General features: G+C 42.2%; 4 protein-coding genes across 14 annotated transcripts; 1 reads left to right on the top strand and 3 right to left on the bottom strand.

Moving 5' to 3' along the window:
• Positions 1-9,740: 9,740 nt before the first annotated feature.
• NRGN (neurogranin) lies at positions 9,741-15,765 on the top strand. Its single transcript, XM_081281582.1, has 2 exons — positions 9,741-10,045; positions 15,539-15,765. The coding sequence occupies exons 1-2, from the start codon at positions 10,031-10,033 to the stop codon at positions 15,758-15,760; spliced, it is 237 nt and encodes a 78-aa protein (XP_081137708.1). The 5' UTR covers positions 9,741-10,030; the 3' UTR covers positions 15,761-15,765.
• VSIG2 (V-set and immunoglobulin domain containing 2) lies at positions 15,652-22,903 on the bottom strand. The gene is made up of 8 exons (XM_081281581.1): positions 21,901-22,903; positions 21,291-21,454; positions 20,681-20,888; positions 19,712-19,870; positions 18,691-18,810; positions 18,431-18,575; positions 16,440-17,699; positions 15,652-15,771 (listed from the first exon to the last, which is right to left on the bottom strand). Exons 1-7 carry the CDS (start codon positions 21,986-21,988, stop codon positions 17,567-17,569), a joined length of 1,017 nt encoding a protein of 338 aa, XP_081137707.1. The 5' UTR covers positions 21,989-22,903; the 3' UTR covers positions 15,652-15,771; positions 16,440-17,566.
• A 170-nt stretch (positions 22,904-23,073) lies between these two features.
• On the bottom strand, positions 23,074-32,421 carry ESAM (endothelial cell adhesion molecule). Of its 2 annotated transcripts, none has more exons than XM_081281579.1 (7): positions 32,192-32,421; positions 28,523-28,710; positions 27,113-27,314; positions 26,775-26,930; positions 24,463-24,585; positions 24,090-24,216; positions 23,074-23,861 (listed from the first exon to the last, which is right to left on the bottom strand). In XM_081281579.1, the coding sequence occupies exons 1-7, from the start codon at positions 32,259-32,261 to the stop codon at positions 23,546-23,548; spliced, it is 1,182 nt and encodes a 393-aa protein (XP_081137705.1). In that variant the 5' UTR covers positions 32,262-32,421; the 3' UTR covers positions 23,074-23,545. The 2 variants fall into 2 exon arrangements, with proteins under 2 accessions (XP_081137705.1, XP_081137706.1); XM_081281580.1 differs by lacking the exon at positions 32,192-32,421 and adding an exon at positions 29,571-29,848.
• A 3,396-nt stretch (positions 32,422-35,817) lies between these two features.
• Positions 35,818-71,659, bottom strand: MSANTD2 (Myb/SANT DNA binding domain containing 2). 10 transcript variants are annotated; one of them, XM_081267390.1, is made up of 5 exons: positions 51,882-53,635; positions 47,941-48,030; positions 44,016-44,115; positions 42,010-42,070; positions 35,818-37,983 (listed from the first exon to the last, which is right to left on the bottom strand). In XM_081267390.1, exons 3-5 carry the CDS (start codon positions 44,089-44,091, stop codon positions 37,131-37,133), a joined length of 990 nt encoding a protein of 329 aa, XP_081123516.1. In that variant the 5' UTR covers positions 44,092-44,115; positions 47,941-48,030; positions 51,882-53,635; the 3' UTR covers positions 35,818-37,130. The 10 variants fall into 10 exon arrangements, 9 of the variants coding, with proteins under 9 accessions (XP_081123516.1, XP_081123515.1, XP_081123513.1 ...); XM_081267389.1 differs by lacking the exon at positions 51,882-53,635 and adding an exon at positions 70,186-70,221 and having other exon boundaries at positions 35,819-37,983; XM_081267387.1 differs by having other exon boundaries at positions 35,819-37,983; positions 44,016-48,030; positions 51,882-51,961; positions 52,053-53,633.
• Between the last annotated feature and the right edge of the window lie 57,792 nt (positions 71,660-129,451).

The raw sequence follows: 129,451 nt of genomic DNA, 5'->3' as shown, positions 1-129,451 counted from the left end.
CTGATGTGAGGCTGCCACCACCACCCATCTCACTTCGCTTTCTTCCCCCTCCCCAGGTATTCTCCCTGGGCTGCCAATCCCACTCCAAAGTCACTTTATACCTGCAAGGAAATTAGCATTTATGTTGGGACAGAAAGTGACACTGCTCAGTTCTCACTGTCATTCTGCTCTTAATTAATATTTAACCTCAGAGAGATTGTGTAGCAGACGGAAGTGGCTGATGGGAGAACAAAGCCTGGCTGGCTCTCCTTTTCAACACTGCCTCCCCCACTTCCAGCTCTTTTCCCTGCACACCAGGGCCCTGAAGGACCCAAAGGCCCTGGGGGTGAAAGGGGAATGGGGAGGAGAGGCACGGGGTGCCCCTGACGACCCTTGACTGTACTTTATGGATTTGCTCCCTTCAACCTCTTGTCAAAAGAACCCTTCTGCCACAAAAAGAGACCAGCTGGGGCCTGGAACCTGATTCTGAGTGCCCAGAGCTAGACCCAGGCCTGGTGTGCCAGGAAGGACGAAGAGACAGGCAAGGGGGGAAGACAAGCAATGCAAATGTGCCCCTCAACAGATTATATTTAATACACTATTTTTAGTTGCCTTCAATCCCTCGGGGCTGTCAGGGCGGTTGCAGCCCCACTCCCCCGGGAAAGGAAATGACAGGCATTATTACCCAGCCCAGGAACACTGGTGCAGTGCGTGGTGGGTGGGGGAGGTGCTGCCTTGCCAGCTCCAAAATTTGGGAACTTAACTTCCAACGGGAAATCGAGGACACGGAGAGAGATGCAGCTGCAGGACCTCCTCCTCAGTTCGCAGCCAGCCAGCCAGATCAACCCCACGTTCGTGTCCACTGAGCCCAGACCAGGAGTGTGGGAGTCTCCTCAGTCCCCAAGTTGTCTCGAAAAGTAGGTTATACAACATCCTTCACTGCCAAGTTCTTCCTGCTCTCTAATCTTAGCCCTGCCTCCGGTCTAAGCCCGTTTCCCCTTGCTCTGCATGCAGAGGCAAAGGAGGACAGCTGGCCATCATCCCTGGGCGACGGCCCTTCTTTGTCTTGAAGAAAATGATTCAGTTTCCTCTCAGCCCTCTCCTCTCTCTCCTGAGTCATCCCAGTGCCTTTAACCTTTCCACACACATCATGTTTTTTTAGCTCCTCTCCTTGTCACTTTCCTAACCCAGCTCTGAATATAACCCCCAAGTTCCTCCAGGGAACCCTGAAAGGACGCCAGATTCTTCTCCAGGGAGCACCTGAGCATCAGTTTGAAGGAAGGAACTTATTACCCACCATCATCTTAGAAAGGTTTGCCGATTTTCTTGGCTAACTCCCCTCTCCACAAGAAGTAGCTCCTTACTGGCTGCATTCTGTCCCCCCACCCCTGTGATGACCTCCCTCATCCTCCTGTGTACCCATCAAAGTATGAGGTTTGTAAGATGTGGCACTTAACTTTTCATGGTCAAAGTGAGGTGCATACAGAAAATTTTTTTGGCAAAGTACTTACAATTTACCTTCTAAATTATGCAATGGCATTCAAGTTAGAATTCCTTATTATTGCAGTACATACCAGACCTTTGGAGAATGCTTTGTAAACCATATAAAATATAGCAATATATTACATTCATTCCTTCAATAAATATTTATCAAGCTGCTACCATATGTTAGGCACTATGCTAGATGCTGGGATGTCAAAATGAAAGGCAAAATCCTGGTTCTGTAACATTAACAGCCTGCTGAGGAAAATAAGATGTAACAATGACTAGGCAATGTAATAACTGCTAATAATGTCCACACCAGATACCAGGGGACACAGGAAAGGACAAAACAGGGCACAGCTCTATGCTTTAATGATTCCACCTTGTTAGGAGTTAACATGTAACTTTTTTTTTATATATACCAGGGATTGAACTCAGGCACACTCACCCACTGAGCCACATCCCCAGCCCTATTTTTTAATTTTTATTTAGAGACAGGGTCTCACTGAGTTGCTTAGTGCCTTACCCGTTGTTGAGGCTGGCTTTGAACTTGCGATCCTCCTGCCTCAACTTCCCAAGCTGCTGGGATTGATTACAGGTGTGTGCCACCACACCCAGAGACATGGAATGTTTTTGACTGCCAGCATACCTTCCTAGGGTTGGCCCACCCCCTCCCAGAGTCTCTATGGTCCTGGCGTGTTTGTCAGTAATACAAGTGCTATTGTTTGGATCTTTCATGCCTTCCAAAGGCCCCAATGTTAAAGGCTTGGTCCACAGCCTATGGTGCTCCTGGGAAATGGTGGAATCTTTAAGAGAAGAGGCCTAGTGGGAGGGAGTTAGGTCACTGAGGCTGTGTTCTTGAAGGGGATTTTAGAGTCCTGACTCCTTCCTGTCTCTCTGCTACCTGGTCACCACAGGTGGAAAGGCTTGCTCTGCCACATTCCTGCCATAATGTATTGTGCAGGTCCAAAGCAAGACGGTCAAGCAAGCATGAACTGCAACCTCTGAAACTAAACCAAAATGAATCTTTTCTCCTCATAAATTGATTATTTCAGGTATTTTGTCATAGTGATGGAAAACTGATTAACACAAAGGCAAATGCTTAGAGCCCTTTTACAACATTTATATATGGATGCATAGAGAAGAAGATGGTCTTTTTTTCTTTTGAGGGTTTGGGCTGTCAGGCATGTTTTTTCCCATACCATGCAGAAGACCTATCTGAAGGTATATCTAGCACAGAGAGCCTTGCTGAAAGATGGGGAGGAAAGAAACCACATTATTCTAAGCACCACGTCCAGGCACACCGGCCCAGTTAAGTGGCCTAATAAATCCCCATTTTTGTTTAAGCAAATTACCCAAGAAGGAAGCAGGATCCTCAAAGAGTCCTCAGTGCCAAGATGATCTTTCCTAGAGGACAGAGGGACTGAAGGTGTTGTCTCATGTGCAAACTTGGAACATTCTGTCTTAATGGCTTTATGACAGTAAGATACACAGACTGAGAAGAAATTCATCAAGACAGAAATAGCTGTATAGTGGAGCAGCTTTAGAGTTAGGTAGACTTGAGTGGAATCCCAGTTTTGCTGTCTACCAGTTGTGTGCCCTTGTTCAAGTACTTAACCTTTCTGTTTCCCCACAAAATCCTTATCTATAAATACTATTTGCTCCATTGGATTATTGTGAACAAGACTTGATGCGATATACTAAGATGGACATAACATTCATTCATTAGTAAGCCCCGTTCACAATGTCCCCTTCTTTTGTGGACCTGTTCTTCCCCCATTCAAACCAAATGGTTTCTGGAGGCCCCTGCCAGCCATTGAATCAAATTGGCCATGTGGTTGTGCCACATGTTGGGTCAATTATAATACTTCATCCCCCTCTCCCCAAGGATTGGTACAGGGATAGGCAAGAGGCCCAAGTCAGGTTTATCAGAAAACTATCCTGAGAATGCTTAAATTATTGTTAATGAAGTTGGGGTTGAAGATTATATTTTCTATTTGGTACAAAAACTATAATGGTTTAAATTCAGAGTTTCCTGTAGCCAAAGTCCCAACATTACAGAGATGGCGGCATTGCACAGAATGAAGCAGAGATAAAAATAAGAGATTCTATAGACTTTGCATTCCTGGACCTGGTTGTTCCTGGAGCTCCACCTCTGCCCTCTCAGTGAATCAAAGCTTATGCTAATGTGAGTTGGGCTTCTATTCCTTCCAACCAAAAGAGTCTTGATGAATGCAGCATGGGATCCACTTAGTATAAAACAGATGGCACATAATAAATGCTCATAATAAATATTTGGCACAGGAAGTACTCCCAGGAAAATGGTTTGAGACCTTCCAGACTTATAGAATCTTTACTTTAATTAAAGATAAATACAGGGGCTGAAGTTGTGGCTGATTGATAGAGCACTGTCTTTCACGTGTGAGGCCCTGGGTTTGATTCTCAGCACCACATAAAAATAAATAGATAAAATAAAGGTATTGTGTCCAATTACAACCAAAAAATAATAAAAAATGATAAATACATAAGCCTGTGAGTGTGTGTGTGTGTGTGTGCACTGACTTACAATAAAAATAAAAGGAAGAAGTGCCCTCCCATTGCTCCAGAGATTTCTTTTTATTGGTATAAGCAAATTCCATCTAATAGTGAAAAGTAATACCTATTTAAAAGTAGATAACAAAGGAATGGGTAGAGTCTTTGTCCTAATGGTACCTACTTAATTCTTCAGAATATCAGAATAGCTAGATTGATGAGTGCATATGGACAACCAAGTACTGTCTGGTGGAGGGCAGGAGTTACCCCCTAAGGTGCTCCAAAAGTTGTACAAACAAGGGATTCTGAATGAACATCCATCAAACTCCTTCCATTGCTAAGTTTGGATGGCTTTATTTTGATATCAAGAGAGTTTCTTCATTGGGTGATCTGGCATGGCAAGGTTGATGCCACCTCACTTGAATAGGTAAACCTAATGTCTTCTGCCTACCAGGCCAAATCAGTGGCCTAGCTGGGTACTCCTTGATTCCTCATGACATATTCATTCATTTTCCCTCCTCATTCAATAATTCAAAAAAATTGTTTTTTCAATGATTCAAACAGAATTTATCCACTATGCCCAAGGGTGCTAAAACTATAGTGCTAAAAAAAAAAAAAAAAAAAAAAAAAAAAAAAAAAAAAAAAAAAAAAAAAAAACTCAATTCTTTCCTACCTAGCACTATTATGGTACGATTTTAAAAAATTATGTATACACAAGTTATACAATGTGGTGATTTGATAAATGTATACATTATGAAATAATTACCATAATGAAATTAATTAACACATTCATCACCACACATAGTTATCTTTTTTTGGTGTCTATGCAATAAGAGTATTTAAGATCTACTCTCTTAGCAAAAGTCACCATGCTGTACACTGTATCACCAGAATCTCCTCTTAACCAACAGAACTTACAGTTTAATAATCATATACTTGAAAAGAAGTATTAAGCAGTTCTTATAGCTCAGAGATAGATAATAAATGATAATCATAAAATCATAAGAAATATAGACTAAATACATTGAGCGATGGTTTGAGAATTGTTGATGAATGATGGGCACAATGGAGTTAATTATATAGTACTTTACTTACTTTTGCATATGTTTAAATTTTTCTAAAATTAAAAAATTAGAAGTATTAATATAAGACAATAAATGGTAGACATCAAGTGAATGGTATAGCCATGGATCACTCCAAGCTTCAAGTATCAGCACAAAGAAGGATGGGGCTGGGATACTAATTACATACACACATTCCAAGAGATGACCATTCTGGATGATTTCAAGATGTCTCCACCTTCTGGATAAGAATTTTTCCCCTCTACCCTGAGGTAGACAACAATAGGGGAAAAAGAGCTGAGAGTATAGCTCAGTGGTAGAGCACTTTTCTAGCATGTGAGAAGCTCTTGGTTCCATTCCCAGCTTTGAAAACACACACACACACACACACACACACACACACACACACACACCTGTACTTTTTTTCATCAGACTATAAGAACTAAGAGAGTAGAGATTTTGTCTGATTTGTTGACCATGTGGCTGGCTCATTACACTGAGTACAAATATTAGAGGTATTTTAGAAGGAAAAGAGAATTCTAAGTTAGAACTTCAATGTTTCAGTCCTCCTTCTGCACTACATTAGAAGTCTAACACCACTCAAGTAACAGGTCACTTAACCTCTTTCAGCCTCAGTTTTGTCTTCAGAAAGAGAGGGTTACATCCCCACATAGTCCTTAAGACTACCACCTTAAATAACACATGTGAAAGCACTTTGGAAAGCATTAATGTAATGTATTATAATGTAACCTAGTAGCTGGGGATGTAGCTTAGTGGTAGAACATTTGTCTAGTGTGCACAATATCCCCGGGTTCAATCCCCAACACTGGGGGAAAAAAATTCCCAAATGTAATTAGTACTCACTCAACTCTGTTGGTTCTTTCCTCAATCTTACCAAGAACCGTCATCCCTCTGTATTCCTGGGGGACTCGTTCCAGGACCTCCACAGTTACAAAATCTGCAGATGCTCAAGTCCCTCATATAAAATGGCATGATATTTGCATATAACCTACGCACATCCTCCTGTATATTTTAAATCCTCTCTATCTTACTTTTAATATTTAATTCAATGTAAATTTCATGTAAATAGCTGTTATACTATAATATAACTTGTGGAATAATGACAAGAACAAAGTCTATACCTGTTCAGTACAATTTTATTTTTTTCTCTGAATGTTTTTGACCTGCGGTTGGCTTAATCTACAAATGCAGAACCCAAACCCATGAATATGTAGAACCAATTGTCTATTATAGCAAGCCTTCTATATTATGCCCCTAGTAGCACTCTGCTCACAACAGAAGTTTAAAAAATATTTACTCTTTTTTCATAATGCTGCCAATATAGCAATGCTGATGATGACTGAAAACAACTACTGATGAAGATAAGGTGATGGTCGCCTAATATCCAGCAAACCCGATTTTTAAATTTGAATGCACCCTTTAAGCCATGTCCTTTCTCCCTCTTTTCTTTCTGACATATGGGGTGATGGTGCAAAGAGCCCTCCAGTCTAGCAGAGGCCCCTTTAAAAATGTACCCGGGCTCCTCCTCTGCCAACCAGGTTGCTAAAAATACTACTACAGCAAAAGCTGAAATATTTGCAGAGAAAACTGAATTTCCTGCTACCCCCACTCCCTCTACTAAATGGGTAAAATCCTGACCTAAGAAGCCCCCAGTCAGCTCCACCAAAGGCACAAGCCTCCTACTTTCCCACCCCCTTCTTATTATGGAGTCCCTCTGTGGGCTTGAGCTGGGATGTTATGTTCAGAAAGTGCCCACTCCAAAGAAAGGAAGCCATGAGTAAGTATTGGCAAATAGATTGTCACGTGCCTTGGCTTTTCTGTCTGCTTACTAGGACAAGCCCTCTCCAAATCCCCCTCCATCTGTCCCAAGGATCTGTATTGGACCACAGAAGCTTTGCAGTAATCATATTTTATTCTTTCTTTTGTCTCCATCTCCTCTTCTGCCTGCCTTGGCTTCTATTCTTTACCTTCTACCTCCACGCTCCTACTGGTTCCAACCCACGGCACTTACATGACCCAGCTCCCTTCCTAACCCGACCCTTCTGGAGCTTATCTCCTTTTCAGGCCTGCAACCCTTTTTCTTCAGTGGTTGTGGGGGCTGGCAAATATAGAGAAGAGTTCTCAAAACTGAAAGTGTCAAGAAGGACTACAGGATCCAAGTCCAGCTGGCTAATAGGTAACACTCCAAAAGTTGGCCTGTGACACTCAGGATACAGGTCAGGCAAGCTACCCCAGAGAATGTTACCTGGATCACCATGCCAAAGACAATAACTGTGGGGAGCCAGGCTCAGGTATCCCATACTACACCTGTTCCTCTTCCTAGCTCATCTAATTTAGAATCACAGCCTCTGAGTCCCACCAGCTCACCTTGCTGACAAAGTCCTTCCACCTAGTCCAAGAGAAGGACTTCTCACTGAGTTTGGTGTTCACTCCGAGGCCATCAGTGGTCCAATCTGAGATGTCATTGTGTGACATCCTGCTCAGGGTGTGCGTCTCTGTGGATGTGCCTTTGACTCTAAGTATCTGTCATTTGCCTCTAGGTGTTTGAATTTTTTGAGTATCTGTCTTCTTGTTCTGGTCTCTGCCTTCCTCTGTCTGTCTTCTCACCTCAGAGCCTGCCCATCTCCCAGGGCAAACACTGTGGCCAGTTCTGCGTAGGCGCCTCAAGTGAGCTGTTGATGAAATGGTTGTTTTGAGGATGGAGCTGATAGTTGCTGTATCTGTTCTCCCATGGGTCCGCCAGTATTTAGACATTCTCGCCCCACACCAAGGTGTCTTTCAGAAAGAGGGAAGGGCTATGCTGCCTGTGTGGGAGTTTAGGGGGAGGGGAGTGTTGTAAAGATACCCCCCTTTCAGCTCTGACCAGCAGGAAGAAGGGCCCAGAGGCAGCAAAGCCTGCAGAGGGATGTTGCCTAGCAACTTGGGAGACTTTACTGCAAACTCACCAAATACTGAATTCCTTGGCTCTAATTTGGGAAGGAAAAGCAGAGTCCAGGCCTCACATCCTCTCTCTTCCTCAATTTCCTCTTTCCCTCTTTTCTCTGGATTTTGGAACTGAAGTACAAGGGGAATTGGCATAACTTAAAGCTCCAGATGTGCCTATCATTTAGGCAAAGGCCTGAGTTCCCAGGACATCCTGCCATTTGGTGGAGGTGGGGGATGAAGGATGTGCCAGAGACAGATTGGGGAACAGATTTTCAGTTACAGGGGTGGGTGGGTCCCAACATGCTGGGAGAGACACCCCTACACCCCAAGCCCTGGAATCCCAGCCAGCCTCCAGCTCAGCTTAGAGCCCCAAGCTGGTTAATCCTATCTCCATCCTGAGTGGACACTCATTTCCCCTCCCACTCATTTTCCCTTTGGTAAAGAAAACATCCAGCCCAAACATTTGGGTGGGAAGGAAGCATGTAACAGCCATGCTGTGGGTGGCCAATGACTGTAGATTTATTAGAACACTGTTCCAGGGTCTCCTGTCCCAACAGAGCCACAGTGCATTTCCCCCTCCTCTACTCTGAGCAGTAGTTCATCATTTTCTCCTTCCTCCCTTTGGGATCTTAGCTGAGAAAGACTTTCTAGTTTTCTCAGAGATGGTCCATCCTACCCACACAACATGTCACAATGGCAGCTCTGGTACCCTGACAAGCTGGGAAAGGTGGGTTACCACATAAGTAGCAAACCGTCCCTGGAGATGTGCTTCCACATCTCCCCTTCCCAGCCTTGTTGAATACCATAGCCTTTCTCATCATGGACCAAAAGGGCCAATAATTTTTGACAATTCTGTATACTACTGGGTTTGCGGTATTTTTCTTCTTCCTAGGACCAAGGATGAGGGTAGTTAAATTTTGTCTTCTTTTGACGCTATGGATTAAAAGGGAGAGTCTGGTATGAGGAGTGGAAAGGGGGTAAAAGGTGTTTCTTCAAAGTTTGTACCAATATACAAATACATACAAAACTGGTGTTGTATGTAGATGATTTTGTTTGATGCACAGTTGATAGATAACAGATGGTGAATGGATATACAGATAATACATACTGTAATCTAGACATCTTGAGTAGGGTGATTGTTATGTGTGTGTATACACAGTGCCCTCACCCAAAACATAGGATGTCTGTATATACTTTACATCTGCACAGCTGTGTGTACAAGGCTTGTGTAGTTGTTTTTGCAGGTTATTTTGTAGTGTCTGTCTGTTGGAAGAAAGGCATATCTTAGTGAGCCTGGGGGAGTATCATATTTGTACCGGTGGGGCTTGTAAACTTTTGTGTTGATGTGTGTTCATCACCAAGTTGCTCACCAACAACTTCACTGCATAGCAGGCTAGCAGGCGTGGTGATGGGACTTTTTTTTTCCACACGTCTCTGGAGCTTTTCTTTGCGGACTGAGGGGGAGGGAAGTTAGAAGAGCCATATTTGGGGCTCTAGCTAAGTTGTGGAAGTGGAGGGTGGTGGGTAGGGGGTTTGTGGTTTTCTATCTATGGCCAGGAAGGCGTGATGTGCCCAGATGTGGGTCTGTGCTAGGAATGTCGGAGGCCTCCTTCTGCCTACTCCGGCAAACATCTGCCTGGCAGTCCAAGGTTTAGCAAGCAAGGGTATTGAATTTGGGAGGGTGGGGTGTGTAGGTGGAATGGATGGAAGTGAGTAGGCGGAGGGGTAAGGGAAGGAGCGGGAGCAAGGCGGGGAGAACCGAGAGAGCGGAGAGAGGGAGTGGTCCTCCTTCCAGTTCTCCCCGCCCACCCTGCTGAAGGCGTCTCCTGATTGGCTTCACGACAGCAGGGCTCAGGTTACATTCGCGAGCGGAGCTGAGCGCGGGAGACCGGACCTGAGAGGAGAGCCGCTGGTTCTGCGCCGGTCCGCCGGCCTCGGACAGCCCAAGAGCTGCCACCCAACATCACACAGACCCCCCAACCCCCGCCCTGCGCCAGGCTCCACCCCAGCCAAGGACCCCCAACACTAGCATGGACTGCTGCACGGTAAGTCAGAGGGCCTGGGGAACTGGCACTCAGCTTGGTCTGGGGCAAGGAGAGCTCGAGAACCACCTGCAGGGTGAGTGAAGGATGGAAGTGGGTGCGGAAGACCTAGGAGGACGCCTGCTGAGACGTGGGTGATGGGTGATGGAAGGCGCTCGCCTCACTCGAAAGCCCTAGGAAAAAATGCTCCCCAACTAGCGGGGGCGTCTGAGCGCCCATCCGCCAAGCAGTCTAGGTTGGACTTCCAGCTGGGCAGGGCTTTGCAGCAGAGAAACTGCAGGTTAGACGACAGGAGGAACTTCCTCCTGTGAGAAGCTGAAAATCGTCACCTAGCGAAGCTGCGGCGAATTCTCTCCTCTGGCATTTGTTCCCTATACCATATAATAGCCCACTGGCACTGTTGTCGGTGGGTGGACATACTGATCTTTCCGATCCTCGGAAGATCGCCTAAGTCCCTGCACAATGTAGATGGAGGTAATCGGTCCATACTGGTCTTAGTAGTGAGGATGGGCAGCAAAAAGCCTAGTCAGTGTGGTTCTGGAGAGGAGTTGGCCCGGCCCCCAAAGCCTTCTCACTCTGAGGGGGCTGGGTGAAGTGACCGCGAGAGAGCCCTGCTGGCTAGGAAAGGAAGCGTCTGCAATTTGTCAGCGCCCACACGGAGACCAGGATGTAGCAAGTGCCTAATGCAAAAGTAGATTACTGTTAAGGTGACCCTGTATGCAAGCACCCGGCACAGGAACTGACTCCTGGTCACTAGAGGAGTACAGTGATCATGCGCATAGAAATTTATTTTATCCCCTACATATAGAGAAATACTTGTCCTCGTATTCTATTAATTGATTTGTCCTCTCCACACCCCATAGTGTACAAAAAGGTGAGGGGAATGAGCTTGGGAATTAAAGAATACCCCAGTTCTGTAAGAGGTGAGACTTTGAGATGTCTGGATATCAAGAGGCTGAAAAAACTTAGAAGCAAGTCGTAGTTGTGATTTTAACTCTTATTAGTATCCATAATAACTGCCAGTTTGTGATTACTCACCATAACCTTACATTTTATATTTAATCATCACAACTCTGTGAGGTAGGTATTATTTCACAGATGTGCATATTGAGGCTTCAAGAAATTATTTTCCCAAGGAGGCAGCGCTCCTGGATATGGAGACGGGATTCAAGCAGAGCCTTGTTTCATTCAAATAGCTATACGTTGACCTCTTCTCCAACTATATTGTCTTTTCCTCATTATAAAAGCAACATGCACATAATAGTAAATATAAAGAACAGAGAAAGTATAAAAAGAAACATGTCAATCACATACAGTCCTGCCCCCTGGAGAACACTGATAACATCGTTTTCCCTTTGCTTGTTATTCTTCAGGGACTTATTTATTTTTGTATTTACTGTGCTGGGGTTTGAACCTAGGGCCTCCTTCATGCTAAGTATGGCTTTCCCACTGAACTCCATCCCCAGATCAAGAAACAATTTTTATGGTTACGAAAGGAGAAATGGAGGTTTCTGGGATCCACTGAGGAAGAACCTCTCAACCCGCAATGTTTTATAAAGTAAAGTAAATAAATGAATCATGGATTCAGAGATCTGAGTGAGTGGGGGAAGGGTATTGCTGAGCACGAAGGAATAAGATGAGAAGATCCAAATGATAGGGAAAGGAAAGCAGGAGGCATGGTCAGTGGAAAGAACAAAGAATCCAAGAAGGCAGGGAAGGAATGTAGCCTGTCACCTCCTGTGTCTGCAGAAGTAATAAGGGAGGGGTGTGGAATCCACCTGAAGGCCCTGGTCAGCCCTGGGTGGTGCTTGTGAGTGCCCAGGAAGCCATTTGTGCAGGGCAAATAGCTAGCTAGGTAACAGATGACAGGTGTTGATAGATAACATCTAAAGGACTAGTAGACAGGGTTGCATTCAGTGTCTCCTAAAAAAAGGAAAGGACACCCACCCAAAAAATATGAAGGTGGCAGATACACTGATCCCAGTGACCCAGGCTCTGGGGCACCTCTTCCAGTGCACCCTGTACACAGGAACTTTCCTTTTTCATGTCTTAGGTTTTCAGGGCCAAAGGAACGAGCAAGAGCAGGCACCGTACTTGGACTGTGCAGGACAACAGGAAGAGGGAAAAGGGACGGACACTGAGGTGAAGGGTTAGAGAAGGATGGGGCTGGGGCCAGACATTTTCCTACCCAATTCTTTGGAGGTCTGGGCTCAATGCTAGGAGGGAGCTGTGATATGTACAGAAAACAGTCAGTGTGCCTCTTCATTTTTCATTCTGGAACTCCTTCATGACCACTTCACCTGGTCACCTGGTCTTCAGGAAGACCACTAGCTTTCCTCCTTCTTTCTTCTTGGTCACAAGGCTGATACACAAATGGCAGGGGGCGGGGGGGACAGGACAGATCTCCTTATTTTTTTAAAATCATTCATAAATATATATATGATTTTCCTGCATTCATTTACTATGAAAAAGCAGAGGAACATATTTTGGATCCTACTCCTTTCTTTTGCTTGGTCTAGTCAACCTGATCCAGCTGAATTCATAAAATGATTGCCTGCCTTGAATCAGATCATAACATTGTTTATCAACTGTGCAACCTCAGGGAACTTACAAAATATCCCTGAGACTCTTCCCAGACTTCCAAAATTGGGATTGAATAGGTAAAATGTGCAGTGTTGAGCACAGGGCCTGACACAAAATAAGCACCCAGCAGGAATAATTCTTATAGTTATTAGGATTTGGGAGCTCAAGGAGACTTTATTCATCTCAGCCAAGTTTTAGTTGTGGCTGAAAATAAAATAAGGTTCCTAGAGGGAAAATGATGTGCCCAGTGGGACTAGAAACCATGGCTCCACCTTCACATCTCCTGCTAAATGTTACCCAGTTCATACAGAGTTCTCCGGGATACACCATCAGTCTTGACTTTGGAAGGCACCCGCTTACTGTGACCAATGAGCCTTTTTCCCTATTCCTACTACTCTCCCTGAAGATCTGTGAACAGATCTGGAACAGGCCACCTCAAAGCTAGCTCTATCCTGAGAACTCAGCTTGAGGGAGAGGGAGCTGATTCTGGGGGTAGGTTTCCATTTTGGATCCAGCTGGGGTGGGTGGTGACAGCAGGTGGGGTCTTGGGAGACTGGAGAAAGATACCCTTGCTCCACTCAACTTCCCCACACCTCCATGACTGCCAAGGCCCAAGAGCCTAGTGGACTGGAATTTTTTTTAATAGTTGTTGCCCCCTTTTGAAAAGAAGTCTCACTGTTCCCGGAGAATATTCCAAGAAAGACTTGAACTCTGAGAATCAAAGAACCCAAAGGAGTTGTTTTAGATTTTATGTGAATAAAAAATAAAAGGTCAGGGAGAGATTGAGACTTAGGAAAGACAAAAAGAGGGCCCCTCTACACAATACCAGCCGCCTGGTAACTCCTTGAAATTGTATTTATATCCATGGATTGTGAACATCTCAGCACAAATTGAAGAACCATGAAAGCCCACGAAATGAGGACAGCCTGGGAAACCCTGGCAAGGGCATACAGAATTTAAACATGTACTCCTGGGTCAACCTGTCTGGGACAGTGATCATTGAAGCCTGACTTCTAAGACTAGATAACTGACCAGAAGGGGGCAGGAGTAGAACTGAGTTACCATTTTTATGTGAGACCTTGATCAGCTACTGTCTGAGCAATGCATGTCCTCAGACACATTCCTAGAAGCCATGGGGCCAAAACAAAGGAGAAATGGTCTTCTAACTTGCCAGTAATCATCAGCATCCCAGTCCACACTGATGCCATAAGTCATGTTAAGCCACAAAGGGGCTAAATACTGAGACTTTCTCTATTCCAGCCTAACCACTGAAATTCATTATACCAATTCCTTAATTCTTTCTTCTGTCAGCTAGGGCAGGCCATGAGAGAGACAGAAACCTACTTTGGGTATGGGATGGTCAGATTACAGTTACACATTCCATAATGATGGTAACAGGTTCTGAAAAATGTGTCATTGGAATTGTGCAAACAATATATAGTATAATTACCCCAATGAAGATAATTATGACAACATTAAATGATATAATCTTATAGTATCATCATTATATATGAGATCTGTCATTGACCAAAACATTATGTGGCTTGTATTTGTATATTAGAGTGAACTTTGTAAAATTGTTATTATATGACCACTTTGGGCATACAGAAGCAATTATTTTGCATCAATATAATATTATATAAAACAATCATAACATATAGCTACCACTTATTGAGCAACTAGTCTGTGCCAGAAACTTTATGCATATCATGCTATTTATTCTTCCCCACAACCCATAGAGGTGGATATTATTATCCTGGTTTTTCAGATGAAGGAACTAAGAAAAGATTAGATAACTTGCCCAAGACAACACAGTTACAGCATGTGGTAGAGCCTTGGTTTGCTTTCTGGGTTGCATCTGCTTATCCTAAGTGGGGGTTAAAAATGCACTCTAGACCCTGATATACAAAGGTTCGAATTTTTGGTCCATTGATAACTTTCTGTATGACACTAGATAGGTTTTTTCTTTGTTTGTTGCTTTTTTGTTTCACCAGATAGGTTTTTAAACTAATCGCCAGTTTTATCATAATAAACTGGGGTAATAATAAAAAGATACGTCATTGCTTTATTTTTGAAAGCTAAATAAAATAATGCTTGTAAAACACTGTATTATTCCACCTGGAACAACATACGTGCATAAATGGTAGCTATTGTCCTAATTACTTTCTTCCAATGAGCACACCAAGGAAAGGGCTTCTTGCTCCTGCTGATCTTTTCCTTGTTGGTTTGTTTGTTTGTTTAAGTGATAGATTTTGTCTGTCACTTATTCTGAGATTCCAGGTTGTGAGGTCAACCTGGGGAACAGTGGGAAAGTGAACAGTCCATGGGAAAACAGTCTCTTGGCCTCTAACCCATATGGGGGGGGGGGGTAGAGGGGAGGCAGATTCACTGAGCTTTGGCCCCATCCTCTCCCTAATTCCAGCTGAGCTCTGGTACCAGTCTACTCAGGAAAAGGCTGTCCTGGTGAATCTTATGTACCCAATCCCCAGAAAATCCTAGGATGGGAAGGGCCCCTTCTGAATTGGAGGCAGCCCTTAAAAGCAGGGGGATGGGTGGCCACATCCGGGAATGCCTGTTTACTTTGCTCCTCCAAACCCGCGGTCCACTCAATTCTGCAGCGCCCCTAAATTGGCCACTGGTAATGGGCCCTTGGCTCACTTGGGCTGTCTGGATTTCTTGTACCCCTTCCCACCATGTATTTCTTTCCTGAGGTGAGTGCATAACTGTGCCCACATCATAGCCCTGAACCTTCCTCTTTTCGTTGCCCAGGGAGAAACACACCAGTGTGGCTTTCCTCTCTTCCACATCTGCTACCCCAGTAGTCCTGCTCTCAATCTCCCGAGACTCTGGTCCTAACCTACCCTCTCTGGGTCTCCGACCTGACCCGCCAATAAGAACCCCTTCCCTCCCCAGGAGAGCGCCTGCTCCAAGCCGGACGACGACATTCTAGACATCCCACTGGACGATCCTGGTGCCAATGCAGCCGCTGCCAAAATCCAGGCGAGTTTCCGGGGCCATATGGCGCGGAAGAAGATAAAGAGCGGAGAGCACGGCCGGAAGGGCCCGGGTCCTGGGGGACCGGGCGGAGCTGGGGGCGCCCGGGGAGGCGCGGGCGGCGGCCCCAGCGGAGACTAAGCCAGGTGAGGCTGACTGGAGGGGCGCTGCGAGCTGGAGGCCCCTCTTTCCCAATGCTCCTAAGAAGGAGCAAGGGAAGACTAAGGGCGTGCTGAAGGTAGAGAAAGATGTGGAAGGAGCTGGGGGTGGGAAGTAGAAATCCGCCAGGTGAGGTGGGTTGGAGGAGGCTAAAGGTGCTGAGATTTCCGAGAACTCACCTGTTTCTCCCTCTCCACCCTGCCTTCTGCCCCGCCCTGGACTGAAGAAGAAATGAACATTTTAGAAGGTAATGAATACTACCCAAAGCGGAGAGGTTTTGGGGAATGCTAAGTGGGAGGAGAGGACCAATTTCCCAACCCTTCCCCTGTCCGCCTTCACTCACTCCCAACCAGGGAACGTGCACCCTGCACCCTCAGGTTTTCCGACACATTGACATGCCTGAGGCTGCGACAGGGTCACACCTGGATTAACGCAAACACGCAGTCACCCTCATTTGGCCGCACAAGCCCGGCCGAGGGCTATAAACACACCCGGTCTCACTCACGTATCTTTCTCGGGGCTCATTTCAGCTCATTGGCTCGGGGGGGGGGGGGGCGTCTGAGTGACTAGGGACCCCTGGCACTCCAGGCCCTGGTATCCTTGTTCAGAAAGGTAGAAGGGACGGGGAGAGTAAATTCCAGGAGAGGGCAGGTTCTCAGACCTTCTCTTTCCTCAGTTTCCAAGGAGAGATGGATGCCGTGTCCCCTTCGCAGTGACAAGACTTCCCTACCGTGTTTGTGATCCCCTCCTCCCCACCAGCCTGCCAGCTTCTGGAGCCCCCCTGCGTCCCAGAGACTCTTTCTTCCAGGCAGGCTTCCTCGCGGAGTCGCCAAGTCCGTGCCCTTTTAGTTAGCCCTCCAGTCTAGCGTGGTCCCTGTTCGCCCTTCCTCCCCCTCCGATCCCCAAACCCCACACTCCCAAATTTTCCTCCTTTTGCTTCTCGCCCACCTCTCCCAGCACCCAGCATGCAGCTCTGCCTCCGCAGCCTCTGTGCGCTTCCCTGCGCGCACTGCGGAGGGCGCCCTAAGCGTCGCCCAAGTACACTCAATTTAAAAAAATAATAACAGTCCTTTGGTTCTGTGCGCAGCGATAGGGGGCGCCCTGCGTCTCTGTGCGATTCCCGCCCCAGCCTAGCCTCAGAACTTTAAATCTGGGACATGAGGAAGGGAGAAAAGTGTTTACATGGTTTCGGATGCCCCTTACTCTGATCGGAAGGGAAGTCCCTATCCCGCACCTGCCTGTCATGTTCCCTTCCTTTTCCCCAGCGCACCCTGAGAGCCGCCTCTCCAGCTCTCCTGTTTACGCAAACGCCGAGCGCCTGGAGGCTCGGTAGGAGGAGTCTTCCGCGGCCCCGCCCCTGCCCCTTCCGGCTTCGGCCCCGCCGGGCTCCTGGGGTTGTGGCCGGAAGGTTTTTAATCTCGGTGTGTGCATGTGACCGTTCTGGGTTGGAATGTGAACAATAAAGAGGAATGTCCAAGTGTTCAGAGGGTGCCGGGAGGGGAGGGAGTTTGGGTGCACAAGGCCACCGGTTGGAGCCTGAACAAATCTCATTTGATCAAGCCAAAAAGCAGAGGGGAAGTGAGATGGAGAAACCCTTAGATTGAAATCTGCCCTTTGACGCAACCAAACTTCCTGCTTATAGCATCATCTCTGGGATTTAAAGCCCAATCCTTCCCTTACTAGTAATACTCTTTGGGCCGCCTAGAGAAATTCGCCAGAAAGAGACAATATGGTACCCAAAGGTTTTAATTATTGATCTTCCCCCTCACTGCCCTCAGGGATCAGAAGTCAGACAACCATAGGGAGCTTGGACTTCGTGGTCGTCACAGTACTGGTAGATGGGGACCTTTCAAGGAGCCCTTTGCTAGAATCCACCTTCATAGAAGATTGCTCAAAAATCCCAGGAGCCGTGGCATCCTCCCTGATGGATATAAGCAAATTTTTACTGAAGCTAGAAGCAACCTCCAGACAAATGCTGTCTTGTAACCCAGGAACTTTTACATTTTACTATGCCTGAGAATTGTTTGTGGAACTTTTGGTTAAAATGAAAATTCCAGGGCCTGTCTCCACCAACACACACACACACACACTCACCCAGAAATTTTACTGTAAGAGGGATAGAAAGTGACCTGAAATTGAATGTTTAATAAGTTCCTGGTGATACCTTTTTAGGTAACCTGAGGACCACATTTGAAGAAATTTTGCTCTGATTCCTATTCTGGTCCAGCTAAAGTGGAGGACAGAGGAAGCTTTGGGCTCTTTTCCTGATTGCCCCACACAGAACTAAACTCAGCTAAGTGATCAGGATAAATCCAATACATTTAAAATACACACACATACACACAAACACACACACGCCTTAAAAACAGAAGAGTAAACATTTTTAAATTTGAGAAGGGTTCAGGCTGTCCTGTAAACTGAGTCATCCATGTCCCAACTTGTAAACTAACTCCTTCACCCTGTACACATTGTTCACACACACACACTCATGCATAGGTTATATTGCATCTGCCACCACTAAATACCAGGAACGAGCAGTAATCCCTACCCCCTAACACTTCTAACAGTGTCAGAGTTTGAGGGCTAAAGGTTCCACCTTCAACCCAAACCCTTTTCTCCCTCTCTGCACCACCCTCTAGCCCTCCTGCTCACCGAAGTTCACTACCCCCATATGTCTCCTTGGGCTTCTTCTTCCTCTCTTTCTGGAATCTGATTAAACAGAATGCAGCAACTGACAGGAGCAACACACCCAGGAGCACCCCAATCAGAGTTCCAGCCACTCGACCTTTGGAGGAATCTAAGAAGACAGAAGGCCCTCAGAGCTTCAGAACTTCTTGACTCATCCTCAGACCACTTCATGCAGCCTCCCCAACCCAAGCCTTTCAGTCTGGCCTTTGCTGAGCATTCCCTACCGGTCACAGAGAGGGTCAGCTCACAGGATGAACTGCCCATCTGGTTGGTGGCCACACAGCGGTAGGTGCCCGAGGAGGTCAGGGAGAGATTGGTGAGAATGAGCTGGCCAGATACCTCATCTAGAGGGAAAAAAGGAAGTGTGTCACCTCAGTCAACTGGATGAGCACCTACTATGAGGAAAGCTCATTCATTTTATCCTTACAGCAGTCCTGCTAAAGAGGAACAACCTGATACCATTGGTGAGAAATCAGACTCAGAAAGTAAATAATTTCTAGAGAGTAATTCCAAAGCCACTTCAACTTATGGGCTCTTTCCACCTAACATAATTACCTTTTTAGGCTTAGGGAAACTACACAAACATGAAGGTGATGGAATTGAAGTTGGATTCTTATTGGCTAAGGTCAGGTTCCTGGTTGGGGGTAAAAAGGATTAATTGCTAAAAACTGTATCCTCTGGAGTGGCTCTAAACTGATCCAAGTGTTTTTCTAAACTCTTGCTTTAGAAAGCAGAACACACATCAAGAAGTGATGGGGGGGAAGGTCCTGGATTGATAAAGGTGTTTGCAGGAGCTGGGGCTATTAGGAGAGATCTGGCAACTAGAGGAAACTGAGAAGCTAAGGCTTTTAGCTATATGGCTCTTCCAAAGATACCAGCTAAAATGATTCAAGCCAGCCCATTCCACTCTGCTTCAGTTTCTTCTCTAGGAAGTTTGGAAGTGATTCATGACCCTTTAGAAAATCTCCCAAAAGTAGACAAGTAGGAATCATAAGAATGCCCCTTGCTCTCTACTCTCTTTCAGGATATCAGGAAAATATTTAATTTGAGAAATAACTCCCAGGAATGCAGCCACAGGCTGCAGAAGACAGACGGAAAGGGAATAATATAGGGAAGAGACAGGGAAAAGGTAGAGTGGTTTGTCTCATCCTCAATAGTCATAGAACTGGTAATGTGGGTATATGGGATTTAGAGACCACATTTGTGCAGGTGTGCAGTTCCCTCTTTGAGTCCCTGGGCCCTTACCTTGAACCATGCTACCAGGAGAAGGTGTAGGAGAAGATCCAAGGCGTACCCAGTTGTACACTGGCTTCGGAGCTCCCTCAGAAGAGTAGCATCTCAGTTCAGTAGAGCCCCCAACAAAGGTTGGCCCATTCTGAGTGCATAAGGGGTTACTGGGGGGTACTGCAAAAATCACAGAACTACTTCAGCAATCTTCTAATCTCACACCAACTAAGTGCTACATTTCCTGATTTAATACCCCTGCCAAATAATGGTCCATTTCTCTCCACACACCACTGCATCCCCAGGAAGTGATTTCTACTATTGGAAATTTTGAGTATTTTAAAGGTCTTCCTCATGTTGAGCCAAAGTCCAAGTTAATAATATCTACCCTTTGATTCCAGTTCCTTTGGGCCCACAGTGAGAAATTAAAATCTCTCCTCCACATGACAGTCCTTCAGATATTTGAATATAGCAGTCACACAACATCTCCTTGGTCTTATCTTTTCCATCTAAACATCTCTTGCCTCTAATAGTTTCTTTGATTGCTCATCTCTGACCAGGCTGTGATTTGGGGTGAGATGGAATTTCTGAACACAAAGTGGTGCACAGTGATAGGGGACTTCTTCCTTTCATGGCTACCCTCCTTCTCTGCCACTGACTATTGGGAGGGACAGAATTCAAATCTGAACTATCAGTGGGAGGTTCCTGGCTAATGGAGCTGGTAGGGGTATGACTCAGACCCCATATAAGGGAAGGGCTTTTTCTCTCAGACCCTTTGTTACTAGGGCCCTAAGGGAGGAGACATTGTGGAGGGCAGAATTAGAGTATGACTGACTATACAGATTAGAAGTCTTCAGAAGGGGGATTTTTTTTAAGGTCCCCAGTGCAGTTGTGTCCTTCAGCTGGAAAGCAGGATATGGGGAGAGTTAACAGGACCTATACACACTTTCAGAGTACACGGCTAACTGGTGGGTCCCCAGTTGGCCTTACCCAGCACAGTAAGGTTGATTAACCCCAACCCATTGGTGTAGAAATCTGGTGGATTGTTAACATGACAGAGATAGGTTCCAGTATCTGAGGGGCGGACATCAGTCAATCTCAGGGTGGCCACCCCTCTTGTGGGGGGGTTCTGAAGTAGACTGGCCCGTTCAGCCTTAGAACCAGTGGGATACAGATGGCCATTGGTGAAGTACAGGATCTGAGAAGAGGCAGAAGACATGCATATGTTCCCCTTTCTCTCTGGCACCCATTCCACAGTGCTTCCACATGGAAGTGGGAATAAGTCCACTCACTTGCACTAGTGGAGGAGGTTGATACTCTGTAGCCTGAACTATTAAGGGGCAACATCAATGTATCCTATCAATCAGCAACACTTCAGCCTCAATGGGTTCAGTAATTCCAACTGGGACTTCACTATCAAGGGGTTTTAATATAGCCATGGGAGAGGTAAGGATAATATAGGGTCACACAGACTGAGAAGATCTAGCAAGAGCCCACTTACCTTTTCATCCAAGCAATACTGATCCCCAAATGTACCCCCACCCCAAGCCCTCATTCTTCCTGGCCAACCCCACTGGGGTCACAGTGACTCTCAGCTCACGGGATGGGAGGCAGAGATGGGCTTTCCAGGCTGCACAAAGCTCCACTCCAGGGCGAAGTTGTCTCCCACTGATGTGCTGTAACTGCAGCTCAATTCAGCAGTCTTGCCCACAGGCGCGCTCAGGGGCTCAGTGGGTACCTTCACCTCCACAGCTATCCCTGGAACTGAGGATGGAGAGGGAGGCAGAACCACAATCCTGGTGATCTGGAAGGTCTGGCCTATATTTCAGCGTCTACATCAAGAGCTGGGGGCTCTCTCCCCACAGTGCACTCTTCTCAAGCCAATCCCTCCTTCCTTCTTGAAACCTGATGTTTCCGGGAGGGAGGTGCCCACAGCCCAGCCGGATTTTTGTGGGTAAAAGGGCCAAGACTGGGCCAGGTATGAGGATGTATTGGCGGAGAAAAGAAGACAATAGCCCTGCCGTGGTTAAGGAATGCCAGCCGGTGCGCCCCTCTCCTCTGCCCTGGTGGCCCTCAACCCCTGCCTGGATCAGCAGGCTCGGCCTTAGCCCCAGAAGCAGCCCTAGCCCACACCGCAGGGACTGGGCAGTCCTTAAAGAGCCCCGGAAGTCAGGACCCCACCCCCATCTCTCGCTGAGGCTTCTCCTCACCACTCAGGCACACAAAGCCCAGCAGAGCCCAGCAGAGGAAAGGCCCCGCAGGGAGCCCAGTCACGGCCACCTCCAGCTGTCCTGCCATGCGTTGGTCTGTCTCGGGTGTCGGGGTCTGGGGAAGGGAAGGTAGTACCCAGCGGGTAGCCTTGTCGTGCCTGGCAGGAGCGAAACTGACTATCTCAGAGCAAACAAGGGGAGAGGCTGGCACCTTCAGGTAAAGAAATGCTCCTCCCTCCTCCAGGCCAACTCTGAAATCACTGTAGCCCTCCTTCCTTTTCCTTCCTCTTCCCTCAGTTTCTGAAGCTGTCAGGCCCTGGTAAAAGAACCGGGCTTTGGGTGGGTACCCTGAGGGCCAGGGCTCAGAACTGGAGCTCTGCAGGAAAAGATTGTCTTTGGAGGAAGAGGAGGCAATCTAACACTGGGACTTGGCAAATACTTCACCAACATGGGCTCTTGAAGTGAGCATGTAATTCTGGGCTTAGACTCTTTCTGACCCCTTCAGAGATTCTTGTTCCTCCAAAAATTCTTCTGTTCACCACATGCTGGAGTAAGAGTCTCCATAAGTCACACCCACCTCCCCATTCCCAGAGCCCCTCCATTGTACAGAGAAACTGAGACCTAGAGGCTCTCACCATTGTTAGGAAAGAACATGGCAGAATTTTGACATGTATCTGCACCACATTCTACACTCAGCTCTCCCTCAGTAACAAGAGGGACTGCTACACCATAGGCAAGAGATGTGTTTGTAAGGATCCCATTGTGTGAGAGAAGGAAGCACAAAGGAGGTTCCCCTCCCCAGCCCCATTGAGGAAGAAGAGAGGAAACGCATGCATCCCCAAACCAGGACCGTCAGAACTCCAGCAGAAAGCGTACCCTTCGTTTTCATTCCCTTACTGCTCAGATTGGATTAAGGAATTGGGTGCTTTCTCTTTACATATGACAGCAAATGACCTTTCTAAACACTCTAGAAGAGATATCCCAAGCCAGTAAATTCAGGCTGTATGGAGAAGCTTCCTGCTTCCACAGCCTGGTTAGGTTCCACTTTGCATCCTCCTGAAGCTCAACTTCTGAGAATTCCCAATTGGAAAGGATATGTGATTCTTATTTCATATAAACACAGTGTATATTTATTGAAATTTGCAAAATAAAAACAAAAACACACATTTCAAGTTAGTTTTTAAAATGTCTTTCATATTCCCTGCCCCAACAAATCCAACCAAGACAGCACAACAGTTTGTATTAATGCAGGGAGCTGGAGTGGCAGCAAGGGATGTCAGTTAGATAGGGGTGGGTTACAAATCATCAGGCTGCTGCCTCTTTGACTGGCAGTCTCCTCCTCCAGGGCCCTTGGAGGGTAGCCAATCTCAGCAGCATTCAGCTTGCTTCATAGGAAGAAGTGGGGGAGGGGTGAAGTTTCCCCTCAATCCCATCCTAGGTTCACTTCCTCTTTTTTTTTTTTTTCCCCTTTGATCTTCTGGACATTTGGATCTTACTGAGACCCAGTTTTGCTATAGTAAAGAGGTAGGAGCAGAGGACTGGAGGTCTGGAGTGTGGCTACCTTCCCAAGACTCAGGCCTCTGTCAGTGCTAAGGGTAAACCTTATAGGAAATAGAGACACCAGATTGTTTACCCTTGAGTGCCATCACACCAGAGACCCAGCCTGATTCTGCACAGGCACTACTATGGGCACAGCACCCATATGATTCATGGTAGAGGAAGAAACCCCACCAGGGATAATGGATACTGGCTGAGGGTGGGCCCCATTTGTTCTGGGAAGTCTTGGTGAAGATAGGGCCTGGCTGGAGAGACTAGGTGTAGGGGTCATTGCACCAGGCCTGGGAGAGGCATGGGATGACCGGAGGGCTCGTGCTGAGGTAACAGACGAAAGAGTCCCATTCTTAGAGATTGTGTCTGAGCTCTTGGGCCAGGGCAGAGTCCGGGGAGCAGTGGCATCCTCCCTAGTCATCAAAGAAGTAAAAATACATCAGAAGCAGAAAGGAAAAGAAAAGAAAGTTTCTATATGTTTTGTTTTTTATCTCCACAAATGCAGACTTCGACCCTTTTCCTTCTCCCATAAAATCTGCCCCTAGGAAAGATGATCTGCCCACTCTTCTATACTATGAGACTCAAACTCTGTGAGGGAAGTTAGAAGAGCCTCCATCCCTGCAAAGATCAGGAACACTTACTTGATATCATTGGCCAGCTCCTCTGGGGCCTTGCCCCTGCGTTGGTACAAGAGGACCAGCCCAGCAAGCAGCATCAGTCCAACCAGGCTGCCCACAACTGCTCCAGCAACCACAGCAGCCCTGGGTCCTGGAAAAGCCTTGGTGTCAGAAAGGAACACTCATCTGTCCCCTACCCTTCAATTCTACTACCCCACTGCCACCAGATACATTCTTTTTTCCTGTTAAGAAGAGAAGGCACTGCACAAACATTTGTAGGAAACTTTGACTCCCTGTCCTGTTACAATGAAAGGCCTCAGCTAACAGGCTTTCTCCCACTTGCAAACCCACTCCCACCACTGACCACTCTTCTTAACCACACTTACCCCTCACTGACCTGTGCTCACTTCCAGAGTAACATTGCACGTGGCACTGCCCAAAAGATTGTGGGCTTTGCAGATATAGACTCCAGACATGGAAGTGGAAAGGTTGGTGAGGCTTAAAGACCCACGGATATCATCTGTAGATACAATTTTGCAATCAGTTCAGTGACTTTTTTTTTTCCCCATGTGAAAAAGAAACAAAAAGTCCTGCCCTTTCTCTAGTATGTCCTCTTTGACTCTCTGGGACTCTTATCTGTTCCCTGACGGAAGGGAAAAGTGTGACAGCTCCCAGTTACAGACCAGCTAGTTCAATATCCCTCTCCATTTCTGTTCCTCAGTACCCCCAACTGTTATCGGAAAGGAAGTGATATATAGAAAAACCCCAAACACCATTTTTACTTTTATTTCTGAAAAGCAATGTGATGACAGAAAAAGAAGGCTAGGAACTAGAATACCTAAGATCCAGAATAGGCTATGTGACCTTAAGCAAGTTACTTTAAATCCCCATGTCCCCATTTCTTCATCTGTAAAATTGGGGTATATGATCTAGCTGGTGATGTTGAAAGGATTACATGGACTAATTATTTTAATAATTAATATTTATTGACTATTTATTCTATACAAAAAAAAAACACTCTTAAGTTTTTTACAGGTACTAACTTACCAAAATTTCACAACAAATTTGTGAGGTAAGCACTATTTTAAGGTTTTTTTTTTTTTTTTTTTTTTTTTTTTTTTTTTTTTTTTTTTGGTTGTAGTTAGGCACAATACCTTTGTTTTAATTATTTATTTTTATGCGGTGCTGAGGATTGAACCAGTGCCTCACACTCTACAGTGGTAGAGCTAGGCAAGTGCTCTACCACTGAGCCACAACCATAGGTCCAAGGTAAGTATTACTTTAAAAAAGAAAAGGACCAAGTGCAGTGGCAAATGCCTGTAATCCTAGTGGCTCCAGGGGCTGAGGCAGGAGGACTGCAAGTTCAAAGCCAGCCTCAATAATTTAGTGAGGCCCTCAGCAATTTAGAAAGACCCTGTCTCTAAATAAAATATTGAAAAAGGGGCTGGGGTTGTGCCTTAGTGGTAGGGCGCTGGCCTTGCAGGTGTGTTTGATCCTCAGCACTACATAAAAATAAATAAATAAATGTGTCCATCTACAACTTAAAAAATATTTTTTAAAAATGGGGTGGTAGGCTGGGGATGTGGCTCTGGGTTCAATCTCTGGTACAAAAAAAAAAGTTTTTTACATGAAAATAGTCAAGTGAGACTGGAGCTATAGCTCTGTGATACAGTAAATAAATTGTGTCCATCTATATCTAAAATAATAATAATAATAATAATAAGAGCTGAGGACATAACTTAGTGGTAGAATGATCCTGGGTTTGATCCCTAGTCCAAAAAGAAAAGTGTGTGTGGGGGAAGGGTATGAAAATCTATATATCTGCCACCCAGATTTAACAGTTGCTAATATTTTACCATACTTATTTCATTTCTCTTTCTCTAAGAAATTTTAAATACTTAAGTATACACCTTCAAAAAAATAAGAACACTGTCCCACATAATCACAATACTATTGCAATTAATAATAATTTAAGCAATTAATAATAATTCTCTAAAACCATCTAATACTTCATATAAAAAAATGTTGCAATTGTTGGTAAAAGATTTTTTTACAGGGCTTGGGTTGTGGCTCAGTGGTAGAGTGCTCACCTAGCATGTGCGAGGCCCTGGGTTTGATCCTCAGCACCACATAAAAATAAACAAATAAAAGCCTAATGTTAAAAAAAAAAGATTTTTTTTTATAGTTGATGTGTTCAAATTAGGGCTACTAATATCCAGTTTTACAAGTAAAGGAATAGAGGCACAGAGTCACAAAGTTAGAAATCAGAGCTAGAACCTGAAGGCAGATAATTTACCTCTAGAGCTTCCTTAATAACAGTACATAGCACAAGAAAGCACTGGCATCTGGTAGAGGTTTTTTTTTTTTTTTTTTTTTTTGTACTGGGAATTGAAACTAGGGGCACTTAACCACTGACCCTTTTTGGTATTTTATTTAGAGACAGAGTCTCCTGACTTGCTTAGGGTTTTGCTAAATTGCTGAGGCTGCCTTTGAAATTTTGATCTTCCTGCTGGGATTATGGTGCACTACCTAGCCACTCCCCACCATCTGCAGCTGTCTTTCTCACCTCCTCTTCTCTTCTTCCCCCTCTCCTCTTCCCTCTGCCCAGTCCTATGCAGTATTGTCTCCCCTTTTTGCCCCAGTCCCCAGGGCACCTCTCATCTTTTCCCTTCCTCAGTCACAGTCTCCGTTGTTAAGAAATTCCCTCACCTAAAGCTGGTGCAAAGAAAATCTGAGGAGATGGGGGCAGCCGCTCCCACTGATATTCAGCTGCAGGCTTACTCCTTGGGGACTGGCAGCTCAGGGTCACGTTGTTCCCCACATGGGGCACACCCAGGAGGCGGCAGGATGGAGGAGCTGGAGGAACTGGGGAAGGAGACACAGGTTAAAGCCCACACCCAAGGGAGCCATGGATCCTCCCCACCCCCATACCCTTCTGTCACTCCATTGGCCCCACCCCCAAACCTTATACTCAGCCACTTGGGAGAAAGACCTCCTCACCTCCCTGTGGGTGGGGAGGGATCTAGAAGTGTGTGCTTCTCACTCACCTAGCACTTTGAGCTCTAAGGTTTTGCTGCTGTGGCCCCTGCTTTTGCCTTGGCTGTCTTGCACATTCACAGAACAGCGGTAGGAACCAGAGTCTTTCTCCTGGAGGCCCTCCAGCCGCAGGGACACATTCCGGGAGGGCATGGAGTAGACCAGGGATGCTCTAGGTTTGCTTGACAAGACCCCATTGATGTAGGCCAATACCTAGGGGCAGTTCACTTCCGGTTATTATTCCATGATGCATGTGCCCATGGGTCAGCCAGTCCCCCTCCCCCCAAACTGGCCTTCTTCACATGCTGCTCCCCCACACTCATCCTTCTGACCTGTACCAGCTCCTATCCACCATCTCCCCAGCCACCCTCTCACTGCACCAGGTTCTTTCGCCAGAACAGACCTTATTCCCCCTTGCATTGTGTCTTTATCTCCCATTTGGAGTGCTTTAGAAAGGTGGCTGAATGAGAGAAGGGAGTGGATAATGTAATAGGGAATTTGCAGAGTAGATCCAGGTTTTGTAGGGCCTGAAACTTACACAGTTGGAGGAAGGCATCTTTAAGAAAAAGATTTTGTTTGTTTGTTTTTTAGTGCCAAGGATTGAACTCAGAGGGGCTTAACCACTGAGCCACATCTCCAGCCATTTTAATTTTTTATTTTGAGACAGGATCTCACTAAGTTAATGAAGGCCTCGATAAATTGCTGAAGCTGATTTGGAACTTGCAGTCCTACTGCCTCATCCTCAAGAGCTGCTGGGATTACAAGCATGTGCCACAAACCCCAGGCTAAAATTATCTTTAGCAAAACAAAACAAAACAAGATCAAATGATTTCTTTAAACATATTTTTTCCAGGACTTTGAAAGCTCTCCCTGTAAGTAGGGGCCTTGAAAACTGTTTCATTAGCTTTTGGGTAAACCTGCCTCTGAGTGGAAGTCTTGCATTAAGAAGGAGGAAAAAAGGGAGAATGTGGGAGGAGACTGCCTTTTGCCTCTCCAGGTATAAAGGAGAGTGGGATAGATGGTAATTATTGGGGAAAAGAAGTGGCCTGTATTCCACAGTTTCCGAAATATACAGAATGGGAACACAGAAACATGGCCAACTTTTAAATGTTTGCTACTTCCCATAAGCTTTCCCCTTTTCTCAATCTCCACTCCCCTGCTCCACCACTACCATAACAAAGTAAAATGTCTCTGCTATTACAGTGTTCGGGTACCAGATTTCTAGGGGAAATTGAGGGAAATGGAAGTCTTTGGGGACATCTTTAAGATGGGGGAAAAAACACTGAAACTAAGGACACATGCTTTTCCCTAAAACTCTTTCCTCAGCTTTCATTCCCCTGCCACTTCTCCACCTCCCCAGATCTTCCCTACATCCACAGTTGGGTACAGCTTGCTACTAGCTGGGATGCCCTCCCCCTCACCTGGTTTAAATCCTTCCCGTCTTGTTCCAAGAACCACATCACAACTGGCACTTCCCATGGTTGGACGGCAAACGCCTCGCCTTGTATAGTGTACCAAGCTGGGAGCACCACTTCCGATCCCTCTGCCACCTGCAACTTGGTGAGGCCGGTGGGTACGTGTAGCTCCAGCTGGGCTCTGGAGAGGGACACTGGAGACAGAATGAGGAGGAGTGAGGGCTCTGGATTAGCTCCCTGCTCAGACCTTGGACTCCCGACCCCACACTGGCACTGCGGGTAGGGAGGCTATACGAATCTGAACAGACTTCACCATGCCTCAAGGGGAAGCCTTGAGGAGTACTCAGGGACTTGTAACCCAGTGTCCTGCGTCTCCTCATAGTCCATGGGTTTGTTGTAGGGATGGGAACATATTCCTATGTATTTATTAGTACCCAGAAGCACAGATTCTGAGCACCAAGAAGAAGGATCAAGAATATAGCAGGATTGAGGCAGGTCTATTTTTTATTTACACCCCACGTTGAACAGCTGCTCTCTAAATTTCCTTGGGCGAGAGATAGGGAAAGTGACGACGCTAGTCTGGAACACCAGGTCTCCTCACTCTTCAACCCGATGGGCAGAGGGATTTGGGAGGCCACCGGGTTACCATTCCTTCTGAACTTCGGGTGGCCTGAGAGGAGTTCAGCACCCACACCTGACCCAGTGACTACCCTGCTCCGGGGCCTCCAGCTCAATCCCAAGGAATCCTCCCTAAGAAAATAAGAGAACTGGGTCTTAGAAACCTGTCAAGTTCCCTTTGGGGATCCAGGTGCTCTGGGCAGGTTCTATTAGGTCTCTAGGAATTACAGGTAGGGGAAAGGACAGTATTTTGACAAGCACGGAGATTCCCCCACACGTGCACAGCGTTCAGGGGGTGGACTGGGTGTCTGTTTCACTTAGAGGGATGTGGCTTGCACCATGGCGCATAGGGACACTTGTTCTTTTGTCCTTCAGAGAGGCAATGAAATAGCCTAATGCTGAGTCCTTTCTGGGGTAAATAATTTTGGACTAGTACCTGGCTAAACCTGAGGACGCGGGTGGTTCCTGGTCCTAGGCTCTGCTCTTTCCCAGCCACAGCACTCTGCACCGGAGTAGGAGACGCCACCTCCGCGAGGTGAGCTGGCGGCCAATCCGCAGGCAGAGGCGGCAGACAGGCCTAGTTCTGCGCCCTTGTAGAGCTGGTCTGAAAGCCTCCAAGCGCCCGAGAGCGGATCCCGGCAGGATGCGCGCCACCCCCACAGCTTCCCTGCTGCAAGTCTTTACAGAACCCCCTTTCAATTCCTTGTCCTTCCTAGCACCCCCCTTCCCATTTCCTGGCAGGTCCCTGAAGGCTGGGCAGGAAACTTGTGCCCGGAGATAAGGCAGAAGACAATGAAGGGGGGAGGGTTGGACCGGAGGCTTTGCAGGAGAAAACAACCCTGGCCTCAAGGAGCTCGACGCCCCATGGGGACCTGGCCCGTAGGTGCCCACTCCTCCCGGGCCTTTCTGCAGCACACGTCGAGTGGCCAGAAATGGTTCCTGCCCGGAGACTTGTCTGGGTCTAGGAGGGGTGCAAAGTTCCTTCGCCCCAGGCGCTCCAGAGACCTACTCCCTGTCCGCATTTATAAGTGCATTTTGCAAAAGGTAGAGCGGTGGTTAAAATACACAACGGACACAGAAGGATCAAGACAAATGCTTCCTGTCCTACACCCTCGGTCAGAAACCAGGAGCAGGAGAGTGCCACTGGCTTCTCCTCCGTCCTCTGTCCTGCGTTTCTGCTGCCCTTTTGGTCCTGAGTACGGCTGAGGGGGAAGTGGGGAGTGATTGGGTCCGAGTGAAAGGCGTTGAAACAGCTCAAGAAAGGGACCTCTCTGGCCCACTGTGAGACCAGAGTGAGAAAGCAGGCAAACGCCTATAGAGAGTGAAATGGGCCGGCTCCCCAGGGCTACTATTTTTAGTCTCCTTCATTCTCTGAGAAATTCCCCCCATGGGCTTCTCACGCCCCAAGGGCAGCAACGCTGAGCCGAGGAGCCTGTGAAGCCAGAGGACCATGTTGAGTGGGGGCCCGAGGAGCAGAGTAGCGCCTGCCTCAAGCCCCATGGTTTAGAGCCCATTTAACCCTCAAGAGGACAGCAAGAGCTGGGCAACCCGCAGGGCAAAGGGTAGGAGTGTCAAAGCCTTCAGTATCACAAACTGAGGATCAAAACTAGGATAGATGAGCTGCAGGTGGTCGCCCAGCCAGTAAATATGAATTTTCCTCTCATGCTTGGAGACCTCCTTCCCAGTAGGAATGGGGTTAGGGAAATTGACATAGAATGCAGAAAGGAAAGAGGAACTCAAGTTGAAGTTGGGAGGGCAGAGCTGAGAAGCTGTGTCCATTGTGTATTTTAACCCCGGCTCTACCTTTTGCAAAATGCAATTATAAATGCAGGACGGGGAGTAGGTCTCTGGGGCACCAGGGGCGAAGGAAACTAGCACCTATCCTGGACCCAGACAAGTTTCAGGGCAGGAACTGTTTCTGGCCACTCTATATCAAGAGGGCAGAAAGCTTACCAGGCTTTACAGCTAGGGTGCTACTCTTAAGACCCATCTGTCTAGGGATCCTGATACTTTATGCCCCAATACCACTGGCTCACACAGCAGGCTAAAAGGGAAGCAGAGACAGAAAGGAGCTAAGAGGTCCCCATCATTGGGGTGCACTTTCACTCTACATCCTTTTAGGCCTTACTTGCCCTGGCATCCTCCTAAAATTAATTAAAGCTGATGTTAACATCCTTGTGATTCTTGGAGGGGGACAGCAAAAAATTCTGAGAAGCAGTAAAGTGAAACAACTTATGATGAGCTCAGTTCCTCCTGGGTCCTTTTCTCCAGGTGTAGCACTGAGCCACTTAGCTCTTGAAGCTATTGCTGCTGGAAGCTTTTAAATCTCAGCACTTTCTAAGAGGTTACCTTCCTCTCTGGGAAAACATAAGGGTGGTAGACCTGGAGGAGAGTCACAATTCTCCCAGCATTTGAACCCTTCCCCATTTCCTGTGTCCAAATGACCTCATGGACATGCCTTTGGGGCACCTCCCTTGATTTCCAGGGCAGGAAGCCAGAGGGGACAAGAGGGAGGAACTGGGCTGGAGAATTGATGTTAAGTACGTGTGTCAAGCCTGGGGGCCAGGGCATTCCCCTATCGATCTTTCCAGTCAGCTGGGTGTACATGGAGGGTGGGGATCAGAGGGGGGACGGGAGTTAAGTCCTTAAGCTCTTTAGTCAGTGTCTCATCTAGCGCCTCAGCTCATCCAGCTCTGCTGGAGTTAGAGAGGAAAGTGGAAGGGGGAATGGTTCCAATAACTCATCCCAGAGATATCCTGGTCTTGTCTGGAGATGCCCTTATCTGGAGATGCCCTTATCATGCCTGGAGATGCTGCCTCCACCCCCCAACACATACACCACACCCCAAACTGGGAGTTGTCCCTGCCTTATGGGGAGAAATCAGCACAAGCCAGTGATGCTCTAGCATGGGGGTGGGGGACAATGGAAGAAGGGCAAGAGTCTGAAGTTGGGAGTACTGTCAAATCCAGTTCCTCCTCAGTGCCCAAAGTCCTCCCACGGGTCGGATTCACCCTATATGACATCCCAACTCCCCTCTTGGTCCCGAGTTTAACTCACCGAGAGTACTTAGCCCTAGGAACAAAAATCGCAGCAAGGGCGTCGCAGGAGGGCCAGGTAGGAAAACCATGGCCCTCCCTGGCCTGGACCAAGTCAGGGGCGCCAGTTCCAGGATACACCGTCGGACAGGTGCCGAGCTGTGCGACAAGCCGACAAGCCGGAGCGTGCGCAGGAGATAGGCCACTGACACCAAAGGCAGTCAGCCCAAGTCTGCTAGTGAGCCGGTGGTGGGGTGGGGACCAACTGCGACAGGGGGCGGGGCATTTAAGAGGGCGGAGAGGTCTCGGTCGGGGCCCAATAGTAACCCACCGCAGGGGGGCGCTTCTAGTACTCAAGCCGCGGGATCACGGGCTCTACCCAGTCAAGCTTCAGGTTGGAATAGGGTTAAGCCATGGTACTCCGCCAGCCAGTCCTGGGAAGCAAGAAGGAAAGAGGAGAGTCCTGAACTATTATTTTGGGTCAAACTCATCTCCTTTGCCGTTGCAGGGTTGGAAGGGTGACTCTAAAGGGAGCTTGGGGGGACTCTCCGAAGTCCAGATGCCACCCACGCCCTGACAATGTAAAAGCCCTGGGGCTCCAGGTCGAATAACCCGTTTTGAGCTTGGGGGTATCTAATAAAGGACGGGCTTTCTGGAGGAGGAAGGGGGAAGCGCGTTTCCCGCAAAGCTCTGGGACTTAGTGTTTTAAGAGGCAGAAAGGTGTTAGCGCTCCGAACCCATACTGCTGCCGGATTCAAACGCTTTCCCAGAGTCAGGGGCAAGCACAGTCATCCCAGCAGGCAGGAAGGGTCAGTGTCACACCCACTTGGCACACTCCCAGTAGCCTGGGGCTGTGGGGGTGGAGGTCCTGGACCGCACCGCAACAAGCCAGCACTTGCGGCTCTACGCAGGCAGGACGGTCTTTGTGTGGACAGGGAGAGCGGCTCTGAGTTCTCATAGACCCCCTAAAACCCTCCAGCCTTGTGCCTTACACCCCGAGCAGAGAAGACTGGTGCAAGATATCACCAAGAGATGGGCAGGAAACTGAGGCAGCTATGAGTGTTATTCCCAGCTCTTCACTCCTAGAATAAACTGCTTATAGGTCTTAGGCTGACTGGGGGGGGAGCAGAGGGCGGCTGCAGGAAGGTAGGACAAAATTCTCCGTTTCTTTATCCCCCCTTGTCTCAGCTGCCTCCCAACCCTGCAATGAACGGCTCAGGCCTGCTTTGATCCTTTAATTCCCAGGACTAGATCTTGTTCATTGTGAATTTAATTTAACCGCCCCCACCCTACCCCCCACCATTCAGCCAAAAGGCATCCCTGCGCCCTCTGCTGGCCGCTTCTTCACATAAGTGTATGCACCTGTTTTTGTTTCTCTGCCCAACCGCCAAAAAAAAAAAAAGAGCTCAGTCATTGAGCAAAAGGGGTCACAGAGGACAGAAAGTAACCACGAATTTCTGGCACTGCCCCCTTTTATCTTTTATTCCCAGACAACTCTGGGACTAAAAGGCCTACTGAATTCTCTACTCCACACATTGAGTATAGTCTTGGTGCCCACACTGTGCAAGGTGTTTTTCTACACAATGCCCTATAGACCCTCTCTGGGGCTTCTTCCTTGTGTAACCTGCCTGGCTCCTCTTCAAATACCTGCTGTGCGGTGGCTTTGAGAAACGCCTATGCAAACACTAAACTACTCATGCCATCTCTGGAATCTAACAGTTGGCAGCTCAATGGCTGCAAAGGCAACAGAAATAGCTAACTGAGAGCTTCACAGGGACCTACAAACCGCAGGAACGGAAAAAAGATGGGGGAGGGGCCCTTGGTTTGGTTTTCCTATCCTATCACACTTAACAGATTTTTCTCAGCTTTAATATACACTGCAAAGCACCTTGTAATTTTTATTTATTTATTTATTTTTAGTTGTTGATGGACACAACACCTTTACTTTTATTTTTATGTGGTGCTGAGGATTGAACCCAGTGCCTCACATGTGTGAGGTAAGCACTCTACCACTGAGCCACAACTCCAGCCCACAAAGCACCTCTTGTAAACTCTCCTCCTTTGTTTCCAGACCAGGATTACACCACTCCAAATAAGTAACTCCTTCCAAGAAAGACGATACAAAGTCTTAGTTGTAACCCTGAAATGACAAAGCATCCGGTCACACAGGTGTGCTATCAAGTGCTACTTAAGGTATGGATGGCCTCAATATTCACTCCTTAGCTATTCCTTCAAAATTCAGATTTCAAATAACTTGCTATGTGGGAAACAAAGCAGGAACCAAGGATTAGTGAATGTATCCTTGTGACACAGGAGCAGTCTCTTCAGGACTTTTACCCCAAAGAATTTTCCTGTTTCAACCACTTCTTTCTTTTGACCCTGAGGGAATCAAGTAGTAGAAGGTAGCAGAGCAATTCTATTACTTACTTCAAGTTTTTGCCAAGATGTACTTCAGGGTGGACATTGCATTCTAACCTGGTGTAAGATGAGAATGTTGGCACACATCTGAGCATGATCAGAGAGCTGCTTGCATACATATATGCAAAAGCTAAATCTAGCTTTATATGCTCCTTCCAAACACACTTTATTTCAGATCTCCAAAGAATTCTGAGTCTTCTATTTGAATATAGTGTCTCCACCCTCCTTGAATCTGTTAATATGGCTTAGCTACCTCCACAGCTTATTTTTTTGAGACAGGGTCTTGCTAAATTGTCCAGGACGGCCTTGAAGTTGTGGTCCTCTTGCCTCAGTCCCCTGAGTTGCTGGGATTATACAGCCATGTACCATCACTCCCTGCTTTTTTTTTTTTCAATGCTCAGTTATCTGACAACCTGCTTTCTTCTATTATAGGCTGTTCTGGCCAAAGACACTGGATACTCAGTATCAGCAAGCTATTTTCTTGGCAAGCCTCCATTTCCCAAAGTTTAGCTTTGTCCTCTTCTCCCTACCTCCACCCTAACCCATCTCAAGCCAACTGGTAATAACTCATACTGGATCTGATCTTTGCCATCTTCTCCATGTTGGACAGTGGTCTAGCAATGCTAAATTCTCAGTAACGTTAAGTAGGTCTAAAACATCTTCACTACATGTCCCTAAAACACTCTGCCCGGCTGAGTACCTCAGAGCAGTGGCAAGTAGGATGCAGGAAAAAAAAAAATGCATGAAGTATTAATGTTAGTTTTGGGTTTGGTCAGGGGCAAAGTTTTGGGGATGCTATGTGGTGGTTCTGATACTAATGCTTTTTTCTACAGAGTTTAACACTGAATATTTGAGATTATTGCTATAAGATGGACTATAAATCCAAGTCCCAAAGAGTAAACTCATGAGAATTTCCTAAGGCTCCTGCCTACACACTCTGCCCAGAGAGAACAGGTGCTACACTCACACATTCTCAGGATATTTATACTCTCCCTGAATTTACACCTATTTTTAGCAGCTTGCATCAGAAAACAGCCAACTCAATAAGCCCAGATGCAAATAACATAAAGCAAAGCCATCCCATTGATTATAAGCTCACTAGTCATTAGAAAAATAAATAAGCACAAAGAAATCAGAATCACAATGAGAAAATCACTATTCAGATTATGGGAAAAGAACATTTTTAACAAAATGCAATTTTATCTTCACTGGTATAGAAAAACACGAATAATTACATTTCTTACCTGGAGCTGCAGCCCATTAAAGCAAAGCATCTGAGAAATGTTGAGGAATCAAAAATAAATAACCAATCCAATGAGTTCCTATCATGACACCAAAGTGATCCTTGACTATTCTACTAGTAAACTCCTCTTAGCTAAGAGTACTAACCTCTAAGTGGAGTGGTGACTGACCCACTGGAAATCTTGAAAAAAATGGCAGTCACCTTCATAATAGACTGATACCTTACAATTTCTTCTCCTATGGATCACTTTTTAAGGTTTTGTTTTGTTTTTGATATTTCTACTGGGCCCTCAATTCCCCCTCTTGTAGACCCAGCAAGAGACATCAATTTATCATTTGCACCCCTTGGGAAGCTTTCTCCTGATTACAAATTTATGTTCCTCAGGTCAGCAGATAGAATATCCTAGTCATTTTTTTTTTTTAAAGAAATACAAAATACGATGTCCAATGACCTTTGGTACTGACAAGAAATAATGACAGTTGGTCAATGGGTGGGCACTGAATGAACACTGTCAGTGGATCCTGCTCTGTTTGTTCTGTTCATTATTAGCAGTTAAGCCAGAGCACAGTCCCCACTGCCAGTTCGGCCACAATCTGCTACAAAAAGCGCAATTAGCACGCCAAGAGGCCAGGTATTACTTTAATTTTTTTTTTTTTATAAAAAAAGTTTAAATGGCAACACAACCATAAAGTTGGTACATCACAGAAACAAAGATCTTTGCAGGCAACATTGATTGGAAATAGCAAAACACTTGGCTGGTGAAAAAAATGAAATTCTAAATTATATACAATAGTAGCTAAAGGTGATATTGCAAAACAGTCTTATTTACTGTGACTCAAGATTTAACTTGCCATTATCTATTGCTTATTTATTCAGGGTTGTAAATAATACTTATATAGAGACATAGAGATGTGTAAAAATGAAACATTGTGAAAAAAATACAATTTTTCAATTTCATATGAAACTCAAAGTATAAGTTTTGTCCAATATGGAATGTACCTACATTTATTTACATTAGGGCTCTAAAATCCATTTAAAAATTTTTTGTTTTTTAAAAAGAAACAACTGACCCACCATGCAAGTTCACTATATATCTTGCTTGCTCAAAATGAGCATTTTTGGTGGGGTCTGTTTTTATCTGCCCAATGTCTACTGTTTCCTCAGAAGTTGTACTGGCCCAATCGTGGAAAGAGTTCCCATGAAGAGTCTGATGGCAGCATCTGGATGAGGGCAGTCTAGATAACATGGAGTGAGTAGAGAAGAGGGAGGTAAGAGCCCAAATCCTTATGAAGGATGACATTCAGTTGTTAAATTTTAAGGGATATCCAATGGCTTTTTCCAGGCACTCAACTAAAGAGCCAGCGGAAAGAAAATCCCTCTCTACTTCTACAAATTTGATATAGATGGATTTGGGGGAAACTCCAGGATCCACAATACAGTTCTGAGACAAAAACCCATTAATACCAACCCAATCTTTGCTGAAGGTTTTGGTATTTGCTTGGAAATGTAAAAATAAGCATTGCTGTAGAGTCCTGACCTCAGCAATTCCGAGGTAGCAATAGGTGATTCGAGTGGGTTCTATTTCCACCTGTAATGAGGCTTGTGCTGAAAGAGTTTCCAGGTCAACCCGGCCCTCTTTTCCTGGGTCCAGGGAGCGTCGTTCCATGTGGGGTGAGAGGGGCCTCTCAATACATTCTTCATAGCCAATGGCATAAAGGCCTGGGCTTTTAGGAATGCCTCCTGGCAATAAATATTGAACAACATTCCCACCAGTTGGTTTGGAGTGGGCAATGGGTATCCAGTCAATTTCCATGTGCAGCTCTAGGCACCTAGCTTCACTAATAGTAATCTCTAAAAATTTGTAGTAAACATTTTTCCAGTTCATTTTTTGTACTCGGGTCATAATGATTCGTCCCTCAGGCTTCTCAGAGTTGAAATATTCCCGAAGTCGCTTGCCAAGGGGCACCTGGGAGCTGATCTCAGCATAATGGTAACGGATATCCTCTTTCCAACGGGTATTATAACCAATTCCAAAAATGGCCAGTTTATTAGAAAGATGGAGCCTTGAAAAGTCTGTCCAGCTCTGAAATAGTTCCCATTTCAACTGTACTGATTCCAAAATCTGTACAATATTCTGCATGATGTCTCGCTTCCTAGAAAGAGAAATAAAAGTCAAATTCCTCAAGTGTCCAGAAGATCACTACCTAATAAAACTTTCTGTGATGACAGAAGTGTTCTATATCTGTGCTGTCCAATATGGTAGCTGCTAGAACTTTTAAGATGTGGCTAATGCAAATTTAATTAAAATCATATTTAATTTAAAATCACATTTGTATAGACACATGTGATTAGTGACTATGACATTGGATAACTACAGTATTGAAATGTAAGAAAGACTTACCCATCGGAAGTTTCTAGAAATTATGGTAAAATGCTTTCCATTTACTTTCTAAAGTCTTGTTGTAGCAAAACTTAAATATTAATAAAGACCCTGGGATTTCATAAATCCAAGGATCATGTTTTTTTTTTTAAGTGACTGTTATAATGCCTATGATGGCCTTCAGATCTAAGTGCCAAAAGAAGGTGAAAGATGCTTTATCCAGAAAAGCATCCAGTGTCCCTCAAAATATTTAACAATTTAATTTCTAACTTAGAAATTCTCCAAGTTCAATAATTTTGGCCCATGTATGTGAACTGTAGGAAAACATACAATTGATTATGACTAACCTGATATAAAAACAAAACATTTTCTGTAATAATTAAAAGAACTGCCTAGTTAACACATTAAAATCTGAGAATTCAGATGAAAAAGGTTCACACTAGGCTTATGTTTTAAAAGAAAAAGGTTTAAGATGAACTGATACTATTCTAGAAAACCCTTTATAAAGGGAGGCAAAAATATAGAAAGTATTTCAGTTTTGACATGTATAGTTAACAGAGTAGGATAGAAAATGCCAGTAAATTTTTGTTTTACAGACCACTTAATCATGTAATCTGTTAACTGATACTTCTTGTAGTTACACACGCACACACACATACTCATAAATAAATTATGAGTTTGTTTCTAATAACTTTGATATTGGAAGACTGGTCTGTTAAATATAACTTGGCACCAAACTATTATACTCTACATCACTGACAGATTTAACATACAAAAACATTGAACTGCCACATTCACAATTAAACAAAGGCATGAAAGGTGGATTTGCTATCAACTTCTGGGAAGGAGATCATGAAAGAAGACAAAGCCTTGAGACTTTCCTATTAAATTCTCATGCCTTCTAGGGGAAGAGCTTCAAGAACATTCTCGGGAAGGTTCAGATAGCCATTGCCTGTCTCCTCGCTCCCCTGGACTTTCTTCACAAGATGACAAGAACTAATATTCTGTTATCAGCTGCTTCTTGGGCCTAGGACTGTCCTGAACTTACTCTCCACCCTTTTGTTTGTCTTGAAAGCTTCTCAAGCATCAGGATGGCCATCTAGATGAAATCACTGCATTCCTGGGACATCTATCTCTTCTCAGGGGACATGAAGGCACTTGACCACTTTTTTAATATTTTTGACTGTGGTGCTTGTGAGGCTAAGATACTGGACTATATTTTTGCATGGGTCAACACTTTAAAGGAAAACTTTCTTTCATAGCTACCACATTTCCTTGTCCTCTTGAAATGATTTATTGATCAAGGCAGACTCCATGAAGGAGTTGGGATGGGGTGCCAAGTTTTTTTTGTACATTTTGCTCACAGATGTACTTCAATGCCTAACATTCAGTAGGCAAGATATGTGTTGAACAAATGACATTAGGAGATGTTTCATGGATGAAGGATGATGTATTTTACTATAGGTATTATCAGTTAGTTCAGCTAATCCCACATATACCTACAGAGAACAAAACTCCACTGCCTAATTATAGTTATTTTATTCAGCACTCTCTTAGCCCTACATTATTAATGGTACAGTCAGACACTGCAAAGAACAGTTCTGAAGAAACTACTGTACTGGGAAATAATGGCCCACTAGGAAGCTCTTCAGAACCCCCCAAACATACATTAAGCTGAACCCGGAGAAAGAGTAGCATAGGCTAGAGACAGCCACAGCCTGTCAAGTTTCTAGTCCTGCTAACCTGAGCCCAAAGCTGATCTGAGTTCAAGGCTCATATCAGTCTCAAAGTGAGAGAACACCATGAAAATCAGACCCTGTAATTTAAATAGTTCCTGGAAAATATGTTACATTTCCTGCTTTCTGAAGTTACAACCACCAGAAAAGTTCAAGTGGTTTGAGGTTGGTAACACCAATTCTGTGAAGTTTTGAGTTCACAGACAGTTACATCAACTTCTTTTGGAGAAGACAGGTTTGAAGGAATTAACTCCTAACAGGAGAAGTCTTTAAACTTACTTTTTGCATTATATACTTCTTCTTCTTTTGCCTCACATGTGCTAGGCAAGTGCTCTATCACTGAGCTATCCAACCCAAGCCTCATATATTCTTCTTTTTTGAGGACCAGAATAATGGTTACAATTTTGGGAAACACCTCTGATCCCTGAATGCTTATCCTCTTCCCAGACATAAAATCAGATGACACTGGGAATTCTTTTATTTCAAAGACATACTCTGACAAAGAAATGAGTGTCTGCAAAAGGGTGATGGGGGTGATGATGGTGATGGTGGTGATGATGGTTTGTTAAATGCTTGTTATCTAGCAATCCTTTTATCTTGCCTCTTTGTCCTTTTCTCCACTATTCTTAAACATGAAGACCATAATGTGTGAATCAAACATAGAAGAACAAGTGGGTTCTATAAATGCTTCAATGTTACCGGTGGAAAAATGAATGATGTTTTTTACTTGCTCCCTAAATTTTAACTTTTAACCTATACTCTTCAATAGACTTAATCAGAAACCTACTCAAAGATATTAAGAAAGAACTGTGAGCCAGGTGTGGTGGCATATGCCTCTAATACCAGCAGCTCAGGAGGCTGAGGCAGGAGGATCACAAGTTCAAAGCCAGTGTCAGCAACTTTGCAAGGCCCTAAGCAACTCAGTGAGACCCTGTATCAAAATAAAATATATAAAGGGCTAAGAATGTGACTCAGAGGTTAAGGGCCCCTGGATTCAATCCCCAGTAAAAAGAAAGAAAGAAGGAAAGGAAAGAAGGAGAAAGCAAGAAAGCAAGCAAAAAAGAAAGATCAAACTGTGAACATAAGAGATGAGGAGATCGGGACATAGCTCAGTGGTACAGTGCTTACCTAGCATGTGTGAAGCCCTGGGTTTGATACCCAGATGGAGAAGGAGGAGAAGAAGAACAACAACCACCACCCCAACAACATAACAGATGATGCTAAACTCTCAGGAGAAAGAATAATAATTAGAACCAGTGGTGGACATTGTCCTCAGACTTTTTCAGTCCTTCCTCCAGTAGCTACTTCTTTTCCAAATGTATAGTAATCTAAGAATTTGTTTTTTTTTTTTTTTTAAAGAGAGAGAGAGAGAGAGAGAGAGAGAGAGAGAGAGAGAGAGAGAGAGAGAATTTCAATATTTATTTATTAGTTTTCGGCAGACACAACATCTTTGTTTGTATGTGTGCTGAGGATCGAACCTGGGCAGCACGCATGCCAGGCAAGTGCACTACCGCTTGAGCCACATCCCCAGCCCCAGAATTTTTTTTTTTTTTTAAGAATTTTTTTAATATTTATTTATTTATTTTTCAGTTTTCAGCGGACACAACATCTTTGTTTGTATGTGGTGCTGAGGATCGAACCCGGGCCTCACGCATGCCAGGAGAGCGCGCTACCACTTGAGCCACATCCCTAGCCCCAAGAATTTGCTTTTTGATCCCCAAACTGTAATACTATAAGGAAGTTAAGTGTAACTTTGGCCTCCTGTCATTTTACCTAAACCCAAATAAACTCCAGTCCTTGAATATCTAGATATTCACATCCATACATAGGCAACTACCATCAACCTATTTATTTTCAAGTAACACATTTATTCCTTCTTGTGGTATATGAAATTCTCAACATTTCAGTTCACCACTGGAAAACTGAAGCTAAGCTGAGAGAGGATGGGACAAACATAGTGTGGTGTAGCTGTACTTCCAGAGCATGTCTAATTTCTTACTGACCCTCCCTCCCCAAGGTCATTAACCTTAGGCAGACACACTATGAGGAAAGCAGTTACTTACTGTGCTTCTTCAGAAGACTCTTGTTTTATTTTTAATGTTCTCTTTGTGACAGGTATTTCATCTGAAAAGTAAAGATTTAAAACAAATTATAGTTTCCAGTTTTATCTACATACATTTATATAGTTAAGTATTTCCTATTATTTCCATACTTTACAATACCAGGCCTTAATACTAGTATCCAACACTGTCCAAAGCCAGCTTTATAAATATATCTGTTATATAATGAGATGCATACATTTATATGCAAGATCAGAAACCAGCTCTACAAGTATAAAATTCTTCAAGGTCACCAGTGGATTTCTAGCTAAGAGCTTAAAGCTTAATTTCACTGCAAACATGATTTTAAAAGAACAAGAATGAAAATAATTCTGTTCTATTTAGATTTTCTATGTGGGTTTTACAGAGCAATTATTACCCCAACATCAGAATCAGTGTATTCTGCATGATCCTCCCTGCCACTAAAGGTTTTGGTGACTTCAAATCTGTGGCACAACCAGTGTTATGAGATGCCAAAGTAATTTAGACCTTATAATTTTTGTAAAATTAAGAGGCAGTGATCACTTAGCATCTGTCCTTCTTATCTTTAAGTCCCTTATACACTGTTAGTCTGACAGTTTCATAGTTTCTTTCTTCTTTCTTCCAATATCTGAGATTGTTTAAAAACAGCACTTGTAAGAAATATATTAATGGGGCTAGGGTTATAGCTCAGTGGTAGAGCACTTGCCTAGCATGTATGAGGCACTGGGTTTGATCCTCAGTACCACATAAAAATAAATAAATAAAATAAAGGCATTGTGTTCACCTTAAAAAAAAAAAAGAAAGAAATACATTAAGTTAAGCCTTTTTTTTTTTTTGAATGAGCATTTCTCTATCATCAGGTATTCTGTAAAAAACAAACCAGGGCCTACAGACTTTTACCTTAAGCTAGAAAAACACATTTTTACTGCCAATCCTACATATACTTCCTTGGGATTGCCTTAGTACCTCACTGCAGAAGAAGATTTGCTTAAAAGTGAAAGTCCATTATACAATCTGTTCTTTAATGTGCAATGGCTATAGAAAAAAACTGATCAGTACTTCCAAATTATGAAAATAAAAATTGGAGCACTGAATGCAAAAAAAAAAAAATGACATATGTATGTGTGTGTGTGTATTTTTTTGGTACTGGGGATTAAACTCAGGGCCACTCAACGACTGAGCCACATCCCCAGGCCCTTTTCTGTATTTCATTTAGAGACAGGGTCTCACTGTGTTGCTTAGAGCCTTGCTATTGCTGAGGCTGGCTTTGAACTCGGGATCCTCCTGCCTTAGCCTCCCGAGCCACTGGGATTACAGGCGTACACCATCACACCTGTCTGACACATATACTCTTAATTAGGTCACACAAATTTAGATTTGATGGCCAGGAATTGCATCTTCCATTTTGAATGCTTTCACTGTATATAAAACATTTCAGCTATTGTTGGAACAGGATACCTCAGGAGGTTTGAAGGAGAATGATCACTGACATGGCTCAGATATCAGTCTTTTTAGTAAAAGTCAAGGCTTTCACTCATTTTTTGTTCAGTGTATAAAGTCTAGGAAGACTCTTTCCCATATCAGAGATAGAAAAGAAAAAGTATTTGGAATGAAGGAAGGAAAAGATAGATTCACTTAAAGCACTTAGGACAAGAGCCAATACTCTTAGCATCTTAGAACTAGAATCTTAGAATTAGAAGGTTCAGAGTATTAAATTTCATAGGATTCTGTCACTGAGCCTCCTTGTGTGGCTCAGAATTAGGAATTCTTCTATCTTTAGGAATCAGGGTGGTACTCAAATCATGAAAGCACTCGTTGGCAGTTGAAACCTACACCAAAGATGCCCACATTGACCCAAATAAACTGGTGACATGTGCTTTGTGCTGACCCTAGAAACAGCAGAAGACATCACAGATGACAATAAATACCAGTACAAATAGCAGGTAGATAAATACACATAAGGATATCATATATTTTAGCTTTCTTACCCAATTCCTGATCTGTTGGATAGCCATGGAGATCCTGACTGTGATTTCCCCAGTCCTCCTGTGAATAGTCCTCCATTGTGCTGCCATCTGATTCCAGCTCCTGGTACAAGCCACTACTGTTAATAAGTACAGGCTGGCAGGGCTGAGCATCCCATCCTCCCTGACCAAACACCTGTTCCAACTGTTCAAATGTGTAACTGCTCTTTCTTTTCCCAACACCATGTTCTTTCACCCGACTGTAACACCTGCGAAGGGTCTAAGACACAAAGTCTTTTGTTATTCCTTTAAAGCTGTACTTCCTCTTCCAGGTACGGACCACAGATATTAATTACTATTAGACAGACACAGACAGACAAACAGAGACACATTGTTACAGGAATGCTAGATTTCAAATTCATTATTATATTAGAAAAAATACTAATTTAGCATTTACTCAAACACGTTATAATTCAAACAAATTATTTTGCAATTAATTATCCATTAACAACAAGAAACATTACAACATTATTGCATGTACCCCATACACATATTTTTATACCCCCTCCCCTGTTTAAAAAGAATAAGGGGGGAAAAAACAAGAAATACCAGCCAGCCAATAGGATGCACACCTGCCACAGAAGAGAGAGAGAGCTGCTATGGTGCCCAGAATTTGGAAAGTGTGAGAAAAGGAGGACAGAAAGAAGAATTTCCCAAAGCAAAGAATACCTTCCTTACTCTTAAGAAGGAAGACAGGGTAAAAACAATTGCCTAAATAAATTAACTAATAAAACATACTATTTACATAATCTATATTCCTTACTAACTCACTGTGTCTTTGTGGTAGCTGCTAAAAGTTCAAACAGAAGTCAAATCAATAGTGCCACAATTTGCAGTCTCAGACATCAATGATCAAGAACACTAATACCTGTAGCTAAAACTAGACAATTTACTAATCTACCAACTCAAACTGCTAGCTAAACAAACCAACAAACAAAACCAATAGCTTTTTTTTTTTTTCCTTCTGGGTGGAGGGCAAAGTAGGAGGTTTACTTCATTTCTTTTTCTGCTACATGCCACAGAGCAAATAAATATCATTATGCAAGTCCACAGATAAAACCTGGATAACTTCATTATCTTGTACAATCCTTCAATTTTTTCCATGGTCTTTATTGTTAATGTATATTTCTGATGATTAGCCCAGTTTCCTGAGTTTAATGGTTCATCTTATGCTATCTTATATGATATTTCAAAGGATAAATCATGGACTTAGTCCCATCTTCCAAATTTACTCACATTCAGGCTCTATTCCATCTTTGCTTCTCTTTTGTTCCTTCTAATCTCCCTTATACTATACTGGGTTTCATTCAACTGAACAGAACCAGTTGACCTCTGACTTAATTTATATGCATTAGCAAGATTATAAATTTATTCCAAAGGATGAGATTACTTTCCACACGCCAATGTGTATCACCTATCCTCACCAAACTAAAACAATTCCTGATAATCTTTATAGAGCCGCCGTGAAAGTTTATTATCTTTAAATCACAGTTGACAAGCTACAAATACTCTGTCACTTGGAGCCAGAAATCCAGATAGGCAAAAGGTATAATGAAAACATGACACATATGATGGTCTTCCCAGACATTAACAGAACAATAATTAGTCACCCACATTAAAGCCAGCCAGTCTACCCCCTGCACAAACGCCTGTCCCATTCTCTCTTTCTTCAGCTCTCTTCTGTTGTCTCATATGATGCCTTAGAGAAGTGAGGTTTCCAATAATATACCCTTTTTAAAAGCATTTCTTCTTTCTTTTCATAAAGGATAGTCACAACCACATAAGACAAAACTTAGAGAAACATATCAGAAACATGAGTTTGGGAAACGTATGTCATGGGCAAACCTTACAATACAAATGCTGCAGCAAATTTCTTTTGACTTTCTACATGCTCCCCTTTCCCAGCACTCTCTGCCCTCCTTGCAGGGATTGGAATTTGAATTGCAAACATCCCCTGCCAAATTATTTTTATCTCACAATGTCTAGTTTCTGCCTCCAAGAACACCCCAACCACTCTTTTCAACTCTTCCAAGGACCGTAAATGGAGAGTCCCAACACTGTCCCTTCACCCTTTCAAGGCCATAAATGGAGATGGAAACCATGCCACTGCTCACTTCTTATTGGCTGCCTGGAAAAAGCATTCAAGACACAAAAAAGCCCAGTTAGCTCTGACCGTAAGGGCTGGTCTAGAAGTAAAGAAGTAAAACTAAGGTTCTTTTGAAGAAAGGTCCCACACTTAATAGGAAGTGACACAGGCATAAACAAAGCCACCAATGTTTGATAATATACATGGTGGGAAACCACAGAAAAGACTCTTAATCTTTGAAACCACCAAGTTTAGCTTAAAAATTTGCCTAGCTTCATATGTAACTATGAATAATGAAACCAACACTATCCAATCATTATAGATATGGAAGAAGAGTCAGGGGATATATTTTATAGTTCACCAAAAAAGACTAACAGATCTTGCCATCTCTTACTTGTAGTGTACATTTGGAATACACTTTTATAATAAGGCAATATGCTGATATGTAAAATATCTATCAGGTGCCTGCAGGTAAGATGTTTGGTAACTTCTAAATCCATGTGATAGTATATTCAAAAGATTTCCAAATTGATTTTAACTCTCTCAAGATACAAATAAACATAAGCAATAACTTCTGAGTTCAAAAAAGACCACAAATCCAAGAGAGGCTGTTTAAACAGGACACATTGACTAAAGTAGGGTTTAAAAAAAAAAAAGGAAAAACTCAAATATAGGCTTGCTGCTACCAGAAACAAACATTGGAATTTAGCTAAACTTGAAAGAGCTTAGAAATCAATAAAAAGGACATATAGAGAGACCTTCCAATTCTTATTACCCATAGTAAATCAGAAAAGGTTACATATTCCACACTCTAAATCATTAACCAAAACACATTATTAAAAGATTGGGTGCCTGTATCAATATTCCTAAATAAACTAACTTCAAAACTTACTCTAAACCTGAGATTAAAATAATACTTCAGAATCTAGAAAAAAGTGAAGTCTCATACCTCCCATTCCAGACAGCTACCAAATTCAACAAAAACCTCAATTTGGCTTTCTTGGAAAATCACAACCTATTCAACACAAAAAACCTGCTTCCCTTTCTTCTTCCTTTACCTTACCCATCTTAGACATTTACAGTAACTAAAGCTCTAATTGCTGTTTCAAAATTAAAATCTTGGGGCAAAGAATTTGCTTAGACATATTTAAGACTATACTATCCTCAAACTAAAATAATAACTTTTCTTAATGTCAGAATCTCCCCAGTATATTGATATTATGTTTTATTTCTTTCCTGGAGGAAGAACTATAAGATAATACTATCCAACTTGAATGAAATCATAGGGATAGAGGTCAAGAGGAGTCAAGAAAGTCTGAATAGAAGAACTCATTAAGGGGTCAAACCAAAGGAGTTCATGGGTATTGGCTTGGGAAGAAACGCCAGGTGGATGTTTAGTAAGTCCACTACCAAGTGCCAAGTCCTTAGCACTACAAAAGGAAAAGAACCACAGAAAGACTTGGAAGATGTCCCATTACCAAAGCAGGGAGAAATATAAGATGGCTGACAACTGACCATTTAAAGGATAGAGTGAAAGTTTGCCAAAGTTTAAGATTAGAGTCAAAGGAAAAGAGAGAATAAAAAAGATAACATTCATTGTAGATGAATGTATGAGGAGTCTATGGGGGAGGGGTAGGTAAACAAAGGCAGGAGTTTTAGATTGGCAGGATTCGGGGTTTAACGGCAGCAATGCAGAGAAAGACCCAGGGTTACAGTACACGTAACATTAAATACAGTGCACAATGCAGCTATCTTGCCAAAGTAAGTAAATCCAGTATTGGGTGGTATAAGCAGAGGAATCACATGTAAGCTATGAAGGTGGCTCTTCCTCTCTATTCAGCACCGGTGAGGCCACAGCTGGAGCACAGCATTCAGTTCTGGGCATCGAACCAGCTACAAGAGAGGGAAATTGTAGAGTTCAGAAAAGGGCAAATAAAATAATGAAAGGCTTGGAAAATAAGATCTATATAAGGGCCAGTGGTTTCATCAAAGCCCGTCATTATTAAGCTACTTTGGGAATGAGATTAAAGTTTCTTTTGCTTCAATGTCCTCCGGTTCCTCCTCCAACTTTCAGAAAATGGGAAGAAGTAAGTTCTTCCCTGGTATGGCAAAGTAGGAAGCAAACAAAATAAATCATGAAGGCATAGGCCAAGCAATTCCACCACAGGCTCAATGATTTTCTCAAAATTTGCCCCCACAAAATCACTGTTCAAACTGAACTGACTGTAAGTGAAACAGAGCATATAATGAGGAGGAATAGAAATAAGGCATAAAAACTACACATATAAACATATTGTATGTTGTTTAGAAAACATTGGCTTGATCAGTCTAAGATTTCAGATGAAAAATAAAGTCAATATGAAGGGAGGACAGCTAAGTTATAACAGCAGGAAACCATGGTATAAGAAAAAAATAAGCAGTGAAACAGATTTTCAAATGTAGTTGTCAAACTGGCCATACTAGAAATGCACGTATTGTCATTTTAACCCTCTGCCACCTAAACATGATAAATTTGTAATTGTGTCATCCACATGATTAAATAAAGACTATACTTATTCACAAGCAAAGACTTTTTTTAAAAAATCACACATTATTCTCCACAAGAGATGGAGAAATTACACTGGGGTGGGTAAAACTTCAGTGATTGATTTTCTAATAAAAGTGTCAATAACAATAGTTCAAACTAAAGGAAATGGGTATTTTGAAGCAACAAAACTGTTCATGAAACATCTTTTTACTTCCTTTATTTATTTATTTTTTTTTTAGAGAGAGAGAATTTTTTTAATATTTATTTTTTAGTTCTCGGCGGACACAACATCTTTGTTGGTATGTGGTGCTGAGGATCGAACCCGGGCCGCACGCATGCCAGGCGAGCGCGCTACCGCTTGAGCCACATCCCCAGCCCTTTACTTCCTTTAAATTGAGATTATTGTTATAGCAAAGATTATGAATTGCTCTTATGAGGCAACAAAACAACACTTTAATATTTTAAAGACTAAAATTTCTTTAACTATAACTATATACTTTGTTACTGTGAGCATAAAAGTAGGCAAGAAAAAAACCTTAAATAGCAGACATAAGTCAGTAAACATGTTCCTGCACACAGTAAGAAGGATGTTAAGGATATAGTATAAATTCCTACACATATCTTTTGACAGTGAGTTGTAACTAATGATTATAAAGTTACCTAAGGCAAAACCTGTGAGGCCTACAGAACTTTTTACTACCTATTTTATTACATTTTCTGTACATTAATACGTAACTGACTTGCCAATTGTCTAAATCTTTTAAAACCAACCAAAAGAAAAAAAAAAAAAACTCAACAAAACCAAGAAGAAAAATAACAGCATACCTGTTTTACATTCCCCCAGGTCTTAGTACTACAGAGCAAGTTTTGGCAAGTAAAAAATCCTTTTCATTCTTCGATCGTTTGCTTTTCCTCTCCAGTATGGAGGTACTTAACTTTTTCAGGTCATGGATTGCCTTCCCAGAAAAATGCATACACACACAAACCATTCCATACAATTTCAAAGGGAACATGGGCTCAGTGAAGAGCCCAGACAAGAACCTCAGCTTAAAAAATCTCTGTCCTACACTATGTTGGTTTTGCTTCCAAAGAAGAATATAGCATATATTAGTCAGAAATCCTAAAATAAGGTAGACTTAATTTGTATCATAGGCATTACAAAGATTCTAAAGATCAGCACAACTAGTTTAAGTCAATCAACCAGTTTGCTCAATTTCCTACTCATTTAGATAAAATACATTGATATTTATTTCCCTTAAGAGGTAAATTAGCCAAATTGCCATTTCTCTGTCTCTATTTTTTTCATTTTCTTTTGTGGTGCTGGAGATCAAACCCATGGCTTTAAACAAATTAGGCAAGTACTCTACCACTGAGATACATCCCCAGCCTCTCATTCTTTTTTAAAACAACAAGGTCTTGCTTCATTGGCCAACCTGGCCCAACCTCCAAGGCTCAAGAGATCCTCCTGCCTCAAACTCTAAAGTAAACTAGAGATATAGGTATAAATCAGCACAACCCCCACCCACCCCTCTCTTCTGGGGATTGAACCCAGAAGCACTTTTCCACTGAGCTACATCCCCAACCCTTTTTATTTATTCATTCTTATTCTGAGATAGCATCTTGTTAAATTGCTTAGGGTCTCAATAATTTGCAGAAGCTGGCCTCAAGCTTGAGTTTCTCCTGCCTTATTATAGGGTTGCTGGGATTACAAGTATGTATACCACACTGACCTCCCCGTTTCTTGAAGGAAATAATTTCTACCAGTAAAAAGCATACAGAAATTTCTTTACACTTCACAAAATATACCACTTTTCCTCTACCTACTGGGCAAAAAACTTTTTTCTGAAGTGGTCCTTAAACAATATTTTGAAAATCCATTCATTATGCTGATTATCTGTTCCAATTATGTTAACACAGTACTTGATCATTCATTATCTGACTTTTCAATATAGATGCTAGATAAACTAGTTAAGGTAACAACTTAAAACAGGGAAATTCATCCATCCAGAAACAAGCATAGGAAAGTCTTAACTACCTTCCTTAGCAGTCACTGCACTAAGCTCTCACATATTCCAATTTCAACACCACCTGAAGACTGAAGAGTCTCTCAGGAATAGGCAATGTCACACTAATTCTGTCCTTCTGTCCTATGGAATCACAGTTTCATCTATTACTCCACTAAAATTGTTCCTATCATGATCATCAATGTCTTCTTAATTACTAAGAAGAATGGGTTTCATATTTTGTCTTTAACTCATTTGCTCTCTCTGTAGCTCCTGACATCCTTTACCCCCTTATCCCTACCTCTTCCCCTACAATTTACTTTTATTTTATAAAACTTCCTGTATTACTTACATTCATCTACAGAGGATGAGTGGAGCTTCAAAAGGCTTAATTGCAAACCAGGCTCCAATGAAGTTTTTTTTTCTTCCTCTGGTACTGGGGAGTGAATCCAGGAGTGCTTAACCACTGAGCCATACTGGGCCATATCCCCAGCCCTTTTCTGTATTTCATTTAGAGACAATGTCTCACTGAATTACTTAGGCCTCACTAAGTTGCTGAGGCTGGCTTTGAACTCGAGATCCTCCTGCCTCAGCCTTTCCAGTCAACTGGGATTACAGGCATGTGCCACCACGCCCAGACCAATGAAGTTTTGAAGTTTTGAACCTTAAAAATGAACCTAGTCCAAATTCCTCCTCATTCAGCAAATGAGGAACCAAGGCAAGTATTCCTTCAAAGAGGATTTAGCATACGTAAATTAACAAATGCCACTCACAAAATTTTGATGTTGCTAAAGAAAGAAAGCTATAGAATTGTAAACTGCATGAGAATAGGAATTTTGTCCACCTTGCTCGTCTCTATTTTAAGGAAAAATAGAGAAAAATGGGCCTAGAAAAATGCCTTTCATGTAAGATTAATATATTTATTAAATAAATTAATTTTTAAAGTAAATCACTAGTAAGATCAAATTTTCTTAGCAAAGAATATCAGGAAATTCATTGTTTAACCATAATAGATTATAAAATCAATAAATCCAAAGTTAGACAGGGCTCCTGAAACCTTTTCAAAAAAGCAAAAGCAAAACAAGGTATAAACATAAACACAATTATAATTAGCAAATCAATTTTTGTAACAATGAAGGACTAACTGCAATGGGCTATTTTTAAAATATCCCTTCTTCTTGTTAAAGTTTTCTTTGGGGAGAGAGGCCAGTTACCTGCCAAAGGAAGCTCTGCAGTCCGGTCCAAATTTTGTTACTTCTTACACCTTACAAATATTTAAGACTATAAAGTGGTTCTATCAAAGATAGAAAAAAAAGACTCAGTTGTTTCATGGCTTTTAATAGGGTCAAACAGAAGAATGACCACCACAAACAAAGAGATCTTACCTCTCTGGAGCCTCAATCTTTGTAGGTTAGGAACTGTCCAGGATTGAATCCTATCAGCTTGTACTTCATTCTGAATCTGGCTATGAAAGACTCACTCACTCTGTGTTTATAATTGGCCAGGGCTGTCTTCATAAGAAGAGATTCTTGCAGAGAATGCATAATTCAGGAAATTTTGATTTTCAGTGAATATCAAGTCATGCTAGCAGCTGAGAGTCTCTTGCCCACTCAGATTATTAAGAGAAAAAACCTTGGAGGAGGACAATACCAATTGTCAAAAACAAACATCCAGTGTTCATGGAACTAAATTCATGTGGTTATAAAGCTTTTAACCTACACTTGACATAATTTACAAGTATCTCAGATTAATGGCAACACTATAAAATCCACACCTCTAGTACACATGCTTATATGCACAGAATTCTCTGGAATACAAGAATCCTTCTAGACATAGAATCCCATGTGTTTCTCCATTTAGAATAAAACAGGTCAAAAAATTAAGGCATAAACACTTATTCTACATATAAGCAGCAATAGAGTCACCAAGGGTGGGAAAATAACACTATTTGTCTAGAATTTCCTCCTCATCTGAAAGGGGAAAAAAGGTCAGTTTGGTAAAGAACTGACTTGGATTAAAGATTATTTTTATTATATCACCTACAAAAGTTGCTGTCTCCGCATCTTTTTTCAATCTTTCTCCTTGCTTCAAATCTTGGGCACCAACTCCACATGTTATTCAGACAATATTAAAACAATATTATCCTATTAAGAATGTGATAGCTAAAAAACACATTCAAGAGAATTCTCTCAACTATTTCTGGCAGAACAGGGGCAAACTATTTCTCTTTAAAGGTCTCCCACATAATCCCTTTAAATAATTGTTCCACAATCATGTCTAAAATTAAGAACTACTCACAACACAAATAAGACAAAAATAAAACAGAAATCCCAGTTTTATTTTTACCATTTGAATATTGTATTGCTTCCTAATTACAAAATTGGCCTTCTAATCATTAGACCAGTGTTTAGAAGGTAAAAGCGTTTTTTCCCCTGAAATTGTAGGCTACTTTGTTTCATCTGTTGACCATGTGATCTCTGTGATCTCAATTTGTAGTTGTTTTCTTACTAAAAACTGCCACATTTAAGGCAAAGATAATCTATATCATAAAATTTTCCATTAGCAAATTTTATACATTTATGAAAAAAGAATCCAGATAAACTCATGTAAAAACTAATGTTATTAGAACTCCTCCATCAGACATTAAATCAAGATTCAGTCAATTGGTTAAAGATGTAAAAACAATCTTTTTTTTCATTTTCACAGTATTAACTACATCCCATGGATGCCTGAAAAGAACATATCCTCTTTATTGAAAATTTTGGAAATAAGCAAGTTTTTTTTAAGTTTACTGTAAACATCTATCCTTGAACAACCTGAACTTTTTTAGGAAATTGGTTGAAAGAAATTTAGGCAATCATAACACTTTTTATAGCACATTTGGTAAAATTTTTATATTTTATTCTTAGCTTTATGAGGACTGGTAAGAGAAATGGCCATTGGGGGGGAAAAACAACTCTATGTTTTCTGCAAAATCAAACATTTTCCTAATGTGGCTCAATGTGCCACGTAACAAATGTAAACCATTACTACCATTTCCTGAGTGCCTACTGTGTGCAGAGATTTAAGCTAAACACTTTACACTTATCATTCCTCCTTAAAGTAATGTAAAAATATCCCAGGAAACAGACTCAAGAGACTGTGCACAGGAGGTTTACTGGGTGGTGCTCCAGGGAACCACACTTGAGATAGAGAAGCAGAGCTGAGCAGAAAAAGAAACTGAAGTGTGACACAGATGCAACAGAGGCCTAACCTCAAATTTAGGCATGGAACTCAGGTGCCCCTTCAGAGCAGTCCTAAATTGAGCCAAGAAGCCTGGACCTTTGTATTTCAGTGCTGACCAGTAACTGGATCTAGGCTGCCACCAGAGAGGGGGCCTCACCTTGAACCAGACAGCTCCCTGGGCAAAGGGAAATTCCTTGGAGAAATTCAACCAGAAGCCACCAGCCATTAGGGACCCAAACAACTGCAGGGGACTAGTATTTCATCCCTGGAGGAAGGATCTGGGCAGCACATCACATATATATAGAGAGACATATGGTGCATCCCTGTTTTAAAGTCTAGAAATCTAAGACAGAGAAAGGTAAGAGCTTACCCAAGGTCACTTTTTTTTGGTACTAGGGATTGAACCCAGGGACACAACCACTGAGCCACATCCCCAGCCCTATTTTGCATTTTATTTAGAGACAGGTTCTCACTGAATTGCTTAGTGCCTGGCCATTGCTGAGGCTGGCTTTGATCCTGGGACTACAGGCATGCATCACCATGCCCAGAGAATTTATTAATATTTATTTTTACACTTAGTACATTATTTCTATTTTTAAAAACCTCCTCTACATGAAAGTAAAAATTAGCTGCCCAGCTATAGTTAACTTTTTTAAATTTTTAATTATTTATACATGATAGTAGAATGCACTTCATTATACATAATGAAGTATAATTTCTCATTCTTCTGGTTGTATATGATACAGAATCACACCGGTCATATAGTTATATATGTATATAGGGTAATAATGTCTAATTCATTCTACTATCTTTCCTACCCCCATATCCCTTCCCCTCCTTCTACCTAAAGTAACTCTATTTTTCCCTAGTCCCTCCCCCCATATTGTGAATTAGCTTCCCCATATCAGGGAAGAAAACATTCGGCTTTTGATTTATGGGGATTGGCTTATTTCACTTAGCATGGTATTTTTCCAACTCCACTTATTCACCAGCAAACCATAATTTCATTCTTCTTTAAGGCTGAGTAATATTCTCTCTCTCTCTCTCTCTCTCTCTCTCTCTCTCTCTCTCTCTCTCTCTCACACACACACACACACACACACACACACACCGCATTTTTTAAAAATTCATTCATATGTTAAGGGCACCTAGGTTGGTTCCATAGTTTAGCTATTGTGAAGTGAGCTGCTATAAACTTTGATGTGGCTACACCACTGTAATATGCTGATAACTTTTAAAGTATTAGGAATATAGTCTAAAATGATAAATAGTAAATACACAAATCAGTAACATAGTTGTTTATTACCAAGTATCACATATTGTCATGATAGTATGTGTTATATTTTATACAACTAGCCACACAGTGGGTGTGTTTACACCAGCACTGCCATAGACATTGAGTAAGGTTTTGTCCTAGGATAGATATCAGAACACCTACAATGCTATGACTAAGAGACAGAAAATTTTCAGCTTCATTATACTCTTTTGGGACTACCTTGTATTTACCAGTCCATCTTTTGACCGACATGTCCTTATGCAGAGCATGACTTGTATACATAACAAAACAACCTATCTCATCTCCATCATCTATCTCTAAGAAGATAAGTTACCACACCATTTAAACATTGGGCCAACAACAATACAACACAAGGTAATGGACAAATTCCATAGCCTACTTTGGCATTAAGCCTCATATCTACCTGCTTTTACAGTCAAAAATGTAAGTCTAGGGCTGGGGTTGTCGCTCAGGGTAGAGCACTCACCTAGCATATGCAAGGCCCTGGGTTCGATCCTTAGCACCACATAAAAATAAATAAAATGAAGATATTGTGTCCAACTACAACTAAAAAATAAATATCTTTTAAAAATGGAAGTTTACTTTGTGAATGTTTCTCCTGTTCTAATTCAGATTTGTTCCCTTTAAGGGGAGTTGGTAGCCCAATGGATAATATAATTTATATACTTTGAGTAATGACTGAATGAATTGCCTTCAATAATGGCTTTACTTATATTTCCACACATTTTAGGTTCTTTTTTTTTTTTTTTTGTACTGGGGATTAAACTCAGGGGCACTCGACCACTGAGCCACATCCCCAGCCTGATTTTTGTATTTTATTTAGAGACAGGGTCTCCTGAGTTCCTTAGTTCCTCACTTTTGCTGAGGCTGGTTTTGAACTCGAGATGCTCCTGTCTCAGCCTCCTGAGCCACTGGGATTACAGGTGTGTGCCACCACGCCTGGCTATGTTTTAAGTTCTTAAAAGACTTCCAAATCAATGTTTCTTCTATAGTCTTAGGAAACCATGAATTCTATACAATTATTTTAATTTGCATTTTCATTTCTTATCATTTCAATGATGAGAAATATTTATAAGCATGATGGTGTCCATTTAGGTCAATATTTGGTATTACATTTATGATAACACGGTTGGCAAAAACATTACTTCGATTGTCAAAATTTAATAAAAGTAGGCTAATGGCTTACAAGGAGGCAATAATACCAACTGGTTACAAGTATGGGTTCTGGAGTAAAATTGCTTAGTCTAGTGTAACCACCTGCTAGCTTTGTGACATCAGACAAATTATTATCTCTAAGCCTTAATTTCTCTACCCACAAGATGGTACGTATATGTCAATACTTCATCATAGATTTGTTGTGAGTACTAAATGATAAAATAGAGTATTTAAAATGAAGTTTGCAAATATATGAAAAAAAATTCAACATCTTTAGTAATTAGAGAAATGCAAATCAAAACTACTCTAAGATTTCACCTCACCCTAGTCAGAATGGCAGTTATCAAAAATACAAGCAATAAGTGTTGACAAGGATGTGGGGGGAAAAGGAACAATCATATATTGCTGGTGGGATTGAAATTGTTTGTTATATGCAACCACTTTAGAAAGTAGTGTGGAGATTCCTCAGAAAACTTGAAAAGGAACCACCATTTGACCCAGATATCCCATTCCTTTGTCTATACACAAATGACTCAAAATCAGCATACTATAGTAACACAGCCACATCAATGTTTATAGCAGCTGAATTCACAATAGCTAAACTGTGGAACCAACCTAGATGCCCATGAGTAAATGAATGGATAAAGACACTGTGGTATATATACACAATTAAATACTACTTGCATTAAAAGAGAATAAAATTATGGCATTTGCAAGTGAATGGATGGAGTTGGAAAATATCATGCTAAGCAAAGTAAACCAATCCCAAAAAACTAAAGGCTGAATGTTTTCTCTGATTAGTGGATGCTGACCCATGATGGGGGCAGGAGGGACATGGGAAGAATGAAGGAACTTTGGATTGGACAAAGGGGAGGGAGGGGAGGGATCATGGGGGTAGGAAAGATGGTGAAATACAAGGGACATCATTACCCTAGGTACACATTTAACTGCACGAAAGGTCCATCTCTACATCATGTACAACCAGAGAATTGAAATGTTGTGCTCCATTTGTGTACAATGAATTGAAATGCATTCAGCTGTCATATACAACTAAGTAGAACAAATAAAAAAATCTTTAAAAAAATTCTTAAGAAAGAATGGTTATTCTAATTCAAAGGGGACTGCTCTAGACCATTGAAATGGAGGCCAGCTGGGTGGATTGTGCTACTTGAGAGGCCCATTTGTTCAACTGGTCTGATGATTCTAGTTTTCTGTATCAGCCCCCATTTTCCACATTGACTTGGATAACTCTCCAATGCTAGGACAGACCTCTCTAGAGTGGATATGGAGATTATAGATCCTGTTCCAGATCTTGTCACAATGGGTTAGAGTGAATGGCTGCCATCTTTAGGCCCTCAAATGGGGAAATTTGATGCTTGCATCAGTGGATTAGACAAAGGGAAATGAAGGGAAGGGAGAATAGGAATATTTACATACATAAGTATACTACAATGAATCTCCACATCATGTATATCCAGAAAACTGGGATCCTAATTAGAATAAAATATACGCCATATTTGTACAAATGTCAACATATACTCAACAGTCACATATACCTAAAATGAACAAATAAAAATGACTATAAATGAAATAAATAAAATAAAATGAAATTTGCTAAATGCTTATACTCACTGAATGTTAGCAATCATCAGAAGTATTATAAAAATGATAGTCACATTGTATGGAGACCAAGGAAGCCTTATGAATAATGTTAGTTCAAGTATGGAAAAGTAGTAGCACCAAAGTGTTGTACCACAAGGCACATGGGGGGAATAGCATGGAGGAATCACACACTCTAAAGAACTTTATGTAGCAATCAGTATCAGAGTCTTGTGAGGAAAAAGAAGGTAAATTTCAGCTAACCCACAACCTCAGGAATGCTAAGTTAATTTTTTCATTTGTCCTTTGATTAGTGCTTAAGTTTTAAAAAATTGTTTTTGATAACATTTGAGTTCTGTAGTTAAAGGATTTTATACCTAGGTGTAGGTTTGTAACATGGTTATATAAACATGTTATTGCCCACACTTTATTCAAGTTTCAGAAACATCTGGCTATATGATCACTTCTCTTACTTTTTGCTTTTTTATGGAGTAAAGCCAATCAACTAATCGTTTTCAACAGTTATTAGTCTTGGCATGAATGAGGCAACTAATACACTGACATATAAACCAAGGGAAGAAAAAAACCTTAACTACCCATCCAGGGAATGAAGGCTCACTTACTGACCAACTAGTCCACAAGTAGTAGGAGGAAGAGGTGGGGTTGTAGCTCAGTGGTAGAGTGCTTGCCTAGTAAGGGTGAGGCACTGGGTTTGGTCCCCAGCGTCACGTTAAAAAAAAAAAACATATATATGTTAAATTCTTTATAATAATATTTAGTTATTTTAAAATTTGGGGCCAGGGTCTTCCTAAGTTGCCTAAGCTAGCCTGGAACTTGTCCTCCTGCCTCAGCATTCCCAGTAACTGGGATTAAATACATGCATTACCACACCTGGTACTACTACCACTTCTTCAAAAATAACAAAACATTTATGAACATGATTATGCTATAGTGAAGAAATAAAAAAAAAAAAATTCCCTTGATTTTTTTCCTCTTAATTTAGTAGTGTGGCTACATTAGTTATATAAAAACATAATCATTGGGGCTAGAAATATAGCTCAGTTGATAGAGTGCTTGCCTCACATGCATAAGGCCCTAAGTTCAATCCCTCAGCATCACACACACAAAAAAAAAAAAAAAAAAAAAGAAAGAAAAAAATAATTATTATATATTGTTCTAAAATTGCCATAACCTGGGCTGGGATTGTGGCTCAGCAGTAGAGCACTCACCTAGCACATGCAAGGCCCTGGGTTCAATCCTCAGCACCACATAAAAATAAATTTAAAAAATAAAAGATATTGTGTCCAACTGCAAATAAAAAATATTTTTTTAAAAAAATTGGCATAACCTTGATCTCTTAACTCCCAACTATTTACCATGTTTCTTAATTTGTATAAGAGAAGGGGTTATCTGGTTTGGCACAAGACTATACCTTCTGGACCCTTCATAATAATGCCTGATTCAAGAGGAGATGCTTAGGTAGTTAATCCCTGAATGAATAATAACCTAGCCCTCTGCTTTTACTGGTTCAAACCTCAATGACAGGCATATAGAGACAATGAAAAAAAATAAATAAAGTTAGGTAAATCTTTCTTAAAGCAAAAAAACGAGTGAATTTCTATTTCTTATACATAATGAAAGGTAGGCAGCTCAAACTTTCTAAGGCCATTAAGGCTTATCAAAGAATATCTTATCTGATTAGTTTTTGTTTTGATTGAGTTAACAGCTCTGAATTACATTGTAAATGTTGGTATTTTTTTTTAATCTGAATATAAGTTCTTTGAAGGCAGAAGATTGTCAGTTTTGTTCACTGATGTATTTCCCAGCACCTACATCAATACCTGGCATATGGAAGGAAGGGATTCAATAAATTCTGAGGACTGAATAAAGGAATAAATAAAAATTCCATTAAGACTGCTTCTAGGCAACTGAGATACCAAATATAAAGTTCTTTTTGACCTATCACATGCTTCTTTCTAAATCATAAGCCAGATGATTCCATTTGAAGTGTTTACAAATTAAAAATTAATAAAAGCAGTTTTTGGTAGATATGAGCCTTTATTCTGGTTTCATTAATATCCATTACAAAGATAATTGGTTTATTTGGATAAATGAAGTTATCAATAGAAAGTAGAGAAACAGAACTTTGTTTCAAAATCCAATCTGTTATAATAAAATAGTCTTACAAAGGCTGAGAAAGTGCAACTAGAAAACAATCTAAGTAAACAACTTCCACACTATTCTATAATTTATATTGAATGATATAATATTTGGTAGCTCAAAATATATAATTAATGAGTGCAACCAAGAACATGCATATAAAAATAAAATGATGGCTGCTATTCCTAAAGTGCCTAAGAGTAAACACAGGTTTGTATTTAACTAAGGAGTAACAATGTATCTTACTAAATGAAAAGATAACACTCACTTGATCAGTGCCATGAATAAAAGTATTTCCACTGGTTTTTAAGGATTTGAGTACAAATAGGTGAGATTTAACAGATTCAAATATTAAATATATGCCTTTTCCCAAATACAGACTTTCTTGAATTATTTATTTAGAGGAATCGGGGGAAAGACTTGGTTGGCATAGATTATGAACTACAGAAAATTTGTGACACATGCATATAAGGCACAGCATCCTTAGGCATTCATTATTTTAAACACTGAAGTTTCTACAACAGTAAATAACAAGCAGAACAGAACATAGAGCAACAGAAACAAAATCAAACTATCTAATTACCACTGCAATCCTTACAATTGTTTATAATAATCTAAAGCACTTTACAGTACTAGTCTGATATTTCTGGAACTCAGAAGTTTTTCACCCATTTTCTTTCTTTTTTAAACAGTACACACATATAACTTTCCAATAAGAAAAAATTGCTATTCAATCTTAACCTAGTAATAGAAGCGTACTTCAGGGTGCTTATTTGATTAACATTTGAAATCCTAGATGTGTCGGGGAGAAGTCAGGATAATCAGAAGACTGGAGAACTGACCAGAATCCATGAGACTATGGAAAGCACATCCTAGAAGCAACACAGACAGGACTGTCTAAATATGGTGTTCTAGATGTATCTCTCTGGGTTGAGAAGTAAAGCCAAAAACTTGAGCTAAGAAGAACCATATAGATCTTTGGTAACTATAACAAGGAGTCCTGCATAAGCCAGTAGAGAAATAGACAGCTTACTGCACACAGGTCAAGATACAGCAAACATTATCAATTAAAATTTCCTCATTCTCCAAATAGGCCCCTGAGTTTGACATGCATGAAATCTGTCCTCTCTAGATTCATTGGCATTGCTTTCACCTCTCTTCTAGCTCACTGTGAGGCACCTCTTTGTGTCTTGTGCTTCCATTTTCAACATTATAGCCAGGGACTGCTATAAAATTTAAGTCTAACCATGTCACACTACTGGCTAAAAATCCTTTGATAATTAGGATAAAGTCCAGACTCCTTAACACATAAACTGACCTCTTGCTTCTCTAGTGTTATTTTCATTACTGCCCAATTACTTCCCTTCAACATTTACCCACAAACCCCAGGCTCCAGCTATCTAGAATCACACAGCATAAAGAATATCACAGGTATATCTGGGGCACCAGCTGCCATATCACTGTGTTTCTAATGAGAATGTAAACCTAGAATGAAAAAAATGTTGATATCACCTTAGTATCTTCTAGTCTTATTTAATCTAATTATAGGTTACAGTCCATCAGTAGGCTGAGAAATCAATTTTAGTGAATTATAACCACCTTTCTAAAGCACTCCAAATGGGAGATAAAGACACAATGCAAGGGGGAATAAGGTCTGTTCTGGCGAAAGAACCTGGTGCAGTGAGAGGGTGGCTGGGGAGATGGTGGATAGGAGCTGGTACAGGTCAGAAGGATGAGTGTGGGGGAGCAGCATGTGAAGAAGGCCAGTTTGGGGGAGGGGGACTGGCTGACCCATGGGCACATGCATCATGGAATAATAACCGGAAGTGAACTGCCCCTAGGTATTGGCCTACATCAATGGGGTCTTGTCAAGCAAACCTAGAGCATCCCTGGTCTACTCCATGCCCTCCCGGAATGTGTCCCTGCGGCTGGAGGGCCTCCAGGAGAAAGACTCTGGTTCCTACCGCTGTTCTGTGAATGTGCAAGACAGCCAAGGCAAAAGCAGGGGCCACAGCAGCAAAACCTTAGAGCTCAAAGTGCTAGGTGAGTGAGAAGCACACACTTCTAGATCCCTCCCCACCCACAGGGAGGTGAGGAGGTCTTTCTCCCAAGTGGCTGAGTATAAGGTTTGGGGGTGGGGCCAATGGAGTGACAGAAGGGTATGGGGGTGGGGAGGATCCATGGCTCCCTTGGGTGTGGGCTTTAACCTGTGTCTCCTTCCCCAGTTCCTCCAGCTCCTCCATCCTGCCGCCTCCTGGGTGTGCCCCATGTGGGGAACAACGTGACCCTGAGCTGCCAGTCCCCAAGGAGTAAGCCTGCAGCTGAATATCAGTGGGAGCGGCTGCCCCCATCTCCTCAGATTTTCTTTGCACCAGCTTTAGGTGTGGGAATTTCTTAACAACCGAGACTGTGACTGAGGAAGGGAAAAGATGAGAGGTGCCCTGGGGACTGGGGCGAAAAGGGAAGGCAATGCTGCAAAGGACTGGGCAAAGGGAAGAGGAGGAGGGGAAAGAAGAGGAGGTGAGAAAGATGGCCTACCAGGTGCAGATGCTTTCATGTAGGTGCAGATGCTTTCATATGCTGTGTACTGTTACTAAAGAGGTTCTGGAAGTAGACTGCTTGCTTTCACACAGAATAGAACCTACCAGAGTGTACTGCAAGTAGGTTAAGTATAGTATCATTATGTGGATAAAATAAATTAATAGTTGTAAAACACTTAGAACAGCACATGGCCCATAGTGAATGCTACACTGGTGTCATCTATAATCATTATTTTATGAAATAAATAAATATGTAATCAATATAAATATAAATAAAATAAATATAAGTAAATAAATATATATATGTAATCAATATAATTATATAATTCAGTTATATACACATGTTATATTATGTGAGTATAGGCTCCGGGACAAAAAAAGAAACTGGGCCGAGTGCAGTGCACATCTGTAATCCCAGCGGCTTGGGAGACTGAGGCAGGAGGATCACAAGTTCAAAGCCAGCCTCAACAATTTAGTGAGACCATAAGCAACTCAGCAAGAACTGTCTCTAACCCCCCCCCCCAAAAAAAAAGGAGAAAAAAAGAGGGAGAGGACTGGTAATGTGGCTTGGTATTTAAATGCCCTGGAGTTCAACCCCTGGTACCAAAACAAACAAAAAACACTTCGTATGGGTTGTGGTTTAAAAAAAATGCACCACTTTGGTTTTTCTTTGCAGTACATAAATTAAGGAATGAGATATATAATGAATATTTACACAACTGCAGTTCAACATTATAAAAAATGTGTTACTCATCTAAACATTACCAAGAATAGGTATGACCACTGTGTCACTCCAGAACTATCAGCTTCCCCCTTCTACATGGTTCTTTTTTTTTTTAATTTTTTTTTTTTAGTTTTCAGCAGACCCAATATCTTTGTTTGTGTGTGGTGCTGAGGATCAAACCCGGGCCGCACACATGCCAGGCCAGCGCGCTACCGCTAGAGCCACATCCCCAGCCCTCTACAAGGTTCTTTATGAACCCATCATTCATCACTTACTAAACCACACCTTCACCATAAGCTATGAGCTATAGCAATTTGTTCTTCAGTTAAAAGGCGTGGTTTTTAAACAGCTGATCGCTTAAAATTTTTTGGAACAATTTCATGATTTGCTCTGTTCTAGATTATGTTGTCTCTAAACTCTACACCAGCTCTACTAATCTACTGTACTGCCTTCTGCCCAGCCTTAAGCACCACCAGCTTAACACCAACACAATACAAGATCTTGTTCAAAATAAGGCAAATGGTTCTTTAATAAGGTAAATAACTTGAAGGTAAATAGTTCACTGCTGTATTTCTAAAATCCCATAAGAGGCTCTGAGATATTTGTAGGTGTACAATGAAAAAGTCAAGCTGTTACTTCAGACATGATTTTTTAAAACCCTGGGATGAATCTATCAGTTGAGTCTGATCAAAGGGAATGGGCAAGATATCCCAATTCACTTCCAAAAGACACACTGACTAATCATTAGGCAAGAGTTATATGCTACACTTTTCCCTTTTACTTTCCTATTTCACTCTGGGCTTTCTAAGGATAGAGGAATTCAAGGGCCTAGTCCAATTGTATCAGCCAAGAAAGATATCAAAAAGATGTTCTGAAGCACAGTCATCTTCAACTGGGGTAGCCATCCTCCTCCTCTACTGACTGATCAAGGTACCATAAAACCTATCATACGTGCATATATTCTGTAGGTATAAAGCTTGGCCCCTGAATTTAGAATGAACAAAGTAATATAGGCTATTGACATTGTTTCTCTAAAATGTTAACTAGAATATTTCCAAATCACCAATGTTTTCAATATACATTTGATAAAACCTACCAATAAGAATTTATGTGAATTTTTCAGAATCAGAATTCATTATGCTACATTTTACAGTCATCTTCATCTCATTTGTCTCAATCTAGGTTTAATATTTTCTATATCCTATTAACTTCTTATAAACTTGAAACACATGATAAAAAGTTTGAATGTCAGCCTGAAAATGTTGGAGAGGGTACATGGATTTCACACTTTTAGGAGATGTATAAACACCATTATTTATTGCTCTGGCCAACACAATAGCCACATTTGGCTATTTAATTTAAAATTAATTACAATTAGATAAAAATTAAAAATTCAATTTCACAGTTACACTGGCCACATTTCAAGTACTCAATTGTTACCTGTGATAATAGGCAATGCAGATACAGAACACTTCCGTTTACCATTCCAAGTTCTACTGGATAGCAGTGCCCTAGGGAACTAGGAACATGCACTGCTTGCCTCAGCCAACTGAGGTTATAATACTTATATTCCTTGAATTAAAAGCTCCACTTCCTATAATAGTGGGCCATTTTTTTTAACATCCATCAAGGTTCCTCCTACATAGGGGTAAAGTAACTGAAAGGGCAAGAAGGAAATGTGAGCTTCCCCTATTGGTCTAAGTATGTGTTGACAGGCATCCTTTCACAAAATAAAGACTACTTTAATACTTAAGTAATGACTTTTTACTATGCACAATTCAATATGGTGACCACTAGCTATAGGTGGCTATTTAAAATTTTAAATCAAATTGAAATAAAAATTCAGTTCATCAGGCATACTAACCATACATCTCAAGGCCCCCAATAGCCACATGTGACTGGTGGCTAACACATTAAACTGAGATAAACAATAAAAAACATTCCATCATCACAAAAAGTTTTACTAAACAGTACTGTCTATACTATATACTTTCTAAATTCTTTTTTTCCTTTCAACTACTATTTCAATGAAGTATCTAGAATATCTAACTCTATTTTTCACTAGATTTCAAAAAATACCAGGAAATAGAATCCTATTCATTCAGTTTTAGTGTGTGCTTTGTTATCTCTTACTTCCAAAATTGGACGCCATTAAATAGAAGTGTATGGATGGCAGTCAAAGATGGTCTTTTCTTTTAAAATACATATCAAGCCTCAGATTCAGAAGCAGAGAAGCAAACTGAATGCAGAAGCTTTCAAGTGGCTGGCTGAACATGTAAAAAAATGACAAGAAAAAAATCTCAGTCTTTCTTACAAAGGATGTGAGTGGCTTACCACAAGTCTTGTTGGAAACACCAAAGGAGAGACTTCAGAGATAGGCAATCTATTAATATACTTATACAGGTATCTTTTGGCTCCAGTGTACCTCGGCTCTATTGGTTCTCTCAAACAAAAGCAAGGCCTGATAGCCAAAATGAAAGACCAAATACACTATTCTGTGATTTATGTGCTCAAGTGCAAAATTAGTTCCAATGGTAATGACAATTACTGATGAAAAAAATCTAGGCAATGCCTCTAGAAAATTAATCATTTTGTTTGTTAGAAAACTCCTTACCACTTCTAAGTTTAAAGAGGGATTAGTGGTAGAACACTTACCTAGCAAGCATGAAGCCCTGGGTTCCATCTCAGCAAAAAAACACACACACACACACACACAAATATACACACACACATACAAAGACACACACACACACATATGCAACTAGTACTGATCCAGCAAGCACGTTTTTTAGGTTGCATACAATCACTTTATGTTTAATCTTGAGGTTACAAGTACATATCTGTTTCATAAACATAAAGCCAACTCTCAAGAGACAATTTTTTTGGAGAACACCCAAAAATATAGGACTTGAGAATTAGTTTTGCAGAGCATCAGATTAACTGACTAAAGTGTGGATATGGTATCTGGCTCAGAAGTGAATGCTTTCTTGATTCCAAGTCCAGAAAGAACTTACAACTATTAGAGTATGTATGGATGGAGATGAGATCGTTGCCCCCTTTGAAGTCATTACACTTATAGTTGGCTTTAGTCATATGACAATTAATCAAGTATTGCCCTGCACAATTGTTTTATTTAGCTTTTTAACTCTTTGATGTGTGTACACAAGCTTCAGCTAGACTACAAGCTCTTTGACTATAGGAACTGTATGTTCTTTTATTCACCTAGTAGACAGTCTTGCACATAGTAAGCACTCAAGTATTTGGTGAATGGACACATGAAGAAAAGGTCTACAGAAAAGGGAAAAAAAATATGCAAGAACTAGACCAAAAAAAAAAAAAAAAAAAACTTCTGGATTTATTTATCTGACTCAAATTGTTAGCAAATTTCTTCTGGCAAATAAAAAAAGGAACAAAACTTCAGAATAAATAACAATCTGTGTAGCAAGGCAGTTTTAAACATACCATTTTATCCAAAAAAGATAGAACAAATACCAATAAACATGAAAGACATCAAAATGAAACTGTTTACAGCACTAAACGTATGTTTACATCTGACTTTTTTTTCTTTTTTGGTACTAGGGATTGAACCCAGTATGCTTTACCAGTCCTTTTTATTTTTTATTTTGAGACAGGGTCTTGCTAAATTGCTAAGGCTGGCCTCAAACTTGGGATCCTCCTTGCCTCAGTCTCCCTATATCTGACTTTCAATAAAAAATGTGTATGCTTAGAAATAATCCCTTGAATAGTATTAAAAAGTAGAACATTAGTTTCAAAATCCAAGTAATTAATTCAATTTTGACATTTATAATTTTAATACTTTCATTGTTTAGATAAGACATTTACATCAGAGAAATAAGTGATATGCCTTAATATTATTCAGGAAGGTAGTCAGGGCAGGGGTTGGCATAGGACTCAAAGCTTTCTGATGCCTTCATAGGGGGATGAAGACTGCTATTTCAACATGTTCAAACTATTCCAATGGAAAAACTGGTTACTAGTCATTGCTTTCTTTCAAACTTGGAAAAAATTATTTACTGACTTTTCATAATGGAATTTTTTAGTAAGAATCTCAAATATATTATACCAGAAATTTAAATGACACATGGTACTCCTCCTCCCTGTGAACCTCTGATGTTGAGGGGTTGTTTTGTTTGTTTTGCAGAGCTAAAGACTGAACCCAGAGCCTTGTGCATGCAAAGTACATTTTCTTCCAACTCCTAGATACATCCGTAGCCCTGAATTCATACTTAAATGAGCTACATGAGTCTGTACATGAAGTTCATAATTCTCTTAACTACTTTGATTCTATTTTGTAAAACCAAACCAAAAAGTATTACTGGTTTTCTTTTGCAGTTATCATCAAAATAATAGAGTAAAAAAGACTTCTTTATTACTTGTTCCAAATTGGCATTTCTGAAACAGGGATCTAAGGATTTGTTTTCTCTCTTACAATATAAGGTTTTATTTTTATCTTCATAAGCAAAATCTGTGTTATTTGGACATCTACTTCATAACTGTGAAGGGCTGACTTCAAGTGACTAGATTTGCTTCTAGGCTGACTCCTAAAGGGAAAAAGTTCAGTTTTTTTGTTTTAATTTTTTTCACAGTACCTTTATTCTATTTATTCATTTGTATGTGGTGCTGAGGATAGAAACCAGGGCCTCACACGTCCTAGGCAAGCACTCTACCACTGAGCTATAGCCCCAGCCCAAGAGCTCAGTTTTTAATGAGTATTTTTCAAACTTTGTTCCAAAGTCTATGTTTTTGAGTTAAAGTTTCAGTAACACTGCTGTAGACTTTTTAAGCTATCCAAAATTCACTCTCTAGATTTCATTTCACGAATTTAATAAGCATTCAATGCCTACTATATGCTTGCACAGCAAAAGAGCTTATAAATTATAATGTTTACTTTTATTAACAAAGAAGTCTGGGTTCCTTGATTGAAATCATTTAAAGAGTAAAGCACTTCAAAAAACAAAAGTCATCTGCTTTCCTTGTTAACGGCTACTGTGGATCAGAGAACTCATCATCATCTGCATAGTCTCAAAATATTCTAAGAGTTTGAAGTCAACTTGGTCTTACCTGTCTGGAGACAGGTAAACTGATCCTCTTAAAAATTCTTCAGAGGCTCAATCTCCTTTCTTTGCTTTAGGTTTCCTTCTCATAACTGGACAATGAAGCAATCCAACTAGATATTCCCTGGTTGTTTGAGAAACAATTTTATGGAGAGATTTATATTCAGTGAGGTTTTGATAGAGCACAATTTTCCTCTTTCATTGGGAAATTTCTAGGGACAAAAATCAATCAAACTAAAATAGTTACAAATACCCAGAGGTACATTTCTAAACTAAAGAAAATTTCATGGATAGATGCTATCCAGAGCAGGGCTAAAACTCTCCCCCAAATTTACCCTTCATTACCGTGAATAGGACAGTATTTTACTATTAGCTATAACTTTAAAAACATACTTGCATACAAAAAGAGGATGTAAAAGAAGCCCAAAGGAATGCTATCAAATAAACTACTTTAAACAATAACTGATAGGTTTGAAATAGCTTAGCTTCTGAACTAAATTTTCTAAGCAACAGTCCCCAAATGAACACTTCTAGAGCTAACACCTTGTGAACTTTGGCACAATTCTCCTCCTTTAATTATGATTGTTCTTACTGAGTTTTATGATTGTTATTTAGTGTGACTTTTCTTACTTAGTTATGACTGTTCTTGGTGATTTTTAAACCTCCTCCCAAGGAGTTCCCAGAAAAAGTGCCAGCCCTACCAGAAAAGAAGTACACAGATACTATGACTAAGTAATAAAAGTATTTTCAGTAAAAACTGGGAGGATACTACCCAAAACTTTTAGCAGACTCTACGAAAAGGGAAAGAGCTTAACTAAAACACAAATCCTTATTTGTCAATAATACAAATACCTAGATGAAAGTCAGAAACAGCAAAATGATAAGCACGCTGGTGGTAAAATTTTTAGCCTACATTAAGCCTCTGCTTTAAATATTCAAGGATGGCCAGATGTACACTGCAGAGTTTACTTGTCACGACATCCGGCAGACTAAAGCAGGGAAAACTGACTTTCAAGAAAGGGCTTGGTCAGAAACATCAGGACCTCAAGCCAACCTTCCTCAGGAGGCATCATCGTCAATCCAAATTCCAGAACAACTCTCGGCCACATTAACTTTCAAGGAGCGCACTACCTCCACGATAACAACACACAACTTGGCTATAATCAAGCCTTTCCAATTCTCCACAGCATCTCTTGCTTACTCTCCTTCGTACCTCAAATTAGAAGCAAAGCGACTGACATAAAGACTGGTCGTCTCAAGGCGCTTTTTGCATGGCTCCCCACCGCCACTTACAGAAAATTCCTTAACTGGGGACCCAACGGCCCCCGCATCTGCCTTTCCTCAATGCTGCCCCAGCTGGTAAGCCTCTGCCTGGGAGCCCCTCCGCCAGAACAAAGCGAGAGGCCCCGGCGGTAGGGGCGAGAAGTGCCTGCAAGCACGGGAACTGCCGCACCGCGCACAATGAGAAACTACCAACTTCAGAACGCTGGAAGATCATCAATTGGCAAGAAAAAGGGGCGGCGGCAGACACGCCCAACTTCAAACTCAGGAAACCTACGGGCTGGCGGCCATCTGGAAAAAAGCCCCCTTGCCAGGGAGAGAAGAAAAAGGCGGAGGAGATGCGAATCGCCCACCGGGCCCCGGAGGGGAGCCCTGCACTCAGACCGGCCCCCTCCCCCGAGGCCCGCTTCCCCGCCTTCTCTCTGCCTCTGGTTCGCTGCCCCAGGCTGGGCGGCCGGTTACCTTGATGCGCTCCCGGCACTGGGACGGGGTCCGCTCGTAGCCCAGCTCGGCCAGGGCCCGGGACACGCGCTCGTACATGGCTGGCCCGGGGGCCTTGCTGCCGAACACCGTGCCGGCTCCCTCCAGCTGCTGGTACCGCGCCTCCACCAGCCGCTCGTTGCCCCACACTGCGATGAGCGCGTTCGTCTCGGCCGGCGTCCACGACATGCCCCGGCAGGCGGCGGCAGCGGCTGCCGCAGCCCCACCACCACCGCCACCGGGGGAAAAGGAGACCGAGGACGAGGCGGCGCTGCGGCCCCCCAGCCCCAGCCCGAGACCCCCGGACGCCGTTGCCCCCGAGCCCGCCGCACTGCCTGGCCCAAGCGGGGAGGCACCCCGAGGCGTGGAAGGGTCGGACAACGATGGATTTCCGTCGCTCAGACCACCAGGAGACGCCGGGGACAGCACCTCCATCTTCGGGATTTTTAGCGGCGAGTTGGCGGGCAGCTCCGAGCCACAGGGCGCAGCCATCTTCCAAGAGGCCGCCGCTGCACCGCCCGGAAATGACGCGCCCGCGCATCCGGCCACCGCGGTCTCCAGGGCTGCCCTGGGGCCTGGCTCCCCGGCAGGCGGGCCGCTGTGGGCTTCTGCTGTCAAGGATGAGGCTGCCTGGGGGAGGTCGCCTCCTGTCCCCGCTCTTTCTCCGCGAACCCTTCCGCGCCGTCCGCTCCTCTCCCGGAGTGAGGGGCGGGGACGGGGCGCGCCAAAGCCCCGAGCTGTGGAGAAGGGTGGGGGCATGAGGGCGCTGGAGTGAGGAACAGATTGGAGCCTTCCCACTTCCTCTCCAATCTCAGCCTCCGGGAGGAGGGGTGAGGCCCGTGAGGGGGCCCCGAGTTAAGGAGGAATTGACCATTTCGCCCGCTCGCGCTCTCCTGTCTCCCTCCCCTTTACCTCTCTTCCCTCCACACTGGCCTCCAGGTGCAGTCTGACGTCCCGGTGGACACACTCGGAAACCCCACTAGGGGTAATTGGGGAAGGCTCGAAGGTTGAGGGAACAGCAAGCGGTTCTGGGCGAGGCTTTGAAAAGCAAATGTGGATTGGGGTAGAGTTTATACACTGTAGCTTTTCAAACCCATTATATGAAGAACAGCAACTTTTTTCTAATTCCAGTTTTAATCTCCTCTTCTCCAGTTAATATGAGTAGGTGTGACCGGTTACAGAATAATTCGATATATTATTGAGTTTTTACACTTTGTGTATAACGAGAACATGTAAGAACTCATGATCCCAGCAGTATAGTTACTTTCCAATACCATTCTCCATTCTCCGGGATTTGGAAGTTGCATAGTTTTCCCAGTTTTTCATGCTGTCAAGTGCAAGGAAATTTAAAAAAAGACTACTGTCAGTTATGACAGCTCTTGTGACCTGCGTTCATAAATTAGAGCTGGAACATAGTGAACAGCAGTGCATATAACTTTAAAGTATTACCATAGTCTTCAAATCTGAAAAGATGAATTATTTTGGATCATTAACTTTAAAATTTCAGTATTTTTTGTTTTGTAACTGAGGAGGCTGACCAAGGAATAAGAATAAACTATCAGTGTACTTTTAAATAACAAATATTATGTTTAATTTTTAAAAAGCTGAGGTCAATCACATTTTTAACCCTGGGAATCACCAGAGAAAATATGGTCATTGAAAAAGACAAAGGATTAGACAATAGAAATGAAGTAAAAGAGGAGATAACTTGTCATATTTAAATGCCACCATAGTTTGTAAATTAATTCTAGGGGAAAGCCCAAGGAAATTCCAGAATTTATTCTGTGTTAATCAGGTTTGCTTACTTTGACCAAAATACCCCACAAGAACAACTTAGAGAAACATTTATTTTGCCTCACCATTCCAGTAGTTCTTGGTGGGCAGACTCCATTTCTCTAGGCAGAAGGTGAGACAACATCATGGGGGAAGGGTGTGGTGGAGGAACCCAGGCTCCACTCCACTCAAGGTGACCAGAAAGCAAAGCGAAGAAGGAGAATGGGCTCCAGGAGGCTGAGCCCTTCCAGGGCACGCCCCCAGTGACCATCTCCTGCAGCCCTGTCCCACCTGCCCAGAATTACCGCCCAGTTGGTTCATTAAAATGTGGATGGCCTGATTAGGTTACAGTCCTCACATTCCAATCATTTTCGATCATTTCACTTCCGAGTATTCCTGCATTAAACACCAGGAGATTTGATGGACTATGCCTATCCAAATCAACACTATCCCCTTCCTTTTCTTCTAAAAGCAAGGTATGGTTGCTAGTCAATAACTTGGTTAAGAACATGATTCTAGAATCAGAATGGGAGCCTTCACATTCCATTTTTGTGACCTCAGCCAAGCTCCTAAATTCTCAATACCTTGTTTTCTTCATATATAAAATGAGGATAATCTCATGACATTATTGAAAGAAATAATACAGGTAAAGTTCTTACAATAGTGAGTGCTCAAATATGTTATATGAGGGCTCTTGTAGAATCTCAATAATTTATCAAAGCAAAATTCACTCTTATTTGGCCCAAAAGTAAAAATTTGAATTTCATAGGTATTTAACGTATGAGACGGAGAGTCATGCTTAACTGATATACCAAACCACAGACTCCAAAGAGTTTTAAATTCAAGTGTTCTCTTTCTCCCTGCCCCTTACTGTACCTCAAGTCTAAGATAAATCCTCCTTTACTGTCTGATTGTGGATGATTCTCAAAACACCTCTGACTCATTCAGGAAGGCATCCTAGATAATGTAGATTGGCAGAGTCCTCTCTTGGTAAACTTCTATGTCTAGTCATTCTTTCTGTATTACTTCTCTCCTTCCCCATTCCCATTCCCATCAGTCTACCTACTAAGAAAGTTGTGTCAAAAATAAAATTCCCTCCTGGCCCCATAGAGCTTGCCTGTAATCCCAGCAGCTTGGGAGGCTGAGGCAGGAGGACTGTGAGTTCAAAACCAGCCTCAACAACAGCAAGGTGCTAAGCAACTCAGTGAGACCCTGTCTTTAAATAAAATACAAAATAGGGCTGGGGATGTGGCTCATTGGTCGAGTGCCCCTGAATTCAATCCCTGGTACCAAAAAAGAAAAAATGTAAAAGCCATTATTACATATTATGCAATACATAGGCACTACTGTACAGTTTAGGAAACCATATTTATTTGTAATACTGTTTTTCCGTGGCTGATCCTGGATTATTATTTTTTTTTCTAGTTGTAGAGTGACACAATACCTTTACTTTGTTTATTTAGTTTGTTTATGTGGCGCTGGGGAATGAACCCAGTGCCTCACACATGCTAGGCAAGTGCTCTACCACTGAGCCACAACCCCAGCCTCCTGATCCTGGATTTTGAGATAATATGTAAGGTGATTGCTCAAGACTTCATAGTTTCAATTCTGAATTTTAACATATATTCAAGTTTTAGGCACTGAGGTGGACTACCAATAAAATCTGGATACTAAAAATACCAAAGACTTCCCAATTTAGTCAGAATTCATGAACTGCTTACTGTGTTTGAAATAATGTGCTACGCCTTTAATTCTGGGCCCAAATTATGGTCATAAGTAGATAAAAGTCTATTTGAGAGGTAATATATGATTTGTCTCAAAATAATGTGCAATACATGCTAATTTACTTGTAAACTGTCAACTCCCCTTAATTATGTCATCCTTAATTCCCTCATTTTCTCAATAATCTGCATCAAGTGTTCATTTTCCTGACTTTTTAATAAAGCCTTCCCTGAAGCATTTGGACAGAAATCTTCCTTCTAATACCCATTCATACAACCTGGCACTTCTCATTAGAGTCATTCCTAGATACTCATGGTTGGGGGAGGATTGATTCTAGGCACCTGCAGGACACTCAAGTTCCTTATTTAAAATGTTGTATTTGCATATAACCTATGAACATCCTCCCATATACTTATTTTAAGTTGTCTTTAGATTACTTAATACCTAATGTAAATTATGTGAGTAGCTTTGATACTGCATTATGGGATAAGAAATAGTTTTATAAAATATATTTGATGTTGGCACATGGGCTTGGTAAAATCTGCAGATGTGAAAGCCACCAATATGGAGAGCTATCTGTAATAATAATAATAATTATTATTATTTTTTTGTGTGTGGTGCTGGGGATTAAACCCAGGGCCTTGAACATGCAAGGCAAGCACTCTACCAAGTGAGCTATATCCCAAACCCTATCTGTAATATTTTGTTATGAAAGTGTTAATTCTGTTACATACTTCATTATTGTTTTATAAACTAGCGTGTTGTTTGCTTTGTGGTCTTTTATTCGCTTCACATTCCAGATCAAGTCTTCTAACATATTGCCTAAATCTCAACTTGAATCCAAGCCTCCATCATGTCTCTACTGAACAATTAGGCTTCCTGTTTGTATATTTTCCCACCTACACAGTATCAATAGTGAACCTAGTTTTTAAGAAGCATTTTTTCTGTGAAATACAATATGCATATATTAAAAAGTATATAAAACATATGTATATATGATGGGTATGGTGGTGTAGGCCTGTAATCCCAGCTATTTGGAAGGCTGAGGCAGGAAGATTGCAAGTTCAAGACCATAGTGGGCAACTTAGACTCTGTCTCAGAATAAAATGAAGGGCTGGGGGGATTTTATTTTGCATCACTAAATACATCAATTTTCCCTGGTTTTGAATTTTTTATAAGGGAAATTGTATGTTCTTAAATCAGATCTATATATACCTTATGGGGCTTTAGTTTATTTATTTTTGTTGCTGCAAATTAATGAATATGTCACATTTTATTTATTTATTCTGCTGTTAAATCATAAGCCATGTCAAATTTGGAATATTATGAATAATGCTGCTATGAATACTCTTGTACATGTCTTTCAGCTCATACGTGCAAGTATTGAGTATATGCCTGCTTGCCTTCCTTCCATCCTTAGTTCTGTGCCCAATTATCTCTACTCTATTTACTGAAAAGACTATCATTTGCCAACCTCTTTTGTTTCATTTTGTTTTTTGTGGTGCTAAGAATTGAACCTAGGGCCCTGTGCATGCAAGGCAGGCATTCTATCAACAGAACTATATCCCCAGCCCTGCCTCTCTCTTTTGTAAAATCATCTTTTAAAAAAAAAAAAAAAATTGTGGGTAGGACAAGATGGACTTTGACATAAAAAGTCCATCTTTTTTTATGTGTCTGGATATGAATGGGTATTTCTGGGCTCTTCTATTATAGTGGTCTATTTATTCATTTTTCTTTCTTGTGAAAATATCACACTGCCTTAATAACTGTGTTATGATTTAGATAATGTGTGTGATTTAGCTCGTGTGAGACAATGCAAGAAAGTTTAGAGGTGAAATAATGGAATTATGAGAGCCTTAACCTAAACAGTGCATTAATCCACTTGAATGGATTAACTGGTTAGTAAACCACAAGCAAGTAGCGTGTGACTAGAGTTGGTTGGTCACAAAGAGTGTGCCTTTGGGATGTATATTTTGTCCCTGATGATCAGACCTCTCTCTGCTTCCTTGTTGCCAGGTCCTGAGCTGCTTTACTCCTCCACACCCTTCCACCATGATATTCTTCCTCACCTTGAGCCCAGAGCAAAGGAGCTGGCCATCTATGGACTGAGACCTCTGAAACCATGAGGCAAATAAACTTTTCTTCCTCTAAAATTGTTCTTGTCAGGTCTTTTGGTCACAGCAGCCAAAAACACTGTGGCTAAATAATTTGTGACTAAAACACTGTGGCTTTATAATTTTATGACAAATAAAACAAGTCCCTTTTCCTCTTGTTTTTCCTTCTCCTTCAAAAGTTGCTTGCTATTGGGCTGGGGATGTGGCTCAAGCGGTAGTGCGCTCGCCTGGCATGCGTGCGGCCCGGGTTCGATCCTCAGCACCACGTACAAACAAAGAAAACTAAAAATAAATAAATATTTTAAAAAAAGTTGCTTGCTATCAGTGATCCTTTACGTTGCCATTTACATTTTAGAATTAATTTTCTAATTCTACAGAAATTTTGATTGACATTGCATTGCACTCTGTCTACTTATTTGAAAACTCATATTTCTATAATAATCAGCTTTCTAATCATTGAAAATAATAAAATGCTTCATTTATTTAGTGTTTAGTTTCTTTTTTTTTTCTTTTTTTGTTTTTTTTTTTAATATTTATTTTCTAGTTTTCAGCGGACACAACATCTTTGTTTGTATGTGGTGCTGAGGATCGAACCCGGGCCGCACGCATGCCAGGTGAGCGTGCTACCACTTGAGCCACATCCCCAGCCCAGTGTTTAGTTTCTCTCAATAAATTTTTATAGCAGAAGGGGTGGGTGTGTAGCTCAGTTGACAGAGTGCTTTCCTCGAATGCACAATGTCCTTGGTTCAATCCCCAGCACTGCCAAAAAAAAAAAAGTTTTATAGCTGGGTGTGGTGGTGCACACCTGTAATCCCAGCAGCTCAGGAGGCTGAGGCAGGAGGATGCTGACTTCAAAGTCAACCTCAGCAACTTAGCAAGGCCCTATGCCCTAATGAGACCCTGTCTCTAAATAAAGTATAAAAAAGGGCTGGGAATGTGGCTGAGTGGTTAAGCACCTGGGGTTCAATCACTGGTACCAAATAAATAAAGTTTTATAATTTCCTACATAAAATCTTACACATTTTTGGCTGGATTTAGTCCTAAGTAGTTGGTATTTTTTTAAAGCTCTTGTAAATTCTATCATTTTTAAATATTTCATTTTCTAATTGTTTTGCTGACATATAAAAATGCAATTAATTCTTGTATGTTGACTGTGTGGGTCTTGTACTCTTGACTAAGTGGTCTTTTAAAATCGTAAATCAGGGCTGGGGATGTGGCTCAAGCGGTAGCGTGCTGGCCTGGCATGCGTGCGGCCCGGGTTCGATCCTCAGCACCACATACAAACAAAGATGTTGTGTCCGCTGATAACTAAAAAATAAATATTAAAAAATTCTCTCTCTCATCTCATCTCTCTCTCTCTTAAAAAAAAAAAATCGTAAATCACTGCACATTCCCTTGTTAAAAATTCACCAATGGTTTTCCTTTAGAATAATATAATCCAAACTCTTTGCCATGATTCTGGTTGTTTAAAAACATGTAGGGGCTGGGGATATAGTTCAGTTGGTAAAGTGCTTGCCCTGCATGTACAAGGGCCTGGTTTAATCCCCAGCACCGCCCCCCACCCCAAAAAAGGACAGTTTTAAAACATGTCCACATATTATTTAATACTCTTCCAAGAAGTTGAGTCTATGTTCCCTCACCTCTTGACCTCAGTGAGTCTTTTAACTACCTTGATGGATCAATTGTGAGAGAAGAGACTCTGAGTGATATTCAAGGCTAGAATTGAAAATGCCAATTTATCTGGAGACATTTTCATCAAGAACCTCCATCTACCATGTAAGAAGTTGGGCTACTCTAAGTGCACCTGGAGAGACCACAAAGACAAAGTTAGTTTACCAAAGAGCCAGAAATGCTCCAGCTTCCAATTGCTTGTCTACTTTTTCCAAAATTTTACATGTGAAGGAAGAAACTTTGAGTTGGGGAGGTGGGGAGTGCAAGAAAACTTGAGGTGGGGAAGAAACTTTGAGGTGTGAAGGAAGAAACTTTGACCAGAGAGACAAGATATGCTCAGAGAACCTCAGAGACCTGCAAAGGATCTCCCCACAACTCAGCTTTTCAAATGAGTATTTATCAGCACATTTATGTCACAAAACATCCAAAGACTGGAGAAAATTGTTCTGAAAGGCTTGAAGGGAAGAAAACTCAGGGTCATGTAGGCAAGAAATAATTCCTCTTCCCACTATATGGAAAACCTCATATATGGTAGGGTATTAGATAGAATACCCCCAAAGTGTTTTGCCCTAGAAATAAGACTCACACATATAGGGTCAACTGATTTTCAACCAAGTTGCAAAGTCAATTTATTGCAGAAAATATCTTTTCAACAAATGGTGTAGAAAGATTCAAAAAACCTTTTCAACAAATGGTATTGAAACAATTGGATATCTATCTGCAAAACAAAAAACAACAAAAACCTTGAATCTGCCCTTTGTAGTATATACAAAAATTGACTCAAAATAGGTACTAGAACTAAATGTAAATTAAATGTTACACCTAAAACTATAAAACATCTCAAAAAAATAGATCAAATCTTTGTGGTCTTAAGATAATTTTAGATCTCAAGCCAGAAGCATAATCTGAAGAAGGAAAAAAATTGATAAATTGAATTTAATTAGAATTAAGAATTTCTGCTTTTTAAAAAAGTTAAGAGAATGAAGAGATAAGCCACAAACATAAGGAAAAATATTTGTAAATTATATATCTAGTAAATTACCCAAAATATGCACAACAATTTCAAAATTCAATAACAATGTTTATTTTTTAAACGGGCAAAAGATTTTAATATACATTTTATTCAACAAGATATATTGATGGTAACTAAGCACATGAAATGATAGCATTGATATGGTAAAAATGCAAATTAAAACCTAAATGAGATGCTACACACATAATACAATGTCCAAAATGGTTGAATCCTTTTATACCATCAGCAGTGTATAAGAGTTCCAATTGCTCCAAATTCTTAGACTAATCATACCAACCATTCAAACATTTTGGAAGACAGTTTGTCAGGTTCTTAAAAAAAATTATACATAAGCCAGGCATCTGGGTGCATGCCTATAATTCCAGCAGCTCGAGAGACTGAGGCAGGAGAATTATGAGTTCAAAACCAGCCTCAGCAACTTGGTGAGAACCTTTCTCAAAATAAAATTAAAAAAAGGGCTGGGGATGTGGCTCAGTGGTTAAATGCCTGAATTTAATCCCTGGTACCATAAAAAAAATTTTAAAACTTAAACATACACCTGCCACATGCCCCAGCCATGTGATATCTAGGTAGTTCTTCAAGATAAATGAAAATATGTTCATGCAAAGATACACATGAATATACATTGCAGCATTACTAGTAATAATCAAAAATAGTCCAAATGTCTGTTAGCAAGTGAATGGACAAATTGTGATTTGTCTATACAATAGAATATGAGTCAACATTCAAAGAAATGAACTATTGCTATGTGCAACAATAATGAATCACAACATAATTTTGCTAAGTCAAAGAAGTAATACTGTCCTTCCTGATGATTACACACTGCACAATTCAATTTCTATAAAATTATAGAAAAAGCATATTAATCTATAATTGTCGCGACCCCCTCGCCCGCAAGGAAGACGCAACACCGGGAATCTTCTTCCAGCCGTTTATTCAGGTCCTTGCTATCTTTTCTTCCCTCCTTCTACTCTCTCTCCTTCTCCTCTCTCGGATGCCTCTCCCGGCCTTAATAAAGCACCTCAAGCCCCAATGCGAAGCTGCCACGTGGAGCTTTCTCATAGGGTGTTAAAAAACCACGCACCAACTCTCCCAATTAAGGAGTTGTTTGTCACAAACCACAGTCGAGCCAGCGCCATCTTGTAATGGCGACCGCAGTCCGCAGAAACGGCTCACTACAGTTCCCCCTTTCGTTTTCTAAAAACAAAACAGGCGAGAGTAGAGGTGAAGTGCTATTATTCATACCAAGCCTACAACCAGGAACCTTATCAGACCCAAGCTGGTCAGGACGTTCCCACATGACCGGTATTGGCTGAACATGAAAACAGACACCACAGATCTTGCAAGGCCTTGTGAGCTGGCCTCCTTGACGTGCACAAACTTCAGGGCTGGATCCAAGGCCTGGGGGCCGGGGGGAATCCACTGCCAGCAGTTGATTCCTATTGTTTGTTGCACGTCAAAGGGAATCAAGTAGCCCCTGTCTTAGGTCGTTCACTGCCCTTACATTGCTTACCCGTCTTTGGGGAGGCCCCATTCCCCTGTCTTAGGTCGCAGTGCAAGCGTGAAAGTTGCCCGTCTCTGGGTACTACAAGATCAGCTCGTTGTTGCCAAGGCGTTTAATGGTATCTACTCAGCCAGTCATTAGGTCTCTGAGGCTGAACTGTGGCTATACAACGACAAACAAGTTGGTAACACCCTAAAAGAAAGGCACGGGTCGTAAAGCGAAAGAAAAGCACTAGTGTGGAAACCCATCTGCGTGCAATGGCAGTAAAGCCGGCAGAGTGCAAGGGCTTTCCAACACTAAGAGAATCTTAAGGTGATAGAAAAGCACTAGTGTGGAAACCCTTCTGCGTGCAATGGCAGTAAAGCCGGCAGAGTGCAAGGGCTTTCCAACACCAAGAGAATAGCGAGGAAAGACATGTCGTTCCCAGTGCAATGTTCGTAAAATTTGGGGTGCAACGACCATGTCAAAGATTTACTATTTATTGTGAGCGTTGCGGGCCTTGAAGCATGAACTGGCATCGGCACTGGCCAAGCCCGTGCCACTGCCCATCACTACATTGGTGTCGTCTGTGTCATCGGCACCAGCACCAGTGCCAGAGCACTCAGCAGGATGAAGATTCTCATCACGGGATTGCTGTGGTGTTTCTTGTTGCTGGGTAGCTGGCGTCAAGACTCTTCTTGTCAGACGTTCAGGAACCCAAAATGGTTCCGTGCGGTCCTGAGGAAAAACACATACAGATCCTCGTGCCCATGTCAGCACGGGGTCGGGGCCGTTCCATTGGCCCGTAAGAGCATCTTTCCACTTAACATAGCCAATCACAGAAGGCTGAGGGGACACATGTCTATCGGCCGCAGAGCGACCATGAATGTCCAAATTCAAAAAGTTGATGGTAAACAGGGCTAAGGACAGGCGTTCTTTAGGAGTATGTTCAGCTCCTATTCCCCCCTTTTGTTTTTGTAAAGTTTCCTTTAAGGTGCGATGAGCACGTTCAACAATGCCTTGTCCTTGAGGATTGTAAGGCAGACCATGAGTAAGCTGCACTCCCATAGCAGAACAAAAAGATGTGAATTGTCTGCCAGTATAAGCAGGTCCATTATCAGTCTTAAGGGACGTGGGCGCACCCCACGCCGCCCAGGCCTCCAGGCAATGAGTAATGACATTACGTGCCTTTTCTCCTGATAAAGCAGAAGCATGAATAATTCCGGAGTACGTATCAACAGAAACATGGACATACTTGAGGTTACCAAAGTCGGGTATGTGTGTCACATCCATCTGCCAGACAACCAATGGCTTCAATCCCCGTGGGTTCACTCCATAAGTAGGGGGATGAAGAAATGTGACACAATGGGGACAGTGTAATATAATCTGCCGAGCATCTGCTCTTGAAATGGAAAAACGCCTGCGCAGCGTTAAAGCGTTAACATGGAAATTTTGGTGAAACAATTTAGCCTCCTCTAAGGAGGAAGCCAAACAGATCAACTTACCTCTAGTGGCTGAGTCCGCACAGGCATTACCCTGCGATAACGGACCAGGGAGAGAGGAATGAGCTCGGATATGTACTGGATAAAAAGGAGCAGTGCGGCTACAGATAAGCTGTTGAAGCTGATTAAAGTAAGCAGATACATTACGGGTATCACTAATAGCTCCCACAACCTCCAAGATTTTTAGTGCTTGCACCACATAGATGGAGTCCGAAATGAGATTAAAGGGAAAAGGACACTGTTTAAAGACTTCAATAACAATTTGCAGTTCTACCCATTGTGGATTTCCAGGAGCAAATTGATGCTGAACAGGGGGAGAATCATTAATTACATAAGCTCCCATTCCAGACTTGGAACCATCAGTAAAAATGTTAACAGCCCCCGGAATCGGACTGGATGAAGTTACTTTAGGGAAAATGATAGGATGTTCTTTAATAAAATGGAGTAACGGATGAGAAGGGTAATGATTATCAATATCCCCTTGAAATGAGCAACACAGAATAGCCCAGTTATCTAAAGTAGCACACAAGACGCTAAGTTGAGCTTTAGTATAGGGTATAATAAGAGAAGAAGGTGACTGTAGGCGCCACTTTCCTGATTTTTTCTTAATGACAAATATGGGAGTATTCCATGGAGAAGTAGAGGGCTGAATGTGACCCAAGTCAAGTTGTTCTTTAACTAGAGCGTGGGCTGCTGCCAATTTAACCGAGGGAAGAGGCCACTGAGGCACCCAAACAGGCTCCTCGGTGAGCCATGTTATGGGTATTTGAGTCTCAGCGGCCCCTAGGAAAAACCCAGACCAAATCTATCAAGCTTTTGATGATCTTGTATAGGATGTTTGCGTCCCTGCAAATGTTTTCCTAGTCCTAGACCTGGCCTATACCCCATATTTTGCATAATTTGTTGGGACACTGGGGAATAGTCATTACCAAGAGTGAACCCCATGTCCTTCATCAGGTCACGGCCCCATAAAGAGATAGGTAAATCAAGCACATAAGGCTGAAAACTACCACTATGTCCTTCTGGGTCCTTCCAGAATAGATGTCTGCAGCTAATCTGAGGAGCTTGGGCATATCCAAGTCCTCTCAAAGATTGATCAGAAGTCTGCACTGGCCATCCCTTAGCCCAGTCCTTAAGAGCAATGACGCTACGGTCTGCACCTGTATCGAGTAAGCCCATAATAGATTTACCCTCTATGCTTAATTCCAAAGTAGGGCGATTGCTCATATCCAGCGACAAATAAGCACAATTCCCTCCGGTGGTACCAATCTCATTCCCTGTCGGTGACCTTGAGTCTGCAGGGAAGTGATCATGTAGATTAGGCAAAACCAGTACTTGAGCAATCCGATCTCCTGGAGAGATGGACACAATGCCCTTTGGAGCTTCCACCATAACCTTTACTATCCCTATAGTATCAGGACCTATGACTCCAGGGAAAACATGAAGACCTTGCAAAATGGAAGATGCACGTCCAATTAGCAAACCTACAGTGCCAGGTGGTAGAGGCCCTTTGAACTCAGCTTCCACCAATTGGACTCCCATCTTAGGTGTTAACACGAGTCTAGAGGTGGAACAGAGGTCTAATCCCGCGGCACCTGTAGTGGCTCTCCGCGTCTCATTGGATGGCGTAAAGATGGCCATGTTTCGGGTTCGGGTGTGACATTCTCCATCGCCCCATATATTTGCGGGCCCTGGGGTCGAGGGCCCCGTCGGCCGTTTTTTGGCCCAGCTGAAATAGGTTGTCCATGGATGTCCCTTATTGATCTACACTCTCTTGCCCAATGCCTTCCCCTTTTGCACTTTGGACACAATCCCGGTGGACGAAGGCCAGTGGAAGGGCCACCGTAAGGAGGTCCAGTAAAATTGACATTTTTGGGACACTCACGTCTGACATGACCGGATTGACCACATTGGAAGCATGTTCCAGCGGCAGGACCGCCCTCTTTTGCAATCCGAAGGACAGCAGCTGCAAGACCTGCATTAGTTAAAGGTCCTCCAATCTCTCTGCACACCTTCATCCATGCTTCTATGCCCCTGTTCTTATAAGGAGCGATTGCTGCTTTACATTCCTTGGTGCATTGCTCAAAGACCAATTGCTTAATAAGGGGCATGGCTCTATCAGGATCCCCAAAAATCTTTCCAGCAGCATCCACCATCCTTGCTACAAAATCTGAAAAAGGTTCTGTGGGGCCTTGTGTAATCTTGGTCAAATTACCAGATACCTCTCCTCTATTTGGGAGTGACTTCCATGCCCGAATGCAGATGTTATTAATTTGATCATATACCTCAGGAGGGAATCCTGTCTGTTGATTAGCAAATCTGCCTTGCCCCAAAAGCATGTCCTTATCCCAATGCGGATGTCCTGCTGCATGGTTTTGGGCGGCTTGTTCTATTACGCCCTCTAGCACAAATGCTCTCCAGTCCAAATATTTACCTGGGGAAACACAAGCCCGAACAAGGCTAGCCCAATCAGAGGGAGTCATACAGTATCTAGACAGACTCTCCACCTGAGTTAGTGTAAAGGCGGCGTCCACCCCATAAGTGCGCACAGACTCCGCCAGGGTCTTCACAATTTTGAAATCTAAAGGCTCATGGAACCTTCCCCTATTATCGTCCTGAAAAACTGGATAAGCAAGACCCATCTCAGCGTTAACAGCCCTCCATGTTTGAGCATGGAAAGCTCTCCCTGAAACACCCCCACCATACGGCGGTGGATCCGGAGGATCACATTTCTTGAGCCCCTGTTTATCTTTGCTCCCTTCTCCTACAGCTAAACTCCCTAGCTGGCGAGACAGCCTTCCAAGCTCCTCCTCCTCATTCTCCTCTTCCTCCGACCCACCTTCACATGGGGGCGCGCGCAGCGCACCGAGATCTGGATACAAGCGTCTCCTCCCCTGTTTCACGCTCCGCATGCTTCCATCCTCCCGAGATACCTCATTTCCTGCCGTCTCTGATCTCTCCTCATGTAATTGTTCTAGAACTTCCTGTCCTTCAATAAGTGCGTCATGATATCCATCACCTGTGAGGCAACCACGGACTATTCTCCAAAGGGGCATCACCCCGCCCTCCAATATGCCCTGCTCAGAAGCAAAGTCAAGATCCCTGCCCAATTCATCCCAACTAGGTATGGTAAGGCTGCCCGAAGCTGCAAACCACGGTGCAGCAATACCTATCTTCTGCAAAAATTTCTGTAAGGTATGATGCTTCACCTTCAGGCCCCTGGAACGTAACAGACCATCTAGGGCCGAGAAAAGCGGACTTGAAGATGCGGCACCCCTGACACAACAACAAGAAAAACACAGAAAACAAAAGACACAGACGACAAAAAGAACACAGAAAACAAAAGTGAAAGTACACATTGCAGCTGCAATAAAATATGAGGCCTACGGGGTCCCGCTCTCGGGGACGAGGAGTCCGCTCCGCTCAGGGACGAGGGGTCCGCTCAGGGACGAGGGGTCCGCTCAGGGACGAGGGGTCCGCTCACGGACGAGGGGTCCACTCAGGGACGAGGGGTCCGCTCACGGACGAGGGGTCCACTCAGGGACGAGGGGTCCGCTCACGGACGAGGGGTCCGCTCAGGGACGAGGGGTCCGCTCACGGACGAGGGGTCCGCTCAGGGACGAGGGGTCCACTCACGGACGAGGGGTCCACTCACGGACGAGGGGTCCACTCACGGACGAGGGGTCCACTCACGGACGAGGGGTGCACCACTCCTGACGACTGAAAGTTCTGATTTTCCCGGGTCTCGGCACCATTTGTCGCGACCCCCTCGCCCGCAAGGAAGACGCAACACCGGGAATCTTCTTCCAGCCGTTTATTCAGGTCCTTGCTATCTTTTCTTCCCTCCTTCTACTCTCTCTCCTTCTCCTCTCTCGGATGCCTCTCCCGGCCTTAATAAAGCACCTCAAGCCCCAATGCGAAGCTGCCACGTGGAGCTTTCTCATAGGGTGTTAAAAAACCACGCACCAACTCTCCCAATTAAGGAGTTGTTTGTCACAAACCACAGTCGAGCCAGCGCCATCTTGTAATGGCGACCGCAGTCCGCAGAAACGGCTCACTACATATAATGACCAAAAAGTAGTTGCCTTGAAATGGTGGGAGGACAGAGGTGTCAAAATCAAGGAGAGATTACAAAGATGCACAAGGAATTGTGTTGGGTGATGTATATCTTTTCTTGATTGTGGTGATGGTCTCACAGGGATATTCATATGTTAGAAATTATTAAAGTTCACACTTTAAATATTTTCAGTTCACTGAACATTAATCATACCTCAATAAAGCTGCTATTAAACAAGTAGTTCCAGGCAAATAGTAGGCACTCAATGTTAATTGGCTGTTGACTTTCCTGGACTCTGATTGCTTGGAAGTTAGAAATGTATTCTTTTGTATTTGTTTATATAATACCTAACAATTACTATGTTAGAATAGGTTTTCAGTAATGCTATTTTATGAATATCATGTTATATTGTAAATTCTTAACACATATCCATTAGATTCATGTCACTTAAGGGGCACAAATATATATTTTTTCTAACACAAAGTTTTTGATTAGCAACCAAAGAGATACAAATTAAGGTAATGAAATACTATTTTAACCTTTCAATTTACAAATAATTTAAAATGATAGTATGAGTTCTCTTTATTTATTTATTTATATTTTAATAAATAGCTCAATTTTTTTTAACACAATGCCTTTATTTTTATGTGGTGCTGAGGATGCAACCCAGGTCCCTCCCGTGCTAGGGGAGCACTCCACTGCTGAGCCACAATCCCAGCCAGGAGTTCTCTTTATATCTGGAAGAAAAAAGCCATTTCCATCTCTAAAGCATTTTACAATACCTATTTGATGAGAGATTGGGGAAATAGTAATACACTGCTAATAAGAATGTAAACTGAATTTTTCTATAGAACAATTTTAAACTCAAAAGCTTCAAAAACATAAGAACTCCTTGATCCAGATATACCTCTTGTTAAGAAATATATACTAAGAAAATAAAACCACATACAAACATTTAGTTATGAACTGTATAATCCTACAAGACTGAAAGAAGGCAGTCTGAAAATGCTGCGTTCTGTCTAATCGTTTTTTATATTATGTTCTAGTAAAGGAGGTAAAACTATAGAGGTTGTAAAAAAAAAAATCAGTGGTTGCCATGAGAGAAAGGGGTGATGAATAGGTGGAGTATAGGGAATTTTTAGGGTGTAAACTTCTTCTGTATGATACTGTAATGGTGGACACCATGATATTACACATTTGTCAAAACCCATACAACTACATAGCACAAAGAGTGAATCCTAAATTACGGATTGTAAGAAAAAATAACCAAAACGGTTTTGGCACCATAATGAAAGTACAAACAACCAGGACTGAAGCAGATCTCAACAGATTCAGCAATGCTGTTTATTTATTGGCAAATTCAATCACGCACAGGAGGGGCTCACTTTCTGGGTAGAAAATGGCCCTGATTACAGGAGAGGTCTGGGTTTATATAAGTTACACATTGGAAGATGACTTAACCCTTGAAGACTTTAACAGAACATATCAGTTTGGGCATTCAGGAAACAGGTTGTGAGAATTTGAAATTTGTTGTTACTGGGCACTGGGCAAGGATGGAGGGTTCAGAGTTCAGCATTCAGCACTTATCTTTTTCCCTCCAGGGTCTATTGTACTGTCCCTGGAAAAGGACTTATTTGGGGAATGATTAATGTTTGGGCTTCTTTCCAGAGATGTCATTTTAGGTTTGATGGATATCTCCTTCCCAGGGATTGTCTTGACACGGGGTGATGTTTGCTTCCTTCCCAAGGATTGTCTTGTCACTGGGAAAGGATGTATTGATAAAGGATCAATGTTATCAAAGTTTCGCCTTCTCCTCCTTCCCTCTTCTCAGGCCACTGTTTTGGGGGTTATCATTTCCATATCCTTCACAGACTTTAGTTAATTTTATCAATATTGATTTATCAGTAGTAAAACCAAAGAACCATATTAGGGGAAAATGGGGAGCTCTCTTGTACTTTCTGCTCAATTTTTCCATAAATTCAAAATTGCTCCAAGAAATAAAGCCTATATTGCCACAGTCTGGCTGGGCACAATTCAGGAGCCACTTGTCAAAAGAAACGAACTTTATTTTTAGAACCACACAAGCCAAACAAAACAGCTCCTCAGGAAAAACCCTCAGAGCCCAACTGCCACCACCGGCTTCCCCCTAAGCCTCTCCCTCCAAACCACAAGCCTCTCCACCTCCCACAATCCTCCTGCTCTTGAGGCCTTTGACTGGGTCGCGTGGGCGGAGCCAAAAAAGTCCCCCAATGAGCAGCTCCGTGGTCTGAAAGGGCAGGGAAACAGCCCAATGAGCATCACCGCAGAGGAGCCAATCAGCTAGATGTTGCTGGGGCCGCTGTGAGCCAATCATCAGCTGGCAGTCTGAAAGGGCTTGGAAACAGTTCAATGAGCATCTCCAATGAGCATCACCACAGAGGAGCCAATCAGCTAGATGTTGCTGGGGCCGCTGTGAGCCAATCATCAGCCGGCAGCTGGAAGTTTGCTGGGGCCCCTTCAGCTGTGGCTCTCAACACTATATTTTTTCTTTTTCTTTTCTGTTATCCTCCCCACCCCCATCTATCACCCCCCCAACCCCACCCCCATTCTGCGCTTTCCTTTCTTCTTTATATATGGCATAGGGAATTGAACTATTGAAATTTTAGCTTATACTTGGGTCTATAAATTAGTTTTGAGTTAATATTTGTTTGCAGTATAAGGATGAGATCCAATTTATTTTTCTCCTCCTTCTTCTTCCTTTTGCATCTGGATTGTTTACCCAGCATGATTCATGGAAAAAATTATTCTTTCTCAATTGAAAGGTCTTTGTCCCCTTGTCAAATATCAATTGACTGCAAATGTGAGGGTTTATTTCTAAACTCTCAGTTCTATTCCCCCAATTTATATGTCTATCCCTATGCTAGTACCACATTGTCTTTGTTACCACAGTGTTGTGATAAGTTTTGAAATTGTAAAGAGTTTTGAAATTGTAAAGTCCTCCTACTTTGTTCCTTTTCATGATGGTTTTGGCTATTCTGGGTCTCCTAAATTTCCATATAAATTTTAACACTGGCTTATTAGTTTGTACAAAAAGAAAGCCAGCTAGGATTTTGATAGGGATTGCATTGAATCCATAGATCAATTTGTCAGTGGGACAAATTTTCATCTGCTATGGTTTGAATGTATGTTTCCCAAAAAATTCATATGTTAGAATGCAAGATCTGGCACAATAGTATTAAGAAATGGGACCTGAGTCCTGAGGGTTCCCACCCTTATGAATGAGTTTGATATATCAAAAAAGAGCTGGAGAAAAATAACTAAATTCCTTTCCCTTCTGTGTCCTCCAAGTGCAGACTCAGTGCTCTCCCTGTCTTCCATGTGAGAATGCAACAGCAAGACAACACCTTGAAAGCAAAGAGTAGCCCTCACCAGACATCTTATCTACTGACACTTTGATCTTGGATTGTTCAGTTTCCCAAACTGTAAAGAATATGTTTCTCTTCTTTAAATTGTCCAGTCTGTGGCATTTTGTTACAGAATCATGTATGAACCAAGAAAACATCCTTTTTTAAAACAGTTTTTAATTGTAGATGGACACAATATCTTTGTTTTATTTATTTATTTTTCTATGTGGTGCTGAGGATCGAACCCAGTGCCTCATGCATGCGAGCCAAGCTCTACTGAGGTTCAGTGTACCCCGCTCAATTTTTGTGGGTTTTAGAGTAAAGTTCTGCACTTTGTTTGTTAAATATATTCCTAAATAGCCGGGCATGGTGGCACATGCCTGTAATCCCAAAGGCTTGGGAGGCTGAGGCAGGAGGATCGCAAGCTCAAAGCCAGCCTCAGCAATTTAGTGAAGCCCTAAACAACTCAGCAAGACCCTGTATCTAAATAAAATATACAAAAGGGCTGGGGAAGTGGCTTAGGGGTTAGGAGCACTCCTGGGCTAAACAAACAAACAAAAATGCCTGATTAATTTCTTCTTAAACAATTTTATGACTTTATTTAGCTATCAGCAAAAATATGAAACGCTTCACAAATTTGCGTGTCATCCTTGCGCAGGGGCCATGCTAATCTTCTCTGTATCGTTCCAATTTTAGTATAGTGTATTTAGTTTTGATGATACTGTAAATGTGATTTGTTTTCTTCATTTCCTTTTCAGATTGTTTATAGTAAGTGTATAGAACCACATATATATGTATATATAATTGGTATTGTATATAATTGGTCTTGTATCCTGCAACCTTGTGGAACTCATTTATTAATTCTACCTTTTAGTGAATTCCTTTTGATTTTCTATATTAAAGAACATCTCATCTAAGAAACAAAGAGTTTGATCTTGTTCTTTCCAATCTGTATGCCCATTACTTCATTTCCTTGCTTAAATGCCTTATCTAGAACCTTCAATATTATGTTGAATAGAGATGGCAAGAGGAGATATCCTGGGGCTGGGGATGTGGCTCAAGTGGTAGCACGCTCACCTGGCATGCATGTGGCCCTGGGTTCGATCCTCAGCACCACGTACAAATAAAGATGTTGTGTATGCCAAAAACTAACTAAATAAATAAATATTAAAAAAAGAGGAGATATCCTTGTCTTATTTCTGATCTTAGAAAGAAAGCATTCAGCAATTTGCCATTAATATTCTCAAGAATGGGCTGGGGATATAGCTCAGTTGGTAGACTGCTTGCCTCCCATGTACAAGGCCCCTGGGTTCAATCCCCAGCACCACCACAAAAATAAAAAAAATATCAAGGGTTAATAGGGACAGTGCTTGCCTCACATGAACAAGGCACTGGGTTCAATCCTCAGCATCTCACACACACACACAAGAATAAAGAATGTCAAGGATTGGCAGTGTAAATTTTGGCTGTGTGTTGTGCTGTGTGTGTGTGTGTGAGAGAGAGAGAGAGAGAGAGAGAGAGAGAGAGAGACTGAGAATTCACCTCAAGAAAACTTTACCACTGAGCTACATCCTTACCCCTTTTTATTTTTTATTTTGAGGCAGAGCCTCACTAAGTTGCTTAAGGCCTTGCTAAATTGCTGAGGCTGGCCTCAAACTTTCAGTAATCCTGCTTAGCGTCCCAAATTGCTGAGATTACAGGTGCTTGCCACCACGCCCAGCTGTTTATTTATTTTTTTAAGACAGGGTCTCGGGGGCTGGGGATGTGGCTCAAGCGGTAGCGCGCTCGCCTGGGATGCGCGCCGCCCGGGTTTGATCCTCAGCACCACATACCAACAAAGGTGTTGTGTCCGCCAACTAAAAAATAAATATTAAAAATTCTCTCTTAAAAAAAAAAAAGGGTCTCACTAAGTTGCTTAGAACCTCACTAGATTATTGAAGCTGGGCTCAATCCAGCAATTCTACCAAAGCCTCTTGAGTTGCTGGGCAGGAACTATCATGCCTGGAAGAAACTCCTTATTCTGCATAGTTTGTTGAATCTTTTTATTCTGAAGGGATATTAGAGTGTTGGATTTCATCTAATGCTTTATCACTTTCCACTGAGAAGATCATGTGATTTATGTCCTTTATGGACATAGTGAGTTTTATTAAAAAAAAATAACATTCAGAAATTAAACCAACCTTGCATTTTGGCAATAAATTCTATTTGGTTAGAACACATAATCCTTTTATATATTGCTGAATTTTGCTTATGTTAAGGTGTTGTAGGGACAAACGAGGCAAGGCACCAAAGATAGCAGGAAACAGTTTTATTTGGCTGCAGCCAGATTCAGAGGGTACAGCCTTTGCTATAATCAATCAATCCCCTGAACCTCAAGTTCAGGGAGTTTCAGAGTTTTATACCCAGCATGTAAGAGGAGGGGCTCAGAAGTTCACAGTCTGCAGAAGTTCACATAAAAGCAGCTTTTTCTTTCACTGTTCTGGGCATGTTAACTCTTCAAGGACAACACCTGAGAAGGGTAGAGCTTCTTCTCTTCTTTCTATCCTCCCCCTGCCAGCTGTTACCATGGAGCCCATTTGTAACTTATCTTGAAAATGTAGACATCCCTGTGAAGCCCAGCTCAAGGCCAGAGGCCTTGTTTGCACTTTTCTTCAAAGTACTATACTGGATACATTTGTGAAAAACTAGTAAGGGGGTGTCCAGCACCTGGAGTGCTGATATCTTCTCCGCTAGTGGCCAAGTAAACAGGGTGACATGAAAATAGGAAGTTTATCTACAATGGACTCTTTTGCTGACAGTCCTAAAATCAGCCGTGGTGAAGAAGGCTTCTCTGTGGAGAAAGGGGATGCCACTTTAAAGGTTTGGATGTGAGGTGTCTCTCAAAACCTCACATATGAGATAATGCAAGAAGGTTCAGAGGAGAAATGATTGGGTTGTGAAAGTCTTAACCTAATCTGTGAATTAATCCCTTGATAGGGATTGATTGAGTGGTAACTGAAGGCAGGTAGTGTGTGGCTAGAGGGAGTGGGCATTGGGGATCATGGCTTTATATCTGGAGAGTGGAGTCTCCATGTGAACTGCTTTCCTCTGCCACATTCTTCTGCCATGATGTTTAGCCTTACCTTAAGCCTCGAGAAATGGAGTCTGCTGTCTATAGATTGAGACCTCTGAGACCTCTGAGACCGTAAGCCCCCAAATAAAATTTTCCCCCTCTACAATTGTGCTGGTCAGGTCTTTTAGTCACAGCAATGAAAAAGCTAACTAAAACTGCTTGCTAGTATTCTGGGTCCCTTTGCAGGGGGTAGTTTTGAAAACAGTCTTTTCTACCACGCGACCTGCGCAGTGGTTTCATTAATGAGGTTCTGGCATTAAGTTAGTTAGAAGAGATCAAAATAAAACACACAGACAGTACCTTATTTTACATTGCTAGGTCCGAGACGGCTCGCCTCCCTGTTTCCCCGCCTCCAGCCGCCCAGCAGGGCAGCGAGGATTACTCTGGGCTAGCAGGAGAGAGAGAGAGCGAACACGCCGGGGAGTAGCCTTTTATTTGGGGGGACAAGAGATTCAGGGGAGAATTCCATCCAATGAAGGTTGAGGGGGGGCTGCACTCCAAGGTCAGGGTCAGTGATTGGGTCTCCAGGGTCAGTGGTTACGCACACCCCCACACGGATGGGCTCTCTCATCAGGAAAGGGTCGGGATAACTCCGACACAGCCAGAGTGCCTCAGGCCCTTAACGGGAGTCACCCAATCACGTGTCAGAATGGCTCCCCACAGTCTTTGAGAATTATTCTGACGCTAGGAAGATTGCTCATGGTGATACTTAACTTTGATTCTCCCTGGTAAACTATCTAGCCTGTAACAGTGGTTCACTTTATGCTTGGACTACATCCCTTCTTGCTCTGAAACTGATGTTTCCCCCCCACCACTTTTCTCCCTGACCTCCTCCCTAACCCTTTCCTCCCCATCCTCTCCTCCCTGATCTTTTTCTCCCTGATATCTCCTTCCTAATCTCAGGAAAAAGGATTTCTTTGAATCACGTCTTCAAAAAATCCCTGCTCCCTTTGATGGGGGAGAATCATATACTCTGGGACAGGAGTCCCCAGTGTTTCTTCTTTGCTAACAAAGCAATACAATTTCTTTTTCCTTTTTCTCAAAACCTTGTCTTTGTTAGACTGGCATCAGGACAAGACTGAACTTTCCCTAACAGCCCTACAATTTAGCTTATTGTTATCATAGAGCTATGAACCTCTTTTTAATTGCTTACCATCAACATCTCCGTTGTTTTCAAAAGCACCCTTAAGCTTGAACTTGCCCATATTCTTTTTCAAATAAAGTCAGTTCCCTTGGAAAAAGCTTTGACACTCTGTTCTTACAGAAAAATTTTCCTGGGTAAACACTGTATCAATGCTTCAGAGTTGGGGGTAGGGACAGTGATCCACTTGTTTTGAAGTAAGCTGCCTCTGCAAGAGAGGGAGCAGATTGTGGGTTTAAGTGTCACACATTCTCCCTGTTAGTACTGAGACTTAGTAGATTTTCTTAAAGAAATGTTTCTTCATTTGCTGCATGCTATTAGGACAATTTTCAGGGACTTTAAAATATTTATTTATTAAAAATAACTCTCCTAGGGCTGGGGATGTGGCTCAAGCGGTAGCGCGCTCGCCTGGCATGTGTGCGCCCTGGGGTTCGATTCTCAGCACCACATACCAACAAAGATGTTGTGTCCGCCGAAAACTAAAAAAAAAATAAATAAATATTAAAAAATTCTCTCTCTCTCTTTAAAAAAAAATAACTTCCCTAAGGTATTCTTGTTTTACAGAGCATAGAGGACGAGAGAGCTCCTCACACTGTCATTCTAGAAATGGTCCTCTTTCTCCTTCCCTTTTACAACAAACTTCTCAAAGGTATTATTAATACTTCGTGCTCAATTCCTGTCTCCTTTCCACCCTCAAATTCTTGAAAAGACAATTCCAGTCAGGGTTTGGCCCTCCATGAGCCCAATTAAACTGCTCTGTCAAGGTCACAAGTGCTTGCCACAATGCTCCATTCAGTAGTCAAAATCTAATTTTATTATACTTGATCTGTCAGAAGTATTTGATGCAGCTGACCTCATCTTTCTCCTTGGGATTCTTTCCGGACACTCCACTCTCCCACTTCCTAGTCTTCCTACTAACACATTTGATTTTTCATTCTAGGCCTCTTTCACAGTGTCTCAGATTCAGTCCTTACACCGCTTCTCCTTTTTTTTCAGCACTTCCTTGGTGTGAAGACCAGTTTCATGGTCTTCACTAACCACCATATGCTGTTGGCTTTCAAATGCAAACCTCCAGGCCAGGCCTGACCTCCAAACCACATACTTTATTGTTGCCAATAAAGCCTATTGGACTATATGCACAAAGCAGTCATAGATCCTCTGTTCCACACCTGTTCCTTCCAGTCTTCTCCTTTCATCCAGCTGCTCAGGCTAACAACCATAGAGCTGGCATCGATTCTTCCTCACTTTATGTCCAAACTCAGCAAATCCCATTGGCTTTGCCTTCAAAATTTATTCAAAATTTGACTTCTCACAGCCTCCATTGCTGTTCCACATTACCATTACCTCTTGCCTAGGTTATTTTGAGAGCCTCCTAAGTGGCTGTGCTGCTTCTGCCCCTCCCCAGTCTGCTCTCAACAAAAGGGACTAATCTAGTTATCTCTCTGACCTCAACTCCTATTGCAACCTCCCTTGCTGTAGCCACCCTGACCTCCTTGGTTGCTGTCTTGAAAATCTAAAGCACACATTTGCCTCAGGCCTTTGCTCTTCCTGAACCCTCTGCCTATACCCTTTCCCTAAATAGCTGCATGGCTCACTCCCTCATGTGAACTTCTGTCAAATATATCTTCCTCTCTGGCCTGAAATTCTGTAATGAGAGAACCATCCCCGTGGATGATTTGAAATTTCTTTTCAAAATCAATTATACCTGGGAGGGATAACACTAAGACTTCATCAGACATAAGGGTCTGGGGGTATTGCTCAGTGATGGAGCACCTTCTTAGCAAGCCCAAGGGCTCAGGTTCAATCTCCAGCACTATAAAAATATATCAATCTTTATGAGACATCAATATTCTAGCATTAAGGGTTTATTTATTATTTTTCAGGCAGATAGCTAGTTGAGAGCAGAGCACAAATAGCAATCTGGTAAATTTTGAGTGGTGCTCTAACCAGTGAGGGTTAACAATGAAAGACACTGTAAGGTCCTTGCTTAACATCTGGATGGCCATCTTAAGTGACAGCCACCATTATTTTTTTAAAAAGAGAGAGTGAGAGAGATAGAAAGATAGAGAGAATTTTTAATATTTATTTTTTAGTTTTCGGCAGACACAACATCTTTATTTGTATGTGGTGCTGAGGATCGAACCCAGGCCGCAAGCATGCCAGGCGAGTGCACTACCACTTGAGCCACATCCCCAGCCCAACAGCCACCATTTTTAAGAAAAAGTTGTTTTTTTTTTTTTTTTGTTTTTTTTTTTTTTAGAATTTTTTTTAATATTTATTTTTTAGTTCTCGGCGGACACAACATCTTTGTTTGTATGTGGTGCTGAGGATCGAACCCGGGCCGCACGCATGCCAGGCGAGCGCGCTACCGCTTGAGCCACATCCCCAGCCCCTTAAGAAAAAGTTTTGATTTCCTGCTCAAGGGCCTTTCTGAGAAAGGCTCACCACTCCCTCATACCAAACCAACCTTTGACCGCCTGCATTCTTTCTTACCCCAGGACGTATCACCACTCCTTCATACCAACCTCACCCTTAACTGCTGGCATTAGGACCTGCAGGCTCTGATCCCTGAGCCTGCCCCATGAAAGATGCGGGAACCCAAGCCTGTATTGCCTCTCTCCATCTATGGAGACATGGTCGTTATTTGTCAGCTCCGACAAATAGACTCTCATGTGTATCTCTGCCTGGTCTCCATCTTTCATTTCTTGCTCACCCATCTCCTGGTTTCTTGCTTTCCTTTCATACATGAGTAGAAGACTCTGGGCAGTCAGTGAACAAAGTGGATGGGGGCACAAGGGGTCATTGACTTATTTGAAATCTCAAGAAAGTAAGATGGGAAGAAGAAAGACAAAAACATTACAGTCTGCCCTTCTAAGATATTGTATACCACCACATTAACATGGGCAAAAGGAACCTGGAAGGTACATGCCTCCAGTCCTTTGGGGGGGGGGGGGGACAATATACCTAAGAAATTAATTAGAATTTATCCAAAGTGCTGGGTGTAGTGGAGTGTGACATACCTGTAATCCTTAGCTACTTAGGAGGCTAAGGCAAGAGAATCACATGTTCAAAGCCAGCCTGAGCAATTTAGGAAAACCCTGTGTCAAAATTTAAAAAAATTTTAAAAGCTAGGGATGCAGCTCTATGGTAGAGAATCCCTGGGTTCTATTGTTATGCTTGAGTTCGGGACCCCCAAAACACCACCAGAGATTGATGTAACCAGCAAAGAGGTGTTTATTGCGAGCTAGCTAGGTCCTCCGTGCGCACACAGCAACTGGTGATGCTGAGAGGCCCCGAGCCCAGGGTTTGCAGCAGTTTTATACACTCTTTGGGGAAGGCAGGGATTTCACATACATCATAGCATCTCTTAGCAAATCATCACACACTGTGGGAAAAATCATAAAACAACTCTAAAACATGATTAGCACAGTCACTGGCGGGAACAAGTTGGGTAGAGGTGATTGGTCAGTACAAGAGGGGGATTTGTTTGAACTGATTGGTTTAGGCACGAGGGGTGTACGTGCTGAACTACATGGTTTCCCAACATGTTATCAACCACCATAAACTGCTGGGAGGGTCATCTGACATCCCAGGTATTTCCCTGTCTCATGCTGATTGGTGGCTGCTAGGGGATTGCTATGGGTCCCCACCTAGCCTGACTGAGTCAGAGACACCAGGTACAGCAGATTTCTCCTGTTATTTGTAGATAAACAACTCAGCAGGGTGAGTATGTGCCTAGGAGTGCTCTGTGGGTCTTTCCAAGGACAAAGATCACGCCCCCTTCCTTGGACAGGCTTTGCTATGAGGTGGAGGCTGGTTTTTCACTATTCTTAGTATTGAAAAATAAATCATCAAAGTACGTGGACCCAGGCATGGTGGCACATGACTCTAATCTCAGCAGCTCCTGAGGCTGAAATAGAAGAATTGCGAGTTCAAAGCCAGCCTCAGCAACTGTGAGGTGCTCAGCAACTCAGTGAGACCTTGTCTCTAAATAAAATACAATATAGGACTGGGGATATGGCTGGGTGGTCCAGTACCCCTGAGTTCATTCCCCGGTACCCCCCCCCAAAAAAAGTACATGAAATTGGGGCTGGGAATATAGCTCAGTTGGCAGAGTGATTCCCTCACATGCACAAGGCCCTGGGTTCAATCCCCAGCACCACAAAAAAAAAAAAAAAAAAAAAAAAAAGCCTGAAGATGATCTATGAGAACCCTATAATGTATAGCCAGGTCATCTAAAGTGAGTGAACTTTGCATATAAGAAGTAATATTGGGGGCCAGGGTTGTGGCTCAGTGGTAAAGTTCTTGCCTGGCATGTGTAAGGCACTGAGTTCGATCCTTAGCACCATATAAAAATAAATAAATGAAATTGGGATATCGCTTAATGGGTAGAGCACTTGCTTAGAATGCACAAGGTCCTGGGTTCAATCCCCAGCACCAATACAAAAATAAATAAATAAAGGTATTGTGTTCATCTACAACTAAATTTTTTTTAAAAAAAGAAGTAATATTGGATATAGTTTATTTATTTCATTTAAGAATCATCATGTTCTCTTCATACTGACAGCCATTCCCAAGGGAGGAGAGAATTTATTGACCTCAGTGAAACCAAAACTGAGTTATCTAAGGAAACTTTTAGTCAGAGACTCAAGACACCCTGTCCGAGAATGGTATTGAAATATATATGCATTATGGGAGTCCTAGGCCAGAGGCCCGACTCTGGGGGTTCCCACAAACCAGGTCTGGCCACTTACCCCAAAAACCAAACAGAAAGGATGATTATGAAAATTAGGAAAATAACTTTAATCAAAATGATCATGTTGGGAAGGAAAAGTGAGATCTAGCATCTCAGCCTTGTCATCAGGGCTTTATAATTAAATGGAGGAAGAATTGTAATTCTTCACAGTGAAGTGGTCTTGACCCAACTGTAGTCTTAGTTGATCATTCTCTCAGTTCTGGTATGGACAAGTCTTTTCTGCTTGAAGGGGCAATTTTCATTTGTTGCTCAGGATGTTTACCTATCAGACCTGTGATCCTAGAAAGGGTGGATTACTGGAGATTTCCAGGCACCACTCTAAGGGTCTGATGCTATAAAAGCAGACAAATGTCCCTGCAAATCTTATCTCAGTTTTGAAGGGGTTAGGTACATTTAGGGATAATAAACCTTGTATTAACTAGTTTTTAGATGAATATTCTTAAATGATTAACATGCCTACTTGCAGAGTTGAGTAGAGATGTGATCCAAAATTTAAGGTAACAAAAGAGACAGATACAAAATGAAGTCAGAGATGCCAAGTTTTATCTTGGCTTTGGTTATCCCTTGAGCATCTGCAGGTCTGAATGAAGAGTTTTTGCTTTTATCAAAAGCAGCCTAAGTTCCTGTTAGTATAAATTTGGGCGAGGGGGTACCGGGGATTGAACTCAGGGTCACTCGACCACTGAGCCACATCCCCAGTCCTATTTAGGTAGGAATTCAGGGACACTAAGATGGAAGAGACAGTGTATAAGAAAGATGCTGCTGGAAAATGAGACAAAGACACAAGTCATGTCCCTGTTTACGAAAAGTCCCATTACCATGACAACTCCTGCCACTGAGGACTTAGTTTCATGACAATTCTTGCCACAGGTTTGATATTTGGTGGTGGTGGAGTGTACTGGGGATTGAACTCAGGGGCACTCAACCACTGAGCCACATCCCAGCCCTATTTTGTACTTTATTTAGAGACAGAGCTTCACTGAGTTGCTTAGGGCCTCACTTTTGCTAAGGCTGGCTTTGAACTTGCAATCCTCCGGTCTCAGCCTCCTGGGATTATAGGAACACACCACCGCGCCCAGCAGATTTGATATTTTAAAATGACCAATGGGGGTAAAGTGTGCAGTATTCAAATTAGGTTTTCTAAAATAACCAACTGGGGGTGGGGGCACGTGGAGACTATTCTAACCAGGTATTGTAAAGTAATCAATGGGAGCAAATGGGGTAAAGTCTTCAATCCAGTCCATATAGAGAAGAGAATACCTTTGAGCTTATCATATAGAACACTAATTTCCAGACACTGGGGTATTGAGTCTGTCTCTCTCCCTTGGACACCTGTGTTCTACCATATGGAGTGCTGTTTTCCCCTTCACCTTCAATAAACCTGTACTTTGCCTGTTACTTCTGTGTCTCTTGCTCAAATTTTTGTTCAGGACACCCAGGACCTGGACCACAAATGGACACTCCAACAACAAAAATGCTGCAATTGGCCCTTGATTAAATAAAATATGGCTAGGCCTGGTAGCATACACCTGTAATCCTAGCAGCTCAGGAGGCTGAGGAAAGAGGATGGCAAGTTCAAAGCCAGCCTCAGCAACTTAGCAAGGACTTAGGTAATTTAGTAAGATCCTGTGTCAAAATAAAACATAAAAAAGGTTGAAGATGTGTCTCAGTAGTTAAGTGCCCCAGGGTTCAATTCCTGGCACCAAAAAAAAAAAAAAAAGCAAAACAAAACATACACACAAAGAGACACACACACACACACACACACACACATTCAAAACTACAAGAAGATGCCATCTACAGGTTGGCAGAGGAAAATTTTTTGAAAAATACACAGTGTTGTGAGAAGACCCAGGGAAACTTCATCTGGCATACTCATATATTTGATACATTCCCAAAGCCATCCGTGAGCAGTCTGTGAACTGTGCCTGAACTAAAACGACATGGAAGCCATTATGCAACAAAGTCTGGTATGGGAAACTCCCAGCAACAACCCTGCTGGTTTGAGAATGCCCAATTTATATGACTTCCTACCTAGCTCCATCAGAAGTTCAGCACAACATCGGAGATGGGGAGACCCGCTGGAGCCTCACAGCCTCTCAGAGATGGGTGTGGCTTGCCAAAATGCTGATCATCCTGTTTATTGCAAGACCCCTGCCACACCAAGAAGCAAGCACCAAAGCAAGACTCCTCCTGCTGAAACCTTATCCCTGCCTTTGATGTACTCCCCCTTAAATAAAAAATGGGGCCATTTTTTGATTGTTAAATTCCTGCTCCTATCAGAATTGCTCCCCCTTTTACGTGATTTCTATCTCTTGTCTCTATTTCTTGCTAATTATTTCAGACTTTTTTTTACATTTATTTTTTAAGTGTAGATGGACACAACACAATACCTTTTATTTATTTATTTATTTTTAAAGAGAGAGCGAGAGAGATAGAGAGAGAGAATTTTAATATTTTATTTTTTAGTTATCGGCGGACACAACATCTTTGTTGGTATGTGGTGCTGAGGATCGAACCCGGGCCGCACGCATGCCAGGCGAGCGCGCTACCGCTTGAGCCACATCCCCAGCCCAATACCTTTTATTTTTATGTGGTGCTGCGGATCGAACCTGGGGCCCACCCATGCCAAGGGAGCACTCTACCGCTGAGCCACAATCCCAGCCCATTATTTCCCAGACTTTTATTTCTCAGGCAGCTCACACCTCCTGAGCAGGAACCTACCCTGGCGGGGTGCTGGTCATCCCTGCAATAATGTAACCTCTGTGAAGAGTGAGTGGCAGTATCTCACAAAATCACAAAATTGTAATACTTAGTTGCATTGGAGAAAGTTCACTTTTAGGAATTTATTTAACAGATTTATCCACATGTTGGTGAAGAGATGTCTGGTGTAAATTGGTAAAGCACTGTCACAATATATTACAACTCCTTCCATTAAGAGTATAAGGAAAGAAGTGAACGAAGGAAATAAAGAGAGAGGAAAGATGGCTCAACAGTAACACTGGTTTATTCAACAGTAATAGGTTTGTTGGGGACAAACCTACAGAGTGGAGCCCAATGGAGACTGAGACCTGTCTTCTGCTTACAGCCTGGGGTAGATATGGAGGCATGAGGAGTGGCGAAAGTTTTGCAAGTAGGCCATCGCAAGGAGGTTGTTAGGGAAGGGCCCTTTTCCTTATTACCTCTATTACTCGGGGTGGTCAATGTTCTGTGTCAAACCTGATTTCAGGATTCCAGTCCAGGATAGTAATTTCCTTTGTATGATGATGACATATTTGTTGGGGTTTCTTTGCATAATGATGGGGTAGTCTGGGTTTAAGATCTGGCTGAGTCAGAGTGACCATGAGGTGACTCTTATTCTAAGATGGAGGATATATTTCAAAATGGCATTGCCTGTGTCAAGTTCTATCTAACAAAGGGTTAAGTGAATTTCTCCACCCCTCGAATCTGGAATGGCCCTTGGACTTGCTTTAACCTTTAAAATGTGGCTGAAGTGATGTTGTTCTTGAGCCTAAACTCAAGAAGCTGGTGACTTCCTTTCTCACTGTCTTGGAATTCCGCCCTTGGACAAGTAAGTCCTTAGAGATGGAGAGACACTGAGTTGGCAATGAAGGCTGGAGGCATGGTGAGCCAACAGCTGCTGGAGCTGGGAAGGCAGTGAGAACACAGTGCTTGAGGTTGGAGCAAGGATGACTCATGTTGTGTAGGCACGAATGAGGAGCAAGATATTGCCTGTGGAAACTCAAAAGTTAGAAAATGTACCTAACAAAGTTTTTAAATTTTGATTAAGGAGGTCTCCAAGTAAAATGTTGTAAGTACCATTAGATTTTGTCTACGTATGTAGGATAACACACAGGAATAGAGATGAGCAAAAGAAAGAACTGTTCAGCTTATAAGCAGAATTTAGAGAATGTACAAAAGCCCAAGATTTTCTGGCTTGGAAAATATAGTTTTAAAAATAAATATAAAATCAAATCAAGTTCATGGATATAAACACCCTCATTAAAACCTGGATTATTTAAGGTGATGCCAGCTGGGCACAGTGGAGGCTAAGTGAGGCAGGAAGATTGTAAGTTCAAGGACAGACTGGGCAAGACAAAAAGATCTTGTTGAAAAAAAAAAAGAAAAAGAAAAGATATGTGGTAAATAAAATTACAGGATGTCATTGTTTTGGATTAAGCTTCTGCATTCAGTCCCAACAGGCCAAGCTAAAAACCAAAATGGCGTCACTCATGGTAAAGGCCAAGCTAAAAACCAAATGGATATGGTAAAGTAACTTCTTTTGTGTGTGTGTGTGTGTGTGGTGCTGGGGATTGAACCCAGGGACTTGTGCAAGTGAGGTGGGCACTCTACCAATTGAGCTATAACCCCAGCCCCATAAAGTAACTTCTTATGATCTGACTTGCCAAGAAATCAGGAGAGAGGTTACAGTCAAATTTCCTAAACAGGACAGTCTCAATTAGCATGATCATGAAGTTCCTTTGTTTTGCTTCCCTCCCTTCCTTCCTTTCCTCCTTCCTTCCATCCTTCCTTTCTTCTTTCCTTCTGTACTGGAGATTGAATATAAGTGTACTGGAGACTGAATCTAAGCTCTACCATTGAGCTATGTCACCAGCCCTTTTTATTTTATATTTTGAGATAGGATCTCAATAAATTGCTGAGGCTGGCCCTGGACTTGTAAGCTTGTCTCAGCCTCTCGAATTGCTGGGATTTTAGGCATGCACCAAGTTCCAGTTGAGTTGTTATTTTTCTGGAGTTGGAGATCAAACTTAGAATCGTGTACATACTAAGTACTTACTCTACTACTGAATTATGCCCTCAATCCACTCTGAATTTGAGGACAAGTTGTATCTTGCTCCAGCTACCACCCAGAGGTATGATACTGCTAGGCCTCTTTGAATTTTGGAGCCATCTTATACTACACTGAGATGTACTACTCCTGTCTATGCATTGGGTGACTTAGAAGCCTGCCAGTTTGAAGAAGCCCCATAACAAACATTGACTCTGCAGCAGAATCTGGCTGCAGTTTAAGTGGCTTTGCTGCTTGAGCCACATGACAGTATACCATGATTCCAGAGGTATTTGTTGTAGATATGAATACCTTGTGATGTCTTTTGCAAGCTCCATTATGGAGATTGCAATATAAACCCCTAGGCTCTGTTACAAGACCATAGTTGCAACAGTTAATGCTCTAAGTTAGAAAGCAGATCTTAAAAAGACAACAGGGCTGGGGATGTGGCTCAGTGGTTAAGTACCCCTCCGTTCAATCTCTCGTACCAAAAAAAAAAAAAAAAAAAAAAAAAAGACATAACAGATGGAGAGTTTAGTGCATAAATATCCCAACTTTGTCCCTCAGGTGAGATAACTCTAAGATACACTCTATACTACTTTCAGACTTCCATAATGGGATTAAACTCCAGATGCTCACCCTTTGTGGCCATCTTCCTTTTTCTCACACTTTTATTTCCCTATTTGTGATCCTCTTCCCCAGGTAAATGCATAGAGCAAGGCATGTGGGAGTGGGCATGAAGCTTGCATGCCGTCTCTGGGGCCCTAGCCTTCATATGTACAGTTTCCCAGAAGTTCCCAAACTCTGGAAGCTTCATTAAGTAGATATGATAGATTACATCATTGGCTAATGGTGAACCTTTAGCCCCTCTCTTTTTCCAGAAGTTAGGATGTGGGACTGAAAGTCCCAATCCTCTAATCATACTTAGATCTTTTCAGTGAACAACCTCCATCCACAGGCTACCTAGGGGCCTCCAGACACAGTCATCTCATTAGTATACAAAGGACACTGATCACCCCCAGAAATTCCAAGGATTTTAAGAACTTTATGTCAGGAAAAGGGAGGCCAAATACATATTTCACATTACACATTTATTTTAAAAATTTTATTGGAAATTGACAATTTGTAATTGTATATACTTATCAGGTACAAAGTGATCTTATAATTTGTTTTTAAAAAATGTATTGATGTGGGCTGGGGATGTGGCTCAAGCGGTAGCGCGCTCGCCTGGCATGCGTGTGGCCCAGGTTCGATCCTCAGCACCACATACAAACAAAGATGTTGTGTCCGCTGAAAACTAAAATAAATAAATAAATATTAAAATTAAAAAAAAATGTATTGATGTGCCAGGCGCAGTGGTGCACACCTGTAATCCCAGCAGCTTGGGAGGCTGAGGCAGGAGGATCATGAGTTCAAAGCCAGCCTTGGCAACAGCAATGCACTAAGCAAGTCAGTGAGATCCTGTCTCTAAATAAAATTCAAAGTAGAGCTGGGGATCCGGTTCAGTGGTTGAGTGTCCCTGAGTTCAATCCCTGGTACCCCAAAAAATAAAAAATAAAAATTCATTGATGCATTATAATTAACTTATTGTGATATATTCATACCTGCATATAACATAATTTGGTCAATCTAATTCCCAGTACTTCCCCTTTTCTTCCACTCCTCCTTCCTGTTAGTCCCCTTCATCTACTTGATTAGTATCCTTCCCTATTTTTTTTTTTTTTGCAATGCTGGGGATTGAACCCAGGGCCTTGTGCATGCAGGGCAAGCACTCTACCAGCTGAGCTACATCCCCAGCTCCTCTTTTCTATTTTTATGAGATCCTTTTTTTCTCCCCGTTTTTCTTTCTAGCTTCCATATATAAGGAAAAAAACATAACCTTTGACACTCTGAGTCTGGCTTATTTCACTTAACATGATATTCTGTGGTTCTATCCACTTTACTGAAAATGACATAATTTCATTCTTCTTTATGATTTAGAAAAACTTCATTGTGTATATATACCACATTTCTTTTCCATTCATCTGATGTCAGACACCTAGGTTGATTCCATGACTTGGCTATTATGAATTATGCTGTTATAAATATAGGTATGCACGTATCACTATATTATGCTGACTTTAAATATTTAGGATAAATACCAACTAGTATTATAGCTGGGGCATGTGGTGGTTCCATTCCTATTCTTTTTTTTAAATACCTTTATTCCACTTATTTATTTTTATGTGGTGCTGAGGATCGAACCCAGGTCTTGCACGTGCCAGGCGAGTGCTCTACTGCTAAACCACAACACCAGCCCACCATTCCTATTCTTTTGAGGAAACTCCATACTAATATCCATAGTGGTTTTACTAATTTAAATTTCCACCCACAATATGTAAGTGTTCCTTTTCCCCTGCATCCTTGCTAGCATTTATTATTATTTGCATTCTTGATGATTGCCATTCTAACTAGAGTGAGATGAAATCAACTTAGTTTTGGTTTGCATTTCCTTCTTTGCTAAAGATATACTACATATTTTCTTGGTCACAGGTAAAGACTTGAAAGTAGCAGAGATAAAGTAGGCTCCTATTCTCCCAGAAGAGTTTTGAAGCTGGTGGGTACTAAAAGTTTCCATTCACTGATGCTTTGTGCTAGGCAGACTCAGGGCATCTTACAAGCCTTGTTTTACTTAAGCTTCACTTTACAAGTGAGGTTAGGCTTATCTCAGAGAGGGTAACTTGTTGCCATAAATCATATCATTAGTAAGTGATGGAACTCAGCTTTGACTCCAGACAACTATCTGGGGTCAAATTTATTCAGTTCTCCTCAGGTCAGTCACTGCAGTACTGTTGTTGACAGAAAATGTACACCTATTTTATTTTTTTGAGACAGAGTCTTGCAATGTTGCTGAGGCTGGCCTTGAACTTGTGATTTTCTTGCCTCAGTCTCCTGAGCATCTGGAATTATCAGAATGAGGCAACATACCTACCTGACTCATATTCTTCTTTTAGTGCAGAATAAACCTGTCTGCCCAGCTTTCTCTCTCCTCCTTCCCTAAGAAAATAGGGAATACAAATTAAGTGTGGTGGCACAAGCCTATAATCTTATCTATCTAGATTTCTTTTCTTTTGGGGGGTAGTGATTGAACCCAGGGCACTTAACCACTGTGCCACCTCTCTCTATATATCTATATATCTATATCTATATATTTATTTATTTTGAGACAGGGTCTTCCTAAGTTACATAGGAACTTGCTAAATTGCTAAGGCTGGCTTTAAATTTGCAATCCTCTTGCCTCAGCCTCCGGAGCCACTGGTATTATAGGCATACCCCACCACACACATTTAGGGGGGCTGAGGCAGGAGGACAGCAAGTTCCAGACCAACCTCAACAATTTAGCCATAGCCTCAAGCAATTTAGTGATATTCTGTCCCAAAATAATAAATAAAAAGGTCTAAGGTTGTAGCTCAGTGGGAAAACACCCCTGGATTCAATCCCTAGTAGCAAAACAAAAAACAGATAGATAGATAGATAGATAGATAGATAGATAGATAGATAGATAGATAAATAAAAGAAAATAGGAAACACAATAGAGGGGCTTGGATTGGATAGGGAAGATTTGGGACTAGAAGCATGGAACAGGGATAGAAATGGTGGAGATTCCATTACAACTGGGAATCCTTAAGAAGACCCCATAATAGGCAAGGTGTTCAAGAAATGGGGGACAATTTCTATCCCTGTGCCTTCAGTAGGTAATAAAAATTCCTAGTAAATAAATGTTTGAAAGAAGATACAACCAACTGTGTTTATATACATATGCTAATAAAGGTTGTTAAAGTTAGCAGTGGGAAAAAACAATAAACAAACTTATGAAATCTCCTTATGTTTGTAAATCAATTTCAAAGACCAAATGTTGGTTTGAATGAGTCTGTTTTCACATTAATCAAAAAATGTGGACTTTTTTTAGCCTAGTTTCCTGGTATGACAGACAAGAGAGTATGGCATTCTATAACTGTTATAAATGTGAACATGGTTTAATTTAATGATGGTCATTAATGGCCTATAACCAGGGCACAACCTTTTAGGTAAGTGTTTAACTTTGGAGCATTAGTAGAAGATTATTCACCAACTTTTAAAACGCTTCTTCCCTTATTTATACATTAATACCTTTAGGTCTCTAGCCTTTAAATTCACATAGTCAGACACAGATATGTATAAATTCACATATTATTTGCAGTATATGGTGGTTTACATAAGGGCTTCTGAGTTTAAATATGACTGTTAGTTTTGCATCTCATATTATTTCCTGCCAAACCAGCAACTAAAGAAAATTCCTTTGCAAAAAAAAGTTTCCAAGCATGACCTGGTAATTATTTTAATGGATTTTCAATGAAGGGTGAAGTGCCAAACTATGTAGCCTGAAGGCATGCCATAAATACATTTAAACTGACTCTGTTAACTCACATAGAAAAATATCCAAATAAGTACTATTTCAATCTTATTATACTGTTTCTCATACACTCAGTTAGCATATCTATAAATATTTAAGGTGTTCAAGGGAGCAGCTGCAGTGAAAGTGAATTGCCCAAAGAGAGAAGCACTCAGGGTTGGAAGTTTTACTTGGTTTGATTTTCAGTCTGTATCTGAGATTTGTCCACCTGCAAATGAGGGATGAGACCTAAAGCTGATCAGTTGAGAGAAAAAATAACTTCTCGGGGTTAAAAGGGCAATGTCTCACCTATGCTGAAGGACCTGATGTCGATATAGACAATTGTTTTTCTATGTATAGATCTGCTCTCACCTTGTCATTGTGGTAGATACTACTGTATTCCCAGTATTTGTTGTAATACACACTTGAGTTGAGAAAGGTGTGTAAAACAGAAATCTCCACCTGTTCTTCTCCCAAAAATTCACTGAATCCTCCTGCAAAAGATATATTTTCTTGCTGTGTGTATATGTGTAGCTCTTGCTATATTTATTATATGATTTAGGTGTTCATTCTAAACTTAGGGTCATCTGAGGTTCAAGATCATTTAGGGGGTAGAGGAGATCATCTACATGTTCATCAAGCAGCAAATAAGAATTTAGTAAGAAAGCCCTTGAGTGGATTCTAGAGTTAGAATAAAGCTTTCTTTGAGGAAATTTCAATATAGGCAGTAAATAAAGAACTTGTGATTGGAAATAAAGAGGGTGTCTGCCAGACAAGGGCTGGAAGCAAAGGAACCTAAGCCCTGTGCTTATAAACTTGTGTAGGGCTGGAAAGCATATAAAAGAGAATACAAAGAGAAAAAGAAAATGAAGGCTGAACTCAATGGACCAGTGATGCTTTCTTAAGCAACAGAAGGGCACATTTTTTTGTGTGTCTGTATTTTAATTTATTTTTTAGTATTACTTTTTTTACCATATGATTTATTTTTATTTTTTTTTAGTCATACATGACAGCAGAATGTATTTTGACATGTAATACATACTTGGAATGTACATACATCAATCATCTTGTCTATTCTATTCTGCTGCCCTTCCTATCCCCCCTACTCCTCCCCTCCTCTCCCATCCTTTCTCTCTATCCAATCTAATGTGACACACTTTTTTTTCTTTTTCTCATTACAACATCATATATGTAGTCTGTATAACAATGAGGTTCTCCTTCCATCTTCTGTGCAACTCCCCTTCTCCCTCTTTTTCCCTCCCACCTCTCTTCCCTATTTAGTGGTAGTCTTCAGAATGGCACATTTTTGAGGGGGAAATGGCGGTGGGCCACAATGAAGGTCTGGGTTTTATAGTGTTTTAGCAGGGCCAGTTGGTCAGTTACTTTTGGAGGGCTCCTTTGGGGCGAGGCACTAGGGTATGTAAGGGAACAGTTGTAGATAAGGGAAGTTCGCTGGGGCTTATTGTCCATGTCCTTCAGGGCTATTATGTGTTTATGTGGCACCAGAAATTTCTAGTTTGCAAGTAAAATTCCTTACATTTTTCTTAGCTAAGTAACCCATTTTCTTAGTTTACAGGAGCATATCCCTTTTCAGAAGGAAAAACTAGAAAGTTTCCATGGTTTTTTTCTCACTGATGAGGAAACTCAACAGATCATGTAAGTACCTTGGCAGCAGTTACAAAGATATTTTCAACAATTGCTTTAATTGCCTTAATTCCCAATTCAGCTAACTAGGGAATCAGCCCTTTTGCTCTCTCTCAACTATACTTGAAAAAGTATAGTTTAGGCCAGGCTTCAAGTCTAGGGATGATTCTCATCAATGGGGCAAGGTCTGCCACCTGGTGGTAAGAAATAAAATGCCACTTGCTTTCTCATTTGATCTATTTCCTTTTTTAAAAAACCCTCAGTTTTGCAAACCCATTCTCAGCCTTTTGTTTGGCACCAGCCAAAGGCTCCTAACAGATGGTAATGACACTGGTACCTTGAGGAGAATTGTTAAACTATATCTGGAACTCAATCATCTTAAATCTCCTTTGCAGTATTTTAGAACTGCTGGAAGAAGCAAAGGTGAGGAGGAGACTAGTAGGTGGGAGGTTTCTCTAAAGGGTAAATAAAGCATTAATTCATTCATCTGCACACAAACATTTGTTGAGTTATTGCTGTGCACAAAAACCTAGGCTAATTAATTTGTAAACAGAAATGTGCAAGGCAATGCCTGTGCTCCTTTTGTGACAAAGAGATGGCTGGATGACCAAATTAAGCTAGGAAAATAAATTAGGGTAATTCTTTCTTCCCTTTGAAAGGCTGAGGAGTTCGAAGAATAACTGAGTCCATTAGGGGGAGTGCTAAATCCCTAGAAAACACAAGTGCAGAGGCACACACAAGTGCAGGAGCACACACACAAGTACACAGGGCTAATTCTAGAATATGCCTACAGTTCTGGGGATTTAGCCTATCCATCCTTCATAGAGAGCTCCCTATTTCCTAGGGAGCTTCTCCTTTCAGTACCTAAAACTTCTACAGCATTGAGTACTTCAACTCCTTCCTCTTTGACCAGCCCTGACTTTACTTTTGCATTTAGGCTGTGCTCTCACAGTGTGGTCTCCAGCATCAGCTTTATCATCACTGGGACACTTTTTAGAAATGCAAATTGTCTGGCCCTACCCCCGACCAAACTGAAGAGAAACTCTGCAGGTTTAAAGCCTTCAGGTGATTCTGATCCATGCTAATGTTTGAGAAGCACTAGACTAAGAAAACCACAAAGGTAAAGACAGGGAATTAAAAAAAAAAAAAAAAAGACAGGGAATTTAGGAGGGAAGATAAAAAGGGAGGGGCAAGGGAGCCTACATGTCAATCTAGTTATCTCTACAGAATGTTAGCAAAAGCAGAGGAACATCTACAAAGGGAGGACAGAGTCATTGAAGAGATTTTTGCCAACTCAACTTGGCACCATTTTTATGATCACTAACTCCCAAATCACCCATTTCTGGTACTGAGATCTTCGTAGGGGAGGCATGGACTTGTCTTCATTTTGCATTACTCTAGAGAGGGATAATCCCTTCAGGACACAAAACAAGTTAGATAAATTGGGGTTATGTCCACCCTACTATCCTCAGCTTCAACTCTCTCTACTCCCTTCCAGATCCATGGAAGACTTCATCTCACCTCCCTGTTAGTGTGTATAGTGGAAAGCCCCCACTTCACATATTCACTGGGGTGCCATCGCACACATGCACCTTTGTGGTTGGTATACTTGGATTGAGAACTAGAGCCATCAAACTGCTAGAGATACTGCACCACTGCACCAGCTCTCTCCTCTGTTGAATAGAGATAACGCTATTTTCTAAATAGAAATGCTATTTAAATGTACAGTATTACAGTACACATAGCTCAGCAAGTATTATTCCCTAGTTTGTTGTTTGTTTGTTTGTTTTTTGCCACAAATCCCCCATCCAATCCTGTTTTGCCTGTGCCTCCCTACCTTGTATTTTTTAGTGGGCTCTCAATAAACAATATGGACTAACAACAGAAGAGCGCTTCTTCTTTCTTCCATATTTCTCTTTAGTTGGTGCCAAAAATTGCCAGCTCAGGGCCAGGGTGGCGGGTTTGTCACAGTTTCAACTGAACAAACCACTTTTTTTAGGAAGAAAGACGTAAGCGAATTATGGCATCTTCCCGCCCTCGGTTCCCTCTTCCTACATGTGGGCACACAAAAAATGGAGGGCAGAAGTGGGGAGTGGGGGTAGGAGACAGGCTCCATATGTCTGAGTCCCAGGTCACCTCGGTCTGGAATCTAACTCAACTGCAGACTAGAAGAGAGGCCTGGGCAGGGAGTAGAGCCCTCCCCCACCTCCCGTAGCTGGATGACTGTCAGGCCGCATCTGCTCCAAATTTATAGCTCCTCCTCGGGCCGCCGCCGGCCTCTCTACGGCCTCTTTACCAAGTGCAGCCCCAGCTGAGACCCCTCCCGCGGGGAAGGAAAGGACACACCCGCGCGGGCTCCGGGCCGGGGGCGGGGAGCAGGTGTGAAGCGGGGGTCTTTGCGCGCGTGCGGTCACCCTCCATCGCACCGCGGAGACCCAGCTTCACCCCGGTGTGCTCACAATGGCGTGGGGGCCAGGCGGAGGGCGGCTCATTACCTCGGCCGGTGGGGGAGCGGCTGATGGAGGAGGTGGGACAGGGGGTGGGAGCAGCCGCCTAATCACCGGCGCAGACACCTGGGCCGGAGCGCGCGAAGCTGGGGAGAGGCCAGCATTGCGGTCCAGTCCGCAGCTAAGACCCGCCCTTGCCAAACCCGCGCCAATCTGGACTTCCCAGGCAGGGCGGGAGGAGGGCACAGGGAACAATACGAGGCCGGGTTCAGCGGAGGGACCTTTGCGCTTTGGTTGCTGGCGCCCCCGGCGGTCGCCGATTGCCTATTGTGTCTCCGCTTCCTCCTCCGCCTTGAGTGCCGCAGCCACACCCTGGGCCTCCACCCTGGCGCTCCGCCTGTGTAACTCACTCTCGTAGCTGGCCCCCTCTTTGCTAAGTGAGCAGCCAGCGCCGCAGACGCGTGCCAGGGGGAGGGTTGTGCACTGCGGAGGGAGGAGGGGATGCTACGAGAGGAGAGTACACGGAATTAGCACCGTGCGGGTCTCCAAACTGTACCTTTCACGTGCCTTTGGATGAGGAAATTTACACTTGCTTATCTCTCCCATCCCAATTGCTCTGTCCCGACCAGACTACCTCTTTTCTAACCCGAACTGCCGCAGGGAAGAATCCCGCCATTTCTTTCTTTCCTTCCTTCCTTCCTTCCTTCCCTCCTTCTTTCCTTCCTTCCTCCCTTCCTCCCTTCCTCCCTTCCTCCCTTCCTCCCTTCCTTCTTTCTTCTTGGCGGTAGATCTCTTTGGGCTCTGGAAGGCCGAGGTTAAAGAGGAGCGGTCTGGCCACATGCAATGTATACCTCTAACTTTGAGGTGAGAGGATTGGTTGGTAGAGGGGTGTGAACAGAGGACTCAGAGACAAGCACTAGGTTATGACAACTCCAAACATCTGGCTTCAAGCTCTCTTCTTTCGGTCTCAGGGAATTTGCGCCGGTCTTTAGCGCTTTGTTTAATACTCCTAGCTGCCTTCCTGTCACTTTCCCTAGGAGATGGGCATCTGTGGGAAAGGACCTAAAAAGGGACCAGAAAAAGGATTGGGAAATTAGGGTCTAGTAATGTAGGGTTTGCGTGTGTGGGTAATGTGGAATTGGATCAAAGTCGAGGAGTCATCAGATTCAGAGGCCATAATCTTGCAGCCCATGAACCAATCTAGGGCACAGGCACATTTTGGTTCATGAAATATTTTTTAAAACATTCTCTCATGGATAATATCATATTGTGGATGATAAAAATATATAAAATTAGAATAATATGAACTCCCATGTACACAGCTTCATTACTTATGCATCCCCAAACAATATTTCTTCATCTATTTTCACTCTCTCATGATTTTGGAGCAAATCTCAGAAATCATATAATTTCTTCTATAAATATTTCAGTGTAGTCTTAAAAGGCAAATAACAATAATACATATACATACCTAGTATAACAATTCTGTACCATCAAATATACAGTAATATTTTAGCTTCCCCAGCTGTCTTATTTTCTTCATTATTGTTCAAATTAGGATTCAGCTGAATCTTCACAGTGCATCATTGTCTCTTTGAGTCTGATGTTACCCTCAATATTTTATTTTTTCCTTCTTGCAATTCATTTGTTGAGGAAGGTAGGCCATTTGTTCTGTAGAATTTTACATAGTCTGAATTTTGTTGATGTATCCCCATGGTGTCATTTAACATGTTCTTCTGCCCTTATTATTTCCTGTAAATTGGTTTTTAGATATAGAGACTTGATCAATTAATGCTTGGTCTTTTTTTTTCAAGAATACTTCAGAGGCAATATCACCTAATTTTATCAGGAATAATGTCTGCTTCTCTGTTGTGTTGTCATATTAACATCCAGTAAGGATCATGGTTTAGATCCATATTTCATTGGGGATTACAAAATTGTGACATTCCATTTCTATGATTTCCTCTTCATTTATTAGCTAGAATACTTCTATAAAGGAAATCTGTCATCAACTATCTTGAGGTACATTTGAATAGGAAAGACAAGATAAATGCCCTATTCTCATTTACATATTATTTTTCAAATATTTGAGTTGAATATTTGGTATCCTCTAAAGGTGACCACTGAACTTTTTAAAAACACACATTTTTGAGGGCTGGGGATGTAGCTCAGTAGCAGAGTACTTGCTTAGCATATGTGAAGTCCTTCCTTTGATCCCCAACACTGAAAAAAAATGTAAAAATATCATTATGAAATATATTCTATGTTTCAAACCAAGTACAGTTCGATTGCCTTGGTGTTTTAAAATCAGTTGATTTCATATTAAAAATACTAATCTCTGGCTTCTTTTATAGATGATCTGGAAACTTTGAGCTCTTTTCTCAGTGAGACTAGAGCAGCAGGCTTTGCAGGAGGAATACTGTCCCTTCAGTGGGCATTTATTCTTGCCTTGGTCTGCCCAGATCTTTACTATCACTTCCTGATCCCTGTAGATGTGAGTTTGTAAGACAGATTCAATCAATTGTTTGATTTTATAATGAGAGAACTAATGAAGTAACTTACCTGTTACTGCAAAATAAGTCTGGGATGCTTACCTAGAGGAGAAGAAAGGAAACAGGAGGGAACCAGCTGATCTCTGCCTCACCTTCAGTTTGAGCTGAGTCAGAGACCTGGGTACATACATCTCAAGATAACCTTCCTCCTGATTCCCAAAACAAGCTTTGTAGAGGAAATTTGGGATTATTCCAAACTCTTCTCTCTTTTGCCTCCCACACCCAGTCAGTCACCTAGCCTGCTAATTAGCCTCTTTGCCTTAGTTCTGTGTTCTGTCCCCCTCCGATCCATCCTCCTTTCTTGCAAAGAGATTTTCCAAAACATAAGTCTAATCATGTCACTTTTCAGCTTTAAAATCCACCAGTAACTCTTCATTGCCTTTGGGTTACATCCAAATCAAACTTCTTAGCATGATGCATAGGGCCCCTCAAGATCTGGGCCTTACCATGGATATCTTCTACATTCTGGTGGCCCCTCTGGTGACCCTGTTCTGCCTTTCCAAACAATTATGTCTATATTTTGTCCTTTTTTTTGGGGGGGGGGGGTTGCTGGGAAATCAAACCCAGGGCCTTATCCACACTAGGTAAGCACTCTCCCAACTGAGCTATATCCCCAGTTCCTTGTCCTTTGTATTTGCTGTTTGGTTCTCTAAAACACCCACTCCTTCACCAGTTAACTCCCACTTCAAGCTTTGATCTTAGAAGAATCTTTTTTTGGCATGTCTTGGGCTGCATTTGATATCTTACTTTGCACTTCTATAGCATTACTGTGCTTACATTAAGAATGATGGCTTGCACCATGTTAGCAGCTCTGGAGGCTGAGACAGGAGGATTATAAATTTAAATCCAGTCTCAGCAATTTATAGAGGCCCTGTTTCTAAATAAAATATTTTAAAAAGAGCTGGGGATAAGCCCAGTGATAAAGCACCCCTGGGTTTGACCCCTGGTGTCTATTCTCTCCCCACAAAAAGAATGGTGCCTTGCTATTGGTCAGATTTTTTTTTTGTTCCTTTGTTTTGTTTTGATATTTAGATTTGATTTGTTTTCACCTGGCCCCCTCGTGGCTGGTGTGGGAGCTTCCTGAGGCCTGACAAGGGCTGTTTGTATCTCCAACATCTAAGCACACAGTAGGTGGGTCAGTAAAGATTCCGTAATAAATGAAATTAAACAAAAAGAGATGAAGTTTGGCGAACTTTTTAGGAGAGGAATATCCCCCTTCCCTTGCAGAGGAGACAGTGCTGACGACTATTCATCGAGCAGAAGCCCAGGAGACAGTAGGTTTTTCTTGAGGCTGATCGAGCACCCCGGAATCCAGCCCGGCGCCTGCGGCTTTGAGTGGGTCGCGACCCGGAGCCTGTCCGGACCTGGCCATCCGCGGACCAACATTTCTTCCTGCGCGCGCGCGCGCGCGCGCTGCCAACCCCGCCTCCTCCCGCTGGGAGGATAATTAAAGCGCCAAACGGCGGAGCGGGCGGGCGGTGTTCCCGGGGGCGCATTTCATCGGGTCTGATTAATGAGGCCGGGGAGTTAATGAGGAGAAAGCTAAACGGAGGGAGCTGAGCAGCGGAAGCCCTCTTGGAGATCCCAGAGGGGGCCCTCCGAAGGCATCTCCCACCCTCTTTTCCGTGGAGGCTTAGTGCAAGCCACATGGTGCCTCTGGTTCCACCGCCGCCTCAGGCCCAGGAAGAGAAGGGGTGGCCTCCTGGTCACACTAGCCTCAGTGAAGTCCGGTCTCTTTCCTAACCCAGCTAAACAGGACTTCCCCTACCCCGCAACAAAAACCTTGCCTCTGCTAGCCATGGCACAACAAAGGACCCCACCAGAGCGCCCCCTTCCTTTTCTTCGGGGGAAAAATTGGCCTTGGATCTCAGATCACTTACAAATTTCATTCCAGACCCGAATTAAGAACCAGCTCTGCCGTTGCCAACTCAGCAAACTTAGACAAGTTACTAAGTCCTTTGAGCCTCAGATTCTGCATCTGTAAAATGGGACCTTACTCCTTCCCCTGCCAACAAATAGTTCACATTTATTGAAAACTTAGTAAGCACCAGATGCTATTCCAATCGCTAGGCATGTGTAATCTCATTTATTCTTCCCAATAACTCTAGGAAGTAGGTTCTATTTTTAGATCTTTATTTCAGAGATAAATGAAGGCAAAAAGCCTTGTTGTGGTCACCCAGCTACTTTTATATGGGGTCACCTTTTCCTAAGCAGTAGAGCTGAGAGGTGAATGTACACTGGCTGCTGACTCCAGATCCTATGTCCTTAGCACTAAGCTGCAGTGCTGGTTCTCCAGGTGATTGTGATAATCAGATCATACAACACACGAACAGGACCTTGTAAACTGTAAAATGCTAAGCAGATGTGAGAAAAAGCCACAATGTTAATATTATTCATTACCATTTTTGAACAGAGTAGACAAAGCAGTAAACTCTGTGTGACCTCCTTGACCACCCCTCAAGTTACACACCTCTGTGGTTTGACCACAAATACACTAAGTGGTCTCTATCTCCCTACAAGTGGCAGAGCAATGATAGACTGAGTTTTAAGGGAAAGAGCATAACACAAAGGGATGAGAGTGAGCTTGGACTCAGGACACTCATATTCTCTTGTGACTCTGCCATTCACCAGCTGTGTGAACCTGGGTGAATTGCTTGATGACTCTAGCTTCATCTGTCAGTTGGGAATGCTAACTAATGCCCCTATATCATGAGGCTGCTGGAAAAAAAGGCAAGCGTGAAGCCTTGGGTGTGGAAGGACATTGTAACTATGTGTTTAGAAATGGTAGGAAGGAGAGTCCAGGTGGTTCTCCAGAGGCAGGTCAGGGGTTTCTAGCAATAGAAATAGGGCAAGGCGCTGAGATCCCCAGTGAAAAACATCTTCCTTTCCAGAGCAATCTGACTTTGGGATCTGCAACTTCCTATTGATCTTTAGTCAAGAATGATTTGGGGCCAGAAGCCAATCAGCTCCAACAAAGTGTTGATGGGTTTGAAATGAGCTTATTTCCTCTGGATGAGTTTATTCTGTTGAATCAGAGAAACTAAGGCTGCCCTGGCAACTAAAAAAAAAAATCAGTGCACTCCCTCTTGTCTGACATCTCCATGCTCCCCACCGACCCAGCTCTTAAGGCCCTAGCCCCTCACTAAGTGCTCAGTACCACTCCCCCTCACTGTGGAGCCAGCAACATGAGCAAAAGGGGAGCATCAATAATTTTCTCCAAAGGAGCTTGTGTCTAGAGAAACCAATATTTAACATCCCCATTTACATTGAAAGCGTGATTCTGATTATGAGATGGTAATGAGGGGATTAGCCAGAGGAGAGAGCCCCCCTGCCTGCCTCCCCTTCCTGTTCTTCCCTCCATCACCCTGCGTGGGGGGCTTACTTCAGGAGGACTGGATATGGGGGAGGGGTTCAGACGCTCCCACTGGGAGAGCATCAGAGATGCCAGAGCAGGGCAGGGGTTCTCCAAGACCCCATGTGAGAGCCCCTTATTCATGTCTGGAATCAATTAGCCTCAGAAGGGGTGATGGGTGAGATATGAGACACCTGACTCTGGTCCTTCCCACTCAGTCACCTGCACTGAGCCCCTCTACTGTTGGCTTTTGCCCAGTATTCCAGGTCATTGTTTTTTTGTTTATTTATTTTTTTTATGTGGTGCTGGGGATCTAACCCAGTGCCTCACACATGCTAGGTAAGCACTCTACCACTGAGCCACAACCCCAGCCCCAACACATATTTTTTCCTTTTTTTGTGTGTGTGGTACTGGGGATTGAACCCAGGGCCTTGTGCATGTGAGGCAAACATTCTATCAACTGAGCTATATCCCCAGCCCTCAGGTCATTGTTTTTTAGGTGATGGTTTGCTGCTGAGGTGAAGGGCTGAAGTGAGAAAGTGTTAAAATAACTTTTGCTGGGCTCCTGTCTTCTCTCCCCTGCCTCTCTGAAATGACATCCTCCTTGTTCTCATCTCAGATACTGGATTTTAACCAGGCGGCCGGCCTTTACCTCTGGCTCTTCCTGTGGAACAAGGGGTGGGGGATGGAGAGAACCCAAGGGGGTCACCCATCCTGAGGCCCCGTTTGTTGGTGGACAATGGCGCTCAGACGGGATAATTCAGTGTGTGATTGTGGTCACGCCCCCCCTTTTGTGCCCCTTTCAGAGCCAATCTTCCAGGCCCAGATGGGTTAATCCATAATGCAGACGAGCAAGTAATTGGCTGTCAGCCCAGTCTCCTGCACCCCCTCCCTATTAGTGCCACTGCCCTAATGAAGCCCAGCTTGGAGAGCCCCCTTCTCAATGAGGTGCCGGCCCCGACCCAGCCAGGCACACATGTGTCTCCGCTGCTCTGCCTGAAGCCTGGCTCCCTTTAGGGACCCCCAGCCCAGCCTCCCCGGGGTGACCCAGCTGCCAGTGCCTTGGCGGCCTTGGGGGGAAGCTGTGATGGATGGGAGGGAGTTAGTTAATAGAGCCCAAAACACATGGGCCCTGTCTCTTACACAACACACACACACACACACACAAACACACACACACACATACACACACACTTTCCAGCTTCCTCTGACAACATCCCTAGTTTTTTTGAAACAGCCCTATGTAATGTTTCCCACTCACATCTCCAACATGAACTGTGCCGAAATAGGATTTATTTTTTTAAATTATTTTTAAAATTTGCTCTAAGTAGTTATACATGACAGGAGAATTCATTTTGACACATCATATATAGATGGAGTATAACTTCTCATTCTTCTGGTTGTACATGATGTAGAGTTACACTGGTCCTGTAATCACATATATAGGCACATAGGGTAATAATGAAACAGGATTTAAGTGGGGGCTATGAAACTGCTTCCGTGGACACTGACCCAAGTCATTGCTATTCATCCCATCCCAGCCTCTGCCATCCTAAGTTCCCGTGTGAGTTTTAGACAGAGATAGCTCAAGGCAGGTGAAAAGGTGAGCTTAGCCATCAGCTTACTGTTTCTCAACAAATACTTGAGATTTTTATTTTTCTTAATTCTTAGCTTTACATCTTTGTCTCCAGACCATACAACTCTTCCCACTCACTTCTGGAACCAGTTCTTTAGTTAGAGTCAGGACCAGAACGAAGCCAAATAGATGTAGTATCTGCAAACAAGAGCTGCTCTCTGTTGAAGTCGTCTTTTCTGGCATTGGGCAACCCTACCAAGTTTGAATTCCCTGTCTCTGAAAGGATTCAAGTCAAACCTGAATGACATCTGTTTAAAATGTCATAGAAGAGAGGCTTGGGGAGACTATTTGCAAAAGGAATTAACCATTCTTTGATTCCCTAAGCTTATTTTCCTATTTCCATCTCTCTGTTCCCTCTTTTCCCCTAATATAAAAAATGATGGCCTTGCTGATCTTCATGCCAAATCAATAGTGGAAAAGAGATTCTGGATGCTGACTGGCCTTGGGGGTGTCTGTTGAGGCAGGAGCTCTGTACTCTAAAGAGACCCCCCAACCCAACATCTGCCTTCTTTCCTTGATCCACTTAAATCTTTACAAATGATATATTTGGGGGGAGGAGGTAACCAGGGATTGAACTCAGGGAGCACTTGGCTACTGAGCCACATCCCCAGCCCTATTTTTTTGTATTTCATTTAGAGACAGGGTCTCACCGAGTCACTTAGCACCTGGCCTTTTGCTGAGGCTGGCTTTGAACTCATGATCCTCCTGCCTCAGCCTTCCAATCCGCTGGGATTACAGGTGTGCACCACCACACATGGCTATTTTTTCCACCGTTTATATGCACATAGGAAATAATTCAATATAACTAAATTATTTATGGAATTCTGCCAGGGACAGTGTTTATAATCTTTGTACTTAGATCATCACTCCAGATCCATTCCTATGTTTCTGTCTCTTCTTTTAATACCAGGGTTAGTGCCCTGGAATAGATAAACCTTCTCATTATAAAATTTTAGAGGGGCTGGGGATGTGGCTCAAGCGGTAGCGCGCTCGCCTGGCATGCGTGCGGCCCGGGTTCGATCCTCAGCACCACATACAAACAAAGATGTTGTGTCCGCCGAGAACTAAAAGAAATAAATATTAAAAAAATTCTCTCTCTCTCTCTCTCTCTCTCTCTCTCTCTCTCTCTCTCTCTCTTCTCTCTCTTTAAAAAAATTTAAAAAAATAAAATTTTAGAGATCTGAGTCTCTGAGACTATCAATGTTGGAATCTGTAAGGGTTTCTAATATCACAATGAGGACCCTTTATGATGAAGACCATGAGGAAGAAAATAAACCCCCATACTGGTTAGTGCAGGGCTCAACAGACAGAGGCAAGTGATTCTGAGAAATCTTGCCCCATTTCTGATTAGATGGGGGAACAGCACTGGGTGGTGAAATATCATTCAGAGGTTACTCCTAGGAGATGCTGAATATTTATGAACCATGCAATCAGGCCCTAGGATGTAAGGTTTAAAGAATACACAAGCAGCAGGGTATGGATATGGAAGATGGAAGGGGAGTCATGGAAGAGAAACCATGGGAAAGGAGAAGGGCACAACAGGGAAGGAAGGAAAGAAAGAAAAGTTTCCCAGGATTTGTCAGTTTAGTTTCATTTCTACTTATTGTGTAGATGGAAATGAGGTCATAGTGAAGCTGGGCTTTTTCAGATCAGACTGTGCGTCTCTTGTGGGAGTCCAGAAAGATCTTGGAGTCATCTTTTCTCCAAGGAATTGAACTCCAGGAAAAGTCAGTGAAAAGGAGGCCCTTTATGGCATAAGAAATCAAAGGTCAATGTGAGTAGGAAAGGAGGGGACCCCAGGGCTGGGGAATCCCTGCAGATCCTGGAGGTAGGTCCAGTATTCAAGGGAAATGCAAACACACACAAGCATCAAAGGAACACAAACAATACTCAGTGATATAAGCTGGAAAACACTTTCACACATATGTATTTAACACAAAAGCATTTCTCTCTGAATGGAAATCATGAGAGGCAAAGGAATATTCCTCTTTAATTGAAAAGTAGGACATTCTCTCTATAGGATAAAGGGGATTTGAAGATCTTAATTGGTCTCTTCCTTTGTGAATTTCATCCCCGCCTACAGAGAGGGGTCATGGGGAGAGAAAGAGAAAGGGAGAGAGAGGAGAGAAATTAAGACAGAAAGCAATAATGAACAGAGTCCATTTTTACTTTCCTGAGACTGGAAATATGCCAGGATTTATAGATATGAGCAAATTCAAAGAGCCACAGGTTTAATACAGATAGAAACAGGGGCTGGAGGACTTCAGAATTAAAAACAAATGGCAGAAAAAGATCCAGAGGACTTAGTGAATTTCACTCAGCAATGTGGATGTCACTCTGTTACTTGAATTATGCATAAGGGTAGAATGTGTACATGTCAGAGGTGAGGCCAGGGGAGTCTTCCTTCTGCTATGCTCAAATGCAGTTCTTTCACAGGGATGCAGTTTGCTTTGTTGATTATGCATATGGGTATACAGTCAGCCTGAGTTTAAATCCTGAATCCTCCATTTACTAGCCAAAAACTTCAGTCAAGTTACTTAACCACTCTGTGTCTAGGCTCCCCACCTATAAAATGTGGATAAAAATATTACCTAACTATAGAGTTAATAGGAGAATTAAGTAAGTAAACTCATAAAGCACTTAGAACAGTCCAAGCAATAGTAAGTCCACAATAAATATTATTCATTTCTTCTTTAATGTTGAATGAGCATTTATGATGTGTCAGACTTTGTTAGACACCAGATATACAAAGATAAACAAGTTCCCCTACTCTTCAGGGGAACTTGGAGCTGATAGGGAAGATATGCATGTAATTAAAACATCATCTGTTACATTATATGGAAAGGAAATGGACCAAATGGTCTGGGAGGACCCTACTCTAGGAGACTTAGAAGGACTTCACTAATCAGGTGACTGAAGTTGGATAGCCAGGATAAAGGAATTCAGAAGGGGGAGAAGGGCAGGAAAAAGTCACTTCAGGAAGGGAGGATAGCAAGAACCAAGACATTGAAGTACAGAGAGTATCAATCAGTCAAGGACTTCTTTGTCACCTAGGTGGGAGTCTATTCTATAGGAAGGAGAGATTCAATATCATTTTAAATAGGTAAATGACATGATCAGATCTGAAAATTAGAGATAGCATGTAGCTCAGTGTCTGACACTTAGTAGGTGCTTACTAAGTGGGGATTGGACAATAACAACTCCATAGTATCAGTGTGGAGGATGGATTCTCAGTGGGAGACTGAAATCAGGGATCAGGGTAAAGGATGGTGAGAATCTAAGCTGAGGCAGTGACAACAGAAATGTGCAGAAGGTACAGAGGTGATGATACACCTCTCAGAAACTCACTGGACTGTCATGCTCAGTTTGGGACCTGGAGTTTAAGAGGGATATGGAGAAATTAGAGTCCAGGAAAAAAATCCTGCTTACATCTGTAACAAAACAGTAGTAAATACTGGGAATAATCATAATAAGAAGTGATATAAATAATGAAAGCATTAAAAATATTAAATGACATTAAAATCTGGTAGCTGTTTTGTCTTCCACAACCCCGGATTAGAGGTGGGATGAGAATATTCCTGCTTCTCATAGTTCAATCTTCTCATACTTCTCTCTTCCTTCTCCCTAAAAATCTCCCTGCCTTTGAATCTAATGTCATAAGACTCTATCCAGTTTCTTTGCTGCTCATTTTCATGACCTCCTGTCCTCCCAGCATCTTGTTTACTCTATCTTGACCATGAACTCCTGTGGCATACTCGAGTGGATTTTGCTATAATCAATAACTGAACTCTTCACGATCTCAATTTCAAACATTCTCACTTCCAATCTCAATTACCTGTTTTTTCCCCTTACTTCCTTTCTTCTGGTATTCCAATTACAACAAATCTTAAATCACGGCAGGACAATCCATTGATCTCAATTCCTTTCCATTGTTGATCTCATGGTCTCACTTCCCATCTTACTCAGCTTAAATTGGCACATTTAATCATTAGAATTAGTTTCTTTTTTTTTTAAAGAGACAGGGAGAGAGAAAATTTTTAATATTTATTTTTCAGCCTTCGGCGGACACAACGTCTTTGTTTGTATGTGGTGCTGAGGATCGAAACCGGGCCACACGCATGCCAGGCGAGCGCGCTACCGCTTGAGCCACATCCCCAGCCCCAAGAATGAGTTTCTTGAAGACATCCTAACTTCCTTACCTAACTCTTCTGTGAGCTTGTTTGGCTAACCCACAATCTTGGAGAAATTCAGCTTTCTACCTATTCCACACCTGCACTCAATTGGCTGAATGTACTTGGAGAAAAAGATAAGACTGCTGGTCTCACTTTTAATTAATGATTACTAACCTCAAGTAGTTCTAGAGAATGCTGCCTAGTAAGTATACACCTTACTATAGTTGTTAACCCTCCTGCTTTCCCACATAACTGTCGGTCACTGTTCTCTGTTCAAACTGCCAACTCCTCATCCCCTGTCCTCATTCTTAGCTCATAACATTGTTTCCTATTTCATGGAGAATAGAGAAGCAATCAGAAGAGAAATCCCATGGGATCCCACCACCACATCTCAACACCTCTTTGTATCTGTGTCCCTATATCCTATCCTTTGTTCTATTTCTGTGGATGAGCTATTTATGTCCTGGGTAAGAAAATCCATTCATTCACTTATGCACTAGATGCCATTGTCCCTCCTACCCAGGGACATTGCAATTCCAGCAGCTCTTCCCCCTCTTCTCTATATCATAAGTTTCCCTTCTCAATGATGTATTTTTTAGCTAGCACGTAAACATGAGATTGTTTCCTTCATTTTATTAAAAAATTCCTAATTTTACTTTTTTTCCAACTATCTCCTTATAAATATCTTTTCCATTTCAGCAAAACTCTAATTCTGTTTCATTTATTCTCAATGAATTTGCAACCTACTCCAGATATTTTGCTCCCACCAGCCTACCAAATCTGCTTTTAACAAAGTCAACAGTGACATCTGAATTACTAAATTCAATAGTCAATCTCAGTCTTCATCCTAGTTTTTTTAGTCCATTTGAAGTATCACACACACACGCACACAATGTCATAGACTGGTAGCCCAAACAACAAATACTTACTTTTTACAGTTCAAGAGGCTTGTAAGTCCAAATAAAGATGCTGGCAGATTCAATGTAAGGACCTGCTTCCTGGTTTATAGAAGGCTGCTTTCTCTATGTGCCACCATGTGGTGGAAGAGGCAAGAGAGCTCTCTGGGACCTATTTTATAAGGACACTAATCCCAATCATGAGGATCCACCTTCATGACCTTATCACCTCCCAGTGGCCCCACATTCAAATACCATCACCTTGGGGTTATGATTTTAATATATCTATTCTAGGGGGCACAAACATGGAGTCCATAACATGGACTGATGTTCTATTCACCAAGATCATTCCCTCCTCCTTCACTTGTTCCTCTTTTCTTCAGTTAGTTTACAGGATGCCACATTCTTCCAGATCTCTCTTACCTCTCTGGTCTCCTCTCAGCCTTCTCTATTCTTCCTCTTCAGTTTCCTAAATTCTAAATGTTACAGTGCCCAGTGGCCCAGTCCTTGTTCCTGCTCATTTTTATCTATCTCCCTTGGTGACTTTATCTACTTCTGGGTCTTTATGTATTTATGTGATAAGGGTGCTCAAATTTATACATCTATCCTAGATATGATCCTCTGAATTTCAGGTGAGTCTATTCAGCTGACTATGTGATGCCATCACTGGGATTTCTTTCTTTCTTTTTGGTATCAGGGATTGAATCCAGGGTCCTTAGCCATTGAGTCACATCCCCAGCCCTTTTTATTTTTTATTTTGAGACAAGGTTTCCATAAGTTGCTTAGGGCTTTGCTAAGTTGCTGAGGCTGGCTCAAACTTGTGATCCTTGTGCTTCAACCTCCTGAGTCACTGGGACTATAGGCATGTGCCACCATGCCCAGCTCCAGCTCTGGAATTTCTAACAGGCATCACAAACTTAATATGCCCCGAACTGAGCTCCTAATATTTTCCACTGAATCTAAAATGCCTTTAGGTTTTCTCATCTTAGTAAAATTTTGTTAGATCTATTTCTTCCTGTGGTACAGGGAGGGGATTGAACCCTTGTGGATACTCTACCACTAACTACATCCGCAGTCATTTTTTTTTTTTTTTTAATTTTAAGACAGGATCTTGCTAAGCTGCTGAGTTGGCCTCAACTTGCAATCCTCCTGTCTCAGCATCCCGAGTTGCTGGGATTACAGGTGTGCATCACTGTACCCTGCTGTAGGTTCTGTTTTGAAAATATATCCAGAATCCACATACTTCTCCCACTGCTGGTACCACTCTGGTCTTATCTACCAGCATCAATTATCTATACATTGCAAATCTTTTCCAGCTGGTTTTCTTGACTCCTGCATTTACCCCATCCTCAGACTATTCTCAGCATACTAGTCAGAGAAATCCTATTAAAAAATAGGGCAGAATATGTTAGTCCTCTGGTCAAATCTCTCTAATGACTCTCATCTCATTAAAAAAAATTACTGAAGTCCTTGTATGTCTTACATGGACTATGCAATCTCTTCACTCTTGATGTCTCTCCCTAGTTACTCTACCCACATAGATCTTCCTTTTCCTTAACTCACCAGCTATACTACTGTCTCAGGGCTTTTGTACTTGCTATTTCTCCATCTGGAATGTCTCTTTCTTAAGATAGCATGGCTCATTCCTTCACTTACCTAAGGTCTTTACTTAAATGTAATTTTCTCAATGAAGACTTATCTGAGGAGCCCCATTTAAATGAAATTGTGGCATTTGCAGGTAAATAAATGGAGTTGGAGAATATTATGCTAAGTGAAGTAAGCCAATCCCAAAAAACTAAAGGCCAAATGTTTTCTCTGATTAGCGGGTGCTGATCTATGATGGGGGGGGGGCATGATAAGAATGGAGGAACTTTGGATTGGGCAAAGAGAAGGGCGGGGAGAGGTTATGGGGGTAGGAAAGATGGTGGAATGAGATGGGCATCATTACCCTAGGTACATGTGTGATTGAACGAATGGTGTGCATCTCTGCATAGTGTACAACCATCGAATTGAAATGTTGCACTCCATTTGTGTATGATGAATTAAAATGCATTCTGCTGTCATGTACAACTAAGTAGGACAAATAAAAATAATAATAAAAAATTAGCTTCTCCCACCACTACTAAATAGTTTTCATTACTATTTAACTTGCTATACACTCAACAGATTTATCTTGTTTATTGTCTATCATATCTATTAGAAGGTAAGCTCCACAAGAACAGTTACTTTGGTAACTGGTGTATGCCTAATTTTCAAACGAATGCTTTGTATAGAGTAGATGTTCAATAAATCCTCATTTAGAGAATGAATAAATACAAAAATCTTGTCCCTAAAAAGAAAAAAATCAGTACTGTGAAGACATCAAATCTCTTAGATTGGTCCATAAATCTAGGTAACTCAATAGTAAGTCTCAAAAAGATTTTTTCAAAGCTTAATTGAAGGATACTTAAGGCCATCTATTTTTTTTTTTTTTTTAGGAATAGCTGGAAGAAGTCTAAACATTAACAGTAATGAAAAGAAACTATCAGATAGTAAAATAAATTACAGAACTGCAATAACTGAACAATAAATATTGCCATGAGAGTTAACATACAGATCAACTGAAGAACAGAGATTCCTAGTTGCACAGGAATTTTGCATATAAGAAAAGTGGCCCTGCAAATCAGTGAAGGAAAAATAGAGATAGCTGCTTATCTGTTTTAGGGAAAAATTGTATCTTTACCTTAATCTTTATACAAAAATAAAGTATAGTTGCATTGAAAGGCTAAGTGTAAAATATTAAACCCTAGAATTATTAGAAGAAAGTAAGGATTCTATTCTATTTTGACAACAGAAAGACTTCCTAAGCATAACAAAACCCCAAAAGTTACATTATGTTCATAGCATTTGACTTTATTTTTTTCATCAGACAAAATTTTTCAAAATTAAAAGTTGAATGACAAACTGAGGGAAAATTGCAACATACATTTGAGAGACAAATAATAAATTTTCCCCAATCACATAAGGACAAATCATGCAAAAGTATGCAAGTGGTCAATAAACATATGAAACATGGTCAAATTCCCTTTGAAATAAGAATGAGTATAACAAAAATTAAATGCATATTTCATCTATTGACTAGAAAAAAATTATTATATTTGGTCCTGGAGAGGAATCAGGAGCTCTCATACACTACTGATAATTGAGATTATAAACTGTGGCAATATTTTGGAGGGCAATTTTGATAATATCTATGAAAATTGTGAATGCATAGGCTTTTTGCTGTGTAGCAATGAAAAGTTTACTTAAGTATAGTTCTTTTATTTATGTATGCTTATCATTTTTTAATAATCTGGAAGGGTAACATGAAACCATCAGTGGGTTTGTAGGATGAAAACAACTTAATGGGGTAGGAACTAAGACTTTTCATCTTGGGCTCTTTTTCTCTGCTTGAATATCCTTGCACGGGCATGCATTATAAAAACATTTTTAAGGATAGAAATATAGAGCTTCTAGGGACATCAGGAGTAATGGAGGGGGAAGGAGGGAGAACAAAGGAAAAGAAGGTATACTAAGTTGAATAGTGTACGCCCTGAAAAATTTCATGCCCACCCAGAAGTTCACCATGTGACTTTGAAGCTAGAGGTATAGCTCAATAACATGTGTGTTCAATCTATAACATGTGTATGTATGTGTGCACACACATCACACAAAGAGACCTTATTTGGAAGAGAATTTGTTTAGACTTTGACAGATATAATTAGTTAAGATTGAGTCATACTAGATTAAGACAAGCCCTAATCCAATGACTAGTGGCCTTACAGGAAGAGATAACAGAGAGCCACAGAAGGGAAGAAGGCTGTATGAAATATTGAAGTGATGGGGCTGAGGGTGTAACTCACTGGTATACTGCTTCTCTAACATGCACAAGGTCCTAGATTTAATCAACAATATTGGGGGGAAAATGAAGTGTTGCATCTACAAGCTGAGGAATGCCAAAGATTGTTGGCAAGCACTGCAAGCTGTAAGAGGCAAGGGAAGATCCTCCTCTAGAGCCTTCAGAGAGAGCATGGCTCAGCAGACACTTGGATACCAGACTTCTAGCTTCCAGAACTGAGAAAATACATTTCTGTTGCTTTAAGCCACTCAATTTGAGCCAGTTTGTTACAGTGGTCCTAGAAGCAGTCCTAACACAGGAAGAGAGAGGGGGTGGGGGAAGAAGGCAAGTAGGCCCAGAGGGGCAGTTGTGAGGATTAACTATTTAATCAGCTGTATTCACTAAGCATGTATTTATGGAGTGCTTGCTTGCTGTGTACCTAGTTTTATAACAGGAACCAAGAAAGCCCTTCTCCCTAGCCTATGTTACATCTGTTCTGGGATGTGGACATTTCTTCCCAATTGCCTCCAGATTTCCCGACTTGGTGGGGTGTATGGCAAAGTGTCTCCTGGAAGGGTCTTCCAGTGGAACCCTGTGGGGATAGGGGTTCTCTTGGGTAGGGAGCCCTGGCTTATTATCTCAGCAGTACAGGGGTTGAGCCAACAAACTCTGACTCCTGCTGGGGGCAGCTCCTGCTGTCTGCTTTCCAGCTGGGTGCCTGCTCTTTGCTCTCTGATTCCTCCTCCTGTTTGGCCCTCTGGCTCCTGCCGGCTGGGTCACAGCCCCCTGGCATCATTACTCAGAAGCTGGCAGCTCTGCTGGGCCATTCACAAGCATAGTCTATCAGGATAGATATTGGGGTCCTTTACCCCTTCCCATAAAAAAAAAAACACATATGCACACATATGCTCAATTCATATTAGTACCCTGGGATGGGGTCCAAGCAGAGATAGTGAAGGGAAGCTGCAGGCTCTGGGGGGATGCAAATGGACTGGGCGTTGTGTGTGTGTATTGTGGGGAAGTCAGAGGTAGTAATCAATGTGAGATTGGTGGGGAGGTTGTCCTCAGACTGCCCTCCTGGGCAATAGCTCATCCACAAGCAGCTGGCATGCAGACTTTGGACCACCAAGAAGCCTCCCCAGCTTGGCCACTGAAAATTCCCATCCACATTCTCTGGCCTTCATGCTGGCACTAGGCTGAAGAAGTTAGCTACTCTTGCCCCCAACACACACACACACACACACACACACACACGCGCGCGCGCGCCCACACACACACACACAAACACACACACACCCCTTCAGGTTACTGTGTAAGTGTTAACTCATGATTGCTTCCATTTCCTATTCTCCCTGTTCTCTGGAAACCCACTTGTTCCAAATACCACCCTGGGAAAGAAATACTTCTCTTCCACATCTACCTCATCAACGCCAGGCCTTATGCTTTTTTTCTATAACTTCACCTTCACATACAGGCACCCACCCAAATACACTAACACTCATACATATGCTCATCCTCATATTCTCTCCTTCTCCCTCTCTCTCTCTCTCTCTCTCTCTCTCTCTCTCTCTCACACACACACACACACACACACACACACACACACACTACACACACACCCAATTTCTTCCCATCAAAGGTGGGACCTTATATGACTAAACCTAACCCCTAATTCCACAAATTGAACACCTCTTATACTCCCCGCCTTCTGCTACTCTCTCTTCTAACAAGTTCCCTTTAAAACCC

The sequence above is a fragment of the Spermophilus citellus genome (genome assembly GCF_964194105.1).
Source record: "Spermophilus citellus genome assembly, chromosome: 2".
Lineage (NCBI taxonomy): Eukaryota > Metazoa > Chordata > Mammalia > Rodentia > Sciuridae > Spermophilus > Spermophilus citellus.
This window is presented reverse-complemented; position numbering and strand designations above follow the sequence as displayed.

Excerpts from the sequence above, each read along its gene's own strand:
- VSIG2 (XM_081281581.1), bottom strand. The coding sequence starts at position 21,988 with ATGGCAGGACAGCTGGAGGTGGCCGTGACTGGGCTCCCTGCGGGGCCT. Across the intron at positions 18,811-19,711 it reads TCCTGGTAGCATGGTTCAAG|ATGAGGTATCTGGCCAGCTC; the intron begins GTAAGGGCCCAG and ends TTTTCCCTCTAG. Across the intron at positions 18,576-18,690 it reads GCTGACCCTCTCTGTGACCG|ATTCCTCCAAAGGTCGAGTG; the intron begins GTAGGGAATGCT and ends CTGTCTTCTTAG.
- ESAM (XM_081281579.1), bottom strand. The coding sequence starts at position 32,261 with ATGGTTTTCCTACCTGGCCCTCCTGCGACGCCCTTGCTGCGATTTTTG. Across the intron at positions 26,931-27,112 it reads CTTAGAGCTCAAAGTGCTAG|TTCCTCCAGCTCCTCCATCC; the intron begins GTGAGTGAGAAG and ends CTCCTTCCCCAG. Across the intron at positions 23,862-24,089 it reads GAGCTGGCCAATGATATCAA|GGAGGATGCCACTGCTCCCC; the intron begins GTAAGTGTTCCT and ends TTTGATGACTAG.
- MSANTD2 (XM_081267384.1), bottom strand. The coding sequence starts at position 70,962 with ATGCCCCCACCCTTCTCCACAGCTCGGGGCTTTGGCGCGCCCCGTCCC. Across the intron at positions 42,071-44,015 it reads TCCAACAGATCAGGAATTGG|ATGAAATACCTGTCACAAAG; the intron begins GTAAGAAAGCTA and ends TTTACTTTTCAG. Across the intron at positions 37,984-42,009 it reads GAGTCTTCTGAAGAAGCACA|GAAGCGAGACATCATGCAGA; the intron begins GTAAGTAACTGC and ends TTCTCTTTCTAG.